Source organism: Perca flavescens, chromosome 23, assembly GCF_004354835.1.
Source record: "Perca flavescens isolate YP-PL-M2 chromosome 23, PFLA_1.0, whole genome shotgun sequence".
In the NCBI taxonomy this organism is placed as follows: Eukaryota; Metazoa; Chordata; class Actinopteri; order Perciformes; family Percidae; genus Perca; species Perca flavescens.
The window spans coordinates 9,936,850-10,071,849 of NC_041353.1; the positions used below are offsets into that span (position 1 = coordinate 9,936,850).

Consider the following 135,000-nt stretch of genomic DNA (forward strand, 5'->3'; position numbering starts at 1 on the left):
TATACTATGGCCTTTTTCGACATACTATATTATGGCTGTTTTATCGCTTTTTTCGACATACTATACTATAGCTTTTTCATCACTTTTTTCGCCATACTATACTATGGCTTTTTTCGCCATACTATACTATGGCCTTTTTCGACATACTATACTATGGCTTTTTTATCACTTTTTTCAACATACTATACTATGGCTTTATTATCACTATATTTGACATACTATACTATGGCGTTTTGATCACTTTTTTCAACATACTATACTATGGCTTTATTATCACTATATTTGACATACTATACTATGGCCTTTTTCGACATACTATATTATGGCTGTTTTATCGCTTTTTTCGACATACTATACTATGGCTTTTTCATCACTTATTTCGACATGCTATACTATGGCTTTTTTCAACATACTATACTATGGCTTTTTATCACTTATTTCGACATACTGTACTATGGCTTTTTTATCACTTTTTATCGACATACTATACTATGGCTTTTTTCGACATGCTATATATGGCTTTTTTATCACTTTTTTCGACATACTATACTATGGCTTTTTCATCACTTTTTCGACATACTATACTATGGCTTTATTATCACTATATTTGACATACTATATTATGGCTTTTTTATCACTTTATTCACCATACTATACTATGCCTTTTTTCGACATACTATACTATGGCCTTTTTCAACATACTATACTATGGCTTTTTATCACTTATTTCGACATACTATACTATGGCCTTTTTCGACATACTATACTATGGCTTTTTTATCACTTTTTGACATACTATACTATGGCTTTTTTATCACTTTATTCGACATACTATACTATGGCTTTTTTCGACATGCTATACTATGGCTTTCTTATCATTTTATTCGACATACTATACTATGGCTTTTTTATCACTTTTTTCAACATACTATATTATGGCTTTATTATCACTATATTTTACATACTATACTATGGCTTTTTTCAACATACTATACTATGGCTTTTTTCGACATGCTATACTATGGCTTTTTTCATCACTTTTTTCGACATACTATATTATGGCTTTTTTCGACATGCTATACTATGACTTTTTATCAATTTTTTCGACATACTATACTATGGCTTTATTATCACTATATTTGACATACTATATTATGGCTTTTTTATCACTTTATTTGCCATACTATACTATGGCTTTTTTCGACATACTATACTATGGCCTTTTTCATCACTTTTTTCGACATACTATACTATGGCTTTTTATTACTATATTTGACATACTATATTATGGCTTTTCTATCACTTTTTTCGAAATACTATACTATGGCTTTTTTATCACTTTTTCGCCATACTATACTATGGCTTTTTTATCACTTTATTCGACATACTTTATTATGGCTTTTTTCGACATACTATACTATGGCTTTATTATCACTATATTTGACATACTATACTATGGCTTTTTTATCACTTCATTCGACATACTATACTATGGCTTTTTTATCACTTTTTTCGACATACTATACTATGGCTTTTTTATCACTTTTTTCGACATACTATATTATGGCTTTTTTCGACATGCTATACTATGACTTTTTATCACTATATTTGACATACTATATTATGGCTTTTTTATCACTTTTTTCGACATACTATACTATGGCTTTTTTATCACTTTTTTGCCATACTATACTATGGCTTTTTTATCACTTTTTTCGACATACTATATTATGGCTTTTTTTGACATACTATACTATGGCTTTATTATCACTTTTTTCGACATACTATATTATGGCTTTTTTCGACATACTATACTATGGCTTTATTATCACTATATTTGACATACTATACTATGGTTTTTTTATCACTTCATTCGACATACTATACTATGGCTTTTTTATCACTTTTTTTGGCATACTATATTATGGCTTTTTTTGCCATACTATACTATGGCCTTTTTTGACATACTATACTATGGCTTTTTTATCACTTTTTTCAACATACTATGCTATGGCTTTATTATCACTATATTTGACATACTATACTATGGCGTTTTGATCACTTTTTTCAACATACTATACTATGGCTTTATTATCACTATATTTGACATACTATACTATGGCTTTTTGATCACTTTTTTCGACATACTATACTATGGCTTTTTTATCACTTTATTCAACACACTATACTATGGCCTTTTTCGACATACTATACTATGGCTGTTTTATCACATTTTTCAACATACTATACTATGGCTTTTTATCAATTTTTTTGACATACTATACTATGGCCTTTTTCGACATACTATATTATGGCTGTTTTATCGCTTTTTTCGACATACTATACTATGGCTTTTTCATCACTTATTTCGACATGCTATACTATGGCTTTTTTCAACGTACTATACTATGGCTTTTTTATCACTTATTTCGACATACTATACTATGGCCTTTTTCGACATACTATACTATGGCTTTTTTATCACTTTTTTCGACATACTATACTATGGCTTTTTTATCACTTTATTCAACATACTATACTATGGCTTTTTTCGACATGCTATACTATGGCTTTTTTTATCACTTTTTCAACATACTATACTATGGCTTTATTATCACTATATTTGACATACTATACTATGGTTTTTTTTATCACTTCATTCGACATACTATACTATGGCTTTTTTATCACTTTTTTTGGCATACTATATTATGGCTTTTTTTGCCATACTATACTATGGCCTTTTTTGACATACTATACTATGGCTTTTTTATCACTTTTTTCAACATACTATGCTATGGCTTTATTATCACTATATTTGACATACTATACTATGGCGTTTTGATCACTTTTTTCAACATACTATACTATGGCTTTATTATCACTATATTTGACATACTATACTATGGCTTTTTGATCACTTTTTCGACATACTATACTATGGCTTTTTTATCACTTTATTCAACATACTATACTATGGCCTTTTTCGACATACTATACTATGGCTGTTTTATCACTTTTTTCAACATACTATACTATGGCTTTTTATCACTTATTTCGACATACTATACTATGGCCTTTTTCGACATACTATATTATGGCTGTTTTATCGCTTTTTTCGACATACTATACTATGGCTTTTTCATCACTTATTTCGACATGCTATACTATGGCTTTTTCAACATACTATACTATGGCTTTTTATCACTTATTTCGACATACTATACTATGGCCTTTTTTCGACATACTATACTATGGCTTTTTTATCACTTTTTTCGACATACTATACTATGGCTTTTTATCACTTTATTCAACATACTATACTATGGCTTTTTTTCGACATGCTATACTATGGCTTTTTTATCACTTTTTTCAACATACTATACTATGGCTTTTTCATCACTTTTTTCGACATACTATATCATGGCTTTTTTCGACTTTTTATACATTTTTTCGACATACTATACTATGGCTTTTTCATCACTTATTTCGACATACTATACTATGGCTTTTTTCAACATACTATAATATTGCCTTTTTCGACATACTATACTATGGCTTTTTTATCACTTTTTTCAACATACTATACTATGGCTTCATTATCACTATATTTGACATTCTATACTATGGCTTTTTGATCACTTTTTTCGACATACTATACTATGGCTTTTTTATCACTTTATTCAACATACTATACTATGGCTTTTTTCGACATGTTATACTATGGCCTTTTTCGACATACTATACTATGGCTTTTTCATCACTTATTTCGACATACTATACTATGGCTTTTTATCACTTTATTCGACATACTATACTATGGCCTTTTTCGACATACTATACTATGGCTTTTTTATCACTTTTTTCGACATGCTATACTATGGCTTTTTTCGACATACTATACTATAGCTTTTTTATAATTTTTTTCAACATACTATACTATGGCTTTTTTATCATTTTTTCGACATAATATACTATGGCTTTTTTCAACATGCTATACTATGACTTTTTATCAATTTTTTCGACATGCTATACTATGGCTTTTTTTAATCACTTTTTTCGAAATACTATGACTTTTTTTTTTACTTTTTTCGACATAGTATACTATGACTTATGTCGACATACTATACAATGGCTTTTGTTCATTTTTTTCACTATGACTTTTTTCGACATATACAATTACTTTTTTTGGACATTATTTTTATGGCTGATAATACTCAACATACTATACTCTAATTGATCTTTGACTTTTTCATTACATTTTTATACTATGACTTTTTAATGCCATACTTTATAGTGTGAGTTTTGTATTATACTTTCTTTCTTTGATTTTTCAATGAAAATATGAATGGCATACTATATCATGACACTGTTCATGGCTTACTATACTATGACATTTTAATGTCATGCACTAGGACCTTTTTTATTAACTTTTTCATGACATTAAATTCTGAAATCTTAATAGCATACTATTGTTTTGCCCCTGTCTAGGGGTATAAGGGTGCAGCATAATGGAACAAGAGTTCCTTCCCTTGTCCCCAAACCAACAAGAAGAGCTGAAAGATAGTTTATTTGTCCTCAAAGAGGAAATTCTTTTCCACAGTAGATGCATACATAGAACAAACAAGTAGGACATACAGAATTATACAAAGAGACAAAGACATTAATTATCACTCTACACACCACATACTGTTTTTCTTGTAACTTAGAGGAGGTTACCTAAAAGCTTGTAAGACTGTATGAACAAAGCTCTTGCTAAAACAGCCTTTCTGCACATGGCTAAAATATATCTGCGTCCAGAAGGAAGGGGGATCAAGTGCTGGTAGAGTGGATGATCTGGTCTCTGAGTCAGCCGATACACAGCGGCATCGTGAACTGGGGCTCAGCTGCGACGAAATTGGCACCTGTTTGCTGATAAGCACAGATGCCAAAAACAGGGCATTTATCCCCCCACCCAAAAGATAAACAAAATACAATGCCAAAAAGTAACATAGTATAGTAGCTCAAAAAAGTCATATTATGGAATGTCAAAAAAAGTTTTTAAAAGAAAAGTCTGTATAATATGCCATAAAAAAATTGTATGTCGGAAGAAGTGATAAAAAAGTTATAGTATAGTATGTCTTAAAAAAAGTAATAGCATAGTATGTTGGAAAAAGTGATGAAAAATTCATCGTATAGCATGTCGAAAAGTGTTAAAAAAGTCATAATATACTTTGTCGGGAAAAGTGATACAAAAGTCATAGTATAGCATGTCGAAAAAGTGATAAAAAAAGTCTTTGTATAGTATGTTGAAAAAAGTGATAAAAAAAAATCATAGTATAGTATGTCAGAAAAGTCATAGTATAGTATGTTGAAAAAAGTGATAAAAAAGTCATATAGTATGTCAAAAAAGGGATAAAAAACAGTCATATTATAGTATGTTGAAAAAAGTGATAAAAAAGCCATAGTATAGTATGTCGAAAAAGGCCATATTATAGTATGTTGAAATAAGTGATGAAAAAGCCATAGTATAGTATGTTGAAAAAAGCCATAGTATAGTATGTCGAAATAAGTGATGAAAAAGCCATAGTATAGTATGTCAAATATAGTGATAATAAAGCCATAGTATAGCATGTCGAAAAAAGCCATAGTATAGTATGTCGAATAAAGTGATAAAAAAGCCATAGTATAGTATGTCGAAAAAAGCCATAGTATAGTATGTTGAATAAAGTGATAAAAAAGCCATAGTATAGTATGTCGAAAAAGGCCATAGTATAGTATGTCAAAATAAGTGATAAAAAACCACAGTATAGTACGTTGAAAAAAGCCATAGTATAGCATGTCGAAATAAGTGATGAAAAAGCCATAGTATAGTATGTTGAAAAAAGTGATAAAAAGCCATAGTATAGTATGTCGAAAAAAGCGATAAAACAGCCATAATATAGTATGTCGAAAAAGGCCATAGTATAGTATGTCGAAAAAGTGATAAAAAGCCATAGAATAGTATGTTAACAGCCATAGTATAGTATGTCGAAAAAGGCCATAGTATAGTATGTTGAATAAAGTGATAAAAAAGCCATAGTATAGTATGTCGAAAAAAGTGATCAAAAAGCCATAGTATAGTATGTCAAATATAGTGATAATAAAGCCATAGTATAGTATGTTGAAAAAAGTGATAAAAAGCCATAGTATAGTATGTCGAAAAAGGCCATAGTATAGTATGGCAAAAAAAGCCATAGTATAGTATGGCGAAAAAAGTGATAAAAAAGCCATAGTATAGTATGTCGAAAAAAGCCATAGTATAGTATGGCGAATAAAGTGATAAAAAAGCCATAATATAGTATGTCAAATATAGTGATAATAAAGCCATAGTATAGTATGTCGAAAAAATTGATAAAAAGTCATAGTATAGCATGTCGAAAAAAGCCATAATATAGTATGTCAAAAAAAGTGATGAAAAAGCCATAGTATAGCATGTCGAAAAAAGCCATAGTATAGTATGTTGAAAAAAAAGCCATAGTATAGCATGTCGAAAAAAGCCATAGTATAGTATGTCGAATAAAGTGATAAAAAAGCCATAGTATAGCATGTCGAAAAAAGCCATAGTATAGTATGTCGAATAAAGTGATAAAAAAGCCATAGTATAGTATGTCGAAAAAAGTGATAAAAAAGCCATAGTATAGTATGTTGAAAAAGGCCATAGTATATAGTAAAATGATGACAAATAGGGCTGTCAGTATTAACGCTTTAATCACGATGTGATTAAGGGCCGAGCATAACACTGAGGCTTCAGGCATGATGGACAAAGACAAAACTCCCGGATGGGTCGAAAGCACATTGTGTATCACCGAAGCACGTCAAGCTTGAGCTACCACCTACTTGCTAAGCATAGTACGGTTAACATGACTCAGGTTGATGCTAGCAGGCTCAGGCAAAGCAATATTTTGGAGAGTGCTAGTTGCCGACCTGTGGATGTAACCAAATCCCAAAAAATTACTACAGCTCTTGCGAAATGGGTGCCAACTAACTACAGACCTGTCAGCATCGTAGCAGACTTGGGTCATAAAGACTTGGGTCATAAAGACTTGGGTCATAAAGACTGGCATGTTCTGACCCGTCGGGGGACAGTAGTTTCACGCATGCATACACAGCCTGTACGACACGGAGAAAGCAGCCGAACTGGAACTGCTGCAAAGTGATGCAAGTTGACTAGATTCACACTGCTGCAAAGTGATGCAAGTTGACTAGATTCACACATTTTTCTTTTGTTTACAGTAAATAAATAAATAATAAACAAATACAATTTTTAAAATCAAGTTCATAAAGTCACTTTCTTTGCATTCATTTGATTCCCAATCAATATACACTGGTAATAATTGCTTTCCATTGTTAATTGTACTTAAAAAGAGTTCCGAAATGCAAAATAATATAATTTTAAATCATGTGATAAAACAAAACAAGTTAATCGCGATTAACTATAGAAATTCAGCGATTAATCGCGAAAAAATTAATCGTTTGACAGCCCTAATGAAAAAGTCATTGTATAGTATGTCGAAAAAAATTATAAAAAAGTCATAGTATTGTATGTCGAAAAAAGGGCATTGAATTTCATTTGAAATGGTATTAAAAAGGTCTTAAAAAGCCTTGAATTTAAGAAAATTCATGAAAAAAAAGTCATCATACTATGCCCATAGATACTATGGGGCTGCGGTGGCTCAGGTGGTAGTGCGGTCGTCTACCACTCTGAAGGTCGGGGGTTATCTGATGAGCAGGTGGCACCTTTGTATGGCAGCCTCGGCCACCAGTGTATGAATGCGTGTGTGATGTCATAGTAAAGTATGAAATGAAAATGTCATAAAACAAATCACACTATAGCATGCCATAAAGTTGTCAAATCATTAAAAAGCCATATCATAGCATACCATAAAGAATATAGTATATGTATGCCATAAATATGTTTAAAAATATTCATATTATAGCATGTCACAAAACATTTAATAAACAAAGTCACAGTATACTATGCCATAAAAAATGTTATAGTATTTGACATCACATGAAAGTCATAGTATGCCATAAGAAATGTTATAGTGTAATATGCCCTAAAATGGGCGGGAGATTAGCCTAATTGATAACAATAACCATTAATTGCAGCTCCAGTCTGGTACTTTTGGCAGTTAAAATTACATCACTGGCAGCTGATTATACAAGGAGTAGCTAATAAATGTTAATTCCAAAAGGGAAACTAATTTTTATAGTTCATCAAAAACAACTAGTCATTTTGAACTCATTTTTCAAGCAAAAATGTCAGACTCTCTCTTGTGGCTGCTTTTCACTTAATAAATATCTGGATTTTAGACCAGTCCTTAAACAAAACAAGGGGATTTTCCCCTGTTTTCACTGTCTAAGTGAGAATATAATATACAGCTTGATAAAAGAAATGATCATTAGTTGCAGCCCTAAAAGTGTCACATATTAATCGAAAATGTAATCTGCTCATCACATTTTCAGGTTGCAGGTACAGGTTGTGAATATTAATTAGGCTGTCATTAAATCTACAGTGTTTCTGACTATAGAATTTACATCTTTGTTAACAGCTAAACCTAATTAGATATGATATGGGATTCCAATTTGAGAGAGGAGTAGATTTAATGCTGGATTTAAAAAATAAATGCTAAAAAGGTTCATGCTGCTCACAAATATGTAAGTAAACCACTACAGGATGTTCCACAAATATAAACTGTATATATAATTTACTCTCCACTATAACCCTGGGGTTATTGTAAGATTTACACCACTGGTAGTTGTTACACACCATCACCATCTTTTACAAAGCCTTTTAAAAACCAAATAAATAAAATCAAATGTGTGGAAGTAAGGATGAGCGCTTATGGCTGAGTGTCTATTAAACTACAGTGGACTGACATTTACAGTGAGCTTCTGAAAGGCTGAACAAGCATTCATCATGAGCTATAAACCTCTGAATGAAAAGGCTCACAATCTACAGTTACAATCTGCAGCCAATAGAAGTGTCCGCTGGGCTGTTTTCTGAGATTGGAGGAGGAAGGACCACGGCTGCGGCACATTGGTTTGCTAAAGATTTACTGCCAATCTGCAATTTGGTGCATTCTGTTGAAAACTGACAAAACAGCAGACCACTGCGGGATGAGAGTGGGAGGTAATTCAAGACATTATTTCTGGAAGATTAGACCAGGAGTGGAGAGTGTTGCAGTGGCTGCTGTATTTAGGCTTCCTACAGCTCCAACGGCTCGATTTTATGTCTACTGCTGGCAGGGGGAGAGGCAAAGGACTTAAATGAGCACAAAGAGGGACAATGAGGAAAGAATAATGAAGGACGACAGGAACACATGGAGAAGCACTGCAGATTTCTCTGCACTGTTGAAACAAAGTGACAGATAGTGAATGGCAAGATGATGGTTTGTTAACAGACACTAATTTCTTAGATTTCTGCAGTGAAGTGTAAGACAGGAGTACATGCTTTGTTTCACCGTCTGTGTCAGACTGTGGGGGACGGACAAAGTTCCAGATGGTGTGTACTGCCCACGGCTACCAGCTAAATGAGACGACTATGTAAAAACTGCTCATGTAACAATCACAATATTACCTGGCATTCATTCAATAGGGACGGCTTCAACCAGAGTACTAATGAAACCATGGAAAAACCCAGGTCTGTGATCACATGTAGATTCAGATCCTCAGCGTTTATCCTGCGTACAAACTCAAATCCACATTTATATGTCTCTAATACACAAACAAGGCCAAGGAATAGGAGGAGGATCTGCACCACCTAAGAAACTAATTGACATAAGACAGTTAGCTGCATTTGGAACATGACTGGCAGGACACCTGGCAGATGTGTTGTGACAGCACTCAAATTATCATAACGTACTGAAATTGTCCTACATGGAACTGACTTGCTGGAAAGTGGGAATAGAGGAATGAACTGTCTCTGCAAAAGACTGTTAACATAAGTTGAGTAAACACACACTCATACAAACACCCTGCTGGGCTTGGCTCACGATGTGCCACCTGATGAAGCTGGACACGGTGAGGAGAGTTGGCCAAATAATAAAACTCTCTCTCTCTTATACACCAGAGCAGACACATTCAAAGTGGACTCTGGCAGACTTATCTCTGTAGGGTACAAAGAAACAAATAATCCTGCACACTGTCCTCCAAAAGTAACATTCACAATTGTTTTTATGGGTAGCGAGGGAGAGGCTGGATCAGTCTAGAGAACACATTTCGATCACTATGCTGGGCATTAGAGACACTATAAAATAATATTATTGTTAAGTTGCATTGCTTGATGACATACCTACTAACGGCCAAACATATCACAAAAACACATTTATTTCTAACCAGTCAATTAGGAATGGACTGTGTACTTTCCAAAATAGGTACAGACAGGTTGAGCTGGCTGAACACACTATATGCTATTGTTTTGGTATCAAAAGTCTCATAGAAAGAATTTCAAGAGGATGTCTTCAAATTATTTATACAGTCTATTATTAACAGTATCATAATTCAGTGCCAAATCAGCAGAAGATAAGCATGTAGGTTGAGTGCTACAGCAAAATGAGATATGACAGCGCAGCAAAAGGCTCAGAGGATGTATTTTACATAACAACAATTTGCTACATTTTGAGCTGATTTCAGAGCGGAAACGTTTCTTGTAAGGTTGGTAATGTTAAACATGTGAGAGAGATGCACATTGATCTACCCTGGAGAACACAAAAACTACAACTGGCATGACTGTGATAAGAGCTGACAGGCTCTCGCTAACATCCTGGCCAGCATATCTGAGCTGAGTTTGACGTCTGCTCCCAAAACACCTTAATCTGAGACGACACTGCGGGCTCGTTGCAAGCCATCACCCGGCAGTCAAACCAATATGACAGCGGCGAAGCTAAGCAGTCAAATAAAGCTGCTTATGCCACCTTTCCAGTACACAAGAATCAGCATAGCAGAAATCACGAGCTCATCTTTTTTTAAGCAATGAAAAATTAAGAAAAACATGAGACTGAAAACTTGGTTAATACCAAGGGAAGAAGAGTGGAAGATCAAGCTGCAATAAAAAAGATCAAAGAAGAAGAAACCACTCATGTTTTTACATTAAATCACAAAATGGATTTACAATAGAGAAGAGCATCCTGCTACTACTACTACTACTATCCATTTGTTAGTTTACTTATCCATTTTGTTGGTTTACCGCGAAAGCCTAAAACAGATACAGATAGGGCTGCGGATGAGCTTCGGCTCATCCACCTATATTATTTTGCCTATGCAACATTTTAGTGTATTGTCCCTGGTATGTGAACAAACAACTATGCTCCCTCTGAATAAATACAATTCTTAAATCACATATAGAAACGTTAAATTGATAAGTAAAATACAAACTGCCTGTCAGCCCCTTGTTATAGAGCATTATAAACCATCCAGGTTGGTAAACATTAGAGTCATGTGCTGTCAGACTACTAAGGAACCTTGACAGAGTTTTTGATAAATATAATTCACTAACAATTATCCCAGGCAGACACTGTATGAGAATAACATTTCAGACCATGTTTCACTGTCAACACTGTTACTGTACAAATAATTTCCCATATACAGTATGGGTCCTTATGGTAATAGTTTTGATGCTTGTGTACTTTCTTGCAGAGTTAGATAACATATCAGCATGTTAAGTATGGAGCTTAAGCCTGGAGGTGGTTAGCTTTAGAGATGTTCCAATATCGATACTGGTATTGGTATCGGCTCCGATACTGCCTAAAACGCTGGTATCGGTATCGGGAGGTACTGGAGTTAATGCACCGATCCGATACCACGTAATAAAGCCCTAAAGAAATTTAAACTATTTATGTTCTTTTTCTGTTATAACTGACTGTCAAAGTGGACAATAAAAGAAAGTTCTGTGGCGTTCATGGTTTGTGTTTGTTCATGTTTCACAAAGATAGAAATAATATCACATCCATACAGGGATAATAGTATACAGCTGTTAAAACATAATAAAATATATGACACACTGGTATCGGAATCGGTATCGGGAAGCAAAAAATGGTATCGGGCCATCTCTAGTTAGCTTAGCTTAGCATAAAGACTAAAAGCAGGGAAAACAGCTAGCCTGGATCTCTCTAAATTTCAAAAATACACTAAGCAACACCTTACCACTTTGTTTATTCTGTACACAAACAGTTTCAAATAGTTTTATAAGTCTTCTTTAGAAGTTCTTGGTGGACAGGTAATCAAGAAATAGTTATATAAATAAATAAATGACTCCCGCTTTCATTTTTACATTTCGGTTTAAGTTTAAACAAACAAAGCTATCAGTAGAGAGTGGTATTGATCATTTCATCTAACATGCACATAAATTTGTCTCCCAAAAATATTGAATTGGTCCTTTAAGACAAATTCAAATCAAGCAGGGTTTCATAAGTTCTTGACATCCAATCATTAAAAAGCCCCCCTGCCTTATTTGCTGCTAAAATGCAATGGAGTGTTTGCTTAATTATAGGTCAAGTAAAAGTAATCAGTCACTGATTCCCCCACTAACAAGTACAATCTCAAGCTTAGACAGGCCACACAGTAAGCTGTCCACAGCAGTGCCTACTGTATATTCATACGCATTGACACATCAAGGCGCTCTATTAAATGAGCATCCTTCTTGGGCACTCTTGCTTGAATAGGCAGAGAGGAGCTCCTCAGAACAGAACCATTAAATCAAATTAAGCCATCCGTCATCATGAATGGTCACATCTCATAATGACAAGAGTAAAGAACCATCACTGACTTTGAGCACCTCGCAATCGTCCAAGTCTAAACCAGCAAGTCTAGTTGCTGTGTGCATGTTGCTGTTTTTAGCAGTGCCACAAATGAGTGAACGCATGTTTTTAAAATAAGCACATGAAACATAAGCAGATAAACTGCACAAACAAAGAAGCTTCCTGAGACTAACAGACTACAAGCCCACACAGCTCACCAGCTTGCTCCACTCACTCACCTCCAAGTCTGTCTGCCTTCACTTCAGTTCAGCAGCAGCAGCACTAATTGTTTAAGACACCCAAAGTTTAATGCTAAATGGTGCGAGAGAGCTGGCACAAGTAAATACAATGTCTTCTATAGAAAACCATGTTAAAATGACTCAGTTAGTTGCTTAGTCAAACTCAAAAGTAGCCAAGACAACCTTAATGGCCAGTAGGCGGCTTTTATAATGTAAATATAAAGAGTTATTATCCCCATTCGCCGAAAAGCGAAAAAGTTTGCAGGTATGTAATCTAATTAATTTCTGATTAATGTTTTTTATTTCCTTTACTTTGTTCAGATTTTTTTGTTATCCAATTTGATGCGAGTACTGAAGGGCTTTGTATCAAATCACAATACTTTCATGTATCAAATAAAAAGTATTTAAACGGCTCCAGTACCAAAATCTGAAATATCTGGTCAGATTCATAACCTTATTCACATATTCTTTGATCAGTCAATTTCTAATTCAAATCTAATCCTAATTTATATTCAGGCAAAGACCTTGTACAGTTGCTTGTGTTTAGACCACGGCTGCAATATAATTCAAGTTTATATACCACCTTCCACTTTACTGGCAGTATTAACAACAGATGAAGCTTGTGTCTTGAGAAGCTTGTTGTTGTTTTTTTTGTTCACTGTGTTAGCTGTGATATCGATACCGCAACAATATTGTAGTGTGGACTATTGGTGCTTTCACAAAATATTTACACAATGAGATTTTTGATAAATAATCATCAGTAATGTGGATATAATGACTAAGTAAAGGCAACTAATAGAACTAACCTCTTCAAACCCAATAACTGCGGAGTGAGCTTCTAACTTCTAACTGAAGCTGTGTGACCTTCTAACTGAACTACTTTAGTTTCCTCCAACAAAAAATAAAAACAGTAAAATAAATGATTAATGACCAAGTTTGTTTAGCCTTAAACTAAAGTTTCTTTGAATTAACTTTAAAACTTTAAAGTGTTGAGAACAGAATTATAACATATAATGGAACTATACAAGGCTATGCTGAAAGACACAAATACGTGTACATGATCATCAAATTGGGCTTTAGGAAATAATGTTGAATATTTTGCACATTTATTTGACATTTTATAAATAGATATTAATTGAGAGAACTGGCAGATGAATCGATTAAGAAAATCATTAACTACATTTTTAAAATAGCATTGTTTTGTTGGAGAGGGGGTGTATAATTATATAAACTATGTTCTGAAGTTTACAAGCAATATTACTTTCATATGTAGCTCCATTTGTTACATAGGGAACTGTTCTTTAAAAACCTGAGGTATGTAGATATATTTGGCTAAACACATGCACTCAGGGGTCAGTTGCATTTTTCAGACTTACAACATATGATTTTTTTTTTACGCATGAATAACATTTAGAATGACACAGTTCATATTTGTTGTGTGTTTCAAATGCCTTAATGTGACCTGTCACTTGCACATCCTTTTATATTCTTCAGATAATAAGTGCAGCCTTTGGAGATTTAAAGATCATCTGCTTTTAGATGTACGATGTTTTCATCTATCCCACGGAAGCTCTTTGTGTAATAAATAAATAATTAACTCTAACCATAACACCAGATACTGACTGGTTTTCAGACCCCCCTCCCCCTCTCAATACAGTAAAACTACACATTTTAGAGTTGCCCTTTATTGTGGCCAGCCTAAGGCACACCTGTGCAATAATCATGCTGTCTAATCAGCATCTTGATATGCCACGCCTGTGAGGTGGATGGATTATCTCGGCAAATGAGAAGTTATCACTAACACAGATTTAGACAGATTTGTAGACAATATTTGAGAGAAATAAGCCTTTTGTGTACATAGAAAACAGTCTTATCTTTGAGTTCACAAAAGTGTTGCATTTATAATTTTGTTCAGTGTATATGATGGAGATGTTAAAGAGCTCAGATTTGATATTTAAGTGCAATTTTGTTTAGCTTTTCCTAAGAAGACACGTGCTGTAAACATTAAGAGTTGAATCTTAGGACCTTATAATCTGATCAGTACACAATATGCATATCCCAGCCATAACGCTGGTAAGATAAAACCCACCGTCACTCTACTCAGCCTTAAGAGGCTTTTAAAACTGCTGCTGAACTTTAGGTGGCCTGCACTTTCCCTCTCGTCACAAATCTTGTTCACGGGTACAAAACCAGATTAAAGCATGAAGCTCTGTCTGGAGCAGTTTGTGTGTGCGTGTGCATGTATTTGGGTTTTATCTGTTGGGAGCAGCACCTTGCCTCATCCTAAAAACTGCTAAGGTTTGGAAGATTCCAGCCTAATAACTGTTGAACTAATTCTGCGCTGCAATACATGGATGAGTGACAGAGACTGTGTGATTGAAGAGGCAGCAGCGATACAATGGGGACAAATGAGTTGTCAAGCAAGACAGTTTGATTGTCTGCCTCAAAGGCATGTTGTATAATGTGTGATTGCAGGGTGGCCGAGTTGTTTTCGAGAAACTGTTTTGTAAGCAGAAGCGTTCCTTGCAAACAGGGCAAGACATCATCAACAGGCTTGTTGAAGTGCCCAAGAGCAAGACGATGGACCTTTTTTTTTGGATAAATGTCTACTTACTGTTGCTTTCATAACACTTCATCCAACACTAAAACAAGCAAACTATAGCCTTTAATGGGACTAACGCACAACTGAATAAACAAAGTAAAATATTTTTTTTCAGCTAGAATTCTGAGAAATACTATAATATGCATGGTCTCTGCTCAGGTGCACTACAGTGGGGCTGCAAATACTGATTATTTTCATTATCGATTGCTCTTAACAGGAAATGGCCTTCACAATTCCCTAAAGCCCAAAGTGACGTCTTCTAATCGCTTGTTCCGTCCAACCAGCAGTTTACTATCAAACAAGACAAAAAAGCACCAAGTAAATTCTCACAATTTAAAAGCTATAACTAGGGAAAGTTTGTCATTTTTGCTTGAAAAAATACTTTAAAAAGATCAATTATCAAAATGAACTTCCATAAACTCCTCTAAGTGTCATGTTTTAACTACAAGACCCGCAATTTGCACACAGCCAAAGAAGCAGAGTGTTTGTGTAGAATGAAAGCAGGTCAGGGCAAATAATCACATTCATGTCATCTCAGGCATTCCATAAAATCCAAGTATTCTTATCGTTTTATATTATCTTTTTAAAAAACCTGCAGCTTTGACATTAATTCCCACTCTGCCTCTCTTTTAGATTATCACAGTCTTAATAAAATTCCTAAAAAGGGTATTCCACCTGGACAGATGAACAAAAGATAAGCCATCTCCCCCTCCTCCTTCCCTCCCATTCTTCCTGTGGTCAGTGAGGGTGCTGCTGGTCTGGCCGGGTGAGCTACTGGACAACGTGAGCCACAGGGTCCACAGCAACTGCTCTTCCTGGCCCCAATTCCATTTCAAATTCCACTTCATTACCCTATCTCGCATTCTAGTTTACATAGCAATAACTAGATTCTTAGTTTTGTTTTACATTTCTCCACCCATCTGGACAGATGGGTGAGGGAAGGTGAAGCAGTTTAGGAGGAATGGGAAGTAGCCCAACGTAAAACGACTTCTGGCTCTCAGCCCTCTGGCTCCACGAGGGAGAGCAATAAAGGTGGTGCGCAGCTGAGCCAACAGCTGACAGGAACAGGAACCAATGTTTGGCCAAGGTCAGGAGAGAACGAACACACATACACACACACACACACACACACACACACACACACACACACACACACACACACACACACACACACACACACACACACACACACACACACACACACACACACACAGTGGAGTCACTGTCATGTCATGTTAATCTTTGGGCTGTAAGAGCAAAACAGGGTCAAAAGACACAGGGGAATGACAATGTGGCACACAATACTCAAGGGGTGTCAGGGAGCAGAAGGACAACACGTGTGTGTGTGTTGTGTGTTAGGGCTGGCAACTGAGAGAGCCCTGTAATCAGTGTGTAGCTGCTATTGTTGGCAGGCGTCCCCAGACAGGTAGAGATCACACTCACACATAAACATGCATACACATTGTAGATAAGGCCTTTCACGGTGTGCCTGGTTCATTCAGTTTCCTCTCTAACCAAACTTGGCAACTCCTCCTCTAATGTGTTCCTTATTCCTCCAATGAATAAATAATTATGTTATCTAAATTCTTTTATACACAAGTTAGTGTGGAAAAGTTGTAAAGTCCAACTTATAAATCTGCTGGGCAGATATATTGGCTGATAATTAGCTTATCGCAGATATATCTGCATAGGCCGATATGTTAAATAACCATTGCAGTACAGATATGCCAAAGATCGGTACTAAGCAGGAATTTAGTGTTGCCAATACAATAGATAGTAGTTCTATCTATTTAATAGTTTTCCCACCAGACAGCACTGATCACTTTTTGTAAATGTCCTACTTGTATAGAACAATTCTTTCATAACCAAATTTTAGGAATTTAAGAAAAATTGAATAATAGCCCATTTCTTATCAGATCTGCAATAATTATTTTATTAATATATTAGCCTACGTGATCAACAGAAAAGTAAACGGCCACTATTTTGCTAATCAATTGGCAGACTAATCGATAATGACAATAATCTTCAGTTAAAGGTTATTGTGAGAAGATTAGTCTGGCTATGATAGTTGGTTAATCAATTAATTACCCAATTAGTGAAACTGCATATTTTAAAGACGTATGTGCTCAGTAGGAACAAATAGTGTGTTTTGGTCTTTTCATGGGAATTCTTGACAATAATTCAATTCAATTTTATTTATAGTATCAAATCATAACAAGAGTTATCTCGAGACACTTTACAGATAGAGTAGGTCTAGACCATACTCTATAATTTACAAAGCCCCAACAATTCTAATAATTCCCCAAGAGCAAGCAATGTGACAGTGGCGAGGAAAAACTCCCTATTAGGAAGAAACCTCGGACATACCCAGGCTCTTGGTAGGCGGTGTCTGACGGTGCAATAAGTAAATACAGAGTAATAATTTATTGAAAAAAATAACTAACACAATCAATTTCTAAAATAATGGTTATTTATTACACCACAAACACTGACTTAAATTGCTACCACACACAGGGTTAAATATTACTCATACCCACCAAGTACAAACTGACAACTCACACCTCTCTCCTGACGACGTACATGTGCGATTGTATTTAAGCTTACAGCCCCTAACTTTTTCAAAGTGTGCATGTGTGTCTGTCTTTTTTTGGCTGGCTACCGCAAACATCTGCATGCACAGTTACACGTCGCAGAGCCACAAGAATGAAAAATAGCAAGCAGTGAAAAATTAATGAGGAAAGAGGGCGAGCAGAGAAAATGAAAACAAAATGAAAGTTAGACAGCAGACGGAAAGCCGGAGGGGAGCTTAGTTCTTTTAAAACACAAGCTTTTTAAATCTCCTGGGAGTCCACATGCGACAGCATACCTCTCACTGGGAAACTGGAAAGGTTAAAATACCAGCCCTAACATTAACCTACTCATCTAAACTGATATTGCTGTTAAATTAGGCTAATTAGGAGTGAAACACTTTTTGAGATTGTAAACATTTTGCTGCCACTTAAGAGTGCAGCAGCAAAATATATATATATATAATTTTTTTTTTAAGATTATTTTTTGGGGCTTTTCCCTTTATTCAATAGTGACAGTGGATAGACAAGAAAGGGGAAGAGAAAGAGAGGGGATGACAAAGGGCCGCAGGTTGGCTTCTGCCAAGGACTCGGCCTACATGGGGCGCACGCTCTTACTGGGTTTACTTTTACTTTATTATAACTTCATTAAGGCAGACAATATTCAGGAGTTCAAAGGACAAAGCCTCATCTCCCTTTTACTCCTGGTCATGCCACAGTGAAATAGTGCTTACAGTATGACAGGCATCAGAGACTGCGGGAGGGAAATCCTGGCCCAGCTGCAACCGAGAGGGGAAGGTGGTGTCAGTAGTGTGTAGACACACAGACAGCCAGATAGCTGTAATTACTTCAGCAGCAGACAAAGATTAATTAAGCAGGAGAGAGCAGAATTAATGAGGTTAGCGCACACCTCAAACTGACTTTAAAAAGTTCACGCCATTCCCCTCGAGGCAGCGAGGTGAGTAAATGCACGTGTTGACGGAGGAGCACACAAAGAAGAGAAAACAAGTAATGGAATTCAATATTCCCCGTTTTCCATTTGGAAAAAGCCACATGAGAGACGTTGTTACACAAACATGCAGTCAGAGGAAGAAGAACGTTTTTTGGAAGCATACAAAGCCAGATGAATTTGCTGTTTCAAACCAGATACCTGAAACTAATCCCTCCTTCAAGGGCTGAAAGTCTCAGATATGTTTAATTTACACTTGAAGGCAAAGGGATCGTAGCTGATTATCTGAACTTGGCAAAGCAGTCCGTGCAGGTTTTAACTGCAAAAAAGATGAGATCAGCAAGATGCTCATTCTTTCCTCACATAGGCCCATGGCTAACTGCATGCTAAAATCAGACAGCTAAGCTTTCTTTGCTCTGATGCAAATGTGAGTAATCGTAGCTGGAACACGACTAAAACCTCCTCTAAAATCATTTGTATTTCATGCAGCATTCATCCAATTCACCACCTACAAGAGACACCGCCTAAATTTGGCAAAATATTTTCTTTCATCTTATGAAACCACTTTCAAATCCTGAAAATATCCAGCTCAGACGTCACTGAGAATACACTACCCGGTATACAGGCATAGTGCAGCAGAGAAACAGGCCGCCTTTACATCACCCACTATATGATGTATAAAAATAGAAAGCACTGAAGTCTAACCGACAGCTGGCAACATTGCATTAGCGTGTCATATGGCTGCTCCAAGTCTTGCACCATGATTAGGCTCGTTCCCAAATCTGACTGGCAGCCATGATGCTCTGCAGCGCCTAGAAAGTCTAAAGACCCCGAGACAAATGGTTTCAAGTTTACTGTCAGAGGTAATGTCGTCCTGTTTTGGCCAGATAACAAGGCCTCTTGTTGTGTGCTGGAGCTTGTTGTTATTCTAAATCTTTTTAACAGGACAGATTTACTACAAGTATTCAGTATATGAAAATCAGGCAGTAAGATCACAAAAGCCGATACTTTACACAGGAAAAGATCTCAGTGCAAGGTTAGTTGGGTTTTGAGTGACCTGTGTTTAAAGGTCCCATGGCATGAAAATGTCACTTTATGAGGTTTTTTTAAGATTAATATGCGTTCCCCCAGCCTGCATATGGTCCCCCAGTGGCTAGGAATGGTGATATGTGTAAACTGAGCCCTGGGTGTCCTGCTCTGCCTTTGAGAAAATGAAAGCTCAGATGGGCCAATCTGGAATCTTGCTCCTTATGAGGTCATAAGGAGCAAGATTACCTCCCCTTTCTCTGCTGAATTTCGGGAAAGAGACTTCAGATACAGTATTAGGGGACCACTAAGGCCTGTATAAAAGCATCCAAAGAGCACCATGTCATGGGACCTTTAAGACTGAAATTCTGTTTTCTGACATAGTCCTGGGTTTGATTTTGCTCTAACTGATTTATAGAGGCTGAGGTAATTTTTTAGGCAACACTGAGGCTAGCTAAAGTTTGCAAGTTATCGGACTTATTAGCTACTTCTACCAGTCAATTCGTTTTTTATATATAAAAACTATATTTTTATATATTTTTTATAATTGCCTGTGGGTCAAGTATCCTAATAAACACTCCCGCAACAAGCCCTGATACTATACTTCTACTATTTCCTCCTCCAGTTGAATGTGGTAAATATTGATGGCCACGCTCACCTTCCATGTTAGCCCTCATTACACATCTGTCATCACATAAAAATCTAATTAATTAGGCACTGATGAATCACACTATAGAGCTTTATCAATCAGTGCTGTAACACATGACTCAGCTGAGGATTGATCCTAGCCTTCACCCAGCGATACAAGTTTATTCAAAGTCAAAATGATGGATGTGATGACAGGGAGGTGTTTAAAAACATACATCAGCTACATTGCCTCAGTAAATGTGAACACCTCATGTCATCATGGACTGCAGTCAAGAAACTGTCCTCCAGCCTGGGTGTGATGTCAGTATGTAGACTATATATGTGTCATGAAAGCTGCACCTGTTGTGTCCAATTTCAAAAGGGAAGTTATATATTCAGCTACCATTTATATGTCATCACAAGTGGCAGCTCCAGGATCCTTGACTGCTGGGGCTTAGTTATTTGGAGAAGGCAAAATGTGAGTACAGCAATAACATCTATTCATTACATTCATTCATATAATAAGAACATCATATTCAAGTCACTTGGAGATCAGGTAAATAAAGATATGTAAAATTGCATTTCTTAAAAGGCTATTTTTCAAATGTTCCTTAAACACTGGACAAGGGGTGACTTGCCTGCATCAACTGCCTAAATCAAGCTTTTTATGATAAAGTGGCCCATAATCTTTCTGAAAAAAAAAACAGGTCACACAGCTCATTTTAATAGGTACCAGTGTGTTTGATCATCACTCGAAGCCCTCTGGAAAACTAAACTTTCTAGGCCTACTTAAGCTGCTTTCACAAATAACTAGATTTCTAGGGCGTGCGCAGAAACACTGTATCCACTTTATTTCTGCAATATCAAGTTCTCAGAGTGAGGACGAAATGAGGTTGCCTGTCACCACACTAACCACAAATTAAAAACAAAGAGGCCTGTGAGCCAACACACAGGATACCTAACCATAAATCCTGGCAGCCTGTAAACGCCTGTAAAGAAATCATGCAATTTGCCACCACCAATCACACATATAGGCCTTTCAGATGTCTATTGCAAACAAACATCTGATCTGGTAAAATCACATGGCGCACTTTATACAGACAAAGTTCATAAGCACCTGTGTGCTTAAATAAGGATGTAATTAGTCAAATTAAAATCAGCTGCAGAGGAACATCAAATGAGGTACAGTAACATTCTGTGCACACCGGCCAATCACTGACTCACCATACAGTGTCGATGAATTTTCCATCCAACTCTATCAGTCTGTCACATTCACAAACCTAAATTGTACCGTAAGTAGTACCTGCAAACCTGCAGCTTTCTAAATAAGCACAAAAACCACACTAAGGTGATAACAGATTTGTCTCACCATAAAAAAAAGGTGTTGGTTGGGGTCTTCCTCTGTGCAGAAGCTCCACCATAATGATAAAAAAAATATATAATATCCAGGGCACACATCTTGGTGTTATATGTAAATTATTTTAGCCAGAACTTACAGAATGAGCGCTCACAGGTGTACACGTGAGTTGATTGCTTCTTCAGGGGCAGCGGTCACTTTTATAATAGACATCCATTTTTAGCAGGGTTAACGTTAGAATCAATACGAACTTCATTGACGCTAACTTTCTCGCTTTTTACTTCCCCTACGTTGTGCTCACATTATGTGCTACTGCCGTCCTCTTCTTTAATATTTCTGTAGTTGTTGGTTTGCTTCTTGTTTTTTTTCCCCCGTTTGGTTTCTTCTCACTTGGCACTTGGCTAGTCCGCCAGCGATATTTCTTTCCCCACTATGGCCACGCCAAGACCCGCCCTTCAATAGCTACTATTGGCCAGGCGTCCTTACGCAAGGCAACATAACCTGATTTGTACAGGTCCTATCCTCTGACCAATCGGCTATCCTAACCTTAACCACTCGAGGTTAAATGCCTAACCCCAACCAATCAAGCTGCTTCGTAGGGCGGGTCTTGGCGTGGCCATAGTGGGATTCGAAATTTTGCAGCCGGCCACAATATCAATACACCATAGCAATATACTGTCTATCACTGTCTATGGTTCTCTTAATACCTAATACATCCATGGTCTATGGCCACAGCACTATGTTCGTTACGCCGTGTTCGTGCAGCAGCGCCCCCGTGTGGCGAGGAGAGCTATTCTCAATAGCACAATAACCTAATGAAATTAAGAATTTACATGGAAACTTGTCTGATTCCAGACAGTTTAACAATCTTCCATTTTCTGCATAAAGTATCAGGACAGCTCATTTTCAACCTTAAAAGTGCAAACAGATGAAGAATTTTTTTTTGTATCCTGTTCAGCAAGTGCTCAGTTCTCCTGACAACAGGAATGACTTTCCCTCAGTCTGGAGTTTCAGGTTTCGGGAAATGCAGTACTGATAGATTCATATATTCTACAGTCAATAAACAGATAAAATAATCAAAAAGGAAATTAAATCCCTGTAAATTTCACCGGTAACAATATCAAGACAGACACATATCATCATCATTATCATAGCGTGTGTAGTTTAATCTTTTATAAATTACACTTACATTGCACTACACTGTAGAGTATAAGTTATCAACCCATCCTGAGCAGAAATCAATATTTCAGGAATTTTGTTAGAGAGACGTTAAAGCACCAACCAGGAAGAGCACAACATGAAAAAGGCAACAGCATTGTTAAAAAATGTTGAAGTGCATCCTTACATTTATTCATTTATTGTCTCCTAATGGACCTGTAGTCTGGATCACTGCAATGAATAGGTTTGATAGGCAAGCTGTAATCTCTCTGTCACATATTTAAGAATAAGCACTCATTTGTATTGTCAAATCAAAGCAAGGATCCATTTTTATGCGTCTGAACAAAGCTATATTAGCAAAGACTGTATGAAAGATTGTAACTCCTGCTTCAAAGTGCTCAGAACAGGAAAAGGCTCAGTAGTTTGACAACATGCAGATCAAAATTTGTGAAAAAAGTGGTATAGAACTAAAAAAGAACTTAAAAAATTAAGCCATTGACAAGCACAAAAAGTGCCTTTTAACATTAGCATGTGGACATTTGATTATAAATTATACATCAGTCTGCCATTTTCCTGTAGAAAACATTTACCTTTGATCTAAGTTCAAAGTACAAATTGTTCAGGTGTACAAATGGACTCACAGGCTTTCAAAAGATTTCAGATTCAAATTTAAATGCCTGATCATTAAAGCTTAATCTATCTATCAATTTTTAATGCTTATCAAAGTGCACCAAAAGTTTTATCTACGCTGGTGGATTGAATCCATATACACAAAACATACATACCCTCCAGTACCTATAGTAGTCACATTTAGACCAAGGCTGCAGTGTCAATAAACAGACACAGAAGATTTGCCCTCAAAACACAAACATAAAAAAAGAATTAAAGTTCAAAACCATCACAGCATAAAACAAGTCAATTCCATGACATGCACGATAGCTTCTGTATATCGATCACATACAGCAGACTGGAAAATTTCTCACATGACATGCAATTATGTTTAGCCCTAATGCAATATGGATTAACATTTATGATTCACATTTGATGCAAGGATCACATATTCATAACCTGTTGATATTAACCTATTTACTAGGTATTAATTATTTAAAAGATCGGCTCGAGAAGACCTGATCGTCACAAACGCTGGCTGTTGCTTTTCTAATGCTGTTGTTTTTTTTTATAGGAGATTCTGCTCTATTTTATTTACAAAATCCATGTCTTTGCATTTACTTCCTTTATGTGTAAAACAGAGGGACTAGAGCAGGAATCTTAAGACTCTTTGAGCAGTCATGGTGCATCTACACTCCCAACAGTTGATCAGCAGTTTTTCATTTAAAGCTGGTGTAAACCGGTAGAGTCAAGTTAGCGAGTCAGAAGTGAAACTGAATGACTGTAATGCTCTATCGTAAGGCTGAAGAAAGAGTGCAGTGGAAATGTAAACGTAGTATCTGAGAAGTGTTTAGTTCTAGGATGCCGCATCTTTCAGTGTAGCTTTCTGCAAGTGTCCTTAATGGAACAAAACATGTCTACATCTGTGTACAGCCTGTAAGGTAGGGGTGGGATGGCCCCGAATAGTGGAATAATCGATGCTTCGATCAAAGGAGCCTGATTTGACTGGCAATCTCACAGTCCAATCTTCACAGAGGCGTTATGCCTAACCCTAACCCATATAACTACCTGTTTTCTCCCAATAAGTTAATATACAGCATATTATGACATAAATATCAACATATAATGCTGTAAATAAAAATGTGAAAAAAAGAAGCTTTTAATACATCTTTTTAAAAGTGCATGAATAAATCCAACCGCCCCAATGAAAGATTTAAGTTTCACTTTTCATGAGCCGTGACCGATGGAGGAGTATCTTGGCGGCAGGGATTTGGACCTTTAACTGAAAATGTGTGGGAAAAGAAAATCTAAAGTGTGGGTGCAATTTGAAATAGTAAGATGATGTGTGCCACCGCCCGATACAGGAGCACAGCGGTGATCCCGTGGCATGATCCACACGTTATCAATCCCAACTCATAAAATACGGACGCTTGGTCAGTGGCTCTCAGCGTCAGATACGACGCAATAAGCACCCTTCAACGAGAGTATGGAACGCTCCGGCAGAGCAGCAGCACCGCGGCGCGTGAACATGACGTAGTATTAAGAGCGACAACAGTAGCGAGTAGTATTATAGCCCGAAATTCCGCGTGGGGAGGTTGGTTGGTTGGTTGGTTGGTTGGGATGGTGGAAGGGTCAAACAACACACTTTCACTCGGAGACCGGGGGCTCGTGTCCTGCGTGTCATAGAAACGGGCATTTTTTTACCCCAGCCACGATCTTTTCCTAAACCCAACTGTCGCTTACTTGTCCCGCGTGTCACGTAAACGCACCTTTTATAAGCCCACCCACAAGCTCCGACCAAGCGCGTTTAGATCTGACGCTAAAGGAGACTTTTAGCGTTAATAACAAACGCCAAGCGTCAGGCACTTGACCAAGCGTCCGTATTTTACGCGACTGGGAGTGAGAATGTGTTGATGATCCGTCCGCCCCAATGATTACCAAATCCACATATCCAAATCCAAAAAGAGGCAACGCTTGCGTTTGTGGCAGAAAAACATCATGACAAGAGGATTGTGAAAGAAGTATAGAGCGTGCGCTGCAGGACAGCAGACTTTTGCTCCGTGCGCTCCGCTTCTCATCACCGGGGGCCAGCTGCTGACTGCTAAAGTGACACGCGAGCGCGCAAGCTCCAAACCTCTTTCAGTTACTCTTCTACATCCCTGCAATACTTAAGGAGCTACTCTTTTTATGTCTGTGTTCTAATCGGTTGCATGTTTTCATACAAAAAGGAGCTTTACACACCTTATCAACTGAATATTTCATCACTGTGGTCAGCCCCCTAATTCCACTATCAGTCGGTGATAGGCAAGACTTGACAAATCTGATTCTACTATGTAAATTCTTAGTCGGGGACACACCTAGTGTTTGGTTCCAATATGGTGTTTTGTTCCTTTCGGGGTTTTTTTTTTTCTTTTTGGTGGTCTTTTGGAGCAGAGGTGGCAGCGTCTCACACCACCCTCTCCAGGATGTAGAGAATGCCGATGCTGTCAATGGTGACAAAGGTAGAGAAGTCGGCTGAGACGTGGATCCTCTTCAACGCTGTTCCGGTCGGAAAGAAGGTCTGCAGGGCCTCGCCTTTCTCCACATCCCACCACTGGACAACAGACAGTGAAAGAAAGACAGAAAAAATAATCAAAGAAATTGAAGAATGATAATTAATGAGCTTTAGAGGTGCTGGTAGGTGGATTTGTTACCTTCAGACAGAGCCATGCTAGCCGTGTCCCCCTGTTTCCAGTCTTGATGCTAAGCTAAGCTAACCGGCTGCTGGCTGGAGCTTCATATTTACAGTCATGCACCTCTCAGTAAGAAAGTGAATAAGTCTATTTCCCAAAATCAGATTTATTCATTTTGGCACAAAATATAAAGTTGGATTTAGCCTACTTATTGTCTAAGCCTTGTTGCATGTTTAGCCTTTTATGTATGTTTTATGTAAGGAATGTTTTTTGATACAAATGAAGCTTTAAGATGCTGTTTGACACTTTTTGTCCCAGGCACCGGTCATGCTGACGTGATCTCAGACGAGGTGTAATGATTACAAGATTATTCCAATTGGAGGGATCTGCAATTGTAGCAAATGATCTCAATATTCAATGAAAACGAGCAGGAAGTGTGTATATGCCACTGTTGCCCCCCTTCTTTCCGCCCGGGTCTCCCTCGTCTCCAAGAACCTCCAACTATAAGAACATCTTTTTTATTTTTGGCTACTATGAAATCAAAACGGTTTAAAAACGATCACTAATGAACAATCTAGTTGACCCACCAAAACAGGCAAATTTCATGCAAACTGGCGTTGATTTGTCTCTCTGGACAGGTAAATAATGTCAAAAGTTGTGCAGTCTGCACTAGGCTTTATCTGAATCAGAACAGACAGGAAGAGAGAGTGACTTTATATTTGCTGCCAAGAGGACCATGTTGAATTTAATAGTATTATATTACCAGACTCAAACACACCCTCAGGCGCGCGCGCACGCACGCACGCACGCACGCACACACACACACACACACACACACACACACACACACACACACACACACACACACACACACACACACACACACACCATCATCTTTCCTAAGTGATTCCGTTTAATCTAGGTTTAAAGTTGACATTTTCCATTGAAGCTCCATCTCACTGGGATAAATCATCAAAGGCACATCAAGTCAATCATTTATAGTCTGCTATGAGAGTGTGTGGGTGTGTGTTCATGTGTGTTTGTTCAAATTTAACTTTGACAATAACCATTCAAAATTTCCATCTGAATCAAACCAGACATGAATTTAATCAATACGTTGAAGCTTTAATGGTGTAGAATGTTTTTTTTGTATAGCTTTAGTGGCTTTGCGAAAGTGTGTGTCTGTGTGTGTGTGTGTGTGTGTGTGATTGTGGGTGTGTGTGTGTGATTGTGTGTATGCGTGCGAAAGAAGGCCAACTCCTTAGTCTCTTGACAAACAAGCGAACAGACAGAAGAAGTCGTGGCAACAGATGTCTAGTTTATAGAACAATCCCAAAGCACGCACACACACACAAACACACACACACCCACAACTTCATTTATCACGCAAAACCTTCCACATCATTAAGGAGAAGTCATTTGCATATTCTTGAACATGCCTCAGGTTTTCTTCACCCCCCCAGACTGCCATGCTATACTGTAGATATATTCTAGTGCGTGTGTGTGTGTGTGTGTGTGTGTGTGTGTGTGTGTGTGTGTGTGTGTGTGTGTGTGTGTGTGTCCCAGCATATTTCTGTTGCTGCAGGGGGTTGGTCATACTTCTGCTGATTGGACTTCCTCCACAGCAACCATCATAACACGCACGCACGCACGCACGCACGCACGCACGCACGACGCACGCACGCACGCACGCACGCACGCACGCATCTTTCCTCACTCCTGCTAATCAACATTATGTGTGCATTGATTTTCTCCCTCAACACAGGTAAGTGGTGACTGACAATGTCCAGGTATGAAACATTTGTGACGTGAGAAGGTTTTTACAGGTGTTGGACCAGCTTTACATGGACCAAAGAACAGGTTAAGTCTGACTAAAAATAAATATAGGCCATGAGCTGGGTCAGTGTTAAGTTCATTTCCTGGTTTTACATCTTTACACAGGTCAGGTCCGACAATAAACCTGTATAAATGTTTTTGTTTAAAAAAAAAAAAAAATGAGATAGCCTTAGATAAGTGTCAGAGTCCGAGGCCTGCTGGCCCACACGTATTAATGATTCACTGTGCCAAGAGAAAGCATGGTTCCTCTCCTCATACATGTGCCCTTCTCTGGCCCTTAATCACCCAGGAATCAGACAGACAGGAAAACATTTTACACAGCACGCTATGAAAAGATCTTACTATGATTAAGTGCCATTAGTGGCTGATTTACATAATGGCTATTAGTATATTTTATGTATAAACAGTCATGGTATGTTATACATTACCATGATGAATGTTGGATGTTTGGGAATTTAGAATGAACAACATTTAGTCAAACTAATTGATATTGTGTTTCTACATGGTTCATAAATACAGACTGAATCACAGGGCTAAATGTGATTAATCATTGTTGTGTGTGCTATTTAACAACATCCTCTGCAGATTACTGGACTGCATGAGGTCTTTGATACACACAAGGTGAGAAACAGTTGCAAAACAAAATCATAATTTTATGTTTACGTCATAGGCAGCAACAGTTTCAGCATCTTTTATTTTGTCTACAAGCTGACACATACATACATACATACATATACATATATACATATATATATATACACATATATATATATATATATATATATATATTTAGCTTCTTGTATTAGCTAAAAATCAAGTGCTGACAATCTGAAAACGATTTTCATCTCATGCCTGAGGAAAGAACTTCAGGAAACAGAATGATACCTACAGCATCATATCAGCCTCAGTTTGAAACACTTAATGTCTCCATGTATGGTTTTGTTGGCCGTAAAAAAGTCAAATGAAAATATAGTCTTGGTGTGAAGGTTGGTAACACAGAACGTTAAAGGCTGCAACATGTACTCTTTTTTTTTTGTACAGATCATTAAATATAGATTAAATCTAGAGTGTTTTGCACAGGACGAAAAGAGAGGGAGAGATAGATGAGATAAAGGGGAGATCGATAGAGAGGTGGAAAAAAGAATAGAAACAGAGCAGGTATGAGAGGAGCGCGACACTTGGTTTAAGCGTAACTGCATCTGAATGGAAGGAAAAGATGGCTGCCGACTGCCAAAAAACACTGGCAGCTGAGACAAAGAAATAAAACTCAGATGCCTGCATACACACAGAGAAATAAACAGCCAAACAGAAAGACTGAGACGAGGGAGAGAACGAGTGAAGTCGAAGAACAACAACACTGAATCCCACGACAAACAAAAGCAACAGACGAATGATGAAACCCTGTGATGGAACGGAATATAAAAAGGGGGGGAAAACAGTCAATAACTCCTAGTTATATTAAAAAAAAAAAATCAGCGGAGAGAGATTCAACGCATGGAGAAAAGAGCGTGTGCAGAATCAATGTTTTAAAAGTGCCAGTTGGCTTGATTGTGGGATTGAGGGGAAATGTGTGGAGAGAAAGTGTGAAAATGATTTTAGCTTCAGAGTGAGACTGGATTTACTATGGGACTATGGGGCGATGGGGCGATGGGGGGCGATGGGGGGCCTTGAAAATCACTATGTTGAATCATTTACACGAGAGGACGGTGACGAGACTAGACTGGATGCCGTGCAAATTTATGCATTTGTATGAGAGGCCGACAGATTTACAAAGACAAAGGAACTGAGATTTCTTTGATTTAAGATAAAGAAAAGAGGAAAATGAAGGTGCACATGGGAGACAGGTGAAAGATACAAACAGAGGGAAGTGCACTCAACAAAGCAGAACATTCAGATTAAAGTAATGTAAAGATGCTGTCAGCAGAATAACACATTCATCATAACAACAGCTACACACGAGATAAGTCTGTTTCCATAAGGTTGGGTTCTCTCTTTTGGGAATACGCAGCAGGGTTTTGCGTGTGAAACCAAGTGCCCATATCCTCCGAGCAGATGGCTGATGTGCTGATATCAACACCATTGATTTATGGGAGAGCTAGTGTTGTGTTTGGATGCTAAATTATTTTACAGTGTGTGTGCTTCTGCGTTGTTGTTGTTGAGAGGACAATGCCCCTGGGTGTGTTTACTGTGTGCATTTGTGGGATTGTTTCGATTTATTTTTTTTGTTCTTCAAGGTGGACCGAAATGTTTCTAAACATCCAGCTCGTCACCCCCGCTTCCTTCTGCGCTGAAATTAGGATGGTTGGGAAAATGGGTTTACGACAATGTTCAGCTGTACGCTAGGTGATTACTAATGCAAGGCACACACAGGTGTGACCAAGTATGAAAAAGGAAGTGAATACATTAGCATGAAAATGGCATACTTAATTTAAGTGTGTACCTAGATTAGAATATAAAATGCATCAGGTGAATGCAGGTATTATAATGGAATAATATTATTTCATATACAGTAAGACCTCAAAACTTAACCTCTAAACCTCTCCTAAAATAATTGAGTTCCAGAGACTTAGTTTCCTGCATTTTAGTGACTTTTAAAGAATGAAAATAACAAAAAATTATAAGAACACTGCAACAACATTTTTATTTTACATACTTTTAATAATACATTTACATATTAATAATTTAAGAATTAATTTTACCTTCTGGCTTCAGTATTTAGTTCTCTGAGTACTCTCCATTTCTCTCTCTGTCTGAGGAAGACGAGGCGTGAGCAGCTCTGTTCCATGTCACATGCATGCCAGATAAACATTTGGTGTAGCTGTATTGTTGTCCAGGAGGAAACTAGACTATAGTAGAGTAAGAGTTGTAGGGCACAATACATGCTGTGCACTGACATAAACAGGTTGTGATAACAAAAGAAAAAAAAAAAAAAAGATGTGAAAATAAATCAGGAAAAATACGGGAGAATTGTGACCCCGGGAGAAAACCAGGAGAGGGCAATGAAAAAATCGGAGGGTTGGCAAGTATAAGTGAGAGATAATTCTGTATGATCGTTTATCGACTTTCAGTGGAATGTAGTGTTATGAATTTACTAAATTATGTTTGATTTTATTTCCATTAAAAACTGACAGAATTAGTTATTGACGTTTTTGTTTAGCAAGTCCGAAGAGTTTGGTCTATCTAATAATAATAATCCAGGGTTCCTTCTTAAACATAAAACTTCAAATTCAAGGACTTTTCAACGACTTTCCAGGCCCAATTCCCTCAAATTCAAGGGCCCAACATGGCATGGTTTGAGACACGGATTAAGATTATCTACTGAGAATAAAATGAACTAGCAGGCTTCACAGAAGCAAAGGAAGAAAGAAGTATCAAGAGAACTTCTATTCTTGCACGAAATATATAAATGAAAGCACTTTCAATGACACCTTTATGACTATTTATGTCTATTTTCAACAACTTTTAAGGCCTAGACTTTTCCTTCTCAAATTTTCATTCATATAGCAGTGCTCAAGCCAGGAACAAAAACTATGTTCCAGTGTAAGGTAAAATGAAGTGCAATAACAAGATATAGGGCGATACAATCAACCAGGGATCTCTAAATATAATACAAAGCCAGCAGACAAAAACAAGATGGAGACAAAAGAAAACACCAAACCAGCATAACATAAAGCCAGATGGTAATGAGCTGTATCATGATAAAAAAACTCCTAATGGTCAGACGAGAATGTTTCTAATATTTTAGTAACCTCATTGATAGAAATTGTAAGGACAAAATATAAGCAGTAAAATGCAATGCATTTTAACGTCACCGCAAACTGAAGCCTCCAAAATGAGCTCTCTAAACATTATAGATATTGTAGGATCAAACTGCAATCATTTCAGTTAGGTGTGCCTAACAAACTGGCAACTGAGTGTATATCGATGTTGGAAAAATATGAATATTATAAGATTTCAACCACATCGCCCAGCCATGCGTGGATTGCGTGAAAAGGTCTGCAACTCAATCATTTATTGTATTTAAAGAAGACCGAGTAAGAAGAGACCAGGAGCAGAGGGTGTGTAGAGTATACACGTGTCATCTGCTTAGTTAAAAACATGATCAGAGACAACAAGAAGGGCCACTGAATCCTTATCTAGAGTATAAAGCCACACCATTCCGCATGTTCAGATAAGCTTTCTCTCAATGTGATGCTCACATACACACGGGTCAACATTCCATGTAGGGAAGCCGGGAAAGCGAGTGACCCTGATTCAATTCCGCTAAAAGCAATGGAGCACCAAATCTGCTCCGACAGGCCCTGCACCGTCTGCTCTCCTGAAGCTAAATAGGTCTGCTTATTCAGCCTACCTGAGGAGAAAGTCAGCACCGCTTACATAACGGAAATACCTGTCCATGTGTGTTCTTGTGAGGGCCACAGAGATGCTTAGGTGTGAGTGGGCGCACAGTTGCGTCTTTCATAAGGAGTGGAGGGAAATAATGAATCTTCCTCCTACATAAATAGCTCAGATACAGAGTCCAGGGGGAATTGGTACAGTTTCTACACTTCAAAAAAAAAAAAATCTAAAAGACTCTACAGCCAGCAGGAGGCACACAATGGATGGAGGCAGAAAGAAAGTGAGGGATTGTGTGTGTGTGTGTGTGTGTGTGTGTGTGTGTGTGTGTGTGTGTGTGTGTGTGTGTGTGTCCAGGCCAAAAGTCTTGCAGAGAGGGAAACAGTGTGACACTGAGGTTGAATTATTCATCCAAGGTTCTATCCACTGAAATATTGATGCTCAGAGAATCTACTACACATCTCTCCCTAACACACTGTCTTTTCTTTTTGCACTTTCCCCCACGCGCATTTATTTATTTACACCGGCAAGTCTTTTTCATCACAGATGTGACCAGGGAAAAAAAAAAGGAAGGAAACAGAAATTAATATGGATGGTAGGGAGCAGGGAAATTGAAACTGAAGAGAAACAGAGATTTCACATCCTTGGATTAGATAGGTTATTACTCTCTTTTCCATTTATTTTTCTTTCTCTCACACACCTCACACGAAGGTAGAGACAGATCCATAATAAGAAAACATTAGATAGAGAGAGAGAACAATAGACATCAAAAGAGAAAAAAGTTAGCTAGTGAGGGAAAGAGGAGCTGGAAAGAAAAGAGATACATGAAGGAAACAGAAGGAAATGATGCAGAGAAAGAAGACAAAGGACAAAGCTCTATCACACCGGCAGATTACAGTTTTCTCCAATCCCAGATGCAGATCAAAAGGAGAAGGACTGCTCTCAGACCACTGAAGTTACACCAAACTGTAGTGATTTTGTTTTAACGCAAATGCACAGTAAACCATGATGAAAGCAGACCAGTGGGTTTGATGAATCCTGTGTGAAAACAGCAGAATAGGACTGAAAAAGAAGTTAAAAAAGTAAGACAAAAAGCACAAAGAGTGTAAAAGTGAGTATTAAAGACAAGACAAATAGAGAGAGTAAGAGAAAGTCAGTGTGTGTGTGTGTGTGTGTGTGTGTGTGTGTGTGTGTGTGTGTGTGTGTGTGTGTGTGTGTGTGCGCTCACATTTTACAAAGCACACAGCACCAGCCTCCTCCACCTCACCCTCTATCAATGATTTTCCATTTTCCCTCTGCCTCATTTCGTCTCAGTGTGATTCGCACACACAAAGGCCCTTCTTCTCCAGCCAGAGAGACAATTAACCCTGGCTTAATGAGCAAAGCAGGGGAAAACAACTGCCTCCTAGGGACAGATAAATATTTCATCAGCCTGTGTTTATACCAAACAACAAGAACACGGAAACCAGGCCACATTCATTCAAAGTTGAACTCTTTCAAAGTTCTTCACTCTTGCTTTGTCCCATGTGGAAGCAAATAACTGTGAAGTCAAGGACCTATGGAAAACACATCTACTCTGGATGCATTTTGACCACATGAGGAAGAACATGTGCATGTTAAAATGCATCTCTGGAATAAGAAAAAGAGAAAGTGATGGGAAAAATAGAACAATAAATTCTGAGGAAAACAGATAAATGCACTTTCAGGAGCTGCTCTGCATCTTATGAGTGTGTGCAGATATTTTTAGGCAGGTCTTGCTGCTATGCTGGAGCAGCACTGCGGGGTGCTTACTTCTGAAACAGCGTGACAGAAGAAAAAGCATAAATGAAATCAAAAGTGCAAACTGCCTGAACCAACACGGTGGGCCTGTTACACTACCTCATTTACATACTTGTCCCCTCAGAAACAGCAGTCATCAAAATGTGTTTTCATCTCTGCACCAATTTTGAATAAGATGGGGGTGCAAATATTAAAGAAAAAGCCAAGGGGTGCAACTAGCCTGTTAACCAACATATAGCAGCAGCAACACGCAAGAGGGTGATTTTTATGTTCGCAAACGCAAAAGCTGCTGGGAGATCAGATGAAAGGTTAATGAACCCTGTGAGGGAATTCAGTCATTGCTGTTGCAAATAATGTGTCCAGGAAGTTCTCTTCAAAGCAGCGATGAAACATTAAAGGTCCCATGGCATGAAAATTTCACTTTATGGAGGTTTTTTAACATTAATGTGCCCCTAGCCTGCCTATGGTCCCCCAGTGGCTAGAAATGGCGATAGGTGTAAACTATGAGAAAATGAAAGCTAAGATGGGCCGATCTGGAGTCTTGCTCCTTATGAGGTCATAAGGAGCAAGGTTACCTCCCCTTTCTCTGCTTTGCCCTCTCAGAGAATTTGGCCCGCCCATGAGAGAGAGACATCATGGCTTGAAAACAAGCAAAGTGGCAGTTGGTCAAGGCCACACCCCACCCTCCACCTTGCCCCCCTCCTCTCTCCTCCTCAATAGCATTTAAAGCTACAGACACAGAAATGGCACATACTAAGGAAAGCTCATTGTGGGACTGGCTCTAGAGGCTGTAATTCTGCATTTCGGGAAAGAGACTTCAGATACAGTATTAGGGGACCACTAAGGTCTATATAAAAGCATCCAAAAAACAGCATGTCATAGGACCTTTAAAAGAAAAACTAAAAGAGAAAACAAGAAAGTCAGCCAACTCCCTGGATGCCACAAGAGCTGACAAAGCTATTAATAAAGTATATCAATAGATTATTTATAAAGCATCCTGTGTTCATGTGTTTAACAAAAATCAAAAAATAAACTTGACACTGCAGTACATCTTCTGTTACCACAGCAACAGACGTGTCAAAACTCTCCTGCAGGCCTTTCCTATACAGCGCACTCAGACTTTTAAACCCTAGGGGATTGAAAATATATATATGGCGCTCAAAGTCAGCCATACTGTAAAACTGTAACACAGCAATGAAAGGCGAACTGTCCTCTGTGAGTCCAATTTGGTCAGAAAACATGGCAGTTTTACAGTACAGCTGACTCTAAAAGCCTGCCGTGATTTTCCTCAAACCACTTGGGTCTGAATGCGAGCGTGTGGTGTTGAAGCGAAGGCCTGTTCAAGTGCTTTGACATATAGTTTGACCAGCAGAAGTGAAAGACTGACTGTGTAAATCTGGAGTCTAAAAGTGGCATTTCTCTATGTGGGGAAGGACTTTTTGGAACTAATGAATTGAGACCACATCAAATTATACATATGCATTGCATTTTGCTGCTTTAATATGGTCTTCTGCAAACAGGAGTTTTACTGTAAGAAAAAGAAATCAGATCTCAAGTGCTACTTTTTTTTCTGGCTAGATGAATGAATAGTAGGTGAAGCTGCTCAACTGCAATGAGAATGGGACATAGGATAAAACTTAACACACTTGTTCTTTAGGTGTTTGCTGCTTACTACCGATGTGGATTTAAAAGATTATTTTACGATGTAAATAAAATGTACTATTCACCAAAGGACTGATGAATATTTGAATTTGATCATGAGGCATTGTCTTACAGTTACCTCTGTTCTGTATTTTTCAATTGCAGCTTTTTTCCTCAAACTTTGGCTAAATAGAAAAAAAAAAAAAAAATTAAACTTTGGCTAAATAATAATAAATGAATGAATTCAAACCTAAACTCCAATGCCTGATGTTCCTTTTTGTGTTCTTTGTTCTGACGCTGCATCACAAACTGCGATACTTGGTTTATAAATAATAAAAAATATTTTTGCACACAGCCTGCTTTGTTGTTATTTCCGACCAAAAGAACTGGCATATGCAAACAAGTTATATTTCTGAAATCTGGAACAAAAACAAAAAAAGTCCTCAGACGGAGGTAGCCGGGGGCAACATAACTCTAGCCTGAGAAAGATAAATGAATACTTGGACTGACTGATGTTTAGCCTCGACAGAAAGCACTGAAGTCTTTGCCAGTGAGGGAGACTGGAACCGCATTTACTTATGGTGTAGTCCATCTCAAATATACAAGAATCTTGACTGCTTGATATACCCATCCATCGCCCCCAGTGATTGCATTTACTTTCGACTTGGCCCTTCTGTCCTCTGCACTGCTTGCTGCTACGCAAATGTTTCTTAATCTTTGACAGATTCTCCGTCTGACAAATGCCTTTTGAGGAAAGGGCAGCGCAACCTTGGCTCCTTCATTTCATCACACCACACCACCCTGCCCTCCTTCCCTTCACTCAGAGGTTTGGCCAAAGTGAGGACTGCCTCTAACAGCTCATTAGCCGCCGAGGCCTCTTTACGATGCGCTTAATGGAGATGGCTTAAGCTGAGAAAGCAGCAGAGACAGACTGAGACCTGATGAGTGGAAGAAATCTCCAGTGTTCTGAAATGGCTTAACTCTGACCTACTGTACAAAGTAAGCTTTATTTTAAAACAGCATGTTGGGGGGGGCATCTATGTGTGAAAATATAAAAAGCTTGGGAGCGTTGGCTTCCAGCGAGGGAGGGCGGCTTCAAACATGAGATCACAAAAGTGGACAGAAAAGAAAATGACAGCAGAAAGAAAATGAAAAAACAACTGAAGGTGTGAAACAGAGTGATAAGGTTAGAGGAGAACACAGAAAGAGCAGGTCTGGTGAGAACTCCGAGACAGACAAACAGAGAATGAAAGCGAGGGGAGCGTGAGAAGGTGAGATAAGGTGGAATTGTGTTTCTCCCTTTCTCCTCCATCACAGGCTTGGCTGATAAGTGATGTCTGACAACACTGGTGGCAGGGGAGAACAGTCATCTAAAACACTCCCATCCATCTAGGGATACACTGTTTGGAAGTGTGTGTTTGTGTGTGCTACTGTGTTGTGACCATGCAAGCATATAACTGTGCGTTGCTTCTGTCCTGTTCCAAATGAGATTACGTGTTTTTTACTGGGTTGAACACCATCAATTAATTCACAACTCAAGTTTTAACCTGGTATTCCTTTTTTTTTTTTTTAAATAAACCATGTGGGGGTGTTTAACCCTTCGTGGCACTGTAGAGCAATGTTTTGATGAGCAGGTCCCTCTTATATTGTATCTTGTAATCTACTACTATGCACATGAGGACACACATGTACTGTATGTGCTCATGCGTGCTGCTGCCATGATGCAAAAGGACAGTAATAGAAATGTATAGTGCATACAAGCTATGCACTATACATTATATAGTGCATATATATACACAGAGCACATTTGTTCTCCTATCCCGGAATGTTGTGTGGACTAGACAGACCTTCCTTCAGAGTGCTATGGAGGTAAGTCTGGCAATGTGAGACTACTGTAACATCAACAGATTATTAGAAACTTAATGAAAAAGAAGACTGGGAACTTTACTGTCTTCTGGACTGCATTGAACTGTATATTGTGTGGCTAATCTGACAGGAAATCTGCTGGATGCCTCAAACAGAGACAGACAGATTTTTTTGTAGCAACAGATGGTGGAATGAGTGAGATGTTTTTAATAATGAAATTCACACCTGAGAGCTGCCCGTTCGGTACAACCATGTTTACTACTGAGCAGGAAAGGTGGGGGTTCAGTGTGTTGCTTGAGGTTAACTAACCAAATCAGTAGCTCTTATACATTTTTATCATCTATATTTTTTCCTACATGTTTAAAGGATTCCTCTCTCAAATTTTAGACCTTTCTTTTTAAATCAATAGCGGTATGATGGTTGCATCAGTGAGTCCAATCAAACAGAAATAGGAGGATTAACAGAAGAGAACAGATGCTGATGAGATGGCACCTCGGCCTGGCTAAGTGAAACAGACAAAGCTCAAGAGATATTGATTAAGGCTACATAAGGACAGGCCTCTTGTGTCTGTGTTCACTCAGCAAAGACACTTTTGAATCTGATAATACTGCTGTTTAGTTTGCAACTTGACGACTTAGGTGTGAATTACTCTGGGCTGCTGGGCGTATGTGTACAGTCAGGAAGAGCCTTTTCACACCTGCCGCCTCCCTCTTGGATCATGGCACTGTGACAGATCGTCTCATTGGCGTTTGGAGGAGGTGTGGGGGTGTGGGTGTGTGTATGGTGTGTCAAGGCCAGGTGTGAGACAGGTGCAGCATTTCCTGACAGTACACTGGGCAGAAGGGAGGAGGACTGATGGGAGTCAGTGTAGGATGTAACAGCCTCTCTCAGAGGGCTGGACCACACCACTTCATCACACCATTACAAGGCCTTATGTTATTTGTGTAAAAAGTGGAACGTCGGTGATAAGAAGCATAAGAAATGTTTAATTAAACACTCTACACAGGTACCGACACACAACAGGGGATTGGACAAGCACATATACCCACAGACAATAGCCCGCTGCTTTTAATTACACTCACACCATTCACCCGACCATACAGAGCCGGGAGGGGGGGAGGGGGCAGAGACGAAGAAAATAAAAAGGAGCTTGAGAGATGATAAAGGCAGCAGTACTGACAGGGACGAGTAAAAAAAAAAAAACTAAAAACGATGACGAAAAACAAAAAAAACATTACATTACACAGGGAACCAAGAGGCAAATAAAAAAGAGGCAAACATTATGGACTCCTTCGATATAAGCCTCACGTTACACATCAACTAAGAGAGAACCATGGGAGACATCACCCGTCACTTCTCCTGCTCTTATGCGACCAATAACAACATCATCCTGTTCAGCAGCAACACACGGAGTCATTCTGTAGGAAGGCGTCAGATGTTTAGAGCTGTGATCAGAGAGGATCCGATAGCCCCAAACTCTTCACTGAATCACATCACCATAAGGAATACGTGCCTTCTCTACTCGGTTGTGCTTATTTTATTTATTTTTCCAACACGTCTCTTGAGGAATTCTGTCATAGCAACGAGGATCAGTTCATTCTTAACATATACTACAGTTAGTATTTGTGTAAAGGATCTTTTAAAAGACTGTAGTGCCTCTTCTGAATGGTGTGTCAGGAAAAGGAAACCATTTCAATGGATCTAGATTACAATCAATTAAATAACCATTGTAGTGATTGCACAAACAATGCTTAAAGGGGTTGTTTTATGTTTACACATAATCCAAATTAATCTTATCTTGCTGATGTTTACATATAGCCACTAAAATGGATTTGCATTGCTTCTGAGATTGCCACCCACTACTTTACTGGAGGCATTGTTGCGTCTATGAGTCGCATTCTAGCAGTTCATCTAAATAAAAGTATTATGCTTCTTTCATGTTTTTATTGGTTGGGGGTTTGCATGTGTTCTAAATATTGAGGGGGATGTGCCCTTAGCATATTGTACAACTAGCAGTAACTGTAAGTTGGAACAAAATAGTTCTTTAATTTAAGTCTAGGAAACAGAAGCACAACAATAACTTTATTATTTCATCAAATTATATGGTGAAAATTGATTTCTAACCACTAGTTTCTACTTTCTAAGAACAAAAAAAGTTATGATCCAAATGCACATTTAATACTATCCCACTGATCCTCCATAATGAAATCTCTCTTACACCAGCTGAGGATAAATACAATCCAAATATCCTCATGAGGGCGTCCAGATGGTTGCCCAACCCTTTTCCAAGACTGACAGAAAAATAATTACGCTATATGACTTTTTGTTCATACCATTCTTATAACTATTCTTTTTATTGTCATATCTAAAGCTCAAAAAACATGGAACAGCTATGGGATGAGAAAGGATTTTTTTTTTTTTTTTTAACTTCCTTACTAACAAGTCTATTTAAAGTTCTGTGTCTGAGCGTACAGTAGATGCCAAGTTTTAGTTTCAAGTCATTTGCTGATTGCAAAAACAGGCGAGCATGGAGACACGCCTTGGCAATAATCATTAAAAAGATAGACAGTTAGATTATCACCATGCTTCCGTACTCTGCGGGCTAGATTATCTGTCATACGAGGTACACACTCTGTCATGATAATTATGATGACGGACACGATGGTCTCTCATAGCTGTCCGGCCGACACACAGTGCGATTAATCAATCAAAGCTTGCGACACAGGGGGGGATCACCCTTTAAGACGGGCATAATAATCCATCACTGCTCCTCACATCCACATGCTGATCCATCAACATGCCACGCTAAAGACGAGACAGAGAGCAGAAAAAAAAGTCTGAGTAATGGAGTGATCTGTTTCCAAATATTCCCAGAATAATTATGACTGTCATGAGGATGTAATGAAGCTGATGAGCGCTCCATTAGTATATCAAGCAGCCCTGTCTGTGAAGTTTACTAATAAACAAACCAATGGGTGTATTAGTGGACTTCAAATGGATATAACTGTTTGGTTTCTAGTTTGGTCACAGTTTAAAAGGGTAAAACACATACAAATCTATTTAAAAAAACAAATAAACGCTATAATAAAAAGTACAGCAAGGGATGCAACCGCAAAGAAACACCAAATGTACAAATTTTACTTCAGAACAAACAATGGAAAAAATATTTTTATGCAATTTCTTTTTTTTATTACATAATCTAATATATAAAAACTCTGAACAGAGCCTGGCTAGCATTTTCCCCCTGCTTTCAGTCTTTATGCTAAGCTAGGGAGCAGCAGCAAAACATATTTTAGCCACCTAAAAAAGACCCATCTAAAAAAAAATTAATATCAGTTTATGTGTACACTATATTTCGAATATTTTCACCGCTTTACCTTGCCATCAGACAGTCATGTGAAATTAAGCTGTTACCTATGCTCTAAGCTAGCAGTCTCCTTTGACAAAAGATGTAATTTTACCTTGCAGAACACAGGAGTTGCTGATCTACTGCTGCCTCGGTCCATCAATGGTTTGTTTGTGTTATTGTGTGACTTTGGGAGTTTTACAGCAGGGATCTTCAACAGGTGGGTCCATGGCCCCCTAGGGGGACCTCAGAGTCAATGCAGGAGGACCTCCCAATTATTGTTCAAGTTTTTTCAAAAATTAAAAAGTCTTAACATGAATCTAACATGATAATAGGCATACTGGCCATAGTATTCTATGTAAATAAAAAGTTATGTATAGGCTTTAGACTGTCCTACACGTTATTGTAGAGCCAGTTTAATATGCAACTCAATTTATACAATATATGTAGTAGGGGGTCCCTGATCCGTCTATCTTTAAGTCTTAAAAAACATTGAAGACCCATGTCTTAAAGGGTTAGTCTGGATTCACCAAATAATTCCCAGTCACAAAGGGCTGTCTGTCAAGGTAAAGCGGGGCCTTTTTTTTCTGCTGCCCCCATCCACAGCAGTACATTTTTATGCTTCCGTGTCAGTACTCCAACCTGCTTCTCCGACCTGGGGGCGAGCCAACCGCCATCTACTGTAGGTAATACACTGAGTATAAGTACCTCATACAACCCCACTTCAAAATATCCAAACTATTCCTTTAAGGGAATCAAAAGTGGCCTCTATTATCTTAATCCTCAGTTGGCTTGTTTGCTTCACATTGATGTAGTACAACCGTACGCTCTTTTCTGTTAGAAAGGCAGTAAATTCAAACCTTTAAGCCTCTATCCTCAAATCTGATGTCATGCTACTGTGTCTGCCGTTCTTTCTAGCACCTCATCTTTCTTTTTAATAGCCTAATGCGGGCTTTCACGATGCCATTTAAACTGCATGTGCCATGTTTACCTTGAGAAAAATTGTGCTTTTGTGTAGCAAAGAGTTTTCTGAAAATCTGAATACTATAAAATATATAAAAAGAAACAATATTAAGTAAAATAAATACATGAGACTCTCATTGAGTTTGAGCTCATCTCCAGGCTTTATGAGTGTGTAAACAGGAATCTGCTGTAGACGAGATTAGGATGTGTTTTTGGCAATCTGTCTATAAAAAGCCTGAACGGCAGCAACTACTGCCTTCTCAACAGTAACATCTCTGTCGGCCCACACAAGCACGTATAAACAAAGGCGTGCATGCACATGTTCAGGCACACAACACGACCCCACACACACAGCATCAGGACTAATCTGAGATATCAAGCCTCATCGATCAGAACTGGTCTCCCTTGAGGATTACATCATTGCCCAGCAAATAGCCAATCAGAGCACAGCTGAGACTGTCCGCTCTGTGAACCCATCTCCTGTAAAAGTAAAGGCAATAAGAAAGAGCCCCACACACACACACACACACACACACACACACACACACACACACACACACACACACACACACACACACACACACACACACACACACACACACACACACACACACGTCACAAAGAGGCATTGATATCACTCCCTCAGGTATTGAGTGTTTTATGTAAACCTGCACCACTGCAGTGCTCCTCTAGTTAATGTAACAATGACGCATGTTGAGGGCATTTTTGTATTGTTTTACTGAGACATATCAAACACATCTCAATCAACAGCTCTCCCTCTCACATACACAATGATATATTGTTGAAAAACAGCAAAAGGCATTCAGAGTGAATTATGCTGCATAACTTTGTGGCGATAACTTGTACGTGTACCCCTCTCTCTCTCTCTCTCTCAATATATATAATTTTGGAATATACTACCAATCTGTGTCCTCTTCTTCCCAGTGATTCCATACGACCAACGTAGACTTTGAGCAACCAGTCTGAAGGTATAGAATGTGTTAACATACCTTGACGTAACCGCCAGTCGAGACCAGAAGAGAGTTGTCTGGGGAGAAGTGCAGGTCGGTCACCCAGCCTCCGTGGAGTGAATCCATGCCGTCCTTCCCGTCACGGGAACAAATCCTCAGCAAAGAGCCGTCCTTGACACTCCAGAGCTGTGATAGACAGCCGTACATTATAAACCAACCATTACGTAAATGTCACGGATAAACAACAAAGATGTCAGACTCAGTATAACCCCAATTACAAAATTAAAAAAACTGCATGTTTTACAATAATAGTGAATATTACATTATTTTGGATTTAGCTTGTGTTAATGTGAGCTGTGTTTTCCCTGCTGTGTTATCTCCCTGCCTGTGCTATCATTCAACTGTTAACATTCAACTGGTAAAATAAATAAATGAATTCTTATTACGAGGTTGAATTATTTTCAGCCCCATATTGTGGCCTGTATCGGCAGCTGGAGTTTGCAAAGTTGCCATGGAGATGGTTTAGTTGTCATCAAATGACCTAAGTATGGAATTTTGATTGATAACGGGTGGTCGTATATAAGGGGAGATCACAACCTCCATCTCTGTTCAAAGGTGGTCTCTGGCATCAGATGTGATCAAAACCACATGCTGAGGTCAGTTTATGACATATGTCATAATATTTGTTTTGTCAAACTTCTGTTTCTAAAGGTCAAGCTCAATAAAAATGGACAATGAAGAGAATTTGCAGCGTGATATACATTGTGAATGTACCCATAACGCACTACATAAATAATCAAATGACGGTTTGTGATCTTCACTAGAGCAGCGCATCATGTCAATTGCAGCGGTTATGCAACTGTTCACATGCCATGTCCATTTGACAATGACACATCACACGTACAGCTATATTTAACACTTGGCATGCTTTTGTGCAGAATGACTCACATTTGTTTCCATAGAAACAGGGGTGAGATTTCAGTGTGGTTTATGTAATTGGATCCGATGGATTCATCCATTTCTGGATAATGGAGCAGTTCAGCTCAAAGGCCACCAGAGGGCATTAACCCCTTGCTGACTGCAGGCTGAACAACGCTCAATCTTCCGCTTCACAGACAAACTTTTCATTGACTTTCTGTTTGTGTACAAGCATTGCAGGTTCCAAAGCCTTTGGGAATTCAATTTGGCAGCCTGAGTCCTCTCCTTCACCTCCCACTGTCAGACATCTCCTCCTCTTCCTGCTCTCTTTATCTCAACTTCCTCACACAACCTGCACCTCCTCCAACTCCCACTTCCCCATCTGAGAAGAAGCCCTGCCTCCTTCCTTTCATGTCACCCCTTCTCTGCACACTGCAGCAATCATGATGTATTAGTAAGCACTTTATCTAAATGAGAGATGAGATGTAATTACAGGGTGATCTCTGGAATAAATGTTGACTGCTGTAATTGTATTTTTTTGTAAACTGGATTGAAAATTGGATGGTTTCATACTAGTTGCATAATGTAATTTGGTGTGTGGACACACTGATATCTTCTTGAGGTAGGAAAGTCAGTGGGAAGTCTGTCCTCACGTCTCATTTGCAGCTTCTGTACTTTCTTCCAATTATCCCCCCCCACTCATCTCTTAAATACCTCATTTTCTACATAACTCCAAAAAACGTTCTGCTTCCCATTTTATCCACTTCACCTTTTTGCATTTAGGCACTGAGCTGAGGTTGATTTCTGACAATGCAAGAGCAAAACAAGCCTACTAATGAGCCTGAATCCCTAGATACAGCGTTCAGATTCAGCCTTTTTTTTAACCTTTGCTACCAATGATAAGAAATGCAAAGGTTAAGGTCAATGTTTTGAACACTCACCCGAATCTCTCCGTTGTCGTCTCCTGTTGCAAGGCATTGGCTGTCCCAGGAGAATCGGCAGCTTCGGACACAGTCTTGGTGGCCGCTCAGGGTGTGGACACACTGCCAGGACTCACATTGCCACAACTAGGAGCGGAAGGTAATGCACCAAGAAGAAGGAAAAGCAGAAATTGGTACATCAATTGTGCATGAAATACAAAATAAAATGACAACCAGAAATGTACACATTCGGACTTCATTATCTGAAAAAAATCTGCATGTATTGGATACATTCACTTCATCACATACAGTTGTGTTCAAAATAATAGCAGTGTGATTTAAAAAAGTGCTAAAATAGCTTTTAATTCCATAACATCAATGCACATTGCAATTCTAAATCAAAACATGACCAAAATTGATTAAGTTTGTGTTATACCTTTACAGAAAGTGACAAAAAAGGAATATTAGGCTGTTGCATGCAGTATTTGCATGTTTCTTTACAAACTCAAACATTTACTGTATAAACTGAAAAATGTCTCAAGGGTTTGCTTTACTTTGAATCACTGCACTAATATTTAGTTGCATAACCATAATTTATGAGAACTGCTTCACATCTGTGTTGCATGGAGTGGACCAACTTCTGGCACCTATGAACAGGTTTTACAGCCCAGGACGATTGAACTACATTCCACAATTCCTCTGAATTACTGGGTTTTGCCTCAGACACAGCATTTTTGATGTCACTTATGGGATTGAGGTCTGGGGATTGGGCTGGCCACTCCATAACATCAATCTTGTTCATCTGGAACCAAGACTTTGCTTGCTTACTGGTGTGTTTTGGGTCACTGTCTTGTTGAAAGACCCATTTCAAAGGCATTTCCTCTTCAGCATAAGGCAACATGACCTCTTCAAGTATTTTAATGTATTGAAACTGATCCATGATCCATGATGCAATAAATAGGCCAAACACCACAGTATGAGAAACATCCCCATAACAGGATTTTTGCACCACCATGCTTTACTGTCTTCACAGTACTGTGGCTTGAATTCAGCGCATGGGGGTCGGACAAACTGTCTGCGGCCCCTGGACCCAAAAAGAACAATTTTGCTCTCATCAGTCCACAGAATGCTCCTTTGGCCAGTCAATGTGTCCTTTGGCAAATTTCAACCTATTCAGTACATGTCTTTTTTTCAGCAATGGGACTTTGCGGGGGCTTCTAGCTGATAGCTTTGCTTCACATAGCCTTCTTCTGATCCTAACAGTTCTCACAGGTAACTTCAAGTCTTCTTTGATTTTCCTGGAGCTGATCATTGGTTGAGGCTTTGCCATTTTGGCTATTCTTCGATCCATTGAAATGGTAGTTGACTGTTTTTTCCCACGTCGTTCAGGCTTTGGATGGCATTTCAAGGCATTTGAAATCATTTTGGCTGAGCAGCCTACAGTTTTTTGCACTTCTTTATATGTTTTCCCCTCTCCAATCAACTTTTTAATCAAAGTCCGCTGTTCCTCAGAGAAATGACTGGAACGACCCACTTTGCTGAGTATTTCAGTGTGAAATGCACTATAATCAGCATGCACAACATTTGCTTCCTTCCTTCCTTCCTTTCTTAAATAAGGCCATAATTGACGCCTGTGTCTTCACAGAATCAATCACCTCACTAAGTGAACACAACACTGCTATTATTTTGAACATGCCCCTTTCAATTACAGATTCAATTACACAAACCAACAGACTGTTGAGTCTGTTGGTTTTCTATGACTCAACAACACTTACTAGTAAATTATTTGCTATATAGAAATATCACTTCTACCAAAAAATTTGATTTATGAGGTTAGTGATGTTGGACTGCTATTATTCTGAACACAACTGTAAGTGATGAATAAAACTGAAGTGAGTGACAACCCCTTACTTATTCAAGAGTAACCCAGCCAGCTACCCGTTTCTGTAGCACAGGGCAGCTAACATGTGATATAATGTAGATTACGGGCCCTATCTTGCACTCAGGGCAATTGCCTTTGTACACCGATGCATGTATCATTCCTATTTTGCACCCAGCGCACAGCGGACTTTTCCCCTCCACAGACGCACATCGGTAAATTAGGGAATGAACTTGCTCTGCCGGGGGCGGTTCAGCGAAAAGAGGAGGAGTGTTCAGGCACAAACGTTCCCTTGTGCTATTTTGCAGTTTCAGAAAATTGAGATGCACCGATTACAACTTTCTAGGGCAATTCCGATTTCCGATTTTCATTGAATTAGGCCAGCCAATACCGATTTTAGCAGATTTAGATTTCATTTTTTCTAACCACTTTACAGCACACGGAAATATTTATTTTCTATCTTTTCTTTAACAGAACATTTTGCACAGAACATAGAACATTTTTTGAACAGATAATGGATCACTATAAAATAGAACTCTATAAATTACTCCTGCTGTGGGAAATTCACACACATCTAAAGTGCAATGTTACAACCATTTCTTTCTTTTCACATCCAATATCCAACTAAAAAAAGAGAGAGAGAGATTTTGATTTTTGGTGTCATCCCTCCACGCCCTACTTTTTCCTTGCAGGTGTTGCATATTGCAAACTTTTTATTTTCTGCACACACGCTCAAGAATTTCCAAACAGCTGACATGTTGCTGGTTAATTCACAAGGTTCCCTACATGTGCGAGAATAGCGCGGACATGTGCTTCACACACGGCGGAAAGGTTGAGAGAAAGGAAAAGAGATTGTGCTGTTGCGTCCGTGTGTGCGTGTGTCCTTGAGAACTGTAACTCTTATAACTTATGTTGTCAGTTAATTGTAGCGTTGACCGGCATGAAATCGGCATATGTCAGACTGACCTGCCGGTCGCCGGTCATGGCCAAGCACGTGAAAACCGGCTAATTCCGGTCACCGGCCGTTCTATCGGTGCATCTATCAGAAAACAATTCCACCACAGACCAGGAAAAACCTGGTCTTAAGTCAGTGGCGCTAGCCTAAAGTCAGTGGCGCATTATTCAGATGCTATTTTAGGGGCGCATGCTTGGCCATAATGTAGCGTGCGGCCACAGTAGTTCCCATTTTTGCAAACCATACATAATTACAAGGAAAAAAATGCGCTTTAGGTGTTTGGATAGGTCAGGAGGCACTTTACAGTACAGTCCTCAAAAAGTCGCAGCATTCTTTGTGGCTTGTTGTGTTTTACACAACATTTCCATGAATCATGAATGTGTTGATGACATAAACAAGGAAATATTAGAGGACTTAAGGAGACGTGATGTTGAACTATGGCGGGATTGGACACTCCGGCGGGATCTGGTCCTTGAGTGGCAATGCGCTCCTGGTGGAGCGGGTGGACGGATATTGAGTGGGGGGAGGAGGAAGGGGCACAACAGGAGCAGGTGGTGCGTTTGGAGACCCACGCTCCATGGCTGCAGCAATCCTCTTCAGACTGTAGAGATGCGCCCGAGAGGCCGCAGCAACATCGTCAAGATGGGCATTTATTACTTTGCTGCATCCCAGACAGCTCCCGCTGGCGTGCGCCAGGCAAATCCGCCGTCATAATAGCAATCCGCCATGGAACAAGCGCGCCTGCTCTTAAAGGGAATATGAGATGACGCTCTGATTGGTTTATTGCACGTTACGCCCAAACCACACCTAGCTACTTCAGACCAACCCATTTTAGATTTGCGTCGCCCGCAAGACTCATTTATCCTGCCGGTATAATAGCAATAGCGTCTGAGATCCGCCCAAAAAGCTACTTGCGTTTCAGGTTTGATACTTGCGTTTCAGATTGTTAAAATAGGGCCGAAATGTTATTATATAAAATCATCACAGCATGGGAATAACAGGTTATAATAATAATATGTTCTTTCATGTATTTCTGTAGCTCAAACCAGTCACCACCTGTTAATAGGTCTTATGAGGACAAACAATGCAGAGCTAATGTTGTTACAGTGCTGCATCAGAATGATGATACTGTTAATGAATGCTCTCTCACTCTGTTTTCTTTCTCACTTTGTTTGCATTTTCCGGCTTTACTTTCTGTCTCTCATCCATTGTTCTCTTTATATTCCTCCCTTCTTTCTCTTCCTCTCTCTGTGTTCCTTCCTTACCCCGGTCACATCCTGTGCCGCACAGAAAATAACACAGCCTCATAATTAGACACTTCATTTGGCAGCCGGCTAACTGTGTCTGCACACAAAGACCCATTCATATGAAGGTCAGTAGAAAAAGAGGAAAAAGGGGGAACAGGGAGGGAGAGGGAGAGGGAGAGGGAGAGGGAGAGGGAGAGGGAAAGGGAGAGGGAGAGAGAGAGAGAGAGAGAGAGATGGAGGAAAAGGAATGAGCAGAACAGAGAACCCTCCATCTTTTTGTGGTGCTCAACAAATACTCTCATGGCTGAGCCTTTTGGTTTGACCTCTAGATAGATGGAGACCGGGGACTTTATGTTTGTGTGTGTTTTGAGCCACCAAAGCCCTGGCTCGGTCTGGAGAGCAAGGACTATGTGACTGACTGCTAACCAGCCCCACAACACACACACACCTCAATTATCATCTTTGCCAAATCCATAAAACACACATTCTCTTTCACTCTCATCCATCGACAGAAGCCAGATTGGCTGCCGACCCAGTGGCTGTTCTCTACAGTAAGTGTCGACCAAATTCAAATTCCCGTGTGAAAATCTGTGGCACTACATCAACTGCTTTAACAAATGCCTGAGAGATTGGCTTTGCATTGTTTCGAATACTGGACATTCGGGAAACGACGTTGTCGTCTGCGGTTGAATATTTGACAGAGAAGTATAAATCTAACGCTGAACCACAGCTGATTTTATGATCCAAGAAAATGAACAACACTGAGAGGGCAGCAGTGTCAGTGTTGAAGAGTGTACAGTCTCAGTACAGTTCAGCATATACTGTGCTATGGAGTTCCTTTTACTGTGGATGAGGAGTAGGAAAAGCAATGATTTAAGAACTGCTCGGGGAAAGGTTAAAAACACATCCCCAGCCTACTGAGTCAGTCAAAGTCAGGTGAAAGTCAAGCGCAGCAGTGTTGGTGAATGGCAACCTGGCAAAAACTACATCCAGGCATGGAGCTGGGTCTGTTGCAGGCCAGCCAGCCTGCCAGGCTGTTGGGTCAGCAGGTCCACGAGCTGCAGTCAAACTAAATGATCACTGGACGTGGGTGGAGAAGGACAGACTGACCTGCAGCTAACTCACCAGGCCCGGGGCCATCTGCTGCACGCTAATCTCTAAAGTCCCTCCTCTCCCTACTGGAGAAAGCCTCGGATATCACCCGCAGCAATGTGTCCGTGTGTATAAGCTGTAAGTAATGAGTTCAGAAGGTTTGAGGGAAGACGTTGATGTGTAATAGGTCATGTTGTTACTGGAAGCACAAACAGATATGTCTCATCCCATGAGTATGCATGTGCATGTGTGTGTGTGTGTGTGTGTGTGTGTGTGTGTGTGTGTGTGTGTGTGTGTGTGTGTGTGTGTGTTGAACCTTAGCAGTCTTGTCAGCAGAGGTGGTGGCAAAGAGGCATCCGTCTGGCGATACATGACAGGACAGGATGGCTCCCCGATGAGCCTGGATGTCCTGCAGCTTCTCTCCACTTTCTAGGTCCCACATCTTTAGAGTTAGCAGGAAAAAGAGAGGGATCATTTTATATTTGATGCTACTGTTAACTGTATTGTAAGTCTGTGTCTGTGTCTGTGTGTGTGTGTGTGTGTGTGTGTGTGTGTGTGTTTCACCTTGACAGTGCCATCGAAGGACCAGGACAGCAGTCTTGTGTCGACGGGCAAGGTGGAGAGCAGAGAGAAGCATCGGACCTGTTCCTTGTGACCCTGAAGTACTTTACACTCCCCAGACTTCCACCTCCACACCTACAGTTCAGGGGGGCAACAGATTCGACAAGGGATCTTTTAGCAGCTGATGCTTTTACTTCTTACTTTACTTTCGGACTCAGACTTTGAGGCTTGTTTTCTGATAAGTCAGGATAAGTGAACTCAGCAAATGGTTGTGCAAACTGTGAGTATGTAATTCTCACAACTTTCTTCGGTCTTTTACCCACAATTCTCAGCATTCTAACAGGAGCCTCCCACTATGTGGGCCACCGAAATGCCTCTGTGTAGGTCAAATGTGATCTCTGTCCCTAAAACAGCATTTGTGGCCCTTGCACCCTTTTCACTCGAGCACTTAAGGCCTTTTTACGGTTCTGCGGAGGCTCCACGCAGAGCTTTCGCCGTAGCCTACTTAAGTGGCCTGATGTTTATACTTGTGCGCTGGTGTGTGCATTGAGCCAGCATGTGTGTGTGTGTGTGTGGGGAGTGGGCGATAGAGCGAGGGAGAAAGTGAGAGAGTGACGCCGATTAGGTTTGGAGCGAGTAGCGACTCTAGAGTCGTAGTGAGAGAAACAAAGTGTCTCCCCTGTGTTTTCTGACCACGGTGGGAAATCTGTAGCAGGAAAAGTGAACCCTCTCCTTGATTTCATGTTGTTTATGGAGAAGGAGAACCAGGAAACGAGTCAAAGGAAACGCAACGCTACCAAGCCGCGGCCGGGCGAAGTGCGTTGCTGCGAGTTGTAGTTCCATTTTTCGAGAGGTGCACGTCAGGCTACGGTGTACTGATCTTTGTGACAATTTTAAAAAAAATGTTGTGGTGTTTCCATCTTACTGATCACATCACTGCTTAGGTATGCTCTGTGTATGCTAATCTGTAGAGTTAAAACTCTGGACTGGCACATCTGTCTGCGGAGTGTGTTTTATGACAGGCAGGTAAATGAGCAGTTCAACTGAGCTCAAAGACGGGGGAAGGACAGACAGAAACATCCTATCAATCATGCTCTTGTGAGCAGTGTTGCACCTTTTCTCTCTCTGAATAGAATCTGCCATTGGCCCAAAGGTTATAATCCATCAGCAGCTAACATCAGTGTCATTAGGTCTCTTAACATTCACTCTGCGTCTGCATTAACATCTATATACACACACTTCCATATTCTAGCAAGCACATGTCAAACAGCATGAATTTGAATAGCTTCTGGATAAGTGGCAGCAGCCGCATGAATACGGAACAAGGTGCTGTGTTGTCGGAGAGGGAAGGAAGTGCTGCAGTGGACGGGTCTGTCAGCAAAAAGAAAAGATGAAGAAGGAGGAGATGAGAGGGGAGGAGAGGAAAGGGGAAATGAGCAACAGAGCATGAACGGAGGGGGTTGACAGACCGTAACGGCCCATAATACACACACATACTCACACACAAACACAGATAGTTGCACATGGTCAACACAAGAGCGAGAGGGAGATGAAGAGCTATCGCGAGCGGCAAAGCCGAATGCAAAGAGAGGGAAAAAACAAGGAGAGGAGACAAAAGGGGGGGTGAAGAATGGAGAGGTGAAGAGGCAGACAGAGAAGCTGGTAGGGGAAAGTGAAAGCACCACAGAGACTTGGGGATGAGTGATTCAGCAGAGTAGGCAGTTTTACTCAAGTTGAGGAATGGGGATGGGGGAGAAGAATAATCAATAGCGAAATAAGAGAAATGGATGCAGGTTGGGGGACGAGGTGAAAGATCATGCCATGAATTACGAAAGAAAAGATGGTGAGGGGGATGAATGGGAGCAAACAGGAAAACCAAGCAGAAAGAGAGGAAGGGCGCAACTGATGGAGGAGAAGAGTTTAGTCTACCCTTATGGTGGCGTCCTCGGAGGATGTGATCAGTGTTTGGCCATTGTGGCTGAACCGGCAGTGCAGCACCGTCTTGGTGTGTCCCAGCAGAGTGGCTAGGAGCTTCCCAGAGGGCACCTCCAATACCTTGGAAGGAATAAACAACATTATCACCACAAGCATCCAAACAAACAGCAACAAGATTTAGAGTTTACAGCCACACTAGAGGCTCTGTGAGGCTTTAATAGGCACTATTACACTGAGCTTAATGCGATGCCAGCATGCGAAAATGCCGATATGTTTGTCATGTTCACCAGCTTAGTTTAGTGTGTTAGCATGCTAACATTTGCTAATTAGCACTAAACACAAAGTACAGTTGAGGCTGAATGGAATGTCATTAGTTTTGCAGGATCATCAAAGTTATTGCAATTCATCCTGAGGGAAACCTCGATGTGTGTACCACATTTCATGGCAATACATCAAATTATTTTTAAGATATTTCACCAGAAAAGTAAACTTCATGAGTCCTAGAGGAAAAGTCAGGGGATCACTTAAGTCAGTGGGTTTCATCTTATGGGGACCCTGAATGTCTGTATGAAATTTCAATGCAATCCATCCAATAGTTGTTGTTGTTGTATTTCAGTGTGGACCGACCAGCCAAAAGACACAAAGTCAGACTAACATTGCCATCCATAGAGCCACAGCTAAAAACTACTGTAAGGCATGGGTATACTTGTGTGTAAGGTTAAGATAGATCTTGGCCAAAAAAATAGGAATACAGTGCATTAAGCTCTAAAAGTCACACAAGGTCCACACCTGGTATCTAGAATATCTATGCAAGCCTCAAATGATAGCCATGTTTGCCAAGATATGCTCAGGGAGGAAAAGTGCCCCAGAAAGTTTACGAAAAAATCCTGACACAGAGTCACATTTTCGAGGGAGTAAATAAGAAGGAGATAGGTGAAGTGCTGCTGCTGGCTTGATGGTGATAAGCACATCAAAAAGAAAGTAGAGTGGGGGAGAAAGTGTGAGCTTTGAGCGTGACCATTCAGTCCAGTCAAGAGTGTGGAGGGCTGCCGCGGGTCTGGCTGACAGCCCTGCAGACATTACTGTGGGAGTCAGAGAACAAATCAGCTTTGATGCTCAAAAAGAACCCAGCTCGAAGAGGAAACAAAGTCATCAAGTGTTCTTACTTAGGATAGCTGCTTCTACATGAAAACCCTTTTACAATTAGCTTTTGAGATGGGAATCTTTCACAGAATATTAAAAGCTGGTTCTGAGTGAGATCTAACATTTTGTGGATGCCCTTTTAAGGTCAATTAGATGGTTGGGACACTACGGCCCAAAGGCTCCAACGAGTCTTTAATGGGGTTCCAGGGAGTTCTGTAGCAAAATAAGAAAGTGTGTAGTCATGCTAGTGTTGTGAGGGATTCATGTTATAGGACAAATTGTCATAACTTTGGTTATCACTTAACGGTTCATATCAATCAGAACTAAAATTGACTTTCTCCAATACTTTGGTTTATGACAAAACGATTGTGATATAATCATCAACCTGTTAGCATAGTCATCGTGAGCATGTTAGCATGTGGTTGTTTGCATTTAGCACAAAACAAAGCTGTGTCTAAGTACAACACAGAGCCAGTAGCATGGCTGTTGTGTCTTAGTCTATGTTCACTACTCTCTAACAGCAATTACAATATTACATCAGGACAAATATCATTCCTTGGAGGAGAACGGTATTAAATACAATCCATGGATAATGCTTATCTGTTTGTGGCTTTCTGGTAGCCTCCGTGAGTTTATTTTACTACTAAAATGAATTTATTCTACTTATTAATGACTAGTACAAAGAAAGCTAATTAAAGTATTATGAGGTGAAACATGGGTATTAGATTACAACTGTAATTATAAAATATTTTGCAGAACTTATCAAAGCCTTGCATTTTTTTAATTAACCTCCAGATAGATCTATCCAGTGATGTATAAAATACTCAAATTTTCCTTCCTGAGTCTGCAACTCTGAAAACATTTGAAACAATATTTTACAGAAAGTCATACAAAAATAATTATTTGACTTGATTTAAAAACAGGGAATAAAACACAGAAATTTCATGTGAAAAAGTACAGCACAACATTACGATCAGTCCAGCACAGCACCTGTAGTTTTAAAAGTATAAAAGAGAGTCCCGTAATGCTTGGGATTTTATTAGCCACTAAAATATTTACATCTCAGAGGAGAGGGTTGAGCAGAACAAGCCTTGGGGCACGCCGACCATGTTTGTCAAGCTCCACGTACTGAGACGCAAGTTTCAAAGCCTGGGAGAGAACACTTCCGCGAGCTTTAAACATACGGCTCAAGGTTTTCTGGGATGGTGCAGTCAGGAAAATGCCTCAGGGTGTTTGGTAAAAGAAAACAAATATAAAAGCAGGCTAATGTAAAGAGGAAAGATGGGGAACAATTGTTTTAAATAATACTACCAAGGGAGTTAACAAGTTGCTGAAGCGTTGCAGAAAACTGATAAAAGTGGGGAAGGAATGAGAGGGTCAGTGTTAAAGCTGGCCCTGCACGATGAGACAATAACAACAGTAGAATCCTTTCTGTAGTTCATAATCTGCCTCTTCTCTTACAGTCATCAGGTGCATTTTGAAAAACTAAAATACACACATAAAGTGTACTTACTTTATGTAATGTAAACATGTGTGTGTGTTTGTTATTTTGGGTGATTCGTAAAGGATCTGAGACAAACATACAAACAGATATTACTCTTTCCCTACCATACCTGCACACTGCCTGTGCATAGCCCTACAGCCAGAATCAACCCCCTGAAAGAGGTCAACAGTCGCTGGATCCTGCAGCCAAGTGTCCTCAGTACCTTTCTAGCTGTCAGTCCTGCTGTCTGGCACAGAACACACACACTCACAATTTTGCACTTTTTTTAATCATAAAGAAACACACAGTTACTTTCTGTCCTTGCCTGCACATCTTTCATGGTCAGATATTCTTCACAATAGCAGAACAAAGCTGCTATGTCAGACTGACACTGAAGTTGATGAATAATTAATTTTAAATTTCTTTTTTTAACTGGCTGTAAATAACTACAAGATGAGGGACAAGTAAATGAATGCCTTCCACTGCAGTGGTTATGGGCACCAGAAATACCTCCAGCTAACACCGGGGCCCCCTCTGGTGTTTGCTCAGGGGACTACAACAGCAAAAGCTGTGTGGACTCCATGACAGATTTAAAAAAAAAAACCTAAAATGTATGTTGATGATGCTAATAAGGTCCTGTAGAGCAGCAAACTGACAGTGGTTACAGATACCGTTACCATTAAATTATAGCGATCCAGCTGTGGATGAACTGCAGTGCCATTGTGGGTAAAAGCAAGGCGATGACAGTGATAGGGTAACAATTTCCCTTGCAATGAACAACACAGTCAAATATGTTTTCAAAAACAAAATGAGATGCTCTACATGGTCAGAATGAATCCTGTTAAATTGTCAGAAGGTAATCTCAACATATCAATAGTTTTTGCGGGAGGAATTTGTGCAACCTCAGAGTTAGTAGTAGGTATTGTGTGAAATATTTCGACACGTCGCGGTCACAAGATCTCCCAAAACAACACTTTTCTTGCGATTCCTTACTTAAATATAAACATGATCATCTAATTAGATTTTAGTGTATTTTCTGTGCATCAACTGCAAGTATCCCAATTTTCTTCAATGCTTTTAGTCATTCTCTCTTGGTTTTAGGAACTCAGATTACTAATCATCTGTTTTTCTTTGAGTCCTCGTGTCCACTAATCCCTTTCTCTTATACTGCATCTCTGGGGCCAGGAGAAGAGCTGTAATTAAAATCATTAACCCCCGTATTCATTAAGACTGCAGGATCTTTTAATTAATTAGAGTTGCTCTCTGCTGTAGGACGCTGGCCTAGCCGCTTCAATCAGGGGACTGTGTGCATATGGGTGTGTGTTTTAACATAGGACAGGAACTTTTGGGGATGTCCTTAACAGTTGCAATATGTGCAAAACATGACAAACACATGCACTTTACGCAAAAAAACTCCCACGTGCCACAAACAGACTAGGACCTCATTCTCTGCCCGCAAACAACAATTTATCGCCAAGAGAAAGAGCAGACGAGCAAAGGGGACAGGCAGAACAAAAGGAGGAAGAGAGATACTCAAAACAAAAATGGGAATAAAATAAAAAGGTGTGTGACAGAGATGGCAAAATATGAAAATAGAGATCAAGAGTGAAGAACGTTGAGTAAATAAAAGGAAAGGCAGAACAACGAGTGGAGGGAGAGGGAGAAAAAAGAGGTGTTTTGAGTTGACCTGACGTACGGCGGACTGATAAAAAGGGTGACAGTGCTAATGTCACATCTCATGACTCAACACAGTCTGAAAAACACCTCCTACAGCCAAATGGCATCTGCACACGCACGCACACGCACGCACACGCAAAAACCTTTAGTTCAAAATGTAATGGTTTGTATGGTTGTTAATTGTGCTCTTTATAGACACAAAGTGCCCTAGTGGGATATATTAGAGCTATTTCTTTTTGAAGTTGAAAGTGTTGTGTGAAAGATGTGCAAAATGTAGGATGTACAAATAACTTCCAAATTGGGGAAAATAATCCTATTCGCTTTCTTGCTCAGAGTTAGATGACAAAATCAGAGCTGGGAGGAAATTAAGTTAAGTAAACCCGTTTGACTGCTGTGTTACAGATACACACAAAAGCATACAGCATATACCGTAGGTCTAAATGTGTTTACTACCTGTACAGTGCCATCTTCCTGGCCCAGGGCCACAGCAGAGGGCTGTCTGCACATACACGTACACCGGATCCTGGACGACTTCTCCTCCGACTGGAACAGCACTGATCCTGTCCTGCCATCACGCACCTGACACACACACACACATTGTTTTCTATGATAACCTGATAAAGGCACATTATAGTACAGTAATACTTGTATGCACTCTCAAAGAAAACAAACTTCACATTCTTGCTTCAACCAGCCCACCGCCTTTTATTCATGAATTGAGTCCCTCTTCTTTATTTTCCCTCCGGCTCACCTGCAGTCTGTTGCAGTTATCTGCAGCTGACACGATGATTTCTTCATCATAGAAGAGAACGTCTGAGTCTCTTTTTAGGCAGACAGCTGAGGAGGTGTGCACCTTGTTAGTCTCCCATAACTACAATAAACACAAGACAGGAAACAGGCTTGAGTGGAACATAATGGACATTTTAACTGAAAGAGCTACAGCTAACATTCACTTTTCTCCTAAATTACTTCTTTGTAACCTGTATTTAAGCAGAGAAGTTGAGCTTGGGTGAGAAAACCTCTGCATAATATTAGTTTACACATCAGCGATGTTGCTTATTAATCTATTGACGGACATCCTTTCGTTGCAAAGATAAACTGTGAATAACCTGTCTGTGGCAATAAAGAAGACATCAGTATCTGTGTCATACATTTGTTTGTTTAGCAACTGAATTTCCAGATTGCGTCTGACAGCTCAAAAACACACACTGGTAATAGATACCTAAGCAAGAATTTTCTTGTCTTCTCGCTGCATCAGAAATGGGCCAGTTTAACCCATACTTTCTCCTAAATTAAATGCACTTTGCCCATATTAGTTGTTCTGTTAAGGATGGTTTCAGTTGCTGTTGGGGTGGATGTCGCCTCAGTGGTCATGTTTAAGGGGCCAGTGTACTCCATCAGAACTGCTTGTCAGATAGTCAAATAGCTTCTAGAACCCCACACCTTTCCAACGTTGGATTAGTGGGGCTGTGTCCCATTATCCATTATCCCCATATTTAAATGTTATTGTGGGTCCCCCCCTATGATGGCCAGCTTTTCACTCCAACACCTAGTGTAGCCGTTCTGAACAACTCTAAACACATTTGATTTCCACGTGGACGGGCAGGACGTCGTAAGAACTAGTTCTGAGCATAATCCAACCCCAAGATTTGTACTGTATTTCAATCTAAAGTTGGTTTCTGGTTATTGATGACTCCTTGCTCCGATTAGTTCTTACTCTTTTAACAATTCTTACTTGTCTTTGATTTAATTATGTATTAAATTTTGTTTTATTGTCATCGTTCATCGTTTTGAAAAGTGCCGCATATGACCTACTATGCAATACCGTCACCAAAATAATGATGATAATTTGGGTGAAATAGAGAATCAGGATAGTTTGTCATTTAGATTAATGAGGCCTGTGCATTGAGAGATTTCACTTCAAAATACTATTTATCTGAATAAAACCATGTTTTTACCACCTTGATATAACACAATATCTGTAATTAATAATAATAATAATCCGTAAAAAAACAAAAAGTCCAGGCGAAACTACAAATATAGATGTTATGTAATTACTTTGTTTTCAGAAGAAGAATTGTTGCACCAAAAGCTACAACATAATTCCTGCTCTGAAACTTAACAGCTGGCAGAGAGAGGGCAGAGTGCAATTAGTCAACTTGTGATGTTCAGTGTTAGCATGGCTTTGATTTCACAAGCGGTAATTAGAGCAACACTGACAATATCTGTGCAAGCTGTCTAATGCAGACACAGTATAATACATGCACTGAGTCAGTCTTACCCTGACAGTCTGGTCGTCAGAGCAGGAGAGCAGCTGTGAGCCGTCAGGAGAGAACTGGACACGCTGGACCCAGCTCAGGTGTCCGCTGCAGTCAGCCATCTTCTTATTGGCCTCCAAGTCCCACAGCTGGAAGACACACACAGATGGACAACTGTCCACTTATTCACCACTGTTTAGATACAGTACAGATACTTGGTACAGTAAGTGCAGTAAACAGTTCATACACAAGAAATGCAGAAAATGGGTCAGAAAGAGAAATAAAAAAATAATTTCTACATGTATTCTTTCAACAATCTAACATGATAAAATGAAAAATATCCTATTAAACATGATCTACTGATGTTTTGAACATATTGATCATAAAAAGGACACTAAATATATAGTGCGATTGTGTGTTATTGTACCTCCACAGCGTAGTTTGAGAATGCGATCGCCAGCAAGTTACTGGTAGAACAGGCGTGACAGTATTGCACCGTGCTCAAACGATTCGTTCTGATCTCCAACAACATGTCCGATGTCTCCACATCAAACACCTGAGAAACAGCGACAAAAGACAACAAATCAGACTGTACGCGGGCTGGGCACAATATGGCTACCCTTTCCACTGCCGGCATATTTAAAAAGCTGCAAACATTTTACAGTTTTATAAATAATCGACGCATAATGGCATTTGTCTTTCCTTACCATAACACTTTTTACTTATGCACCCACCAATAATTAGTCCTATGTAGACCAATACTAGATTTTTGAGGCCAATATCAATATTTGAGAGTTTAAAAATTATTTGGATATTATTATTTAACATAAAACCTAAACATAAAAACTTATTGTCACTGCTCCCTGGTGGACAAACTATGTAACGGCAACAATGTTTCTAAATGACCTCAAACATATCTTTGGCATTTTTGTACTTCAGTGTATCTACGCTGATACCAGTCTGTATGCATTAACGTCAGCGGATAATATCAAGCATGCCAATGTGAATCTACGCACATAGTATGTATTGTACATACTGAAAGTGTGTATTGAGCTGTACTGTACAATAAAAAGTGGTATGTTGTGCAAACTTGCAACATTAAAGTCTTGTGTTCCCTCTCCTTAAAGTCAAAGGAACGAGCTCAGACTTGTCTGCTGGGTTGTTTCCCAGAATACAAACAAATGTAGACATAGAGGACACAGACAAGACTGATGGCAGGACGAGACTTGATTTTGGAAAGCTCGGGAAGGGGAGGGGTCGTTCACATTTACAACCAGGACACACGTTCTTTAGACTCTCTGGAAGACAAAGTGACAAACAGTCTCTCTTCCCTGTCTGCTTTAATGAAACGACAAGTAGTACAAAGTGAACCCTGTGGTGTTAGATTTTAATCTGTACAGCTGAGACATGTACGACGAGAGAGAGAAAGAACCACATCCAAACCCTTCACACCTTCTTTATCACACATTCAGTACTTCCCACACATCAACAGCACACTACGGCAAACAGTAGACTGCATCGCTAATCATTATAATATATATATATATACCCTAGGGCTGTGCAATTCATCGAAATTTAATCATAATTATGATTTTGGCTCCTAATGGAAAAAAAGAAATCTTAAAAATTATAATTATTTTGCACAATATGTTTTGCAAGTAAACTTTTATTTTGTCGTGTTCTGAATGAAAAAAAAGTTCAAATGGGAAAAGTATTATGGGAAATGTCACAGTTCTAGTTGTTTTCACTGTTGATTTGTTTAACTTCTTCACTGTTTTTTTTAAATTCAATAATTGCAACATCTTTCCAAAAGTCAATGAGTAATTGTGTTAAACAATTGTGGTTTCAATATTGACCAAAATAATTGTGATTATGATTTTATCTATAATCGAGCAGCCTTAATATACCCTTTCAACCAAATGTTCACGTTTCAAAATGCTTACCAGAGCAGCGTTCCTGGCCGCACATATGATGTGTTTGCCATCAGCAGTCCAGGTGCTGCACTTGACAAGCACCTCTTCATCACTCTCTGCAAACATGTCTCTCACGTTGATTGTCTTCCACTCATTGGCAGACGACAGCTGAAATAGCTGCACACATACATACATACATACATACATACAGATACTTAGTTACTAGCCCAATATGCTTTGTCATTAGGACAGCTTTACAAATATCTAGTTTTATGGCAATCACCTTGACGGTACCGTCGTTGGAGGAAGTGGACAAATAGGTGTCATCAGGAGAGAAACAACAGTGGTTGACTGGCTCAAAGTGGCCAAACATGGTGTTCTGGGAGGATGGCTTGTTGAGGTTCCACAGCTGCAGAAACGCAGTGAGAAAGAGATATATAAAGATAGATGAGAGATAGATGAGAGAGAGAGAGAGAGAGAGAGAGAGAGAGAGAGAGAGAGAGAGAGAGAGAGAGAGAGAAAGAGAAACGCAGAGAATGAGCAACAGTTGCTTGTTGTAACAAAATGAGTACAGTAACTTACTTTTCACTCTATTACCTGTACAGTTTAAGGTTACTTTTACGATGGCCCCGAGAGTGAAACCAATTACAGAACCGCCATGCAAGAGGAGATAACAACCAAATAGAAAAAAATATAACCAAATACAGAAGCGCTGCAAGTAGCACAGATGTTTGCGTGTAGTATACTTGCATGCGTTTTCTAAAATTGAAGTGCGTTGAGCTCACAGTGCCGCTGGCATATATATTTTACTCTTTAGTAAAACGATACACAAGACAGGCAAATAACACACTCGCACACCTTGACATTCAAGAACTTGTCGTTGGAGCAGGTGGCCAGCAGGACGCGTTGTGTCGTGTTGGTAAACTGACAGTGGTTGACCTGCTCTTCATGCTCCTCCTCAAAGACCCTCAGCAGCATGGATCGCTCCACATTCCACACCTGAAAGAGACACACAGTGTCAAAATTGTTATGATAAAATGACAACCAGAAATGATGTGTTTGGTGAGTATTTAACTTGCCTGTGTGTTGCTGAAATCAAGTTGGTCCCAATGGGTGAGCTATCTGCTTACCTTGACTTTCCTGTCACTGGAGCAGGTTGCTAGTAGACGGTCGTCAGGGGAGAAGGCACAGCAGAGCACCTCGTCATCATGGGCCTGGATCTCTGTGAGCTTCTCACCTGAGGTGCTTTTAAACACCTGAGGGGAAAGGTACGATGACATCAGTAACACAACAATATGTATATTCAGTAAAAGTTTAGTATCACCCATTAGGAACACAAATTCCTTTCCTATGGTAGCTGTATTACAATTTTTTTTTCTAGAAGTCTATTAAACTGGATCATTTATGAGTGAATGACTTCCCTAATGATCATTGTGTTTTGCTTTTGTACACATCTATGCAGTGAAGTGATACCCCTTATGAGGAAGACATTTTTCTGGGAATTTTGATGTACGCCCAGAAAAACTAATAACTAATAATACTAAAGATAAAATTGGGTACCCAAACCTACAGTGTAAACATTATAAATATGGATACACAATATACTTGAACACTGACACATCAACCCGACGGCCGACCGGCGGCAGAAAAGGCAGTCGGACTGATCGGTCGGCTCCCCGAGGTCCAAAAAGTGCCTCGGAACACACCGAAGCAACGCCGACTTGAGCGTACGTTCTGGTCGTGCACGAGACGAAATACATCTCCATAACAGCAGGCGGCACTGATCTGTATTGTCACCCAAAAATTTTTTTGCCGGAAATGACGAACAAGTCATAATGGCGGCTTGTTCAAAATACAATCTCATATTTTACAAAAATAGTTCACTGAAACACGAAATAGGCCATACGGTTGCTGATTCTATCTTGATTTCAGATCGACAAAGGTCAGTTTAAAAGATTTTCGTCAGATTTTGAGAGGCGTTCGTCGCTCATCCCGCTCATCATTTCAGGGTTAGCACTCCACCAATCAGTTTGGTCATTGAGTCCGACTGCCCACCCTCCGATTCAACATGTCAAATCGTCCCAGAACGAAGGCCGACGGCCCCTCCAACGGACGACGGCACGGAACACACCGAACAGACTCGAGTCACTGACCTCGCCAGACTGTCCAATGGCTGATTATCGGGTTGGTTTGTCAGGGCCTCTAGGCAGTGTATTTCAAGTGGATGCAGCAGTATTTGTTCTCCATGGAAACTATTTGCACACACGAACGCACACACAGAAACATCTCTGCTTTGATACCTTTAGTGTCTTGCTGGCTCCACTGGAGGCGATCTTGGCTCCATCATGGGAGAAGCAGGCGGAGTAGATGGAGCCCTGGTGGGGGTGGATCACCAGACGGGACAGATTCTCTACGCTGCTCTTATTCCTGTGCAAAAAAAACCACAAATATCAGTCCAACCTGGGATACGCAGCCTAGGATCACTATTTTTGTATTGTATTTCTGTACAATTCATAATAAGGCTGAATATAAAGCTAATATACAGGTTATTGTTCAGTTTACTAGAACTATTTTGTACTGGATAAATCAAATCCAAATTGAATGCATTCTCCCTAAGTCACTTTGAATAAGATAATCTTGTGCCATTGCATTACTCCATTTTAGATGCATTAAATTGTCATGAATGTTTCACACAGTAAATGTGCAGGTTTCAATGAAAATGAGAGATTTTGCATAAATTGCAACAGAAATTTAAAGTATGTGAAAAAGAAAAAAACTGCATTTAATTAGTTTTTATCTCAATATAGTCGCAGAAATCTTCTACAAAGCAGTTTGCCACAAATCATTTTAAAGAGAACTGATGCATAGATAGCACAACAAGAACAATCACACCACAGTAAAATATTTGCTTGCTTGCATACAGCCAGTCAAAGTAGAGTTTCCCCGTGCTGGCCCGGCCCTGTGCTTGCAGCAGAGCCTGTCTGTAGACCTCGGAGGTTTGTGGCTGAGACAGAGCAAGCTGCACCACGTCAGGGAAAGGACGCTGTTCCAGCTGGTGGCCGTTCAGAGAGAGAAACTCCTGGAATTGACTGCGCACTTCACTGTTCTGGGGGGACAGAAAATAAGTCTGCTGCATGTTACACTGACAAGAAACTCTGCACAACTATACTTCACAAAGCACCATAAACTTTAGTCTTTAAATAATTTCTTGATGTTAACACATTTTTTTTGTGTATTGATTACGTTTGTCCCGGTTTACATATCCGTCACCCTAGTCTCACATTGCCAGACCTATCTCTCCAGTGCTGTACCGTCACCCTAACCCCTAGGGGTTTTGGCCTTATACTCTTTTTTGCTTGCCCTTTTGTCATGCAAGTCATTTACTCAGTGTTGTGTAAAAGTTGTCTTAGTAAAGTGTTATGTAAATTATATAATATCTGTTTCTATTTAAAGGTTGTTTTTACATAAATGACAGAGTGACTCCGTCTTCTCAGAAATCATCATACATGTCATCCACAAAGCACACTTTTCAGTTATACCGTATTTAATTATGCCTATAACTTGTACAGATAACAAACATTTATTGAAAAATACTGATGAAACTACACATTGGACACAAGATTAAATTGTTTTTTTGGCATAAAAATCCTAAATTACTGTTGCCAGTGCCTTTTTACTATGAACGTCCTGGTAAAACAGGTGTGGGAGTTACGCATAATAGCCCAATGCTTCCCCACTTGTGTCTAGTAAAACCATTTGCCAATTATCAAATCTGCCCTCTTGCAATTATGAAAATTGGAAAGGGAACAGGGGACAGCAAAAACAAGGTAGGGCAATAAACGTGTTTCTAAATGAGATAATCAAAAACAACTGGGGGGGAAGATAATAGAGGGACATTCATTTGATTAAATTCAAGGACAGGACAAGGGCAAGAAAGACAGATGGACTTCTAAACATGAATTTTCCCTGAAGAGAGACTCATATCTGGGCAAAGTTCATATTTTAATAAAAGGGGAATGGGTGTCACCCTCACCTGCTGTAATTTTCTTTCTTGTGACAGTGGAACAAAATCAACAACACACAAAGTCATGCTTGGTTTCATACATAGTACAGTTATGTTGTCTGCTGACCTCTTTGTCCAGAATGGGTCCATACTCCACATAGTCATTGATGAGGTGAGCTGGGCCCATGATCTGGGCCTTGATGCTAACCCAGTCCAGAGAAAACATGAGGGAGTAGAGCTCCTAGATAGAGAGGGAGTCAGAGAGAGATGCTTAACACTGTTATTGAAACTTTCATGCCAATAAAGTAAAACTGAATTGAACTTTAATTGATATCCATACCTGTGGAAAAACAGGTAAAATGGTACTTATGTGCAGTTAGATGAACTGTGTTCCACTGTTAAGCATTAGGTAAAGATCTATACAGTTCTACAAAAACTTTACAACTCATTTGGTTAATTTCCAAGCTCAATTATCACTAGTTGTTCATTTAAATGACAGAAAAGTGGAAAATGATGTTTGAATTTGGAATGTGTGTATGTGTGTCTGTGTGTGTGTGTGTGTGTGTGTGTGTGTGTGTGTGTGTGTGTGTGTGTGTGTGTGTGTGTGTGTGTGTGTGTATATAGGTGCAAACTACTTGTTTTCATATTTGGTAGCCTAGGACACACAAACACACAGGTTGGTAGTAAGAGGGCTGCAACAACTTGGGTTGGTCAAAAAGAGGGCTAAACAGCTTGCAAAGTTCTGTGCCATATCTGCTATTATTGGCAGCGGCCACATATGGCGGAGATGTTGGTACTTATACCCTTAAGAACTGAGTATTGTGCTTATTAAGTGATATTGTGAAGACCTGCTGCATACCACTGGTCCATGGGTTTGTATGGATGTGTGTGTGTGTGTGTGTGTGTTACCTGAGAGAGGTTGGCTTTGGCCATGTGGTGGGTCAGGAATCTGATCCAGTAGAGACATTCCTCATCTCCTGAGGTGGGAGGACCATCTCTGTAGTGCTGCTGGTACTGATGCACCACCTTACTGTGGAGGCTCTGAAACACACACACACACACACACACACACACACACACACACACACACACACACACACACACACACACACACATTTGCCCACTTTACAAAAAGATTAAAATCCAAAAGTCTTGAAACTTGTAAGGTTGCATCCATACTCACCTTGAGCTGGGTGCGATTCTGCTCCACCAGGAAGTCCAGCTGGAGGTCATGGAGGTAGTACAGGTAGGGTTTATTGTTACTGTCCACAAAAAGCAGAGACTTGTTGACAAACTCCTCGAGAATGTCCTCCACCTGCTCCGGCTCGAGGTCCCACAGAACAGACAGCACCTGGAAGAAGGAATAACATTGTAGCCTGTGTGTCCCTGTTTAGAGCAAGATTATCCTGATCATTTGTCCAAATATAATATATAATATAGCATCCAATTCATAGCTCTGGCTGTGTAGCCAAACCTTTGCAGGGACTTTGATGTCCTTCTCTAACACGCTAAGGTCCTTGTAGAGCTCTCGATGTTCGTCAGGTAGGACTTCAATGCTCGCATCCATGGCTTGGTCCAGGGCGTCGTAGTCGTAAGACGATGACTTCCTTATACGCTTGAACTGCTTCTGCTGCAGTTGGTTGAGGTAGTAACGCCAACGGTTGGGTTTCTCTTTGAGGAGAGCCCCGATCAGGGACACCACCAGAGGGGAACCTGAGATGTCGGCACAGAAAAGCAGAAAAATGTGTGTGTTAAAAATGGTACAATAACCCCAGAAAACACAAGATGTGAATCTGCAAGAGGATAACTTACTAATATTTTTAAAGGGTAATTTACATTACCAATATGAGCAAATACAGAATTAAATCAAGTCTTTTTCTCTTGTATAATCCTATGAGAAACATTCAAATATTTTAAATCTATATGCCAAATTGTATATGTAACAATATCTGTAATTTATATTGTGAAAAAAATAAAGGATTGCATGCATGTATAAATACGTTTCAGTTTACAGACCTTTGCATTCTTTGACTATGCTGCGAGCTTCCTCAGGAAGTCCGTGGAGTTTAGTGTTAGTGTACAGAGCAAGAATCTCAAGTCCCTTCTTTTCATCTAGACCACTCTCCACTTCCACCTCATATTTGGCACCTACAAAATAAAATAGAAAAGAATAGATCTTCATTGTCATTGTTTCACAACAATGAAACACAGTTTAGCAGCTCTCAATATGACAAACAGAAATTTACAATTTACATTGCAAATTTTAATAAAAGCACAGCACATACAGTACATTTTTGAAGGCACAACTGTCTTTTCCAGTGTAAATAAAATAATCACAAAGGGTCTAATTTATTCAAGTTACATGTTTAGTGTCCAGAGTAAAAAAAACAAAAAGGGCACATACCACTAACAGAGTCAACGAGGCTTCTATTTCTGGTGGTCAAAAGTATCCGACAGTGGATATCAAACGCCTTTAGTACTGTGCTGTCCCAGATATCATCTAGAATCAGCAGGGATCTGAAGCCCAAACAGAAACAGACAAGTAATCAGAGACAAGAACACTATTTTGCCTTGTGTGTTGCAGTCAAATTTGAACAACAGTAATATCCATCTGTTTATCCAAACATATAGTAACCTTGGATATCTGCGCAGGGTGAGGTAGCGCAGGCGCTCCTTGGCCTCATCCAGAGAGTTGGGGGGCCGGTGGAGGGAGGGGGAATCCAGGCTCTGCTCAAGACGGAAACACAATGACTGGATCTTCACCATTAAGTCTGGTTTGTCCAGCTGGCCAATGGACAGCCAATGGATCCCTCCGGGAAAGCACTCTGCAGATAGAAGAGGAAAAGGGAGGAGAAAGACACATCAGATAGGTAAGAGCTGAAAAGCTAACGAAAACTGACAATCAGGCAAACATGTTTGAGATTGTAACATTTTTGAGAATGAAAATCAGTCCAGGATTTGAATTCTTTTTCTTTCTATAGTTTCACAATGTATGCCAATAGTTAGTGTCAGCCAGTCAAAGAGTATTCACCTTCGATGAGTCCATGGTGTCTGACAGCCTCAGCCGCCAGGACGGATTTGCCCGAGCCAGCCATGCCGAAGACAGTGACCCAGCCAGGCTCTTTCTGCAGCCGGTAGAGTTTCTCCCTGACGCGGTTTACAAACTGTGGCCTGCTCACAAACACCACGGGCCTCTGTGGTACGCCACCTTCACTAAGCACTGTCTGGACTGTTAGACAAAAAGGAGAGGAATTGACAGACAATACCTAAATCAAAAGCATTAGGACAATAAGGGCAGACACATTCAATAAGTGCTAAGGTTTTCAACCTTCCAAGTGCCAAAATGACATTTTAAAGAATTTTAAATTGAGCTTTCAAGATCACAATTCTGACCAAAATAGCGCATGCAACCGATCACCTTCACTGCACATGAATTTGTTTCCCACTAACACTCAAGGACTCCCAAGCACTGACAGCACAACCTCCATTCTCTCCACTTGGTAAAAACACCCAAAGCTCATTTTTCTCACCATAAGATGTGCAGCCATCAGAGGAGCTTTTATATGCACCGGGTAACGTCTGCGGTAGGTCATCATGTAGCAGATTGGCCAAATCATTGTATTTCTCCGTGATCAGGGCATTGTAGAAGGAGATGTAGCCACGGTTGTCCTTCCTAAGTAGCAGCTCCAGCAGGGCCACAGCCTGATCCTTCCTGGTGGGCTGGACACACACAGACAGAGAGAGAGAGAGAGAGAGAGAGAGAGAGATAGAAAGAAAGAAAGAAAGAAATAAAGACACATTTTATTTACATGCTGCTATTTAGAAGATTCTCATATGAGCAAGTGAAAACATCTATGATTTGCCATTTTGGACATAGAACAAGTTTTTAAAGGCATATGCATGTTTTTTAACAGTAACAATGTATAAAAATAAATGAATCACACAATAAAAGCATGCCATTTTCTAATGTTGCTGAAGTCAAAATAAGCCATTGATAGTCATAGACAATAATCATACGCAGTTACAGTCAGGAGTAGGCGGTGCAAATGTCAGACCCACAGAGAGTAGATAAGATATAAATCTGATTCTTGGTGCTAAAATCAGAGACCGGGGTGAAGATAAAAAGTTAGGATTTTTTTAACAAAACATATGGGCTATGCTGCTAGTTCACTTCCTACAGCTGCTAATATGTATTCTTTGAATGTGTCCCTCAGCATAGTCTCACTTTGCCAGACCATCCCCACGCTGCAGAGAGGAGGAGGGTCTGGCTAGTCTGCATTGCATTCCGGGATGGGAGAAAAAGGTGCTATGGTTTATTGGCATTTCTTTAACCTAATCATAGTTGTCATGGCTATGCTTTGCACGGAGCCGCTGTAAAATAGTTGTGCGAGAGAAAACTCAGATTGGACCGATAGTCTACGCAGCTGTCTCAATTTACCATGCAGAGATCTGAGGAGCAGTTAACCATAGTCCTCATAAATCCACCGGAGTTTACAATTACAACACAAAGAAAGCGGAAGGAAAAAGACATACATGATTCCGGCAGAATTGTAATTGTAATTTCCCCTTGCGGGATTAATAAAGTATAAATTATTATTATGAATTTCCGGCGGCACCGGAGCAATCCCAGAAGTGGAACGTCGACGATATAGACTACCCTCAGCATAACCAAAGATAATTGTCATTCTGTAAAAAAGAGCCAGCTAATTGTTGAAAGACTGCAAGGAAGGTGAGGAGTTTTGTCTTTAACAACCCTGAAATCCTTATCATTAATTGGGAAGATAAAGTGGGAAAATGTAAACGGAGTGAATCAGGAGGACGGTGACTCACTCACATGGACAATGACAAAGTCCAAGAGGAGGGAAGGAGAGCAAGAGTGCATAAAAATAAATTATTCAAATAACAGTGGGCAAGCACAAAACAATTTTACAAACGAATTAATCCGGGACAAAAGCTGTATGTTGACCATATTTAGTGGCAAACGTGTGTCCGTTTTGAAAGAAATCAGGATCAAAAAGCAGCAACATAGAAAAAAACATCTTAAATAACATTGGTTTCAAATTATTAATAATTTCCCCTTCACCTTCCCAGCTTGAGCAGAGGCTCACCTTGTTCATGATTCTCTCCTCCTCGTTCACAGTCAGCACACCATCACTGATCATATGGTCCATCAGGTAGGAGGGCTTTATGTCCTGCTCCAGTCTGTGGCGAAAGCGCAGCAGACAGCTCCGTGCCCCTTCCTCCAACGCCATCTCTGCACAACACGGCCACCATGCAGGATCCTGGTACACTGAAAATGAATGGAAGAGATACCTGAGATTACTTCAGTCATATACACACAAGATAGCCAAAAGTATGTGGACACCAAAACATTACAGCCATATATAATTGTTACATTTCATTCCAAAACTATGTACAGTAATATATCCATAACAGCCTCTATACTCTTCTGGGAAGACTTTTCACAAGATTTTAAAAGTGGCTGCAAAGATTTTCTCCCATTCAGCCCACAAGATATTATGCAACTGTCACAGTAACAAATAATAATGATGATGAAAATAATTGTTAGTTGCAGACCTAACAGCCTCAAAATAAACAAAGTATGCAGACACTATTTATATAGTGTACTTGTGACCAGTGGTGAAATAAGTACTCTTACCATCGTAATACCACAGTGTATACATACTATGTTACAAGTAACAGTAATGCATTCAAAATGCTACTTAAGTAAAAGTGCAAAAGTATAAGCATCAAAATATACTTAAAGTACCAAAAGTCAATGTACTCATTATGCAGGATGTCCCATTTCAGTATAATGAAATGTAATGGAAATATGTAAGTAACGTACGTAAGTTAAGTACAAGTTTTTACTGAAGTACAGTTCTTGAGTAATGTACGTAGTTACTTAGTTTCCACCACTGATTCTAATATGTGCCGCAAAATAGAAATACAAAAAGAGGAAGCGGGAGATCCTAAAAGTGAAAATGCAAGAGCTTATCAGTTATTCGCGGAGTCCTTACCCCTTACCCATTACCTTTAGAGCTTAAGCAGTCTCCATAATATTTTATTCTAAAGTAATAAAGTCAAAGTTTAGAAAGCTTACCGACCTGGTTATCGGTTCAATTTATTATGAACAGCATGTAACTTTAGTATCATCAAAAAGTGAGCTATTTTTAGACAACTCTGCGGTGTCAATGAATGTGAAAGTGAATATAAATACTTCACTTCAGGGCTAAAGTTACCTATGCTGACAAAGTGTCGCGACCTTTCATCTTATCATTCACCTACGTTAGACTGACACACTGCTTATGTCAATACTTGTCACTATAAGTTTACTCACTCTGACCTAGCTAGCTAACGTTACTAACAAATTAAACAAAGAAAGTAACCACTTGTAATTAACAGTTTGTAACTTACGAAGGTCTTCTTTTCTTTGCCCTTTGCCGAGGAAGGTATTTGTTGAACTGTATATAGCTGTAAGTCACGTTTTAAAGAAGCTTATTAGTAAAAGAGGGCAATTTATTTCTCTGTTAACGTTGTACAACACGCCCAATTTTGAAAGAACAGTGCTTCCTGATTCACAACAACAAAAACAACAGCGTGAAGCAGCCAATTGCGTGGCGAGATTTCAATCACGTGAATGGTGAGGTCATGCATTCACGATTCTGTAACTGGGCAAACTGATGCTGCTTTCATGGACTCTTCCTCTGCCCGGACATTAGTGAGTTCACTCATTAATACGCCTTTTTTGCATTACTAATCTGTTAGTTTAACCAAAGTAGTTGTGTACAGCACTTCTTTTCTTCTGAATTTCTGATACTGCCTCAATGCTTTCTGTCTTCTAAATTTTACATTCGTTGGTAATTCAAAAGGTTTTCCATTTTTGTTTGAAACTCCTGAATTGCAAGATTTTTGGACTGCATTTTAAGGTTACATTACTGCCTAGTGACAGGAAGAGATGAGAGCGTGTTTATTACACAATATAGGGATGTACTGATAATGCAAGTATAAGTAGCCATAAATAATTGTAGATTAATGTTAATAAATCAGCTTGTGGTCAGACTTGCAAAGCACTACTACTTTCTGAATAAAACGTATAAATCAAAATCCCCCCACTGTATCTCCATTAGAGATATAGTTACCTTTAATGAATTTGGTCCTTATTTTATCCCTAAGGATGTAAATCTCACATGTTGTTCCAGTTTCTTATTTTGATTATAACTTCCCTCAAACAGCAGCATGTAATCAGGGATGTTTTATTGAAATTCTGAATAGTTGATGTATTCCCTGTGAAGAAAAGGAAATATGTATTACAGTTTAATGTAGCTTTTTATTTCTATTTTGTTCTACACATGTAATAATTGAATAGCCTTTGAACTAGCGAAAGACAATCATTAAGGTAAAAGTATTTGAAAAAAGATTAAAAATAAACATTAAGATTAACAAATTTGCCTCAAATAAATGATGTGGTCAGTAGTCTTTTTGAAGTTTTATTATAATAACAGTGATAAAGAAGAGAACAACAACTTTCAACATTTCCATGTAAACCTTTGTAAAAGAATGCAACTGCTTTTCTTTGTGCATCATTGGGCCCACTTTTGAGTTCAGCACCTTTCATTTCCCCAAAGGTTCTAACAGCCAACACAGCAATACTGTAACTACAGTACCTCAAAATGTAACAGAATCAACATAACAAGTATTCAACTGGCAGATAAGTAAAGGATAGAACATACATGTGACAAGTTACTCAAGTAAAAACTGAAAAATTGTTTAACCTCAACACAAAGCTACTCATGCAGACAAAAGCTGTTTCGAAGTCAAAATCCGAAACTTCATTTTTTTAAACTTCCTTTTTTGCTGTATAGTAATATCAGTGGATTAACAGGAATACAGAACATTTCGTTTTCTGGCTGATAAAGTTAAAGGAAGAACAATCAAAAGGACTAATTCAATGGGAAAGGGGCGATCTCATGTTTTGTCATAGTTATAATATATAAAATATATACCTTAGAATTTTAACAGTGATAAATAACTTGTTATACATAAGAAATCTGATATGCTACTTTTCTAAATATACAAACATATTCCTTTTGCTTCATAAAGCTTACTGTATGCTTTATACATTCTAAGGTTCCACCCTTTTCCCTCTGTGGATTCCCTCCACAATAACAGTCTGACTACAAACACATTTACAATGTAGGGGTCACCATAAGGTTCAAAAATGGATCACACTTACACTGGTTTTGCAGCTGTAAATATTCACAGGAGAGCATATTTTAGAGCATTTATCACAAAGGATGCAGGTCACGTTAAATGTCTAATGCATAGCGCCTACACTGCAGTGCCTTTACTGCTAAATGTAGTGATAAACTACATTTACAATACGATGAATGTAACTCCAGTGGCCTGATAGCAGTTGTACTGCCTAGCTATGGTAATATCTCCTTAGCTTTAGCTATGTCTAGTAGACCAAAAAAAAAGACTCATTTGACTACACAAGAGTATGGTTTTAATTGGAGGTGACCGAGTCCTGAATGGAGTCCTGAGGAGGGTTTGCTGCTGGTGGGTTGCTGCTGAACATCAGCTTTCTTATTATATCTGCGTAGAAAGGTCCATAGACAGCCTTGTTGTAGTTAACCAGGGAGATGAACTTTGCTCCCATCATTGCTAGTTCAGGCTTGATAGCAGTCAAGCCAGCTGGTACCTTTTCAAGTTTGACCTGGGGTTTAGGATCACAAATGAGTGCCATGAAGTAGTGCTGCACACGATCCTCTGCACAGACACAAAGAGAAGGAAAATAACCGGTCAAACAAACCTTCATGTTGGAGTAAAAAACCGACAATTTCACTCACAACTATGCATATTTCTCTTCCAATTAATATTATGTGAAAACATCTTTACAGTCCCGCAAAAAGATAAAATAAGCACACAGTCACTCCCGCTCACTCCATCTTACCAACAAGAGTGCGGATGGGATTGTCCTTCTGAGTGATGCTGCAGATCTGGCCTGTGAGGGTGCCCTGCAACGCTGGGGTCAGGGCAGGGTAGTTCCTCTCTGTTAAAGACTTGTTGAGCTCACAGCAGATCTGAGCACTGACACCCTTTAGTGCCTCTTCTAGGTTAAAGCCCCTACAGATAGGAGAGGAGTGTTCTGATTTTAGCTCCTAATTCACATAAAGTTGATAGCAAATAACCCATGATAATCAGTTGTATGTTTGAATACAGATTGTGGATTTAAGATGAATAAAAAAATAAAAAAAAGAATTAACTGACGGGCTATGCATCCCATCCAGCAGCACACTAATCATCCTCTTCATGCGGTCAGACAGGGAGGGCAGATCCTGGATAGGCCCTCCAACGGTGCTGTAGACAATGAGCAGGACCTCGTTCACAGCCTGATACTGCTGGAGCTGCCGTTGAATCTCTCGCAGACGTGTCTCATCAGTCATCCAGGTCTAGATAAGAAGCAAAAGAAGAGACTTAAGAATAGTTTGACATTTTGGGAAATACACGCATTTGTCTTCTTAAATTAGATGAAAAGATGAATACTAGAGTCATGCCTGTGCGCAAGTATGGAGCGGAGAGAAGATTGGCTTAGCTTAGACTAAAGACTGGAAAGGGGCACAAACTGCTAGCCAGGTTCTGTCCAAAATTGAATCCACCTACCAGTACCTCTATCTAGCTCATTATTTGGTAACATCACACATTCATGTTTACAACAAGACTACGCAAAATCATGGCTTCCACCAAAAGATAATTACAGCAGGCAACCCCCTGCAAAATAAAAATAAATATTTCAATATGTACATTTCACAAATAACACCCGATATACAAAAAAGGTAATATCTGTTTGTTGCATACGCACATTCAAAACAAACGCACCTCAGGCAGTGGACTCTTATCATAGTCCCATGTTAGGATGCAGAGAAAGGCAGTGTTGAGGATCTGAAAGGGCCCGGGAACCAGTCGCTGTCCTTTCCCCGGGCCGTTGGGCTGTTCTTTGGGGATGGTGGTCGACAGCTCCTCCAGTGCTGACTTGATCCAAGAGGTGGTGTGCTCCAAAGCACCTTTATCACAGCAATACAGATTGAGGAGTTGGTTTCGTAATACTTTTTTTCTGACAATTAACAGAAGGTTATGCATTTCTTCCACTGACCATATATTTGGCAACAGAAATAGTAAAACACACAGTATTTAAAGCTATAGAGAAAATAGTGTCCTTGTTCTCTCACTGGGTGTTTTGTCCAGGATGCTCTGAAACTTTTCCCTCTCGTATTCAACACCCTGCCTCTGCAGCACAGGCCTCAGATTATCGATTGTAAAGTTGACTGTGTCTGCCTTCATCAGGTCCAGCACACGGAAGACCTCCCTGGAGGGTAAAAAACAACAACATTAAAGCCACTGTGATTGACTTGCTTCTTACAAATTAGCTAAATAGGAAAACTCAAGTTTTTCTCTCAGACTGACAATACAAGATCTGTTAATAATCAATTCAAAAGCTTTTAAAATGCCATGTGTTTATTTACCTGAACAGTGTCACTTTGTTATCGGAGCTTTCACGGAGCTTCTTGATTTCCTCATCTCTGGCTGGTGCACACATCTTGCCCATGGTGGTGATAATGTAGGAGGCAAGCCCCGGGATGTCTACAGCATCGTTCTCAGCCTGCTGACGAATCAGATCCATGTCCAGCACCTCCATAATCTGGGTCCGCATTCGATTGGCACCCGGATTAAGAAATGACAGTAATATCTGTCCAAAGAGGAAAATGATAGAAAGCATGATTTAGAATTTAATTAATAAGGGACGTTGCGCAATCGTTGCCGTTTTTCTACATATACCAGTCACAAAAGGAGAAGACTGAGAAATAGAGAAGCAGTGACAAAAGGATCTTTAATATGTAAGAGGACTGCTATATAGATCATGCAGCAAATAAATGTATGGAATCAGAGAAATAAAGTCATTTCTACAGATCTGGTGAAGCTGTAAACATCACATTGTGTGTGCTGACCTCTCTGATCTCCTCCAATAATCTGATGGCTTGCCCATACTCAGGTGGGTCGTCGTTCAGCTCCGACTCCAGGATGTCCCAGAAGGCCTTGTGGACAATATCTCTAACTATCTTCCATAAACTAAAAAAAGAAAATTGAGGATTTAGATTAGCGGAGTATATAATCGTTCAGGAAAAATGGCCATTTCTGAAATGGGCTTTGGAAGGAATGATGCACAAGGTACTAAATAACAGACATAGATCTCCTAATAAAAAAAAACAAAAATAAAAAAAATAAAAAAATGGCATCAATCTTTTTGTTGAGCATTGAAAATATAATCTTATCTGCTGCTGTCCACTCTTCAATAAAGAAATGCTACTCCTTTCCTTTGCTCCCCTGATCTCTAATGTCTGTCCTCTTCACTCGCTTGTTCAGTTCAGTGTTGTGCTTAAGATAAACAGAGACAGAGGTCAATGAACACAGTAGAAATGGTGAAGTATGGTGTACGCATCATTTCTCATCCGTCTCTTTACTATAAAATGCAATCCAGATCTAAATGTATTATAAGATATATATGATCAAAAGGTTGTCTATCAGATTTCTACAATTTTATTGATCAATACACTTAGAAATTAGGTACTTATTCTTATTAAATATGGGGCCTGAACTCTTGACATAATTTGAGTAAATTCACCTTGTCTTTAACTGAAGTCATTAGAATGCCCTTTACTTTGAAGTAGCAATAACCTTCACAGGCAGTGAAACAATGGCTGGACATTTTAGGTATTAGTAGAGAAGCCCCTATATACTGTAAATGTATGCCATGTCCCTAGTTTATTTAAACTGCGGTTCCTCTTTGTTGATGCAGTTTGTCTAAGCTGTTCTCCTTAATAATTTGTCACCGTTTTTAATCATTCACCTTAAGTTGGGCACAAATAATGGCATCTCTTTGGATTTCCGCTGTCTCATGTTCCTTTGAAAACTCACATATCAGTTTCACACATTAGTATTCTGTGATAGAGGTTCCCTTCCATGAGGTGTACACATACTCTTGTCAATCCTGGGAAACTAGTTTATAATGAATTAAAAAGGTTAAATCTCTGTGAGCAAAGCTAATAGAGTGTGAAAAGTTAGAGAGCAATCCCAGAAGTTTTCCATGAAGCGCGTATCGGGGCTTGTATCACTTTAGACAAATTACGCCATCGATGCCTCCGAAGCCTCGTTGCTCGTCCAGATGCGAATGGTTCAGGAAGTGGTTCGAGTCTACACCAGTTTTATTATACATCCATGATATACACAAGCAAATACACTGCCCTTTGCCCAGGTAAACCACTGCCACTTTCCAGTTTTAGAATACCAACATTGCCCCTCCTGCCATTGTTGTATTATGACCAAAGGTTTTACACACATTTGATAGCCAAATTCCTCTCAAGGCAATTAGTTTAATATACAATTAGTTTAATATACAGTTATGTTATACAATCATAATCATCTCACCATTACTAGTGAATAGTACAAAGCAACGGCAAGTATAAATACTATAAAACCTGACATTTGTAATCAAAGCTCAGGTCCACCTTTATATTTTTGTAAAGCCCTTCGCTGACAAACTGGCATTTAGGTTCACTGATAATCCACAAAACATGATCAGGGTGTGACCAAATGGAGAACTTCTCATAACATACCTGTCCTGAGGCAGGCTTTTCGGCTCCAGACAGAAATTGCCGTTCACAATCATTTCATGGGCAAGGCTGAGATTGGACAGGTCTCTGGCAGAATCCATGACTACATCCAGGGTTAAGGTTTTGGGTGGGCTTGCTGTGGGAACCAAATATTGAACTTTGTAAACGGATGAAAATGAGCTTTAACTAAAAAATGTGAGAGCATAAAATTGACCGTTGAAGTTGCATGATGATAAATGCAAAATTCTGTGATTGTGGATAAAATACAGGCTCTGAAACACAAACTACAACAATGCTTCTGCTTAAAAATGCTTTGTTAGATCTCATTGCTTTCCTTAATAAAGTTTTTTTAATTGGTTATCCCATCTTAGGCTTGTAGTGAAGCCTAAATGGTTTTTAGACACCCTTGGAAGCCCTGGAACATTATCAGTACAAACAAAATGGAATTATAAATATTAATTGTCAAAGTGCAGTCTGAGTGCAGAAACTAACTAACAGGCCTTTCCTGAGAAAGGAAAACCAGCATGGACACAAAAAGTCAGTTGTCTACTGAGCTTATGGAGAGACCAGAAAAGCTGAGGTGGCAAACTCACAGGAAGGTGTGCTATGCTTGCTGGAGCAGTCGCTAGTGAAGCTCTCACGGTTGCTGGTCGACGTCATGCTGTCACAGCGCTCTGACGATGACTCCACATCGCTGCCTTGATCCTCACCGCTGGATGTGGATGCAGGTCGCTCATTATTTAGAGGCATCTTAGGGTTATAGCTGCACATGAGAAGATGGTTACAACCCTTAGCTTGTTAGCTATAACTTCAGCAGAACGGGTTTCATGTTCAGCACATCACAAGTTAATGGGTTTCTTACTACCAACAGAAACACAGGAACAGGTTTAGAATTTAAGTGACAGGTGATCATTCCTCCTTTGTGTGGAAGCTGCTCTGAAAAAAATAGGCTTGGGGCTGAGAGCCAAAGACAGAGTACATAATGTTAGAAAAGTATTGAGAGACAGACTAACGCATGGTTGGTTTTGGTCTTTTCATGGCATTTACAGACAAAAACAAAACGATCCATGGTTGGTTTAAAAATTAAGTTGTTAAATTGTAATAATTTAACGGCCGATCGGCCAGCTGGTTAGCTAGCTTGCTTACTTGCTTGCTTGGGTCTCAGTCTAGCACCAACCACGGTGCAGAGAATGAGGGAGAAAGGTCTACTGTCTCTTAAGTTTTACGGTATAGGGCCCCATTTTATTAGTTTATTTCAGTGTAGGTATGTAAATCTTTTAAAAGACATGTTTATGTTGAAATAAATATACCTATACAAGTAATTATGCATCTTGTTATACGTTTCCCCTTTTTATGGAAATAATGTGCAAAAATTGATTAGTTTTTTTAAGAAGGAATATTCATCAGTATAATATAGGAATATTAATAGGAAACGTCCTTTTGGGTTATTTTGACAGCCCTATGGTGTATTGAATTTATCATATAAGATGAAAATGAATGTGTCTGCCCTCTCAACTTTAGGCGTTTGCTTGCTTTACTCACTTCCGTTTTTGTGCATTTAATTTGCATGCAATAGTTGCGGTTGCCAGGGCAGTAGCGGATTGTAACAAAAAAAAAAAAAAGATTGTGGGCCAGTCTCCATGGAAACAGAGATAGCTGCCTTTTGTATCAACTTATTGTTAAACTCGATTAATAGTGCATTAAGTAATTCCTCGGAAAAACACTTTCAGTGTCCCTGAGTTGAGTGTTTACTGTCACAGAGGTCTCCAACACTATCCAAAGTCAGGAAACAAACTGAATCCTTTTCCATAACTACGTTTAAACAAAAGCTTGTATTCCTTGAGGACAAAAGGGACACTGTGTCCAGGCCCGTCTGAGATCAATTGTGTCTCCAGGGCAACATGGGACAACAGAGGGCTTCTCAACCGGCAGAACGATCCTGTTACACCAGTTTACAGGTTGTCTGTCCTCCACACAAATAAAAAACACATAACATAAGAAAGAAAAGGCACTATTTGTAAGAAAAACACAAGCTAAAGCCAAACTATACCACAGAACTTGTGTACATGTTTTTAATCAAAAAACACAAATTGCACACTTTGCTAAATAAAAACCCACAATGTATCGTGACTACCTTTAATTTAGTACTGCCTTTCTTATATTATCTGCCAGCACTGTATAAAACATAGTGCTGACAGGGTGACCCTTGGGTGTTCCTGTCCCTGGTCATAGTTATCTCCTGCCAAAAATGAATGCACACTCCCTCGCTGCTCTTTTGGTTTTAAAGATAGCTCAAGTGGTGGGGGTGGGTGTAGGGAGTGTGTGACTTCTATGTATCCCCCGCTGTGCAACTCATTCATTACATTATCTGCTAGACTTGACAGCTAGGTCACAGCTACGCAGCAGGCCAATTTTCAGAGATTATCTAGAGTGATGGGAGCAGTACAGTCCAGATTATGGATTAAGTCGGTCATCTGCTGCTTCATTATAAGAAATCTTCTGAGTAATAGGTAAAATATAAAACCTAAACATTTGACATGTGATTTAAAAAAGACTAACAATTACAATGGTTTTGACTGATTTAAAATATACTGTTAATTGTACACTGTATTTCGATGGATAGAGGGATCTTCAGGGATCCATATTCGACTGCAGTATAATGTAAACAAAGCAATGGATCAGGGAGGCTGGGCTAACTACACGGGGAGTCTCGTTATTGGCTGCAGCTCCCTGTCCGTCATTCCTACATGGAAAATCTTTGGTTACATTGCTGTGCACGTGGAAAGAAAAAAAATATCCACACACGCCTTAGAAGTGGGTGACACGTGATCTGAGCAGCAGACCATAACATGTACCCAACATTTCATGTAGTAGCATACATTTTATTTATATGCCCACGCCAGAACCCGATCAAAATGACAGTAAGACAACATGCATTACGCCCTTACTGCAAAAGACATTTTGTAGATAACCGTCAAAGTCGTCACTGCTTATATCATGGCATTGTTTACATGACAGCCTTTGTTACTTGACCAAACGCCCAGGCTATAACAGCCGAAATAATTTTATATAGCAGCTATACGTTGACATTGGCGTTGTCGTGATAGTTGGAATCTTCGACGGCTGTACTCAAGTTTCTGCTCCACAACAAATCCAAAATGGACGTAGTAGTTGCGAACAGTACCAGCCGAATGATTCGCAATTTCAAATAGAGTAAAATGTGGTTAACAAATGCGACTTTTACCTCATTCAAGTCTCCGGAAAAGGAGACTAATACCAAAAATAGCTCAACTCTGAAGAGAAGATTCGTCGTCGTCGTCCTGTGAAATTGCTCTCTGTTTAAAGGTCTTTAGTTACCCCAGCTGGCTTTAAGGACAAACAGACGAAACCATGCGATACATAGGGGCAATCAACAGCCGACTAAAGGCAAACACAAGGTTTATGATTAAAGATTATAGAAAGAGTAAAGAAGTCTTTCGATTAAAGTATACGTTTTAAACTGGTACATAAAACTAAATGCACACATTTAGCTAAGGCAAATTTATATAACATTCTTCATCATTATCTCCCTCTTGGTAGAAATGGTACGCTCTGCTCTTCTTCACGTGGGGCGTCTTGTTTACGGATGTGACCTCAGTGTCAGAGCCTGTCTATGGAGAGCCTGTTCACTCCCTATCTCACTCCCTATTAGCCCCATTGTACCAACCCGGAATTTTCCCGAGAGTGGAAGTTCTCCCCTTATTAGACATTCTCTGCTCAGTGTGTTTACAGAAGTGTTATTGTAATAGGGTCTCACTCTATATACTGTCTATGGTCTCACTCCATGTAGGCTAGTTACCCCGCATTTGAAGTAAATCCCCCCCAAAGTAAATCATTACATTTTTGGGTTAAGACTTATCAGGACAGCTGGAATTAAATGATGGTTATAACAACATTGCATTTACGTGGTAGGCTACTTAGCTTATTTGAAGCTACTTCTTAGATGTGATTCTTGCTGTTGCGAGTTTGTACCTTCATGGTTGAATAGCCTACACTTATTGGAAGTCACTTTGAATAAAAGCGTCAGCCAAAGGATATGTAATGGAATATGGGGGTTGATGGAGACTAAGTTTAAGAGCTGTTACCGGCGGCCACTAGATGTGGCAAACTGCATTAGGATACTTCTTTCTGGATACAAACCAACGTGCTGCTCATATCTTAATAATAATTGTTTCTTTTATTTCACATTTCACAATATTTACATGTGTTTAAATGACTCTTACTTATCTGAGATATCAGAGTGTATCCTATTGTGGGTTTACGGTTTAGTTTAATCTATTTAAAATTTTAAAAAGGCCATTTTAGAAATATTCCTGTCAGACTTATGCTCATTGAGGTCAATTGTGTTCAGAGTAAGCTTTGACAAATGTACTTCTTCTTAAAATTCCCTACAAAACATGACATTTTGTTACAAAACAATAAATACAATAAAGGAAAAAAAATTATACAATCTTGTTTCTGCAGATTGAATTTATTGTTATTTTTGTTCTTATTGGTCAGAACTTGTAGCCTGACGTGGTCATACTCAGATTCTAGTCGAACTTCCCGACCTCGAATTTTGTGGGCGGGGCATTTTTAGAAAAAATGTATGCTGGAAAAGAGCCTGCCTAATAATGTATATTTTTGTCAATAGAAACAAACCTGGCTTTCAGCATTAGTTAAAATTGAGTTATATGAAAAATAAACCGTTAAATGGCACTTTCTGGAGAGTTTTGTGCAAAGAAATTGAGAAATTGAGTCTTACATGATATGTGCAAAACTGCAAGAAAGAGGCTATACTTTGCATTATTGTGTATCAGGTATTAGGGCATATAGCATTTACATTACTGTTAATCAGTCATCACTTGATTACACATTGTATTACCTTGTTATGATATAAGAAGTGACCCATACAATGTGCCAAACTAAATGTGCCACATGAAGAGACAGTGCAGCATATGACAGTAGCAACAGCTGAGAAGATTTGGGTCTGTGGTGACCAGGTCCACCTCACACAAACGTCCTTCTCCCAATCTCTCTCTTTACTACAACACGCAAACACACACACACACACACACACACACACACACACACACACACACACACACACACACACACACACACACACACACACACACACACAGGGAGAATGAGATAAACATATGAATGGACAATACCACCCAGTAAAAAATATAACATGAAAGAATATTTGTCTCAAAATCAAAGACACTTGAACAAAGTCTCTCTATACACCACCCAAAACCTGAAGTTATAGTGGTGCTGTGGTCAATAAAACAATATGGAACTAAACTTCCTCCTTATTATTGCGTGATAGTTCTTGCACCCATTCTTGTATCTGATAAATAATTAAAGGAAAGACTTGCTACAATTTTCTTCTACTGGTGAATATTATGTAAACTGACCAGTCCCTCTCTGATGTCTGTCTATGTCCAGTCCTTTTTAACTTTTAAACTATTAGAGGTTGATTAAACCACTTTAAATCATTCCATCATAAGAGACCAATGAGTCATTATTTTGAAAGAAGAAACACAGAGCAACAATCTCACCTTGAAGTTGATGTGATAAAAAATACAGTAGAACCTTTTCTGATAGCGCAGGTCCTGTAAATGGCACATTCATTTGAAACTCCTCTTTATTAAAAAAAACTGGGTCAGATGTTTAGCACAGTCCCCTGACTTTATCTGTATGAAGTTAATAGATTTCAGGAAAGCGATCATAACCACATAGGTGCATGAATATAGCACTGCTTAATTTAATGATTAACCCACGGAATAAAGACTACACACATGAGCCCAAGATAAAAACTTCCAAATTAGATATTATTTTGCATGAGGTACACAGACATACATTTTAATTCTTCAGTCCAAGCAAGCTCATATTAACAATAATAAATTAAAGGGTATAGTAGGCCTAGTCATCAACCACAAACAACAGGAAAAATACTAAATAAAGATATATACAGTATATACTTTAGTTTTTTTGATAGTGTAAACGTAAAACTACATTCTGATTGACTCAAAAGAAGAAAAAAATTAACGTGTTGCAATGAGACATGTGGTACACTTTGTCATATTAGAATAGATTCTTATTTTGTAAAAATAATTTGACTTCCTTCATATGCCGTATCTGAGTGCAGTAAGAGTTAGATTTTTAAGTGGCATGTGGCAGCCAGAAGTGGCATGTCCTGGCATGTGCCACTTTCCTAAAGCCAAGTGGCGTGTTATCGCGAGGTGTTATCGCGAGGCTACGTGTTATCGCGAGGCTACGTCACACGCAGGTTGCCTTCAGGAAAAGAAGAACTGGGTTGGGTTGGATTAAGGATAAAAACGGTTGCGATTAGGAAAAGAAGAACGGGGTTGGGTTGGGTTTAGAAAAAGAACAACTGGTTGGGTTTAGGAAAAGAAGAACGGAGTTGGGTTTAGGAAAAGAACAACGGAGTTGGGTTGGGTTTAGGAAAAGAACAACTGGTTGGGTTTAGGAAAAGAACAACTGGTTGGGTTTAGGAAAAGAACAATGGAGTTGGGTTGGGTTTAGGAAAAGAACAACTGGTTGGGTTTAGGAAAAGAACAACGGAGTTGGGTTGGGTTTAGGAAAACAACAAACATGGAAACACCGCGGGACAAAAAGTCACACGCGGGACGCGATCCCCACTCTCCTGGGTGAAAATTCTGTGTTTTACCCATCCTCCAACCCAACCAATCAAACCAAAGGTCACTGTTAGGGACAAAGGGTGACAATCAGGAGCAATAAAGTACAAAAATATTATTATAAAGACATTGTGTGGATTTATCAATGTCTAGATGTAGCCTACCAGGAGGGACAGGAAGAAATAAAGTATACAGTGTTTGATAAGATTGAGTTGTTGTGCATCAAATTTGCTAAACTTTTAGTCAAGGAAATTCACGATTAATTAATTTGAATCAAGGAAATGGTGGCAATAGCGCAGGTGAAAAAGTACAAATGGAATGGGAAAATCTTGCGCACGCACGCACGCACACACACACGCAAGCACGCACGCACACACACACACACACACACACACACACACACACACACACACTTTTGCCCAATTTACAAAAAATCTGGAAATCAAATAGTTTGAGCTCTTGTAAGGTACGGGATTATTTTTGTGCCTTTAATTCCAAGCAACACTTCTCAAGTATCAAACAAAAATCACTACCTCAAGCATAAAAAAATTCATCTCTAAAGTAAAACTCAGAACTTGCAAACAAAACATTTGTGTAGTCGTAAACTATTTTTAATATATTTTATTTGTTTGATAATATGTCCTTTTGTTTACAGTCATGTTTGCAGTTAAGGCAAACATGATGGAGAGACACAATGGAGAGCAAAAGACTGATCATTGAGAAAGAAGCAGAGGGAACTGTTAACAAAAGGACATACCGTATTATCAAACAAACAAAAGACCAATAGTTTAGGACTACACAAATGTTTTGTTTGCAAGTTTTAAGTTTTACTTTTGAGATGACAATTTTTCTTTGCTTGAGTTAGTGATTTTTGTTTGATACTTGAGAGGTTTTGCTTGGAATTAAAGGCACAAAAATAATCCCATAAGTAATTACCAGTAGGAGGCAGTAATGCAACGCATAGGATGCCAACACTGCCAACTGTAAAACCCAAAAGAAGAAGAAGAAGAAGAAGAAGAAGAAGAAGAAGATGATGGAAAACGTAGAAGAAGAAGAAGGGGTTTACGGGTTTACGTCACACGGAGAGCTCGTGATGGCGGTTGATTTGACTCCGCGTTTTAGAAGGTTGAACAGCCAAACGAGGAGTTTTCGTGAAAATATACAGCATGGTAAGATCTGAGTATTACCGCTAAATAAGTTTAAAGTTAGCGTATCTCCCCTTGGTATAATTGCAAGCACACAAACAAAGCAGAGATGTGTAAGTAAAGGCTAAGGCGCTGGCGTCTAGCATTGACAGATTGCAATCAAAAAGTCCTGCATTCAAAACGTTCCAGCACGTTATCTTTTGCCAGTAAAGATTTAAATAGGGGGAAAAAGTGTGCGTCTGGTTTACCTTAGGGAAAGTGTAATATGTAATTGTTATTACGGATGCACTGATGTGTAATCAGCTTTTGACTTTTGTAGTTGGTCGACGTGGAGCTAATTTTAACTAACTGTTAACGTTACTTTAACGTTATGTATAGGCTAGCCAGTTACAATAGACTACTAACATAGATTAAATCGACATGTTACATTAGAAAATGACAATGATAATACAGACAAAAAGATGATGATGCAACAAGACAACATTAACAATACGCAGTAGCCTATTGTTTTTTTTATTTTTTATTTAGTGGAATAGAAGTGCAAAGTAGCACAAAATGGTTATACTCAAGGAAAGTACAAGTACCTGAACTTTGCACATACATTGAGTAAATCTATTGTTATGTTGCATTGTTAGAGTTCGTTCATGTTACTGGTTTACAGTAAAATTATGAATAAACTACACTTTTAACGTTAACTGTCATTTTTAACATACAGTAGAATAAGCAAAACTAAAAAAAATATGTGATAAGACTTTTTCACTGTTTTCCCTGTCACAAGTTGTTAGGTCTTATTTTCCACCATGCAGTATTTGCGCTTCATGGTCCCCTTTAATTTGAGATGAAACATGTTTATTAGTAAATTGTATACATCAGTTTTTTTTAAAGATATGTAAATGGCTCTGGGATTTAACTTGATTTGACCTCATTTCCTTTTACCCTTTATCTCCTAATAGGTTTCTCGGGGCCCTTTGGTGCCACCCAGCTGTGGCACAACATCATCCAAGCCCTGCAAACCCAGGTGGAGGTGCGTCGCTGTAGAAGGCATCTACGCGTTCATGCCGAATGTTTCACAGGCTCAGACGCTGTGGATGCCGTCCTCAGTTATTTGATGCAGAATGTGGTGTTTTGCACAAGTGAAGTGTCTCGCCTCAAAGCTGCTCGACTCTGCCAGGCTCTGATGGAGGCCAAGGTGTTCGAACCAGTGGGTACCAAGCTGTTTTGCAAAGACAAAGAAGTGACCTTTGAGGACAGCAGCTGCAGCCTTTACCGTTTCCTGGAATATAAAGTGTTAGCCAATTCTGCCATGAAGGAGTCCGATTGCCATAGTGACACAGAAAACATGTCAGCAGAGGAACAGGGGCTAAAGAGGAAGAAGAGCTCCAGGTTGGTTTTACTTTAAATCCTTAACTGACTCATTTTATTCAGTATAGAAGAACACTGCATTGAAATGTATCACTCAGATACACAGTAGACACGGAGATGCATAAATATGTGATATAATATTGATATTATATATATATAGCTCTAGATAACATATAATGAGTGCTTAATCATCATTGTTGTTTCAGGAGGCTGAATGAACTGAGGACGATCTCTAATCCTCTTGCTGTTGGACCATCAGACAGGAGGGTTGAGAGGCTGCTGAGGACCATCAACCTGCGACCAACCTTGTGTCCATCTTTAAACGCTACCCCCACTACTTCTGCCTTTCTGTCCAAAACTGGTAAGACTGAGCTCTTATTTGAGTCAGTATTTGCTAGTATGGTGGGGAACAACAGTCCATGACTTGAGTCAGGAGTTTATTGTGGACACAGATATTTTTCTCTCAAACATTATTTTTTTCTCCTTCCACTCTTTCCTCCTTCCCTAGTGGTGGCTGAGGTTTGGAAGCAGCAGACACTGCTGCAGCTGCTGCAGATCGTAGAGCTGCCAATGCTGGACTGCATCCTGACCTCTCCTGCCAGGGTTCAGCTCCGTGCCTGCAGAGCTCCTCTGGCCACCCAGGACCTGGTTATATCTAACACATGTCTGGAGAGAGAGCTGCCCAACGCCCTAAATCTGCCCCAGTCAGTGCTCTGATTAATACTTCAAGCTTTTTTGCATATTGGACATACGACTAGAATTATGTAAACTTATCCTGTTCCTGCATTTTCAAAAATTGACAGAGCAAGTTACTTCTGATTAGTAACCTTTTGTAGTTTTGATAGCAACACAAGTCTGTCCTTTTATTTCACCTCCCCTACAGTGACAGTAAAGAAACCCTTTCTGTTTCATCACCCTTTTGTTTTTTTTTAGGTTGGATGGGTGGCTGTCGGCAGCGGCAGACTGCTTGGAGCTCTTTCCCGACCAGCTGATCGTGGTTGCAGGGGAACAGCTCAGCCAACAAGGTGGCATTGCATTTTTAGAAGATGACCAGGCAGAACAGATGGCAAGCCAAAAGAGACTGCTCTTTGACACCATTGCCAAGTACTACAGTGGACAGGAAAAAGCTCCGCTGCTCTCAGGACGCCACCTTGACATACATGCTGCAATTCTGAATTTGCTGGGTGAGACTTAGTAAGGTTTAATGGGAATTTTGTGGTTTAAAATTAAATTTAAAACTGTGGAGCGAGATTTGACAACCCATTCTGGCACAATTGACATTAGATGATATGTCTGTGTACATGTAAAGCAATAAGTCACAGTGCCCCTGTGGTTTGTAATCCATGTCTTGAGCACATTCTGTTTTTGTTTTCCAGATGAAGGGAAGTTGCAGGATGCCATCAAAGCATCTCAGTTGTGTTTTCGACTGCTGGACACAAGTGTGAGAGATGAACTCAGGAGACTACTGGCCTTTATGGCCACAGCAGCTCGCCCAGATGCTTGCCGTCTTCAAAAACAGGTCCTTTTTCGCCAAACCAGCTTTGGTGTTCACAGCCCATGCTGTACATTGTTCAACTGTTTTTTTTAGATTCAAGTGTAGCTTTATTTTGTGGAGTTATATTAAAGGTTGGATCAATGGTCACTTATCTTAGACTTTCTGGTGTGTTTCCTTTCAGATTGATAACAGGGCCTTGGTCAGCCGCACTTTTCAGAGAGCAATTGTCCAGAATCATGAACTGACTCGATCCCAAAGTGAAATCCTGGTGCTGTTTCTCATGGACAAATGCACCGAGCTCTTCAAGGTACAGGTTCAGGAAAAGTTTCACATCACCTGAACTTCTTTATAGAAAATGTAATTGAATTGATTGATTTTATTAAGTTGCTACTTTGTCAGTATACCAACAAAAAAAACAAACATTTGATTTAACATTTGTTAAAATTCCTTTTTATTTTTTTTTATTTTTTTTTACTGTCATGAATACAGACTCCTATGTCCCTTATTGAAGCTGTGAGGAGAACACTGAGGACTATGCAGCAGGGAAAAGACCCTGACTCAATTGCCAGTAAGTCAAAAACAACTACAACTAAATATGCATACATTGCCTGGCATTACATATTTCCCCATCATATGAAATAACAGTCATACATATACAGAAAATGTTTTGTATGTCCACTGTGCATTTATGCTCCAGTCAAAAACTCATGTACTATTCTCCTCGGTGTGTTGCAGCGTTCACCTTCTGCCAGCAGGTGACGCCACAGGAGTACGAGGATCAGCGAGAGGCCACCACCTTGGAGAGCCTCAAACAGCTTCTTTGTGACATTTCCTCCAGCAAAACCATACCGGTCAAGGAGAGGAGGAGGCTGCTCAAAGAGTTTGAAAAACATCACCCCGTGGTCTTCATCCAGCATTTATCCAGCACCTTCTGAAAACGCACAACTGAAGGGTTATTGTAACACTGAAAAGCTAGTTTGCAGTGGTACAGTGCTTACACTGAAGAATGATAATTGAATGCACTTCATGGGTCAAAGTTTAAGGATAGACACCTACAGCATGATCGCATGGCTTAAAATTCCTTTAAGTCACAAGAGGCCTACAATAGTTGTTTTATTTGTATATATATTATTAAGTCGGTCTTGTTACAGCCCTGTAGCATTGGATCCATTGTCTATCTGATCGACATTTCATTTTGATGAAGCATTTTGAGATATAACTCTGTCCAAGTCATAGGTTTGAATGGTTTTGCATTAGTTTATTAACAATGAAATAGCAATTAATCTATGATATCTGGTGCCTAAACGTGTGTAGACTGTGAGCCGTGGTGGTTTCAGCTGTTGGTAGCGGTTGACATTTTGTATTAAGTGAGGATACATTTTTAAATTTTACATTAATGACACTGATTTGATGTTAAAGAAATGAATAATGTTTAAAAAGTGCTTTTGTGCACTAGATTGTCCTAGCATTGCTGTGGAATACAGTATATGCAAAGTAAAAGGGATTCCTGAAAAAACTACTCTCGAGTTTGATCAGCCATTTAGTCAGCTGTTTTGAGGCTGCAATTGGTAAACAGCTTGTGCACTAATTGAGGTACTTCTTGGTCCAGGTATTGATACTGTATTTGGATAAACCTATGTGTTCATTAAGATCTATTTAAGTTAGGCTTATTTGAGCTTTGGTAATGGAAGTGCGGTTTGCAGAAGTAATGCTGTGCACTTTGATCAGGCATTAATATTTCTACATGTCAAATGAAGAACAACAATATTATTGCAGCCTTTTTGTTTTGAGTTTTACCGAAGCATACTCTAGTATGGTTAAGGGAAAAATACTGGTAAACGCAACACTAATGTAGCTGAATAAAGTTTAATTCTAACTTGATTCTGTTAGCGATGAAGACATTTTTCTCTGATTTGTAAAATTAAGACTAATATGAAATGAAAGCAGTAAGGGTACAATAATGTATTAGGCTAACCATAGCTCAGGTTAATATAATTCTTTTTAATTTTCAGGGTTTTTAAGCTTGTTTTTAGTGCCAAATCTTGGTCAAATGTTTTAATTGTAACTGTTTAGGATTTTACTTGAGAAATGGACATGATTCCTTTTTACAAAAGATGTGTTAATATTGTTTTACACTACTAATTTAATCTTTGGTTAAGCATAATGCCTCAGTTGGATTGTATTATTTTACTTTGTGAAGCCATGGCCATGTAAAAGTAATTTACAGTCAAATCTCTTTAAGTCAGCATCTTTTGTTCTTTACGTACACTGAAATCATGTTAGATTGCACTTTATGATGCTGAAACGTCTAATAAAGGTTTCATTGATCTTCTCTCAAACAAGACTTTACTGTAATCTGTTTTAGTGCATGGGTTCTTGTGGAGTCCAGTGATCCTTGATGTGGTTGTAAGGGGTCTGCTAACATGAGACATTATTTATATATTGTGTATGTATGTGTATATATATATATTTATTTATTTTCACACATTTTGAATTGTGTATTGAAAAAATTGGAGTGTTCGTGCACTGTCAATGGACCCTTATACTGCAGTCAATATTTATGGCCCAATCGGTGTATTATAGAGTCTTAATACTGGTTAATAGCTATTCAAATCAGGTACACCACACAGGGCCAATTTTCTTTGGTCCTACACTATGTGAAAAGTATAATTAGTGCTTTTGCAATATAGCTGCTATTTGTAACAGGGACACATAGCCTTATGATAACACACATTAGTGCACTATTAGTTCTTTGTACAACAATCTGATCTGTTATGATGTCCCATTTATTTTCAGTGAGTGTTGCACCTGGGTTTATTGAAAATAAATCCAGACTCAAAGAAGAAGACTCAAATAAACAGAGGAGATGAAGACAAGTAAAACATAACATTAAAAAATAGACAACATTTTAAAATGATAAACTAGATATAGCACCAATGATTTGGTTATAATATAGTGGTAGATACACTTTGTATTTTAAACATGTTCCAGAGACTGCATCTATCAAAAAAAAAACTCCGGGGCGTGGGGGGGATGACTGGACAAATTTTGATTTGTGTATATGGAATTTACCAAGGAGGATCATGACATTTATCATAAAATTCAATGAATTAACAGGAGTGGCTGCAAAAGTCATAAAAAAGATGACGTTGACGCACCTGACAACCCGGAAGTAGGGTAGTTCGTTCACTAGCGCACTAGCTACCTCATTTCGTATGCCACTGGAAGACATGGGGGCTGTGTTTCTCAGCCATTACTGACAGCGGTACAGCTGAGAGTCTACTTATAACAAGAAAAAAAAACTAAGAGCCCTCTTCACATCAAGGTATGTAGCTGGAGGGTGTTGGAGTGACAGATTTGAATTGAAACAAACGGTCTGTGAATGTAATGACAGTAACGTCACTGTCTACTTGCGCATTGTTGGCTAGTTAGCTTGGGAAGGTAGCTACCGTGATCTGTTTGTGTATAAAAAGTCTTTCACGGTAGCCAACAGATTGCAACGATGATGTCAGCCTTCTTAAGCTCCATAGCTAGATAGCTAGATGGAGGGTTAACAGAAGGGTTGTAAAGGTAACGTTAGCTGTAAACCGCTAACGATAGTGTCACAGTGCTGTGCTAGTTTTGATGTGTGCGTACAGGCTAAACAAGGCAATTAACTTAGCTAACATAAAGCTATTTTTCAATCAAACATGACAATCTTGCTAAGCAACAAATATACCATTCAATGTTTCAACCCAACGCGAAAATGAGCTTTACACGAATAGTTTGTCAGATCATAACCATGTTATTAAGCTGGTGTTGATAAACTGTGTGGTATCCTGACGGCTAGCTAGCTGGTTTTAGTGAGGCTGCTTCCAGTTTATTTCTGTTCGTCTGGCCGCTACCTAGCTTCACGTTATAATGTTGACATATGCCAGTTCGTGTAAAGTAAATAAGATTGCTATCGTAACGTTACAACAATATCGTTAAAGTTACTCTGGCAAATGCATCCTTCGAACCTGTTGCAGATAAACAATGTAAACAGCTTAATGCTAGTGAAAATATTTCATAAAAATTAGTATTTAATAATTAGGCCTTATGGCCATAGATTTGCGTCTGGCATATATTGGTTCCTTCATGCATTTTTGGCTCAGACTGTCTTATCTATCTGACACTATGCCGCAATGTTATGATTCCCTTACAGTTGTGTATGTCAGGCCAGAAATCCTGCAATCTTTCTCAGCATACTTCAAAGGAAGCTATATTGTTTTGAGTTAGTCAAATTGATCTGGCTGTTTTATAAAATGACTGGGAGTGAGAAAGATTGACACACTGACATAAACATTGACAAAGCTGACATCATCAGATTGAGCCATGCTAATTGAATAGATCATTTCATATTTATGTGCACCCTTTGGCTGTTCATAGTGTTACATCAGTTGGCATTACACTCTACACGCAGGGATTCTCATTAACCGAATAAGCCAGGGTGGGTATTGGCAAGGGCCTTCACATTTCTTTTATAAAGATTCAGTGTGCTTTGATCTATTTAATACGGCTACTTATTTTTTTTTTTTTTAATGCTGAAATCTGTGAGGAATGAATTATGCATACTGTACTGTGTGCATCTCAATTTATAGACAAGCTTATTCAGCCTTGTGAAAATAAACATCAAAGAACTGGAAGCATAAGAAGAAATAATTTGGCTATATAACTGTCAGCCATGTTCTTTTGTCTGACTTCTGATTGCCTCACATGTTTTCAAGTCACTCTGAAGTATTTTGAAAGAGAGCCCTAATGTGGTGTGGCTGAGTTTGCTCTGAGTCATTTTATATTTTTGGGGACAGCTTGGGCTGTCATGGTGCTTCTTCTCCTCAGCTAGCACAGGCAAGATGCTGGTGGGCACTTTGAGGTGCACATTTTCAAGCAGGTGCATTAGAATGCATGTCTGATGGATTATGAAGGCTTTTGCTTAGCTAGAACAGGTGAGGCTACAGCTGCCACTTTCACTGATTGCAAAGACTGTTGTTGTTTTGACATGTGACTGACTGGTCTATACCTCTTAGTTTAAAAAAAAAAAAACAATTATTTGACTGCTGACCTGTCCTGGGTGGTCTGTCATCCACCTCTCTCACTTTAGCTGCCACGTTAGGCGTGAACATGGAGTCTATGCTGAACAAGTTAAAAAGCACCGTCACCAAGGTGACGGCGGATGTCACCAGTGCTGTCATGGGCAACCCAGTGACGCGGGAGTTTGAAGTTGGACGACATATTGCCAGCGGGGGTCCTGGTTTGTGCTGGAGAATCTACAATGGCACTAAGAAGTCCACCAAACAGGTGCGTGTGTAAATATCCTCCCCCTGACCAGACCAGCTCCAAATGATAAATATTTAGATTTTAATGGATAAGCTACTGACTTTGCTCGTACTGTTGTTGAAGTCAATTGAGGACTTGATCTAATCTAATCTAATTCCAGTGCCTTGTTGTTTGTCTTTGACCCTCCAGGAAGTGGCAGTGTTTGTGTTTGATAAAAAGATGGTTGATAAGTATCAGAAATTTGAGAAGGACCAAATTGTTGATTCGCTGAAAAAAGGGGTGCAACAGCTGACCAGACTGCGCCACCCACGTCTCCTGACTGTGCAGCATCCTCTTGAAGAGTCACGGTGATTAACACACACACACACACACACACACACACACACACACACACAAAAATAGGGGCTGGACATTGGACGGATATTTGTCTTCATCTGTGTGTGCATATGTGAGTAGAAGCTTGTCATGATCAAAGGACTATTTAAACTGGCCCATTATTTTTTTATGGCCCCTGAGGGCAGGGTAAGGTTGAGTCTGTCTTGTGCTTATTTTCTTTTTACCACTTTGTCTTAAACTTTCACCCAATTAGGGCTGGGCGATAGGGAGAAAATCAGATATCACCATATTCTTGACCAAATACCTCGATATAGATATTGCGGCGATATTCTAGGGTTGACAATTGGTGCTCTAACAAAATATCTTCACACTTTGATTTTAGCTAAATAATCATCAGTAATGTGGACATAATATCTAAGTGGGGGAAAAAGCAAATAATAGAACAGCTAGAACAGTCTGATAAGTTCAGAAAAGTACATCACTTTACTGTAACGCAGCCTTTAAAAAAAAGAAAAGACAACACTTATGTCATTACACGATATTACAATATCCAAAATCTAAGACGATATCTAGTCTCATATTACGATAGATATAATATCGATATATTGCCCAGTCCTACACCCAATGCAGTTTTCTAAATTCAGAATTATTGTCCGTCTCTGTTTTTGCCTTTGCTCATGTTGCTATTTGCTATTTGTCTGTTGAAGAATAACTTTTAACATTTAAAAAGCAGTTGTTTCAAATGATGCTGATGTTATTCCTGTATTTGGCCCTCAGAGACTGCTTGGCGTTTTGTACAGAGCCTGTGTTTGCCAGTCTGTCCAACGTGTTGGGCCAGTGGGAGAACCTGCCCAGCCCCATGCCCAACGACATTAAGGAGTACAAACTCTACGATGTGGAGACCAAGTATGGCTTACTACAGGTGAGAGGTCAGACAGGTTAGCTTGCTCGATGTAGGACTGCAGCTAAGAATTCATTTTTATTATCAATAAATTGTCAGGTATTAGCTATATTTTTGTTTTTCCAACCTCTGTACACACACTGTGCACTGTCTACCTTTCAGATGTATACTGAAACATTTTTGAATGAGCACTCTAAATCTCGGTTGTCTGGCAGGTTTTAGTACCATCTACATCTGCAATTCCAATATGCATTCTTATGCTAATTCTTCTTAGCCAGTTGAACCAGCTCCATTTCAAGCCTAACCTTTTAGTGTTGCTCCAACACTGTGTAGTGCCAATGATATGAGGCCTCGCTATTTGTTTCTCACATTCACCCACATTGATTTTAATTTCTGTTTTATGTCTGCAGTGTTTGCCATAGCAACCGTGTACTAAACCTGCATTTATTACAGAAACATTCTTCACCCTTTTATACCAAAACTGACATTTTCATTTTTTTTTATATCCCTTTAGATCTCGGAGGGTTTGTCCTTTCTCCACAGTGGGGTGAAAATGGTCCACGGCAACTTGTGTCCAGAGAACATCATACTCAACAAGAGTGGAGCCTGGAAGATTATGGGATTTGACTTCAGCATCTCCTCTACTAACCCCTCAGATGCCGAGGTTTTTTGCAAGACTTTTGCTCCTTCAGTACAGTCCGTCTTACTCCCAAGCTTACTGCCTTCAAGATGCAAAATACTAAATAAATATAATTTTCTCTCATCCTCTTCAGCTTAAGTACACATGTAAAGAGTGGGAGCCCAGCTTCCCGCAACTCTGCCTCCCCAACCCTGAGTACCTGGCCCCTGAGTACATCCTGTCAGTCAGCTGTGACTCCGCCTCCGACATGTACTCGCTGGGCGTGGTCATGCATGCCGTCTTCAATGAGGGCAAGCCTGTTTTCAAAGTCAGCAAGCATGACATATTTAAGAGCTTCAGCAGGCAACTGGACCAGGTGGGTGGAGGTGTGCCACACGTGAGAGCATGACCAATGACTGGATAGACAAAAGATCATAAATCTTTCATAAAAAAAAATGGAATTGTACTTGCTGCTACAATACAGGGCCAATTATTTTATTTCCAAACATGCTTACTTTTCTTATGTTTATCTCTCTGGCAACCCCTGTCGTCTGCTAAGATTTGTGTCATTGTCCAGCCCAAAGTGCAGCTGCATGTCTTGGTTAAAATGTTAAACCGGAAACAATGAAATAATCCTGATTATTGTGACTGGACACACTCCAGGACCAGCTGCCTCAAGCTAATGTGGACTTGAGCTACAGCCCATTTTTTAATTGTCTGCTGCATGACTTGTATTTTAAGAATATCTCAGGAGTGTTACTATTACCAATCAAACACTGGTTTTATTCTTCTCTTCTCCATTATTTCTATGTCTTTTCAATTATAGTTGAGCAGCATAAGTCCAGCAGTGTTGAACAAGATCCCAGAGGAGGTTCGGGAGCATGTCAAAATGCTGCTCAGCGTCACACCAAACGTCCGACCAGATGCAGACCAGATGACCAAGGTTTGTATTGTCACGACATGGATGAAGAGACAAACGATCGCATATTTTCATAGTATGTGCTTATGTGGGTAATATCTGATGACTTTTTCTTTAAGGGAAACATTTCTTTTTTGTTTGTGTAAAATTCAGATCCCATTTTTTGATGACGTGGGTGCTGTGACCCTGCAGTACTTTGACTCCCTCTTCCAGAGGGATAACCTACAGAAGTCCCAGTTCTACAAAGGCCTCCCTAAAGTCCTGCCCAAACTACCCAAGGTAATTTTTTGTACATTCGGTATAGGAAACGCTCTCACATGCTCTCTTGAGACAAGGTCTGGTTTCTTAGAAATATTTTATTTAACCAATTGGTTCCTGTTATTTTAGTTTCTGTTTTGTATTCTTTTTTTCTCATTCTTTCTCGGTTATTTTTTATATTCTAGCTTGTTACGTGCTCTTTAGTCTATATCCACGACGTTCCACTTCCGGGATTGCTCCGTTGCCGCCGGAAATTCCACTAAATTCCACTAGATTTCACTCTTTTCGGCCAGATGTCCGTTAATTTCCACTTTCTCTGTGTTGGAATTTTAAACTTTGGTCGATTTATGAGGACTATGGTTAACTGCTCCTCAGATCTCTGCAGGGTAAATCTGTCCAATCGTAGTTTTGTGTTGCACGATTAAAACAACTTTTGAACGTACACGTTCCACCAAAACAAGTTCCTTCCCAAGGCTATTTTGCAGCGGCACTGTGGCTCTGCTCGGTGCTTAGCGCCACCCATGAGGATTGTGATTGGTTTAAAGAAATGCCAATAAATCAGAGCACGTTTTTCTCCCATCCCGGAATGCTGTGTGGACTCGCCAGACCCTCCTCTGCAGCGCTGTGCAGGAAGGTCTGGCAAAGCGGGACTACGTGCTCTCTAATAAACTCATCATGAACATACAGTATAAATACTCCTTCCTGGCTTCTGGAATCCATTCTGTCTGTCCTTTCTCTCAGAGAGTGGTGGTGTATCGGATCTTGCCGGCGCTGACCTCTGAGTTTGTCAACCCGGACATGGTTCCCTTCGTGCTCCCCAACGTGCTGCTGATCGCAGAGGAGTGCACCAAGGAGGAGTATATTCGTCTCATCATGCCTGACCTCACGCCTGTTTTCAAGCAGCAAGAGCCCGTTCAGGTAGACACACACAGAAACACAGAACTCGCATACATTATGCTTATGCACATGTCTAGCAGCCCTTTGTTCAACATTACTATTGCAGTCTACAGTAAGCCTGTGTTGGCAAGCTAGCAATGCAATCTTTGCATGAGATTTCCTCCCCTTTTTTTGTTGTTGTCGTTTGAGATTTGAAAGCGAGATTAATCAGTTCAAATATAACCGACTAAAGAGCATGCTCTGTTTGGGTTTGGTCTGTCACTTTACCAAGACTTGTCTTTCTCTCTATTTTCCTTTTCATGCATCTACAGGCTAGTAATATGGTGAGTGGTCTCTGCTGTGAATTTGCTCCAGTCACATGAGCTAGTTTGTGCATTGTGTTGTCTGTCGTACTAAACGCTAAACTAAAGCCACTGAAAGCACTGTCTCGGTTAACTTCCACTTACTACTTTACTATGTATGTAGACAATAGCACAACACTTTTGACTCTTGTTTTCCTAACTGGGTCCCTGTGCTGTGTAGATCCTGCTGATATTCCTGCAGAAGATGGACCTACTGTTGACCAAGACACCCTCGGAGGACATTAAGAACAGCGTGCTGCCTATGGTCTACAGAGCTCTGGAAGCCCCTTCTGTTCAGATCCAGGTACAGGAGAGGGAAATGGGGCTGCTTAGTATTTAAGGTGCTGTTGAGATTAACACAACACTGGTCTGCTAACCAGAAAAGTGAGCACCAGATCAATTGCAGATGGTGGCAAAATTAGCGGCTGTCATTATCATCATCATCATCATCAGATAATTCACGAGTGAAGCAGCGATATTTTCGGCCTGTTTGAGATTTCTGGTTGCTTTGTACTTCTAACAGGTAGTGTCAAAAGCAACACACATTGCGAGAATAGTGGTTTACTTTACATTGGTGTATATTGTTAGCATTCTGCTTGGAAACCTTGTATTCTTCGTTCTCTTTTCATTTGAGAGCACAGTAAGAATGAATATGCCCCGGCGTCATCGAAATGTCCGAGTTCATAACCTCTAATCTGTGGCCCGAGCAGGAGCTGTGCCTGAACATCATCCCGACGTTTGCCAACCTGATAGACTACCCGTCCATGAAGAACTCCCTCATCCCTCGAATCAAATCAGCCTGCCTACAGACCTCTTCCCTTGCTGTGAGTCTCCATCGTCTTCATTTGATGCTCTCAGCTTGTGACTCTCAGACTATCTGCCTATGCATAAATTAAATGTGTCCGTAGTTATGCCTGGTAGGTGTCACAACTTTTGCCCTTGTCCTTCTCTAAGACGGTTCTACTCTTAACTTTCCCCACTGTTTACTACCAAGTGAAATTCTTGAATTTCTATATGTATTTTGACTTTGTCTCTTCCTCTGTTACTGTGTAGGTACGAGTGAACTCTTTGGTGTGTCTAGGGAAAATTTTGGAGTATCTCGACAAGTGGTATGTCATTGATGAGATCCTGCCCTTCCTACAACAGATCCCCTCCAGAGAACCAGCAGTACTCATGGGCGTTCTAGGTACAGAATCTCGCCACGCTCCTACTCATGTGATTAAAACACTTAAAGTGCTCTTATTATGCAAATTGTTAGGTTCATAATTGTATTTAGAGGTTATATCATCAATAGTTTTACATGGTTTAATTTAAAAAACACCATATTTTTGTTGTACTGCTAACCCTGGAGAGCACAATTTGAATTTGCTCAGCGAGTCACTCCGGCATTGAGTAATGATGCTCATTAACTATGCCCTTGTAGCCGAGCTGCACCAATCACATCGGTGTATCTGATATAGGCGGGCCAGAGGCGAGCTAAACAGATGACGACAGTTTAATCTACCAGTTAGCGCCGCTGGTTGCTAAGCGTATGGGGCTCAGTGAGATTTTCAAATGCGTGCTTGGTGCCGCCCCTCAAGTTGGGCCATTTTCATTACTCAATGCCACACCCTTAATCTTTCGGATTTGGCTCTGGATTTCCAGGCTTCATTGCTGCAGCTCCTCAGTTCACCCTGTGTGTTGAGCTCTCTGTTTTAGCTACAGAGTGAGGCATCTCACTTCTGTTCTATCTTTGTTGGGAGTCACACATGCACAGTAGCTAGGTAAGGACTGCTCGCTAATCAGAAGCAGAGTATGAGGGCGTGCCATGCTAGCAGCTAGGTGAGCAGCTACAATAGAGCGGTTTGGAGCAGTTTGTGAACAGTGTTTTCTGTTGGAGATGATAAGTGCCTTTGGGGTGGACTTTGGGCTTTTTCACTTTGTAAACCTATAACATGCTCAAAAGATATACAACACAAAGGAAAGGGGAAAAAGCCAAAAAGCATAATATGAGCACTTTAATGATTGGTTATTTGACTTTCCCACTTCTCGCTTTAGGAATCTATAAGTGCACCTTCAGCCACAAAAAATTGGGCATCCCCAAAGAGCATCTTGCCACCAAGAGTCTGCCCCACCTTGTGTCTCTTAGTATAGACAACAACCTCAACCTTAACCAGGTACTACACTGCCAAACACACATGCATACCTTAACATTTCGCTCACCTGCAAATCTATGAAAAACACATCTTATTTTATTACTCTTTATTATGTGGTTAGCACATTTTCTATCATGTGCTTATTTCTATTTAATGCTTTTATATAATCTTATCTCTTCTATTCCATGTTTCAGTTTAACTCGTTCATGGTGGTTATACGGGACATGCTGAGTCGCATGGAGAATGAACACAAGACCAAGTTGGAGCAGCTGCACATCATGCAGGAGCAGCAGAGGTGTCTGTCACACTTTTAAATTACCCTGTACTATAGCTTCCTTTTTTTTAATTCTCTCTGATTAAATATGAAATTGGCTTTATATAAATTTGCAAAAACATCTAGGGTAATTGGATCTGTCTTAGAAAGCAATTAGCATGTGATACTGGCTACATAAATATGATAATGGTACAACTAACCAGGCCTTTCTGCTTTCTGATTTTGTTAATTGCGTGTCTTCTAACAGGAGTATAAACATCTCAAACCCAGGGAACCAATCCGAGCAGACCAAGAGCCCACCTAGCAGTGGCAACCAGGTGAGAGGTTGATTCTATGGCAACCAAGTAACAGAGTACAGGGCTGTACTTATTGTGCCAGAAATATTTTGCCTAAATAGTCTTCAAAGGTTATGTTTTACATTTCTGTGCTGCAGGGATTTCATTTAGTTAATTTGCTTTCAGATTGACGATATCTTTGGCAGCACAGGGGTTAACGGGAAAGAGAATGGATCTGCAGCAACAGCTCCACAGCCTAATAGAGTATGGAATCATTGTCATACCTCATTTACACAAATCTTCACCTTTCGTCTATTAGGCATCAGCAGTTTGTTCACGGTCTCTCTTCCTTTGCACCTCCCTAGATGTCTCTGACTCTGGAGGAGAAACAGCGATTGGCTAAGGAGCAGGAGCAGGCAGCCAAACTGAGGAACCAGCAGCCATTAGCACCACAGAGTATCCAACCAGCCAACGCCAACAACACAAAGGTGATGCCTGAAAACGTCTTGTGTGCAAAAACGCACGCTCAAAACACTTATTGCTTGTGGTGATACATTTTACTCCCATTTTATGTTGCAGACTAAGGATCTGACAAGCAGCCTGCTCAACAGCATGACATCTCTAAACAGTCTGTCCTTGGCCAACACAGCACGACCAGCCCCAGCGCAGGGCACCACCATCCCCACCTTCCCCTCCTCCGGCCCCATGGTGGGCTCCATGGGTGCCCCGGTCTCCAACGGCTTTAACCCACCCATGGGCTTTCAGACAGGCGGTATGGGCATGGGGATGGGGATAGGCATGCGGCCCTCCGGCCCCGCTCTCTACGGCGGTATGGCCACCGCCACCAGCACCCCAAACTTTGGAGCCCTCACGCAGAATCAAGGACCTGTTGGGCAGACAAATAAAGCCCCCAACTTATCAGCCTTGGACAGTCTTTTCACAGCCAGCCAGCCCAAAGTCACCCTCAACCAAATGGGTCCAAAGGCTACACCTGGCACCAACACCCCTTGGCTCAATCAGTTTGGTTCAGCCCAGAACGCTCAGACTCCGATGCAGGGTGCACCAGTAGGGATGGGAGGAGTGCCCAGCGGGTTTGGGATGCAAGCAAACCCTTTTTTCAGCCCGCAGAACTTTTCTCAACCTGCTGCTGCCCCTAGCCTGAACCAAAGTGGAATTAAACATAGTTCATCTGTCAACAATGATCTGAAAGACTTATTCGGCTAAACGTAAAAAATTAAAATAAAAAAAAAAATAGATGCCAGGTTAAGTATATTCCTTTAATATCTTTGGACAGAAGAGCCTTGAATTCTCACAGAACAAGACACTGATTGAATGTGAACATTTCAAATCCTTTTAAGGACGTTGCCGTCTGCGTTTTTAATCTGACCTGGTATGAATTCTGACTCTTGCTCACATTCAGCCGGAAAATTAACCTGCATCTGAATATTCGTTTCTACTTGACCAGAAGGTTGGGTGGGAACTACTTCTTCTATGCTGTGTTCTTTCAATGCTGGGGGGTTTCCTACTATTTTGTACTTGGGAGTCTAAATGTTGTGGGTTGATATTGATCCCAACTCGGTTTATTTCGGGAAGGTTTTGAGTTCATTTCATGAGTGATTGAGTGGATTTCACTTCCTGAACAAGTTGCATCAGAATTACCTCTTAAAAATTGGTGTTAAAAGAAGGAAAAAAAGTAGCTTCACATCTGCTTCGTTTTAGGCTTCTGTATCTTTATTGCTTCCAGACTATTTTAGAATTTGCTGCATGTCTAAAGCGATCAGAGAGTTGGCTTAAAAACAAAAACCGCATACACCAAAACGTCTAAGGCCAGTGGGAGGTAGCTTGATGTGTAGCACTGACAAGCCTGCAGTCACTGATCTGCATCCAGGAGGCTCCTCCATGGAGATCTGAAAGGGCGTGTAGAAACCTAACAGTCGCGGTTCAGACAGAGAAAACCAAGTAGCCCCACTGCAGTCCGTCTCCATGGTAACTGTTTCACTGCAGCACCACAAACCTGATTCTGTCGGGTTTTTTTTTTTTTTTTTTTTTTTTTTTTGGACTCATTCTTTTATCATCAGGTTCCAAGGCTGCAAAGCTTGCTTTTTTCCATTGCCTAATTTGACATCTAAGCGAGCATGTTGAAAAGGGAACGGTTAGTTTTGTCTGGTCATAGTTTGTTGATGACCATTTCACCTCCTTTGGTAACGAGAAAAAAAAGAAGAAAAAAAAATCTTATCAATTTCTGTAAATGCAGTATGAATGATTTATCTGTGTCTTATAGTGGAATAGGATGTGTGGAGAAGCTATTACAGCAGTGTCCTTTTTAACAAGATGCTAATGCTATAAAAGGCGATGATCAAGGACCATATGCACTGCTTAGGCTATTACGGCGCCTTACACGTGTACACATGTAGGACCGGCACTCATCGGTTACTCAAGTATTAATCTTTTCCTTTTTTTAAAATCAGCTGTCTGGCATTTGCTTCTCAAATTACTTGCTTTGTTGCATGTTACGGAACTTGACCACAACAGATCTAAAATTAGATTTTTAGCATCTTTTCTACTAATGATTCCTAATGATTCCAGGGACTTTTTTTTTTCCTCACACATTCAGCTCCAATGAAGTTTTTAAGGGTCTCAATCGCAATTCTGTAGTGCACCGTTTCTGTTGACCAATTTGTACAATGGAGATTATCACTATATATTTTGATTTCACCACTTTTCAGCTGTCCGAGGAGCTGTGCTGGTGACATATTGTTATGAAGTGTAAATATATAGTTATTTAAAGAAGGATTGCTCTGTAAGGGCCTTGGCATTTTTATGTCCTTCTGATAATGGTTAAGAGGCCTTAGATGAGTTATGTGCAATAATCCTTATTGGTTGTTAAGGGTGCTTATCGATTGGCTCACGTGGCTGTTGATGTGTCCTTACCTTCATCTCCACCGACCTACAATAATTACGTAGGTGTGTCAGATTTTCTAAACCGCTGCACATTAATGTGTCCTCATTCTAAATATTACAGTTTTGAAGAGAATTGCACCACGTTAGGGTTTTTAGATGCACCTTGGACACACTGTTTCTGCTGACAATGATTGTTGTTATGCTGAAGTGTAATGTCGGTTATCGGATTAACTTTAGTTTTTGCGTAATGCCAACTTTACAGGGTGAGCTCTCTCCAGCCGCATGGCAGTTGTTACTTGCTTGTGAATTTGACTTTGCGCAGTTCCCCATATTTGTCCCATAAGACTACAAATGTTTCTGTGATTGGAGCTTTATCACGTGTAGATCGGCAATTTTAATTTAATCACAAAGTGGATGTGACCTGTCAAGCGTCTGTCTCATCTCCTGGCAGAACCTCAAAGCAGAAAATTAAAGCTTATTCTTCTACAAGATTGTTTGTATACCACTGCTTTCAATATATGTGTAGTGTGTGGTCCTTGTTTTATGTGTTGAGGTGCTGGTCTCTGAGGTGTTCAATGAAAAATCTGTACATATAAAGCAAAGTACACAATCTAATACTCTCAAAGGGTGGTCGATTTTTTGTGATGGCTTTAAAACACCACATCAGACAGTGAATTGTATGTAACTTTAATAAAAAAACAAAAAAAAACAAAGAGACAGTGCTCCAATTCCATGGCAGTATTAATGAACATTAAGATTTCAATGTACAAGGCAGTGTTATATGAAACTTCAAAGTTCATTTTGGTTTTAAGGTTAAAAAGGAGGCATCTTGCCATAGTAAATATATTAAAAAGTGCTGTGATTACAGGGCAGTATTCATAAATCATTAACATTTTAAGATGCACAAAAAAAGGCAAGGTTATATAAGACATTGGTAAACATCCATTTGGTTTTAGGTTAAAAGAGTGTTTCCCCATCAATTTTGATTTTTGTGCTTCTCCTTAAGAGTACTTAACTAATTTAGCATGTCTGTCCTTTAACACTTGGACTTACGGACCGTTTAAATCAAGAACGTATCAATGTTGAAGCAAAACCAGAGATACCATCTTTTATTCCACACATACCTCTTTTTTTGTCAAAACTTGGTGACTACATTACCCACAATGCAACCCGGCAGCTGACAGTTTGGTCGGAGATTTGGGTGCGTTATGGTAGTAGCAACTAATGTAGCCTTGACATGAATACACGGGGACTGAAGCCATCACTTTTTTCCATGCCTTTTTCATGGCAGACATGGTGACATGTCATAGTAGGAAAAGCACAAGTGTATTCAAAAGCATTAATGCTGGCTGCATTCCACTTAGGAGAGGCCCTGGTATTGTGCATGTAGACTCACTGAAATATCTTACTGGGACACTTGATGGAATTGAGCCATCGTTAAGGTTATCAATTTCAATAAAATTTTATCAATCAATTCCTACTATGACAAGTCAAAATGTCTGCTGTGAAAAAGGTCCTTTAAGTGGCTGCGTCTCTTAATATATCCTGTATTGGCCAGCTAGAAGGCTCTGGCCTGTCAAAGAATACGACCAACAGGCATACTCGAAATTTGATTGGCTCAAGAATATGACAATCAACAGTGTAGTAGATTTTTTTACCCAGAGACAGCAAGGAGAAATCTGATTGGGTAAAGTATATATATGGATAAAGATACAGTATATATATATATATATATATATATATATATACATACATACATACATACATACATACATACATACATACATATACACACACACACTGTCTGGAGCCACGAAAGGCTTTATACAACAGTGTAAAATTGGCGCAGTTTAACCTCAACCCAATTTTACCACAACCAGTTATCTTTATGATGCCTAACTATAACCTAACCCAAGCCAAATCACAGCAAGCAATGGTACAGGAAAACACACTTCAGAACAAGAGACGTATCCTGTAAAAAGGTAAACCTAAAAGAATGAATAAATATAAATAATCCCTCACACCTTCTGTTAAATGTCTCATGTCATGTTTTGTTGTGTAAGGTCATCCAATCAGCAGAGACAGAGGCAGCTTGTGAAGAACAATACTGAATCATTCCAATATATGAGAGACAACCTGAGGCGGGCAGTGAGGTAACTGCGAGGGTCAACATTAAGTTAACCTCCAACCTCCAAATGTGTTGTCATCCCACAGTCACTGGTTAAGTCGCCGCACTGATCTGGTGGTGTTCGTGGACAGGTTCCTCTGAGTCATGGCTGCAAATGACAGATTAAAAGTAAATCTGGACTTCTGATATACAGACTTATTCATTATTGTATCATTACCATCTTATATTGTAATCAGAAAATAACTAAACAAAACTACAAACTGCTGTGTTTCCAGCTCACCTGAGAAGTTTAGCTCGTAGCTAAATTTCTTGGTTGTAAACATTATGGATCCTAACGGGTTCTGTTGGTACTTTAGCTCGATGTCCTGACTGGATATGCTTCTTCCTTTGGAAAAGTCTTTCCAAATTCCACCAATATCTTGAAACTGCCATCGTGGCCATGTGCCCGGACTGCAAAACAGAATAATTTAAGTTGAAAACATTTACAATAATAGCATACATAAACTGTTTACGGAGCCCCGGAAGGGTCACCGCGAGATTTTTTTCAGGGGACAACTTTCTACTTGTGTTCCTTGGCAATATGTTTTGCATTACCTCGCAAAACTTTTCTTCTTCCATTCCTTCTGAGTCATGTGTCTATGTCCACTCAGCTGCCCAGTGCAATGATCAGCTCGTTCCATTTTACTTTGAGCTGGGAATTATGCTAATATACTGCTCAACGGGCACATTCGTATCTCATATAGGCTATAATCAATGGCCTATTTCTTAAATGTGTAAAAAAGAGAATGTGCAATGTCAGAGGTTCGCATGATGTGGTGATGAACAAACACTGAATTATCAGAGAATCTGTAGCTCCCTTGTGTTACAAAGAGAGAACGTCAGTTCAGGGACAAAAACGTGAAAATACAGCCTGCACTGTGGTTACAATCAACTATGGCTACAACCCTTCCAGTCGCCTATATGTTCATTTTCTACCTACAATGGTCTATATTCCTGTAGGCTACTGTGTGGGACAAATCCATTTAATTACATCAGATTTACATCAACAATTACATCACGATCTGGTGTCTGCATATGGGCTGTAACTTGAGACGTGTGAAGTAGTGACCACATGTGACCTGATGTGATTTGACTTAGTTTCGGCAGTTTTCTTCTTTCTTCTTTTTTTTTCTTACAAGTGTGCATTCAGTTCAATTCAGTTAAGATGTTTATTGGTGAAATGTGTCATCTGACCTGCTGTTCTGTTGTCTCCCATCATCAGCAGTCCTCCTCACTGCTCTTGTAGTCCCGATATTGTCATTGACTTGACACATTCCTATGATAAACCAGTGTACACTGAGTGTTAATGGCAATTTAAACTGCCATCCTCATCAAAAGCAAAATGATTAATTTTTTCGTTTACGAGTGGCTTTGTAGCCGTCACCTGAAAAATCCAGGGTGTATGAGTATCTCTTGATCTTGAAGTGTAGCTGGCCCTGTGGATTCAGCTGGTATTGTGTCTCAATGGCAGTGCTGTCAAATGAACATATCTACACAGAAATGCTAAATATAAGTACATTTAAAGTAGCACATTTAAAGTAGGGCTGGGCAATATATTGAGTGTTGTCTTCCTGGTTTTAAAGGCTGCATTATGTTAAAGTGATGTCATTTTCTGAACTTACCAGACTTACTAACTGTTTTATTATTTGCCTTTACCCACTTAGTCATTGTATCCACATTATTGGTGATTACTTATCAAAACTCTCATAAGCACCAACTGTCAACCCAACAATATTGCCGCAACATTGACATCTATGTATTTGGTCAAAAATATTGTGATATTGTGATTTTTTTTCCATATTGCCCAGCTCTAATAAGAGTATTTTCAATTTGACCACCAGATGCCACTGCTGACACTTTTCACCAATAAAAATATGAAGATTGCAAGTTAAATATCTTTAAAAACCATACTAACGCATACCATAACATAAGTTAAAGTTCCTGGCTTAAAGAAAAATAAAAACATTCTTCATAGGTTTCAATTATGAGCTTCTGCTACAACTACCTGAAATTGTGGGATGCCCTACTTACATGTGCTTTGTATTCTGTCCATTTCTCCCCGTCTCCCATGAACTCCCACTTGTAGCCTCCATCAGTGAGCTGGGAGGAGGGAGCAGTGGGGAAAGCTGATGTGGCGTAAAGGCTGCAGAAAAAAACAAACTTTTATACAGGTGTTTGATGCTAAAATTCTCTCTCAAGTCGTATTTAGTAATAAAAAAGAATCCTCCCAGGTAAAGCTGTTGGTCGGTTGACAGAGCAATAGATTGAGATGGATGTATTTGAGTGCATAACATTCAAACATGGGCCTGTATGAATGCAGGAGAGAAAAAATTTTAGACTCCTACAGATGAAAAGTCTCACCTCCCTGCCTTGAAAGTGAATTTAGGACGCCTTCGTACTTTCCTGCCCAGGCCTGTGATGCTGTTTGTTTGGGTCATGGCTGCCGAGTAAAATACCCCAATTAGATTTTGCTGCATAAAGACACATTTATTGAACTGAATATGATATGACAGAAATATCACATACTGGAGAAGTCGAGTGAGTAGCGCGTCGAGCCCACCGTGAAGATGAAGGTTCCTCGAGGGTTTAGCGTGAACTGACGCTCGACATCTCCACTGCTGATTGAGGAAGACAGCATACTGGAGCTCTGAGGATGAGAAAGGATATTTAGAGTGTGAAAAACCCGGGGAATTAAATTAATTTAAGGGTTGATGCTGAAGATGTTCCTCACCTGGGACCCATATTCACGCCACAGCTGGTCATCTCTGAAGTACCAGCCTACATCCTCAGTCTGGCCCTGAGGTAGGAAGATTAGTCTCTGCACCTTCAGACCTGCAGTCAGAGTCTGTAACTGATCAAAGTCTATGAACACCTGCCTGTGGAGACACGTATGATTAAGTTTGGTATATTATTCACTTCTATGAATGTGACATTTTGTTGCGACTGCACCAAAACAAAACCTATCCATCCAAGTATTGTATCAATATATTGTTCCTCTTCTTTATATTATCATTTCTGTCACTTTCCTCAGTTTGAATGTATACGTTTATTCCCTTAATAATCAAAATATTGTTTTAAAGGCCGCAACAAATGGTTTAAACCTATGGCAGAACCAATTCAATTATGTCTCGGTCAAACCTTATATGGCACTTTCCATTCAAATACCTCCTGGTTACATGTAAATTCTTCCTAAATAAAATACTTGGGTATTACATTACAATACATTTTTGGGTATTGTCAGATAAAATTACAAACATTCAAGAAAGGTTTAATGGCCCCTTTCAGGCTGAAGATGAAACCAAAGAAAAAATAACAACACTGACCTATCACCAAAGTTGATGGTGATTCCTTTAGCTCCAGGTTGGCAGTAGTGGGTCTCGATGACGTGGTCGTTTTCAATTGGCATCCACTGATGTCCATTTGACAGCTTCCACTCAAAATGTTTCCCATTGACTGTAAAATAAAAGAATGGGATATTATTATGCATTCATGTTTCTCTTATTGACTATGGCCAGCTACAGAAGCCAGTTTAAGCCGGCTAGGTTAATGTTTGACACTGACTGTTTATTTCTTCACCGTCTGGGACAGGCAGCTAATTAAGTAAGCCCAGGTGCACTGTGGTCAATGTATTTTTATGGACGTACAATAAAAACTGGGCAAAAAAAGTCAACTAAAATGCAGACATTTAGCCTACGTACAAAAAAGTAGTTCTACTATAGAATATAGGAATTTGAAATGTCGAGTTATACAGACCTGGAGTCTCCTGCCTGTAGCGAACCTCATCCTGTTCCTGGAATTTAAGCGACAAATACAAATACTGTAAACACATCACAAAGATAACTTCTTTAGTCCAAAGTGATCCCGTGAAGTAGACTCACCATGCTGGGAGGAAATACACGGTTAAAACAACAAAAAGGCAGATTAAACAAACGTATATATAAATATAAACATAAACGTTATAGCTCCATTAGATGCAATTTAATCTCTCTTACTCAGAAACCGATCTAAAGGTTTCATTTTACAATAAACTCGACTTTGACTTTCGGTTCAGGGGAGGCGTGTTCACGCGAATAGTTCACCAGGGGCGATTCTAGGATCAGACCTTTAGGGGGGCTCAGCCCCTAATGAGAATGTGACATGAATACATAGTGCCTTGCAAAAGTGTTAACCCCCCTCTGATAAATTCAGTAATTCCATTAGCTACTGAACAACAATGTCAGCTAACTTTTTTTTGACACTCCAATGGAACTAAACCTGACACTGACTATAAGTCACAGTAATGTAACGACCAATTTGACACAATGTTCTAACATTGAGCAATTTTAGTTGCTTACATTTCAATTTGGGTTCTAATCTGCACCATGAAATTACCAATTTGAGCCCCCCTAAAAAGGGTCTAAAATTGTCCATGGAACTCACACAACAAAAACAGAAAAATCTGAATCGGAAACAGATGTGGCTACTTTGTCGATACCCCGGGGTATAAATTGTGTTACGTTACAGTTGCGTTCTATAGAAAGTGTAAAACAATTATAATGCTGGGTTTGGGATCCAAGATTGAGTATGGTTAAAATGCAAGGATAGTATGGAATATTTAAAATGTAGAAATGCATTATTAATGCATGAGTATTGCACAGTTTAAGTATTGCACAGTATTATTGTCCTGCTAAGTCAGTGTGACCTACATTAATATTATTTCTGTCTCTTTTATGAAGTTGCTTATTATCTTTTGGCCTTTTTTTGGTGGAGATATTATAACATTAATCTCAGTTTAATTGCAGTCAGGCAACACACAAGTTATATAATGATGCATGTAGCCTAAGGCAAATTTCTTAAAAAAACTATCACTATCTGTCTATACATTATCATTGTCTCAGTTAAGTGAGAACTTTATTTACACAGATTGTTTTACAGTATATCAGGGCTGTGGAAATTCTATAGGCAAAGTTGATTTTCAAAATATTAAAATGAAGGTCAAGACCTAATGGAGATTCAAAGCACTGATATCATATCAGGTCTTATTGCCTTAAAACAAACAAACAAACAAACAAAGACATTTTATGTTTTTTTTATTTGCAATAATTTCCAATTTCCATTACAGATTATCTAATATTATCTGTATCACATTGGCACATTAGTGGCCTACAAAGAAGAATACATACGTATGACGCAGAATAAACAGCCAAGACTGGACTTCCAATCTTGAACAAAACATTATATGAATTGAACTGAAAAATGGCAGATTTCTATTGCATATTGTAACCACCGGAGTCATGTTAAACACTTCAACGCTAATGCGCATTAACAGCTGTTTAGAAATAGCCTTGAATTTGCATTAGATCAGAAGAGGCAGGTGTGTAGATATGTGGCAGCATAAATGGGACATGAAATATCTGATAATTCCACGAGTGTTTGTCTATAGCATCATCCGGTATGGCAATACGCAAGTTGGTACAGTACATCATCTCAGGCAGCATTTAGGTGTTGGTAAACTTCAAAGCCTTTTGACACAATCTCCTTTGGCAACCAAATTTAAAAAAAACAGACAGCCATGAGCATAATTTAATTGTATTCCAAATTCCTTTCTAATTTAAACAGCATTAAATGTATTGCATAGAGGTCAATATAGAGCCAAACACCCCAAAAATATGAATCTCAGATTACAATGATTGTATAAATATGGTATTGCACAATTGTTTGTAGACTTTCTCCTTAGGGTCTTTGAAATCCCCTTTAATGCTCACACCAGCACACGTCTGACCTTGCGTGAATGCATGGTCTTGAGGTTGGTTTGGATCATCGCTGCGGGGCAAAAATGAAATGCAACAATTACATAAATGCTCTATGTCGTGTTTCAGGATTACTATTAAAGGAAGTGACAGTTTATTATAGCTGAGACAGTTGAACTTTCTCTGTAACGCTTTATTTTACAGGACCATACATTCCTCATCATTTCCTATGAAGTTACCTGGGTTTGAGTTATTTCACAGAAATTCCTCTGTGAACCAATAATTGCTTATAAACTCAGCACAACAAAGACTGATACAAGATTAGTTTCAAGAAAATCGCATATATTATTTTTATTATTAGGAAATAGTGATCTAATAAATAAAGCGTTACCATTTTTTTGTCATCACATTATTTAAAACATAACTCAACCTCCAAAGTCCAGCTTGTAGGGGTGTCCCTTCACTTTGAAGGTAATGCTGCCCTGGGGGTTTTGCGTATACTTCCTCTCAATGTCATCACTGGTTACTGAGCATTCAGTCGGAGTCCTGCTCTGCTGAAACCCATTCAAACCATCATATTTTATTTTAAATCAAAGTTTCTCGGCTAAATGTAACCAGATAACTAACCCTGTGTCTGAAGACGTGCCACGCTCCAGTGACCCCCTCAAACTCCCACTGTGGTTTGGTGCCCAGAGAAACATTCTGGAGCGCTGTGGCTACTTGAGAAACTCTGTAATGAGAACATCAAATTCTGGATTCCGTCACAACATTTAAAGGAACAATTTAACGGTTATTCACCTTTTTTCAACGACCAAGATCCAAACTCACCCTGCTCCTGCTGTCTGTTGTCTGTACTGTGGTCGGCGAGTAACTTTCCTCTTTCTGTTTGTACTCACCTGTCTCATTTCTAACAAACAGCGAAAAGAAAACAAGGCCGGTATCCAATGAGAAACTAACAATAATCTACATGTGGAATTTGGTATTCTGTGAAGGTTTTATGAGTAAACTTCACCTCTGAATTTAATCTCAAGGGTTTCAGCACCGACGGTGAAAGTATACGAGCTTGTTGGGTTACTCTGGAACTTTCCTTCTATGTCAGAGCTCTTCACAGGACTGGGGTTGCCCTTTGGACCCTGTCCAGAAAAAAGAAAAGAAAATGATTATTAATTAACAAACTTGACACCAAAAAATCTAAAATATGTCACACTTAAGACTTGGTGTAGTTTTTTTGCACACAAAAAGAAAGGTTCAACTGTTTAATTCCATCTACCTTGTCTCCATACTTGATCCACTTCCGGCTCAATGTGCAGTACCAGATCCACACAGTGTTCCCATCATCCAAACGTCTCACTCTCAGACGCTTTCCATTTATTCTCATCCTGTTAAAATCTATACTCACTGCCCTAAAGAGAGAGACAGAGAGCGAGAGATTAACCATCAACCAGTTTCTGTGCGTCCACGCTTAGAAAATGTTTAAGCACTGCGCTTTGTAGCTCTTACCCATATGGTGTGTTGTAGATTTTAATGCTTTTGGTGTGGGGCAACGAGTACTGGGCCTCAAGAATATGATCATTACCAACATCCTTCCAGCCATTTCCATCATTCAGCTGCCACTGGTAGCATCGGCCATCAGTAAGCTTTGGGTCTGGTAAAAAAAAAAGACAAAATAATTTACTTTTAAATTTTGATAGAGCAAGCTTAGGCACTTAACACAAATGATAATTATTATTTCATTTTTAAGTGGAATTAAAGCTCAATCATGGATCAAATGACTACATGCAATGTGAAAAGTGTCACAAGTTTGTCTCTGAAGGAAAAACTCAATAATAAAAGAAAAAAAGGAGAATAACTTAAGGAAGAACCGCAGGTGAAGGATCCATAACAGACTAACTAACTAACTAACAGACATGCAATTGGCATGTGCAGAATAGACAGAATAGTAGTAAAATAGAAGTACAATATTATAGGCAGATAATGTAAATTATAGTGTAAATGTTTGTTTAACATTAAGATGTGGCTCATTAAAAAAAAACATCCAATTAAACCTCTTCTCTCTTCCTCTTTCTCACCACTAGACGTTGATCGGTCCGAAGCCCTGTTGCTTGCACCAGATGACTGTCGTCCACCTCTGGGGTGGTTCAGCTTACAGTTGGACCCGTAGCGACAGCTTCCTGTCAGGGCATACTTGCAGATGTGTAAGTAAGGGCACCTCTCACCATCCCGACAGTTACCCTTGTTGTAATACTTGCAGGGCTTTTTCCTCTGAATCTAAAAATGAAAATATAATTTTTTTTCCATCACTAGAGAGGTAAATATAATTATGTTGTATATAGCCTACAGTATATGGCAATGGACTCAGTATTTGAACATGTGTAAAGACATGTGTTTACTAATCACTTCTCATGGCTTAATGTGTAATTATAAAATATAGATGCTGACTACATCATCTTCTCCAGAAACAAACCTGACAATCAGCTTCTATATCTGAATTTCCGTCACTGTCCGACTCATTACTGTCCGACTCGTTACTGTCCGACTCATCGATGTCGTCAGATCCACTTCCACTTTCATTTTTTGACAGATTTTCTTCATCAGACGCTGGGAAAACACAAATGTTTAGTGTTGTTTAAATGTTTATGTTTGGTGAACACTTATTCATAAACCCCAGTGATGAAGATTGAACATGGTCTCTGTCCTTAAAGGTTGGATCTGAATATTCAATATGGCCAAAAGTATAAGGCAAGGCAAGTTTATTTGTATAGCACAATTCATACTCACGGCAACTCAAAGTGCTTAGAGGAATAAAAACACATTCTAAACATAAACAATAAAAGTTTATTCAAGAGACAAAGGACAACAACAATAATAATATAAGGACAGATAGCTCCAATTAGGGGTATTCTTAATGCTACAGCATACAATGATATTTTAGAGGATAGTGAACTTTCAACTTGGTGACAAGAGTTTAGGGAAGGCCCTCTTGTAACAATAACATGTGCAAATTTTAACATTTTTTCATATCGGGCCAAAAAATTGCTTCTTTTAAAACAAACAGGCTCACATAATGTATAGTAATTGATGTGTATGTGGGAGTGTATTAGTAAATGAATGCTGAGGAATGAATGAAGGGTGGGATCATTTTAATGCTCATTTGAATGTTGGTTTTAGGATAAATGTGTTTATTAAATTAAATTTGTTGACATCAGCCTGCTCAGGGACTACAGGTGGAAACTAGCACATGTGCTACAACGTGGTATAATGCATTTCTCCTCTCTAAGGTTAATGTATATTGTATGTTGTCCCTGTTTAAATAAATAAAGAAATGAAAAAATGAAATGAAATGAAATGCCCCTGTATGAAATGAGGTTAATTATGGAAATCTTTTCCCCAGTTTGCTTTGGAAGAACTGCCTGCATAGAACCACTGTACTCTTTCCAAATGTAATAAAGATATTATAACAAAATATAATGCTAAAAATAGATGCTATCTCAGGTGTCACTTTCAGTTGTTAAATGATGTTGCAATCATTTTCTGTAGTGAGGTCTGTTCATGAGAACTAGCAAACAAATAATTAAAGTTCACTTTTTTATTTTATAAAATGCCATATGCTATTTTTTCTGGTCCATTCTGAGACCGTTTAAAAGAAGTGTAGGCCTACGTGTAGGTTTACAATACAGAACTTAATGAATATCTGATGCCCCCTGCTGGCGGATTAAATTACAAGCTGTTTCGGCCATGATCACCACTTACACTGGAAAATATTTGATGAATACAAATTTGATAATAAGCGTACCTTAAATGTGACGCCGTGTAAATGAGAAAATTAATGTAAAGCATTTTAATGCACGGGTTTGGGTTACAGTTGTGACCATGCAGGGAGCTGAATGAAAAAAACGAAACTGAAACTATAAATTTTTTAGTTCCTAATAGACAATGATCGCCACATAAATCTGTGTAACCGACTAAGAGTTCACACTTCGGTCTTTCCATCGTATATTTCCCTTAAAAGACATAGGCTATGTCATTTTGGTTTGATATCAATGGCTTCTACAACTTTCAATGTATAGATAAACACATATACAAACATACAGTGGCCACATTCTCTTCTTAAGAGGGCATAACAAGTGATAAAGCATGTGGTTAAAACACAAGTAACACATAATAATCACTAGTAGCCTAAATACATTAGAATGATGTTTAAAGGGTACTTACGAAAGGCAGACGCCATTCTGTAGCCTACTTTGCAATACTTTCGTTTTCATGACCCCACTTTTAATATAGTCTACAGCCACACCCACATGTTGTTTGCCAAGAAGCTCATGGCATCCTGAACTTAATCATAGCAAGACTGCCAGTTATAGCCTATGTTGGGGCTACAAAGAAATTATAAAAGGAGGGGTAATATGATGAAGACACCAGTAATAACAGATATTAGATGTTCCTCCTATCTCCAAAATCCAGGACCCAGAATTAACTTGTAATTTTACAATTATAAAAAAAACCTGGGTTTTAAGCAAATAATCCAACCTATAATAGAAATAAAAAGAATAAATAAATCAGAATCAGATTCCTTGACATAGTACTGTCTGTACGTGTGCCAAGAACAGTGTACATGATGATAAACTTAGACATACAGCTAAAACAAGTGTGAAGGGGCTACATCCTACATTTCATTGTGCAACCCTGAGTTCTTAAATGACAAATAAATTAACCTTGTACAGCTAAACAGAGATAAGTAAACACATATATCGGTATGTAGGTTACAGTTTTTATTTTATTTAAATGGACAACAACTTACAATGTCTAGGCTATATAAAAGTCAAAGGGTTATTGTAAACTGAATATATGTTTAAAAATATTGCAAGGGTAAGTGGGAGTGAAAAAAGTGCTGGGATACTGTAATAAGTTACTTTATATACATACAAATCACAAATAGGCTAAATTACAGAATTAAATATTAAATTATAAGAACGTTATTCATATAAACTGAGTGGAGTACAGACAATATGGGCTACTGCCATTTGATTACAATTTCTCAATAGAATATTCTTTTGCAGTGTGCTAAACCTCCACAGCGCTGGAAGGTGATAGTGAGCTGATTCTGCCATTGGCGCCTCCTCGTCTGCAGGCAGTAAAGGGCTCTCCTAAAAAGTAAGCGAAGAAGAAGATAGGGTCCCTCTGAAGGAGGAACGAGCAGGGAACGAGTGTTTTCTTACAAAGGGCACTTGATAAAGACATTAAAACGAAAAAGAGAAAAATGGAAATCGAGGATCACTCTTACACGAGCACCACTTACGATAAAGTCAACCCCGTAGAGTTCACATATAAAAGTAAGTATAAGCAGCAAGAAATGTCATGTTTTAATCAAGCTAGCTAACGTACTCACAGTTTGATTGGAGTTAGCTTGGACACCTAGCTAGTAACCTATCAAGTGGGCTCCACGGTGAAAGTAACCAATAAGCACGCTTCCATTCAACAAAAAAAAAAAAAAAAAAGTGAATGCAACGTTAGTTAACCCACACTTTTCAGCCGGCCTCTAATGGTAATGTAGGCCGTGTTTGTCGTGTACTTTTTCTATTTGTCTAAATGAGTAAATAGCCTACGAGATAAACCAAACTAACTGTTAGATTGTGACCTCACACCTGTTGATAAATTCATCTAAACAGCTGAGCTGGTTGGGGGAAAAGTATTCCCACTGTACAATAATAATTGTAATTTCTAACTAATTTATTTTCTCTCTCTCTCTGTCTCTCCCTCTTAGTGAGTGCAAACGAAATTGAAGAATTTGTAAAGCTGAGGGTTTCAAACCATTACCTCTTCTCTGGAAGGAGAAATACTTCCATGTGGGCATGGAGGTATGCCAGCAAGTTAAAGCTCTGAGAGACATTACTGTGTGAATATAGAAAGAGGTCTAAATTCCTGGATGCATTCAGATTTGTATATGCATAGGATGTTCTACACTAAGCCAGTACAAAAATCAGATAATTCTAAATGCTGGTTAACATTCACATTTTAGAAGCTAAACCAATTGACCTTTTGGTATTTTTACTTTAAAACAATGACTTTGTAGATTGCGTTGTGTTGATGCTTAGCCTATACTGTATTATTTGTTTATGCTTATTTTTATATTTCATCTTTCAATGTAAAACACAGAGTTTATGAGCACATTTCATTGCGCTATATAACATATCCATTGAACGATTGATAGATCAGCAAAATAGTTGACGGTTCAATTATTTTTCAGGGCCATCCTGAAACATATGGGCTTGCAACACAAGATGACCCATAGTCAAGCATCCAAAAAGTGGGAAAACTTGAAGAAGAGATACAAGGTACAGTTTAAATGAAACACTCATATAACAAGCATTTTGACAAATTTCCTTCTTGATTCATTGCCCTCTCTCTTTTCCCTCAGGACCTAAAGAACCCTCCAGATGGGGTGAAAGTGTTCCCTGAAACGTGGCCTTATTTCAATCTGTTAGACGACGCCATGGAGGGTCGACTGAAAGGCAGCGCCCCCATCCTCAAAGCCCTCCCCACCAATGGCGATTTCTTACCCATCTACAAACCCAAGAAAAGGAAGGCATCCATGGTGATAAACTCCCCTGTGCCTTCGTTAGCAGGCGGGCCAGAGATCGAGGTTTCCCTGAACGGAGACGAGGATGAGGAGGAGGCACAGGACGAGGGAAGCCAGGGAATGGATCATACCATGGAAGAAATGGAGCACGACAGGAACACAATGGACAGCGAAAGACAGGCGATGGAGAGGGAGAAACGGGTGATAGAGAGGGAGCGGCTGGTACTGCAGAGGGAGAGAGCTGTGCTGGACAGGGAAGTCGCTGCTCTGGACCGAGACCGAGTCTCGCTGGAGAGAGAGAGGGCGACAATAGAGAGAGAAAAGGCAGGGATGGAGAGGGAGAGGGCGATGGTGGAGAGGGACAGAGACGCTGTGAGCAGGGAGCGGCTGGCTCTGGAGCGAGAGAAAGCCAGGCTGGAGAAAGTTAAAGAAAGGACTGAGGAGGTTACAGAAGAGAGCAGCAAGGTGAACCATGCAGATGTCTTGGACAGGAAGGAGAGATTCCTCAACTTGTTTGAAAAACTTATTGAAAATTTTTGATAGATTTTTCTGCACAAAACCTTCCCAGAAGAAACTTTCTGAACAGTTTCCACCTTGGTTGCATCTGCATATAATTCAAAATGCACATTATACTTCACCTAAGTTGTCAATGAAAACGTTGAGCCACTCCTGGTTCGGAGAGGTCTTCAAAACAACTTTATTCACTTGTGGTTATTCCATACAGAGCACACAATAGCAAGCTATTAGCATTATTCTTAACCCCATTCACAATCAAAATAAACACCCCCCCCCCCCCTCCCAAATCAAACAATAGTCTTTATTTGATCGACTCTAGACATTAGAGTCTTTGCTATTGTGCACGGTTAAAACATCACTTTTTGAAATGTAATTTACTAAATATTGCAGTTCATGTAAAAAATATTTTTTCAGAATAATATATTTTTATATTACAATACAGACTTTACAACAAATGATTGTGTTTAAATGCGTCTTTTATTGCATTAGATAGTCAATTTACCTTTCATTAAGCTCCAGCTTCAATAAGTTTATGCTAGTATACATTTCCAAAAGTGTTAGATTTGTCATTAATATTAATATTATTTTTTTATTTTTTACAAAACAAACATATTTAAACAATATTACTGGTTGTATTTCTTTGCCAGTCATGAAAAGACAATTAAACAGACACATACATGCCATTTGAGGGTTTTTAATAAACTGATTTCTCCAAATACCACCTATTGCTAATCTCTTTTACTCTTCATCAAGTTGCGGAACAGGAACAGTTTGGCTTTTGAGAAAGTTCTTGTGTGTATGTGTGTGTATTTGTATGCGTGTGTATGTGTATAAAGGCATTTTGATAGGTGCGGGATTGTGAGATTGACGATTTCAGTGTGTATGTGTGTTGTGTTATGCCTGGCATAAAAATCTGAACAACAGGAAGAAGTAGAGCAGTGTTTTCCGTGCTTGATCACCAGAATCTGACTCAGAATCTATGCGTTTGTAGATGTTTACGGAACATATATTTCCACACAGAGTTTTACTGATCTATAGTATATGTAAGCAGCATGTATGGCAGTTTGTAATTGTAATTAGTTGATTGTTTGTTTGAGGAGTGATAAATTATATGCATGTCTGCGTGTGTGGCTGTATGTGTCAATATGTACAAATATGTGTGCATGTGTTTGTATTCTCGGGAGTCAGTGTGCAAGAGTGTAAGGTATGTGCCTGTGTGGTTAAATGAGATCCCCGATGGGTATACGGGGCAGGCAGACGTAAGCCTGTGGGGTCCTGCTAAGGTTGATGGGGTTGCCGTCCAGACGGATGTCCTCCAGTGCATTCCTGATGTAGTTGAAATCTTTCAGGTTGCAGAATGTGTCCTCGTGCATCATTTGAATATTGTTACGCTGCAATAGATAGAGGAGGATAATGAGATATCATCTCCATGCATGTTAGACTTGCTTTAATGAATCCAATTATAATGGAGAAATATGATCATCAAAGATTACAATAGGGCTTTCACAGAGTATTGGACAAATCGTGGCATGAATTGTAAAGGATTTATAGAACTGCTAGGTTACACAGTAACATCAGATATCATATACTTCCATGTATTTGGTAAAACTTCACGTTTAGTTCTTTGAATGTCAATCTTCAAATCTTAATTCGGAAATGTTAAATTGTTTGTTTTGATTTGCTGAAGCTGAGTAGGGAGTTCCGGCACTACTTCACCTACTTCACTAAGGTGCATTGAGAAGGGAAAAAAAAACTCCACACTTATACAACCTTATTGTTAGACCAACACGTTTCAGCTCGTGGTCTTCATAAGGGTCAGTTTTTTTTGATTTGTTGAAAGCAAAACCTAAATAGATCCAATAAGATACTATGAAATCATTCAAATTCAATCGGGTTGGATACTACCAGTGTCCTATTCCACAGGCTACTCTAAGTTTCAGGGTTTTATTTCTTGGGGGCATAAATACATCTTGTTTCATGAGCTGTTCAGTGACAAGAGCTTGCAGCTTCAGTGCAGAGCGATTACCTGAAAGGAGTTTCTCATTTGAGTTAGCTACTTAAAGGCCATGCATACGCCCATTATCCTCCCACACAGGTGTTTTCAATTACCTTTGCCTAATTGTGTGTGTGTGTGTGTGTGTCTGTGGCCTAGTCCACACGGACACGGGTATTTTTATAACCAGAGTTTTTTCTCCTCCGTTTAAAAAAAAAAACCCGTCTACACATGCTCGGTTTAAAATAAATCTCCGTCCACATGAAAACGCAAAAACACGCTGTCAAGCCATTGCAAAGAATCATCAACAAAGCAGTTAGCGGCGCACAATATGACGTCAAACACAGCGGATAATGGCGCACACTCTGACGTCGCAAGGCAAAAAACCCGGTTATACTGTCCACACGTCAACACTGTAACCGGCGTTCCTGAAAATGCTCACCCTGGCTGGAGTTTTCAAAAATGTTCGGTTACAGTGCCCTGAAACTGCGTTTTCGTGTGGACGGAAGGCCGAACCGTGTAAAAAAAGTCACGGTTATAAAAATACCCGTGTCCGTGTGGACTAGGCCTGTGTCTGCTTTACATCTCTCTGACCCTATTATTGACTGTCCGTGCGTTCATGGACATCCGGAATTTTTTTTTTTTGAGTGAAAACGTCCCCATTCACGTAACTTCCTCTGGGAATCAGAGGTGGGAAACTGTGACGCGTTGTTGACAACTGACGTTTGATGGATGCCAAGAAACATAAACAGACATAACATGTTCTTTTGTTATTGTGGCCTCCATATTTTCACACGCCTGATGCTCTAGGCAACGCCCAACCGTTGGTGGCAGTCATGCAAAAAGTTGTCATGCCAAACACCAATATAACAGAAGAAGAAGAACACGCATCCTGACCATGTGAATGCTGCCAGTCGGAAAAACAACGTAACCACGGGGGCGGTCCCTGTTATTCCGAGGTGGCATGAACGCGCCATGTGTTGCACCTGTTTGGGTGGGAGTTACACCTTTTCGCATTCTAATTCCTTCGTGAAGTTTCGTGACATCATGATGTCATTTGAGCATAGCTCTACCCACTTCAACATGAACAGAGTGTGAACACACACCTGTGTGGGTCAACAGCACCTGTGATTTGTTATTCCAGATTGCCTTCTCAGTAACCTTACTTAACTTGACTTTGGTTTTATCATGTTAGTTGTTTTGTATTACATTTTCTATTATTGCTTTTTATGCACATTCTTTTTTATTTAATGTGGTTTTCCTGTATTGAGGCAGATCTTAACCCATCTGCCTCAACTGGAAAGCACTTTGGATCATTAACTTCTGTTGTTTTTAAATGTGCTATATAAATACAGATGACTTGACTTACTTTCATATCAAATCACAACTACAAAGAGACTTTTAACTCTTGTGAGGTTCTGGTGACCCGAAGGACAACACAAGGGTTAATGTTGAGCAGTGGTGTGGAGTGGTAAGACATGAGGCCAAAGCAGATATACCTGTAGGTGTAGAGATCGCAGGCTGTCTGGTAGAGGCACAGGGATGTAATCAATGTGGTTGTCTGTTAGGTACAGGTACAGCAGGCTAGTCATATCCTGAATACAAAAAGAAAAGATATAAGTGGTTATTGGCTCAGGCCTTAAGAATTCCCAACACATTTTAATGTAGTCTACAATACAACATTGTTATTTCAAAGTTTTTGCTACATTGCTGTACACTCCTATCCTACTGCTGTAACCTTGCTGTTATCTTCCTCCATACGACATAATTCCCTACATTCTCTCACTATCATGTCTCCAACCACTCATGTAAATGAACCTCTCACTTTGATGAACAAAGCCTGTATTTGTCCATTTTTAGCATCACACAATCTTATAATTTCTTCACAACAAATTTATCATGGACAGAATAGCAATATCACAAGTACTCTAAATTATATAAAGGTAAAACAGAAGTAAGCAAGTAGTATTAAAAGCTCTAAAGCAGTACTACATTGTGTGTGAGGGAGCCTGACCAAGACTAGATATGTGATATCTGAGAATTAATGAAATCCCAATATAGTATATCCAGTTAATTTATAAGAAGGGGGACTGAGCCGGTTCCCGGTCACCCGGTTTAGAGTATATAGAATATTATACATCCAAGACGAAACGGACACAAGGGCGGGACTCAGAGAAAAGGAACAGTTAAAATTCCATCTGCTACTTCAGCACCATGGATACCGCCATCGATTTTTCAATACACAGTTACTGATACTGATACTGATATTTCAGATCCATGGATATAGATTCTAACTTTCACAAACCTCAGTCCGATAAACTCGCAGATCAGTCTGGCATCTTGAGGCAGAGAAAATTTGGAGCCGTTAGCCAAACGACCGGGCAAATCAGCGTTGGGTTTGAGGTGGGTTAGGTGGTGATAGACAGATGGTTTATCCAATCAGCTAACCAGTATTTTCAGACAGCGGTATCCCTAATTCTGTTAGCCGCTCACTAATGCTTTTTTTCTCTTGGATCCTTCTTTTATATGGTCCGGGAACCTGAAATGGTGTCTTTTATTCCTAAATTCTCGTTACACAAACGGCAAATCTCCTTTACCGACATGTTGCTTGCATGCTGAGCTAACGAGCTATGCTTTGCCTGCAGCAGCAGGGGCGGGCTTGTGGTTGTATTTTCATACGCTTCGTGGATCTGATTGGTTGATTTGGCCCGTCTATCACCAACATAGGTGATAAACAGATGGTTCATCCAATCAGCTAACCAGTCTTTCCGCCCCTTCCCAAAAGTTCTCCAACGGAAAGTTCCCAGATGGATATGCCGAGCAAATGCGAAGCAATCCATCTGGCGGAGTCAGGTTAGCATTTACCATCCTCATACCTAAACTTAACTGTTGTGGTTTGTGTGCTGCCCAACAATAAAGGTAAATATGCGTCATAATTGCTGCTTGTACAAGGAAACTAAACAACCCCATTGCCCCAGCACTTTCTCTGTTACTAGGGGAGCGAGAGGGGAGAAGGCAGGTTAACAAGGGGCATGCATTTTGGTCATTTTGCTAACAAGGAGGATGGCATCCCCTCTCATCCCCATTTCAAATCGCCTACTGGTAATATTGGCTGAAAATTTGTTTTGAATTGTGAGAATTGTGACCAAGATAAGCAAAAATATCGACTGATATATCAGCCTTTATTGATTGGGCTTGAGGGTGTGACAGCAATTGTAGTAAGTATGGAAGTTGTACGTACTTTGAATGCCTCTTTGTGAATACCCTTGGTGCCAATATTGTTATGGCTGGCATCGATCAGGCTCATGGTCTCTGGGAGGGCAGGCAGCTGTGAAATATGATTTTCTCGAATCACCAGCTCTTCCAGCTCAGGCAGACCTATAAATGCTTTCTCATCGATGGACGTTATCTCGTTGGCGGTTAAGTCGATCTTTTTCAGCTTGCCTGGAAGGAGGCGAAAAACGCTCTAAAACATCAACTCTATATTTGGTTCTGAATATCTCTGGTCTAATACATTTTCTTTCCAACATACTCATAAAGGCGAAGTCGGACTTGTTGATCTTGGTGATTCTGTTGTAGCGGGCGTAGAAGTGAGTGGTGTCTTTGGGAAGAGGTGGAACACTATCCAGCTTCAAGTCATCACAGTAGACCGAACCACCGAGGCACGTGCACAGCAAGCAAGTGGGCATACCTGCAACACAGGGACAAGAAGGAGAAGAAGAGCAGAGGGAGGGAATACAATATGAAAAAGTAAGAGGTAGAATGTATTTCAGAGGACAGTTGGATTCAGCCTCTAATTATCCACAGGGCAAAGGCAATCAAATCAGGATATCAGGGTTTGTGGACAAGTTCTAAAGGGAACGGACATTTTTATTATTATTCTCTGAATTCCATGCCTGTGTTGTTAAATACTGACCTTCCCTGTCAATCACAGGCTCATCGGGCTCGTCAGGTTCACCAGAGCTCACTGACTCTTCTACATCGCCAGTACCCTCCTGAGGGGTTTCTGGTGTAATCGGAAGCAGCCCCTCCTCTTGTTAGAGACAAGATTAGGTGTTAAAGAAACAGGTTAGATCAGCATGGACAGCATGTCTGGCAATCAGTAGCCCACTGTTTGCCGCAGTTATAAGTTACACACAGTGTATTAGCAGTGTTAACTAAGTGTTTATGGCATTTAACTGATTGACGGAAGTTAAATGAAAATGCCTTTTTGTGGTTAATAATGAACTGTGGGGTGCCCGGATGGCTCAGTTGGTAGAGCGGGCGCCCCTATATAGAGGTTTACTCCTCGATGCAGCGGGTCAGACCTGCAGCTCTTTGCTGCATGTCATTCCCCCCTCTCTCTCCCCTTTCATGTATTCTGCTGTCCTATCAAAATAAAGGCTGAAAATGCCCCAAAACAATAATCTTTAAAGAAAATAAATAATGAAATGTGATCTGCTGAGTGCTCACGAACAATATGCTTGTTAGCAAAGAACCAAAAACATTTTTTAGGGAAGCCACTTCAAATGGGTGTCATCTTTGTGCTGCCACTGTCCCTTTTCCGCAGACAAGGTGCCAATGCTTGAGTCGCTTCCTGCAATAAATCTTGCACCGTCTAAGCGTTTTCCTTTCCAAAACATTTCTTGACCAGCAAAATTGGCTCCACTCTAGTACTTTAAAGGTGCCCTGTAGAGTTTCTTGTGAAGAAACAAATGTTTTGGTTTACATTAAATGTTTCTCACCATGTGTATTTCTGACGTTTAACAAATGTAATGAATTCATTTCCATACTCATTTGCAAAGCTGAGTTTTTGAATAATTTAAATCATGCAATCATTGTTGCATTATAGGAACTAAATAACGGACTCAGAGATGGTGCCCTTTCATTTGAATTTAAATTGCTCTAGCATATTTTTAGCTTCCGGGTTTGGCTCCAGGAAAGTTGTACCAACATAAAACCTTCATGGATTGAAAAATTTAATAATTGACCTTGTTTGCAGTTGGAGTTGAAGAGTCTTTTATAATGGTGGTCTATGGAGGTAATGCTTCTTGGGCCGTAGAATGTTTTTTTTGTTGCAGTACTGCGAGCGGCCACTAGGATAATTTAGCAGCAAGGCTGAGTTTAACTAGCTAGCAGTCTTCTTTGTCACTGTCTTTCCTGATGCAATGTAGCGCTTCTTTGCGTTACTGCCACCATTTAGCAGTAAAAAATATGTATTGCCTTCTGTGTCCTCGTCAAACAAAGCCCCACAGGGTACCTTTAAAACTGCTGGTCTCAAACAAGGGCCAGTTCATGAAAAGATTTGTTGGCTCAGTATCGGCAAGGCACCTTGTTTTTGGTATACTTTTTGGAGTGTGAGGCATGGACTTTAGTTTTTACCTTTCCTTTTACATATCTCACACAAGTCAAGATTAGATACTGACCTGGGTCAGGGATCAGAGTTACCTCAGGGACCTCTGCGTCTCCAGAGCCAGAGACACCAGAAGCCCCAGAGGATCCAGAGAACCCTGAGGTTCCTGACGCTCCTGAGAACTCCCCTGAAGCACCCGATGCCTCGCTAGGGGTAGTCTCGGGAATGAGGAACGGCTCCTCCTCTTGTTAGAGCCAAGGGTTTGGGTTAGGAGACATGAGATTAGGGAGGTGGAGGGGGTGAGATGGACAATCAATCAACCCATTAATCAATCACACTCACATTTTAGATGAGACAGGAGGTTAGCAGAACAATGATTATGAGTAACACAAATACAGTGACACACAGTGGAACAAATAAGTAAGATTACAAGCAAAACAAAAATCAACATTTAACTACATTTAAAAAGGACGCAGTTAAATGGAATTTATGAATCACATAGAATAAGAATACGTTATTTCTACACACATCAAGAAATAGAGACGCCACAAGCCTTACTAGCAGACATCTGCTGTAAAAATACTAACCTCCAGAAATCAATATTATCCCTGAGTCACCGGACTCACCAGAGCTTCCGGAAGCCCCTGAGATCAAAAGACCTCCGGAGAACCCAGAACCAGACTGGTCCCCAGATCCTCCAGAGCCCAGGGGCAATTCAATGGAAATACCAGAGCCAAGGTCCCCAGAAGCTCCAGAAACATCCCCTGAGGCTCCAGAAGTATCCCCTGAGGCTCCAGAAGTATCCCCTGAGGCTCCAGAAGTATCCCCGGAGGCTCCAGAAGTATCCCCAGAGGCTCCAGAAGTATCCCCAGAGGCTCCAGAAGTATCCCCGGATCTTGAGAGATCCCCAGATATCAAGAGATCCCCGGATCCTGGGAGATCCCCAGATATCAAGAGATCCCCGGATCCTGAGAGATCCCCAGATATCAAGAGATCCCCAGATACCAAGAATTCCCCAGATCCCCCAGAGCTGAGAAGCTCCTCAGAGGCTCCGGATATCAGGACAATATCACCAGAACCCCCAGAGCCACCGGAGAACAGTAGGTCTCCTGAGTCTCCAGACCCAGAAGCCCCAGAAGCTCCCGAGGCCCCAGACCCTACGGAGCCCCCAAAATCCCCGGACACATGAAGGATGTCAATGGGCGTCAGACGCAGCTCCACCTCTTGTTAGAGACAAGATTAGGTATTAATAAACAGACTGATGACATGGATCATTAATCAGGTTTGAAGCTCACAATGATGATTAGGTTAAGTAGTTGGTGACAAATGGACACAATGATTGAAAAGGACACATTTAACCATTAACAGCTAGTTAAATGGAAGACATGCAGACAATGAGTTTAGAGAATAGATTAGAGCATCTTTGTTTTGGATGTTTTTGTCATTATGGGTTACGCTGCTTTTACAACTCCAAAGGCCCAAGGAACAGCAAGGCCCTCTCTTTAACCCAGTGAACTTCAGTGACTCTATGTTTATGGGTGTGTGCTTTTTCAGACCTTTCTGTGTGTCTGGGCCCATGAGAACACCAGAGCCCCCTGAACCCTGAGGGGTGAGCTGGGGTGTTAGGGGCAACTCTTCCTCCTCCTCTTCCTCCTCTTGTTCTACTTGTTCTTCCAACGAGGCCTCGGGTACAGGGTAGTTATAGTCAGGTGGGGCCAGTGTTCCAATCTCTATCTGAGGGAAAGACAGCAGTAGTAAGTAAAAATGTATGAGACGAGATGTTTTTCTCAATCTGTAGTCTACATAACAAAAACTAGTCAGAGTAAGCAATTGCCTGTTTTTTTGTTTCATCTTTGCTGATCCTGAATACTATTTTTTTTAGTATTATATTTTTATTATATTTAAAAAAAAATAAAACATACAAACACACTTGAACAAGAACAACCCCCCTCTCCTACCCCCACCCTCTGCGGTCTCGAGGAAAAGAAAGAAAAAACAAAACAAACAAGTAAACAAAAGCAGAAATCATACCTTGCCTAGTCGCCCTCCTCTAGTTCTTGTGATGCTGAGGTCATTAGAACTGATACCTGTGCTGCTGCACCTTTCCATAGGTCTATAGTAGATGATTTGGCTTTGTTAATCCTTGCTGTAGAGAGCTCAAGCATAACTATGTCCAGAAAATACACCAACCACTGTTTTATACAAAGCGAGTGGGGGGGGAAGCCAGCGCTGAGCTATCATTTTCTTGGTCGCGGTTGATCCAGCTAACCAAACTTTCTTCTGTCTCCCAAGCAGGTGTAATTTAGAGTCGTCATTAAAGTGATGGTTCGGAGTAATTTCACCCTAGGGTCCTTTGCACCATGACCTCGAGCCAAACACCCCCCCAGAAGCTTTTTTCAGCTGGGTCAAACATTGGGAGAGTTAGCGTAGAGCAGCGTTATCAGCTGAATAGCTTAGCACAGGGGCTAATGGACCCACGTTTGTATCTCGTAAATGACCCCACTAATAATGCCCAAAATTATACCAAACGTCTACTGTAGTACAAATAGGTTATGTACTCATAAAACAATGGATTGGAAAGTTTGTAAGTACACCAGAAGTTTATGTAAATAACACTTGCCTGCTGGCTTCTGCTCTCTGCTGTTGTTGTTGCTGCTGTAAGACAAGTGCTTAGGGCCGTCTACAAATTACAACACCGATTAATTTAACTTTTTTTTTTTAACTAAGTGCTGTAGTTTAACTAGCAGGAGACAAGTAATAACTGAGGTAAGTTTGGAGACATTACCTTATTTAATCATTAAATTAATAAATATTTTTGTTGTATCTCTTTTCGGTGTAGTAATTTGTAGACGGCCCTAAGCACTCGTCTAACTGCAGGTAGCAGCAGCAGCAGCAGCAGCAGCAGCAGCAGCAGCAACAGAGAGCAGAAGAGAGCAGGCAAGTGTTCATAAACTTCTGGTGTACGTACAAACTTTCCAATCCATCGTTTTATGAGTGCATAACCTATTTGTACTAGTGTAGAAGTTTGGTATCATTTCGGGCATTATTAGTGGGGTCATTTACGAGATACAAAGGTGGGTCCATTAGCCCCTGCGCTAATAAGCTATTCAGCTGATAACGCTACTCTGTGGGGGTGTTTGGCTCGAGGTCATGGTGCAAAGGACCCTAGGGTGAAATTACTCCGAACCATCACTTTAAGTAACAAAACAATCGGGTCAGTAGGAAGTCGACATCCTATCGCATCAGATATTATTGACGTTTTATTCCAGAACTCATGCATCTGTTCACACTCCCAGACCATGTGTAGGAAAGTTCCAGTTTGTTCAGGTTGACAGAATGTGCAATAGGGAGTAGGAATGCCTTTGGAGACGTATCTCTTCTGAGGTGTCCAATATGTCCTATGACATATGTTGAAGTGTATCTGCTGGTGATTTGGGTTCTTGGAACAGTGGGAAAAGTTGTCCCAAACTGTCTCCCAATTAATTACATTCCCCTCTCGGCTCAGCTCTCGCTCCCATTTCTTTAGTATTGGGAGTTCTCCTACGGATACTTGCATCTGTTTAGCATAAATCCTGGACACTAATCCTCTCGCAGGAAAATCAACAAGCCATTTAATGATTGGGTGAGTCTCGAGACTGTTTCCCCATGGTTGAATAACTGGTCTAGAGTATAAATACCTCTGTCACTCCACTGGTTACAAACAAAAGGTTTGTTACCAGACATTAAGTGCATGTTGTGCCAAATTGGGGTGCTCAAATGCCGCTTATTGGTGTAGTGAAGTTGCTCCTCGACCTGTTTAAAGTTAGTCAATGTGTTGGTGATAATAGGGCCATAGGCTAGCATACAGTTTTTTGGACACACACCTGCAAAGGCGAGGTCTTGCAGTCTTAGACTTCCAGTGATGTTTTGCTTTATTTCTCTCCATGGAACTGTAGATGAGGTGTCCATCCACACTCTGAGGGCCCGTAGCTGAAAGGCTCTATGGTACACTTTAAGGTTGGGGAGGGCCAGGCCTCCCGTGTCAGTCCGTGGTACGTTGCAAGGTAGAGTATTTTAGCCTATGTTGTTTACTGTTCCAAATATACGTAAGTTTCTTCCAGAAATGTATTGGTGGGGGTAAAGGGATCATTGTACTTAAGAAGTTCACACGAGGGACTATGTTCATTTTAACCACAGCAATCCTGGACCGTAACGCTGCTGGCAGCGCAGACCAATTAATCAGATCCCTTTGAACACTACTTAGTATAGTTTCATAGTTGTCCTGGACAACTCGCTGTAGCGATGCATGGATGGCGATGCCCAAATATGTAATTTTGCTTTGGGTTGGTATTGTATCACTAATAGCTGATGTCACCTGTCTGTTGTTCAACAGGAGCAGATTAGATATATTCCAATTGGTTTTATAACCGGAGATTGATCCAAAGATCTTAAGAGTCCTCAAGGTCAGATATGTACAGTAAAATACCATCTGCAAATAACAATATTGAGTTGATATTGGATTTAATCTGGACATTACATATTTTATTTTGCCTTATGGCCTGGGCTAACGGTTCAAGAGAGATCGCAAATAGCATGGGAGATAGCGGGCATCCCTGTCTCGAGCCCTGCGCGATGGAGAATGGCTGTGAATGCAGGCCATTGGTTGAGACTATGGCTGTGGGATTCGCATATAAAGTGCGCACCATGTCAATGAATTTAACTCCCAAACCAAGCCTCTCTATTACTTGCCACAAGTAGTTCCACTCTAGGCGGTCAAAAGCCTTTTCCGCGTCCAGTGATAAAACTGCTGCCGTTGTTGGGAGGTTTTTGGCTTCTTCTATTACATGGAGTAATCTGCGTATATTGTCTGCAGCTTGACGCTTTGGTATAAACCCTGATTGGTCAGGGTGGACTAGCTTCTCGATGAAGCGTTCTAGGCATAGTGCCAAGACTTCGGAATAAAGCTTAATATCAGTCCCAATGAGGCTGATGGGACTGTAATTTGAGCACTCCGCAGGATCTTTGCCCCTTTTGTGTATGACCGAAATTAGCACAGTGTTGGTTTGTTGATGAAAGGTGCCCCTCTCTATGGCCAAGGTTAAAGTTTGTAAAATGATAGGTCCTAATGTGTCAAAGAACTGTAGTAAGAGTTCCGATGGAATTCTATCCAAGCCTGGTGTTTTCCCTTTCTTAGCTGTTTTTAATGCTGATTTGAGTTCCTCTAACGTAATAGGTTGACCCAGTTGAATACTATTTTTTTAAAGTAAGCTAACTTTTTCCTGATATTAATGTACACAGGCAAAATACAGGACAAGACCTTTTGCTCTATTCCAAAGTAATGTTTGGTAAACTTTAAGAAGACAATTTAGCAACCTAACAAATGGTGACAGATCTGCCCTATAATGAACCATACTTCTGAAAGGATGATACAGCCTGTTCATTAAAAAGTCTACCACTGATTTTAAGAGAATAATCAGAACACCGGTGCTTCCTTATTCAATTAAGTTTATACAGTATGCACAGTATGTAGTCTGTCATCTATTGACTGTTTTTAGAATATGAAATACATACTTCATATTTTGGCATATACTGAAGCATGGAGGGCAACATGCAAAATGTTTATTTAGCAAGACTTCTGCATTTTTAAGACAAAACTGACATTTATTTCACAAGATTACGACAGTTAGGGCATTTAGTCAAGCCAAGTACTGTAAGTGTGTGAACACATACAAGGAATGTATTTTAATGGTAATGTTTTACATCTGTTACAACTATCATTCCAACAATAACTTAATTAATAACAATGTGTTGGGACACAGTGTAAGGACAGTTTTGATTCTATCCATTACAACTTTCATTTCTTTTATCTACATGTATTATAAGCAGGGATATACAGGCCAATACCTTGTAGGTGCTACAGTAAGTGAAAAAATAACCTATGACCTCTGTGATCATCATCTAATTTGGCACTGTTATCATGTAACTTAAGTACAATATACAATTAATGGAGGATGGATTGATGAATACAAGGCAGGTAAGTCAGTTCTTCCTTTCTCCCTCTCTCCAGTGATATGTTAAAAACAGGCAAAAGGCAAAAAAGTAAACAGGTGAAGTCTCCAGAACTGAGACACTGTGATCGTAGGTGGCAGTTAAACTGTATCAAGGACCCAAACTAAGAACCATGAGACGAATATCATCTCCACCACTAGATGGCAGCAACGTGTACGGCTTAGGAGTAGAGGCAGCAGTGACCACTCAGATGCAACATCTAGGACATGCTATAGAAGACATTTTTGTAGTAGAAGTGATAATAGTGATTCACAGTGATGAACAGTTTCACTTGCCATGAACCATTTGCACTCTCTGAATGTATATGTAATGTGTTATACATTACAGCAGATTTACAAAAGAACATTGACAGATATCTTGCCATCTAAAATGTCAAAAGGAAAATAACTTTCTTTTTTATATGGATTTAGTTAGGAGCTCTTGTTTTTATATATATATATATATATATATATATATACTTGGTTCTGAACTAAGCAGTAATGGAGGGATGCTTACAAATGACTTGTTTGTGAGGACAAATCCAATGTCAGCCTCTGACATAACAAATTTGTAGTCATTATTGAAAGATTTTTAAAGAAACATTAGCCTATAGATTCCACATATTTACTGCAACATATTGATTTGTTCTAAATGCAATTCAACCTGGTTGCAGTCAATTTAGTGTGTTCTTTGACAAACTGCAAAGGTTACATCCAAGGACTAAAGAATACAACATGTCTCTTCTACCCTTCTACCTATTTCAACATATCAAATTTTATAAACAAAAGGCTTAGCTTCTTTGTTTATCAAATAAGCTATCATTTATGTTTTATGTTGGGAAATAAATTAAAAGCCAACTCTGTAAAATCAACCAAGCTTTATGAATTACAGGGCTCTGTGGTTCCTTCATTAAAAGCTTTAGGTATATCCATCTGGTATTATAATCGTATTTACACTCATTGCAGTTGCTCTTTGATGTTTAATCAAACCTGCACTTCTATCATTCTCCAGACGAGGGCAATGAACCCCCACACACCACCACAGGTAATACCTGACACCCTCTCACGCCCAACAAGGCTGACTCAACACTCCAAAAAGGGAATGGTCCTTGTGGAACCAAGACACACATGGTAGCTCCAAGAATCCATATTTTAGTCTTTTTAGCTGAATTCGACCCACAGTAAGCAGTTGTCAGTAAGACAAGAGGTTTCAAAAATTAATGTATATCAGTACAATAAATCAAGTCAAACAAGGTACAGCCTTTAAGCTATCTATGGGTTACAATAATTATCACTAAATTAAAAGTCATTCAGAGACTTTAAATGCAGCAATGAAGAAATGTCCAGTCACATTTTAAAGCTTGGCAGTTTGGGATACAACAAGGTAGGCCTTTGAAAAGTCTTGCACAGAGTTTGCTCGCTGCAGCTCTCCCCTTCATTTCCCCCTTTACCCAAAGCAAACATATATACCCGAGGGAATAGAAGAGGCAAAAAGCTGGAAACCAAAAATACTAAGAAAAACCCTCTGGAAACAGCATTGGAATACAGAATGCACATCGATAGACGTTGAATGTGAGCATCAAGCTGACGCCAAATGGTATGTTGCTGCTGTAGCCAATACAATCAGTAGGTGCATTCAGCACAGTAAGGGAAGTTTCAGACTTTTCCAAAAAGTCCTTGCACTGGTTCACCAGCTGCTTCCTTTACAATAAACAAAATGACAGAAGTATTGCGAAGAACGAAGAAATGTGCACCAGGACCACCCATCTCATGTTTCATGCCCAGATACTGCACAGTACAATATCAAGTTAATCATATAAAGTGTTGGGTTCAATGAAAATCCATGTGGCAAATTTGTAGTCACATTTATGAGGCTCTCCGGCCCAAAGCACATTGTAACTTAAAGAAAAAGTTCAACATTTTGGGAAATATGCTTATTCGCTTTCTTACCGAGAGTTAGATGAGAAGATTGATAACACACGTCTGTATGCAAATATGAACACCAGCCCGCAGCAACTTCATAAAGTCTGTTAAACCACATCATGTCGTTTTTACACTTTGGTTTTTGTTATCCTGTTAATTAGTGACATTTAGGTGCTGTTAGAGCACCTAAAGAGCCAGGTTAGCTGTTTCCCTGTCTTCATGCTAAGCTATGCTCACAGGCTGTAGCTTCATATTTAATGCATGACATGAGAGTAGTATACATCTTCCATTATAACTCTCGGCAAGACAAATGCAGGGACAAAATTTCCTGTATTTTCAAGTAATATTATTTATTAAGATTATGATATTAATTATTGGAAAAATGTACATTGAATTTATTTAGTTGTTTTCCAAGTGGAGCAAATTAAGAACTACCGGTGGCTGGCAAAAAACGTACTTAGTAATACAACCCAATACAGCAGCAGCACAAACAGCAACTTCTAATATTACCTTAGAGTTTAATACTTGAGGATTTAAACTCTTTAAACTTGAGGATTAAATGTCTTGGTGAAACTCAGAAGATGTCTAAATGAATCTAAAATCGGTGATTAAAGCATTTGCAGAGACTTTTGAATGCAGCAGACCGAAGATGATTTGCTTGGATAACATAGTAGATGAGCCTTTACTTCTCTAAAAAGAGACAAGCCCTGAGAAGAAAGAAGAGAAATACCAACAGAGGGCTGGATGTGGAAAGTAAAGAGTCAGCATTCCAGAGGCATGGAGCTCATCGTCGCTTCATTTCTCCCCTGACATCTGATGCGTGTGTGTGTAATTAAAATCCATTTAATCCTCACTCTTCTTAAGCAACCAGTCTATCTAAGGAGCTGCCCTTTCACCTTTAACTGTGCAAAACAAATGACAGATCCTTGCAATATGCTATTT

At 39.6% G+C, this 135,000-nt stretch overlaps 8 protein-coding genes across 12 annotated transcripts in view; 3 read left to right on the forward strand and 5 right to left on the reverse strand.

Moving 5' to 3' along the window:
• Nucleotides 1–23,266: 23,266 nt before the first annotated feature.
• Nucleotides 23,267–71,860, reverse strand: apaf1 (apoptotic peptidase activating factor 1). Of its 3 annotated transcripts, XM_028570795.1 has the most exons (28): nucleotides 71,703–71,860; nucleotides 70,394–70,575; nucleotides 68,816–69,005; nucleotides 68,317–68,514; nucleotides 67,921–68,110; nucleotides 67,690–67,802; nucleotides 67,302–67,433; nucleotides 66,760–66,998; nucleotides 66,469–66,636; nucleotides 66,195–66,326; nucleotides 65,413–65,526; nucleotides 64,204–64,388; nucleotides 63,583–63,709; nucleotides 62,413–62,538; nucleotides 62,141–62,281; nucleotides 61,566–61,691; nucleotides 61,313–61,459; nucleotides 59,797–59,925; nucleotides 59,393–59,518; nucleotides 57,863–57,982; nucleotides 57,565–57,690; nucleotides 55,565–55,681; nucleotides 52,803–52,928; nucleotides 50,877–51,008; nucleotides 50,629–50,754; nucleotides 45,161–45,286; nucleotides 43,341–43,487; nucleotides 23,267–26,485 (listed from the first exon to the last, which is right to left on the reverse strand). In XM_028570795.1, the coding sequence occupies exons 2-28, from the start codon at nucleotides 70,535–70,537 to the stop codon at nucleotides 26,339–26,341; spliced, it is 3,894 nt and encodes a 1,297-aa protein (XP_028426596.1). In that variant the 5' UTR covers nucleotides 70,538–70,575; nucleotides 71,703–71,860; the 3' UTR covers nucleotides 23,267–26,338. The 3 variants fall into 3 exon arrangements, with proteins under 3 accessions (XP_028426596.1, XP_028426597.1, XP_028426598.1); XM_028570796.1 differs by lacking the exon at nucleotides 55,565–55,681; XM_028570797.1 differs by lacking the exons at nucleotides 23,267–26,485; nucleotides 43,341–43,487; nucleotides 45,161–45,286 and adding an exon at nucleotides 49,162–49,250.
• A 901-nt stretch (nucleotides 71,861–72,761) lies between these two features.
• Nucleotides 72,762–81,334, reverse strand: tcp11l2 (t-complex 11, testis-specific-like 2). Its single transcript, XM_028571223.1, has 10 exons — nucleotides 81,201–81,334; nucleotides 78,550–78,719; nucleotides 77,960–78,092; nucleotides 76,295–76,415; nucleotides 75,812–76,035; nucleotides 75,518–75,654; nucleotides 75,168–75,352; nucleotides 74,559–74,740; nucleotides 74,242–74,414; nucleotides 72,762–74,057 (listed from the first exon to the last, which is right to left on the reverse strand). Exons 1-10 carry the CDS (start codon nucleotides 81,203–81,205, stop codon nucleotides 73,795–73,797), a joined length of 1,593 nt encoding a protein of 530 aa, XP_028427024.1. The 5' UTR covers nucleotides 81,206–81,334; the 3' UTR covers nucleotides 72,762–73,794.
• A 4,371-nt stretch (nucleotides 81,335–85,705) lies between these two features.
• On the forward strand, nucleotides 85,706–90,914 carry depdc4 (DEP domain containing 4). Its single transcript, XM_028570772.1, has 9 exons — nucleotides 85,706–85,811; nucleotides 86,741–87,170; nucleotides 87,356–87,510; nucleotides 87,658–87,853; nucleotides 88,083–88,333; nucleotides 88,526–88,668; nucleotides 88,826–88,951; nucleotides 89,134–89,212; nucleotides 89,380–90,914. Exons 1-9 carry the CDS (start codon nucleotides 85,736–85,738, stop codon nucleotides 89,577–89,579), a joined length of 1,656 nt encoding a protein of 551 aa, XP_028426573.1. The 5' UTR covers nucleotides 85,706–85,735; the 3' UTR covers nucleotides 89,580–90,914.
• Nucleotides 90,915–91,830: 916 nt separating this feature from the next.
• scyl2 (SCY1 like pseudokinase 2) lies at nucleotides 91,831–104,410 on the forward strand. The gene is made up of 18 exons (XM_028570950.1): nucleotides 91,831–91,969; nucleotides 93,764–93,960; nucleotides 94,129–94,286; nucleotides 95,053–95,197; nucleotides 95,691–95,840; nucleotides 95,950–96,171; nucleotides 96,622–96,738; nucleotides 96,868–96,993; nucleotides 97,714–97,890; nucleotides 98,392–98,514; nucleotides 98,921–99,034; nucleotides 99,264–99,396; nucleotides 100,248–100,366; nucleotides 100,540–100,640; nucleotides 100,867–100,936; nucleotides 101,081–101,158; nucleotides 101,260–101,382; nucleotides 101,474–104,410. Exons 2-18 carry the CDS (start codon nucleotides 93,784–93,786, stop codon nucleotides 102,116–102,118), a joined length of 2,778 nt encoding a protein of 925 aa, XP_028426751.1. The 5' UTR covers nucleotides 91,831–91,969; nucleotides 93,764–93,783; the 3' UTR covers nucleotides 102,119–104,410.
• Nucleotides 104,411–105,572: 1,162 nt separating this feature from the next.
• Nucleotides 105,573–110,017, reverse strand: si:ch211-244b2.3 (uncharacterized). The gene is made up of 11 exons (XM_028570931.1): nucleotides 109,841–110,017; nucleotides 109,716–109,752; nucleotides 109,286–109,415; nucleotides 108,694–108,838; nucleotides 108,489–108,609; nucleotides 108,324–108,402; nucleotides 107,994–108,105; nucleotides 107,347–107,452; nucleotides 107,157–107,238; nucleotides 106,204–106,373; nucleotides 105,573–106,071 (listed from the first exon to the last, which is right to left on the reverse strand). Exons 1-11 carry the CDS (start codon nucleotides 109,841–109,843, stop codon nucleotides 106,010–106,012), a joined length of 1,047 nt encoding a protein of 348 aa, XP_028426732.1. The 5' UTR covers nucleotides 109,844–110,017; the 3' UTR covers nucleotides 105,573–106,009.
• A 997-nt stretch (nucleotides 110,018–111,014) lies between these two features.
• si:ch211-244b2.4 (uncharacterized) lies at nucleotides 111,015–116,029 on the reverse strand. 2 transcript variants are annotated; one of them, XM_028570705.1, is made up of 10 exons: nucleotides 115,904–116,029; nucleotides 114,156–114,289; nucleotides 113,761–113,959; nucleotides 113,192–113,336; nucleotides 112,962–113,094; nucleotides 112,704–112,824; nucleotides 112,520–112,598; nucleotides 112,319–112,421; nucleotides 112,122–112,245; nucleotides 111,015–111,764 (listed from the first exon to the last, which is right to left on the reverse strand). In XM_028570705.1, the coding sequence occupies exons 1-10, from the start codon at nucleotides 115,917–115,919 to the stop codon at nucleotides 111,703–111,705; spliced, it is 1,116 nt and encodes a 371-aa protein (XP_028426506.1). In that variant the 5' UTR covers nucleotides 115,920–116,029; the 3' UTR covers nucleotides 111,015–111,702. The 2 variants fall into 2 exon arrangements, with proteins under 2 accessions (XP_028426506.1, XP_028426507.1); XM_028570706.1 differs by having other exon boundaries at nucleotides 112,122–112,242; nucleotides 115,904–116,028.
• Nucleotides 116,030–116,818: 789 nt separating this feature from the next.
• Nucleotides 116,819–119,503, forward strand: si:dkeyp-38g8.5 (uncharacterized). Of its 2 annotated transcripts, none has more exons than XM_028570554.1 (4): nucleotides 116,819–117,021; nucleotides 117,453–117,546; nucleotides 117,936–118,023; nucleotides 118,107–118,964. In XM_028570554.1, the coding sequence occupies exons 1-4, from the start codon at nucleotides 116,949–116,951 to the stop codon at nucleotides 118,806–118,808; spliced, it is 957 nt and encodes a 318-aa protein (XP_028426355.1). In that variant the 5' UTR covers nucleotides 116,819–116,948; the 3' UTR covers nucleotides 118,809–118,964. The 2 variants fall into 2 exon arrangements, with proteins under 2 accessions (XP_028426355.1, XP_028426356.1); XM_028570555.1 differs by lacking the exon at nucleotides 116,819–117,021 and adding an exon at nucleotides 117,169–117,233 and having other exon boundaries at nucleotides 118,107–119,503.
• The window catches only part of LOC114550493 (polysialoglycoprotein), an 18,060-nt gene continuing 2,308 nt past the window's right edge, over nucleotides 119,249–135,000 (reverse strand). The window contains exons 3-10 of the mRNA XM_028571289.1: nucleotides 127,666–127,843; nucleotides 126,697–127,332; nucleotides 126,183–126,353; nucleotides 124,694–124,810; nucleotides 124,310–124,468; nucleotides 124,019–124,221; nucleotides 122,277–122,372; nucleotides 119,249–120,175 (exon numbers count right to left, since the gene is read on the reverse strand). Of these exons, the coding sequence (XP_028427090.1) occupies nucleotides 120,005–120,175; nucleotides 122,277–122,372; nucleotides 124,019–124,221; nucleotides 124,310–124,468; nucleotides 124,694–124,810; nucleotides 126,183–126,353; nucleotides 126,697–127,332; nucleotides 127,666–127,843 (1,731 nt within the window). The 3' untranslated portion in view covers nucleotides 119,249–120,004. The remainder of the gene's footprint in view (nucleotides 120,176–122,276; nucleotides 122,373–124,018; nucleotides 124,222–124,309; nucleotides 124,469–124,693; nucleotides 124,811–126,182; nucleotides 126,354–126,696; nucleotides 127,333–127,665; nucleotides 127,844–135,000) is intronic.

What these genes read in the sequence shown, in the direction of transcription:
- depdc4 (XM_028570772.1), top strand. Translation starts at nt 85,736, where the DNA reads ATGGCGGTTGATTTGACTCCGCGTTTTAGAAGGTTGAACAGCCAAACG. An exon ending in AACGCCCTAAATCTGCCCCA is followed by an intron (nt 87,854 to 88,082) that starts GTCAGTGCTCTG and finishes GTTTTTTTTTAG; the next exon opens with GTTGGATGGGTGGCTGTCGG. An exon ending in AGACCCTGACTCAATTGCCA is followed by an intron (nt 89,213 to 89,379) that starts GTAAGTCAAAAA and finishes GGTGTGTTGCAG; the next exon opens with CGTTCACCTTCTGCCAGCAG.
- tcp11l2 (XM_028571223.1), bottom strand. An exon ending in CATCCTGGACAAAACACCCA is followed by an intron (nt 75,353 to 75,517) that starts GTGAGAGAACAA and finishes GCTGTGATAAAG; the next exon opens with GTGCTTTGGAGCACACCACC. An exon ending in CTGGATGGGATGCATAGCCC is followed by an intron (nt 74,415 to 74,558) that starts GTCAGTTAATTC and finishes TCCTATCTGTAG; the next exon opens with GGGCTTTAACCTAGAAGAGG.
- si:dkeyp-38g8.5 (XM_028570554.1), top strand. Translation starts at nt 116,949, where the DNA reads ATGGAAATCGAGGATCACTCTTACACGAGCACCACTTACGATAAAGTC. An exon ending in CGTAGAGTTCACATATAAAA is followed by an intron (nt 117,022 to 117,452) that starts GTAAGTATAAGC and finishes TCTCCCTCTTAG; the next exon opens with TGAGTGCAAACGAAATTGAA. An exon ending in ACTTCCATGTGGGCATGGAG is followed by an intron (nt 117,547 to 117,935) that starts GTATGCCAGCAA and finishes ATTATTTTTCAG; the next exon opens with GGCCATCCTGAAACATATGG.
- si:ch211-244b2.4 (XM_028570705.1), bottom strand. An exon ending in ATATAGAAGCTGATTGTCAG is followed by an intron (nt 113,960 to 114,155) that starts GTTTGTTTCTGG and finishes TTTCATTTTTAG; the next exon opens with ATTCAGAGGAAAAAGCCCTG. An exon ending in CTACAAGCTGGACTTTGGAG is followed by an intron (nt 111,765 to 112,121) that starts GTTGAGTTATGT and finishes TTTGCCCCGCAG; the next exon opens with CGATGATCCAAACCAACCTC.
- scyl2 (XM_028570950.1), top strand. Translation starts at nt 93,784, where the DNA reads ATGGAGTCTATGCTGAACAAGTTAAAAAGCACCGTCACCAAGGTGACG. An exon ending in ATGCAGACCAGATGACCAAG is followed by an intron (nt 96,739 to 96,867) that starts GTTTGTATTGTC and finishes TGTAAAATTCAG; the next exon opens with ATCCCATTTTTTGATGACGT. An exon ending in AGTACTCATGGGCGTTCTAG is followed by an intron (nt 99,397 to 100,247) that starts GTACAGAATCTC and finishes TTCTCGCTTTAG; the next exon opens with GAATCTATAAGTGCACCTTC.
- apaf1 (XM_028570795.1), bottom strand. Translation starts at nt 70,537, where the DNA reads ATGGCGTTGGAGGAAGGGGCACGGAGCTGTCTGCTGCGCTTTCGCCAC. An exon ending in ACAAGTTCTTGAATGTCAAG is followed by an intron (nt 61,692 to 62,140) that starts GTGTGCGAGTGT and finishes GCGTTTCTGCAG; the next exon opens with CTGTGGAACCTCAACAAGCC. An exon ending in CGGCCAGGAACGCTGCTCTG is followed by an intron (nt 59,926 to 61,312) that starts GTAAGCATTTTG and finishes GCTGTTTCTCAG; the next exon opens with GTGTTTGATGTGGAGACATC.
- si:ch211-244b2.3 (XM_028570931.1), bottom strand. An exon ending in CTACTCACTCGACTTCTCCA is followed by an intron (nt 108,403 to 108,488) that starts GTATGTGATATT and finishes TTTACTCGGCAG; the next exon opens with CCATGACCCAAACAAACAGC. An exon ending in GGGAGACAACAGAACAGCAG is followed by an intron (nt 106,374 to 107,156) that starts GTCAGATGACAC and finishes TCTGTTTTGCAG; the next exon opens with TCCGGGCACATGGCCACGAT.